The following is a 144,179-nucleotide window of genomic DNA, read 5'->3' as shown; positions in this document are numbered from 1 at the left end:
TGTCAGTTTGTCCAGATACTCGAGTGACATTTCACCCCATGCTTCCTGTTGCACTTGCCATAGATGTGGCTGTCTTGTCGGGCACTTCTCACGCACCTTACAGTCTAGCTGATCCCACAAAAGCTCAATGGGGTTAAGATCCATAACACTCTTTTCCAATTATCTGTTATCCAATGTCTGTGTTTCTTTGCCCACTCTAACCTTTTCTTTTTGATTTTCTGTTTCAAAAGTGCCTTTTTCTTTGCAATTCTTCCCACAAGGCATGCACCCCTGAGTCTTCTCTTTACTGTTGTACATGAAACTGGTGTTGAGCAGGTAGAATTCAATGAAGCTGTCAGCTGAGGACATGTGAGGCGTCTATTTCTCAAACTAGAGACTCTGATGTACTTATCCTCTTGTTTGGTTGTATATCTAGCCTTCCACATCTCTTTCTGTCCTTGTTAGAGCCAGTTGCCCTTTATCTTTGAAGACTGTAGTGTACACCTTTGTATGAAATCTTCAGTTTTTTTGGCAATTTCAAGCATTGTAGAGCCTTTATTCCTTTTGATTGACTGATGAGTTTCTAGAGAAAGCTGTTTCTTTTTTTGCCATTTTTTACCTAATATTGACCTTAATACATCTATTGCATACTGTGGCAACTCAAAAACAAACACAATGTTAAGCTTCGTTTAATGAACCAAATAGCTTTCAGCTGTGTTTGATATAATTGCAAGTAATTTTCTAGTACCAAATTAGCAATTTAGCATGATTACTCAAGGATAAGGTGTTGGAGTGATGGCTGCTGGAAATGGGGCCTGTCTAGATTTGATTAAAAATGACTTTTTTTCAAATAGTGATGGTGCTGTTTTTTTACATCAGTAATGTCCTGACTATACTTTGTGATCAGTTGAATGCCACTTTCAATGCCAAAAGTACCAATTCCTTCTGAAACAGCAAAATCTGTGCATTATTCCAAAATTTTGGCTGCCAGTTTATATACTATATATATATATATATATATATATATATATATATATATATATATATATATTCTAAATCTAATGGCTTAGGGTGTGGGTTAGGGTTAGTCTAAAGTAAAGTGTATGTGTTTGATAGAAAAATAATGGTTCACTTTAAGGAAAAGCTTAACTATTAATTGTTCAAACAGCATTTCACCAATGTCAAATATTGACTTTTCTCTCTTTTTGGTTTCTATACAGTCTCCTCTGAATGAGTAAGTGTATGCATGATCAACTTTTACTATCCCAAATGAATCTCAGTAAATGAGTAAGCTTACAGTATTTGTTGTGTATGTAAGAGAAAGACAACAGGAGTAGAGAGATGGCAGAATGTAAGGATCTACATGCAGTTGTTAGAGCTGTTTAAGCAAAGTGATTGGGCACCAGTGATGACTGTGTATGTATAAGTTTGTTTTGTGTGTGTGTGTGTGTGTGTGTGTGTGTGTGTGTGTGTTACTGTGCTGTTCGGCTTAAAAGGGGTGAGTGGGCTCCAGTGAATGGACATGTTAATTTATCCAAACCACAATAGGGTCTTATGTTAACACCAACCAGCCACAATGACCTTCAGTTTCCCTCTTTCACAGCATTCATTTATAAGCACAGACACACACACATACATCAAATCTTCATCTTCCTGATTAAAAGAAAGATTGAATTTAATAAACAACTTATCATGCTAAATAGCTGTTTTATTCTTCTTGATTTGTGATACAGTACCATAAACAGCTAAGGAAACATTTATTTTCTGTTGACAATTGGCTGGCCAGATCATTTAAGACAGACTGCAACAGCGCACACGATGGCCCGGTCTTCAACCCCACTGTTCTGCAAACTTCATTTTCCAATTTACGGGAACGCACAATGGCAGGAGACCTCCCCCTTCCAGCTTTCCTCTCACTCCCCGACCTCTGAGAACCATGGGCAACTATTCCTGAAGAAGCGAAATGCCATGTTGAATTAAGACATATCTGCATCAGAGACGTTCGGGTCTGCCTCATTACAACTAATTATGAACCAATTAGAAACATCATTTAACTAAACAAGCAAATAATGTTCAGGATATTGAGGGAGGCTGGCTGTGCCTCTGTGGACTGCAGCAAAAGCCATTACTAAAATTGTACCTCTTAAATAGAATAATGACCCCCCCACCCCCCTCCTCCTCCTCTTCCACTACAGAAAAAACAGGGTCTGAAATAAAGAGACAAAGAGTATGATAAGTAAAGATGAGGCAGAGAGATAGAGGAGGAAAATAGGGAGAGGGTTCACACAACTGTTGCAGTGACAGTATCATCACGATGATGATTTCATGTGAGAAGGGAGAACTTTTGCTGTGTATCTTTATTTTTTGAGTGTTTTGACAGTGTCATCCATGCTTGAAATGCCACTCTTTATTTCTCACACAATATATATATATATATATATATATATATATATATATATATATATATATATATATATATATATATATATATACAGGGTTGGGAGGGTTACTTTTGAAATGTATTCCACTACAGATTACAGAGTACATGCTGTAAAATGTAATTTGTAATGTATTTCGTTAGATTACTCAAGGTCAGTAACGTATTCTAAATACTTTGAAATACTTCTTCAGCACTGGTAGATTTTTTTTCATTTGTTTTGACTAAAAACTCTGCCAGTACAGTAAGACAAAATACACATGTTAAAAATACATTATCTGAAAAACCTAAATATCTTATGCAGTGTTATTTCTAAAACAAGATAAATCAAATTGGTCTTGTTTTAAGGATTTTTCGATATTTTTACAGGAAAACAATACAAAAATTATTATCAAGAATATGGTTTTTGCCCTAATATCAGAGGTCTTACTAGAAAAAAAGAAATGATGATCTAACGTGAATTTTCTTGTTAAAAAAATATGATCGTGCCTGGTAACGTGCATGTAAAATGGCTAGAAATAGCATTTTAGCTTAGCGTAAAGCTGACAATTTACACAATGTTTATTTCTATTTCTTCTGCTCCAGACTTACTTCAAACTTACTTCTCTGACTGCTCGTATGAATGTAACACATCATAAGAAAGTGTTTCACCGCTGTTCAAATGCACTTTGGATCGCATCATTTATATGTATACTTTTTTCCATCTGAAAGGACTAAATATTAAATGAAACAAATGACAATAAAATGCAAAGTAATCTCTTCAGTAATAAAAATACTTTTTGAATGTAACAGTATTCTAATTACCAATGATTTAAATTGTAACTGTAGTGCAATACAGTTACTTATATTTTGTATATATATATATTGTACCCCAAAATTTAAATTTGGGGGTACATTTTCCATTGTGGTACATTGTGGGCCACAATAAGTTTCTATTTTGAGTCTATTTCAGTAAGGAATGTTTTTACAACATTGTTGCTCCAAACTATTCAATAAGACATGTTATCAATGTTGACATTAACTTATAGGCTATTTCTTTGTAAATATGTTTATGTGTTTTTGTGTGTGCCTTTCTGTAACTTTAAACTTTAATTATTGTAGTAAAGAGGAAAAATGGGGGAATTGTAGTGAACCTGTAAAAACAACTAATCAAGCTCTTATCTGTACAATCAATGTGAACTAATGGAGAAACATGATCACCTTTCATCTCTAAGAGAAAAGTTTAGCTGACTGAGATACTTTTATACAATGATTATTGATTTTGCCATTTAAAATGGACTTACTTTCTACTGCCCAATGAAAGAAGTGATCAGCCTCATTGGACTAGACAGCAGGAAAGCTGATTAGTTTGTCACGACTCAGGGAGAAATGTAACTTCTACACTGTATTAATTATTATTATTATTATTTTAATGTAAATATTTCAAATACATGTTTATTTTTATTTTATTTTTTCAGTTGCATTTTGTTGTGAATGGTTCTCAGTCTAAACACTGCATCAATGAAATGTGAAACTCTATCATCCAACTGTGAGTTATCTCAGAGTGCATCTGGAAATTACTAAGTGGCTTTATATTTAGTTATTGTCTGGGGGATACAAACATGATTTCCCTTCGGCTCCTCCATTAGGGCTAGATATAAACCAGAATCCGTTCAGACTCAAGCTCCTCATTTCAGCCATTAGTCTGAAGGTACAGCTGCTCATGGGGGCCATAAGTGATACAGAGACCAATCAGAAACCTGGTTATGTTTTTCTTAAATTAATTTAGAGACAAAAGAAGCTCCTGTTAGATTCTGTTTGTAGTGAGTGACAATTATGGCAAATGTCTATCCAAACCTGCAGCACTCCTTCATTATCCAGCAGTTAGACATTACTATTTCAACAAAATATGTAGGCTACACACATAAAAAAAAAAAAAAAGTACACACACACATCCAAAGAAAATCATAAGCTAATAGCCTATATGAACACAATGCCCAGATAGCAGGCAGAAACAAACATCAGTATTTTTATAAGCACCTTATCAGTAGTCTGTTGTAAAATTTGCAGGTGACACATGAACTCAAGGCATAAGAACAATTTTGAAGTTTTTTATTTTTAAGATTTAATACTGCTTTTAAATTAATAGACCAATGTCAGTTCTGGTATTAGAAGAATGGGAAAACATTTCTTTCTCTCTCTCTATCTCTCTCTCTCTCTGTGTGTATTTCTATTGCTCTCTCACTCTCTTTCTCTCCTTCCACTTTATATATAGCTCCCATTACCTTGCTCATAAATTACACCCCAAAATGAATTACTCTTGCTTTTCACTGTGCCAGGCAAGTTTGATGAATCCTGAGGCACAACATATCATCTCAACAAATCTGCTTCACATTGTCTTCCACCTCTTCAAACCGCTTCAAATCATTTTCATTGCTGTGCTATTAAAATTTGTAATTCATACCTGCCATTTCACCAACACATGGGTGTGTAAAACAGTGAATGGAAGTGTATGAGCTTTTATTTCGCAAGAAAACACTGAAAACCTATAGGATGAAATTTAAAGTCTTTTGTTTATGCTCACATGCGTGCCATTAGCAGTGTATGACCTGATCTGAGCTGTCAATCAAACAGACAGCAACAACAGTATTACTAGCAAGCTAAGAGCCCCTGGCCATCCTGCCTTTGGGGAGTTACTGACATCTCAGATCTTTGGTCTTTTGGTGTTTGGGGGGGTCTTTTGGTGTTTACATCATAAAATGTAAAACCAATGAAATTGACAAGTACTAACTATATCCAAAAGTTATTTCAAGTTCTCATAGGCCTATATAGAAAAAATCAATTTTAATCTCTGTCATATATTAGCCATATGTGAACATATCAATAAAAAATAAAATAAAAAAAGTATTAAACACCTGGGAATGTACTAAAGCTCTACTAAAATGAATTTAGACACAAAGCCTGATTTTGTGCTTTAAAATTGCATGGTTTAATCAGCACTTTTTTTTTAGAATTAACATATCTGGAGGGATGGCATTCCATTCAAAGTGTTGTGTTGTCATCTGTTTTTATCTGGGCATGTTGGAAAGAGTACTCGTGTGTGTGTTGATAATGAACTTTCTCCGTAGCCGGTATAGAGAACATGGAATCAGTGCAACATGACACCACTACACCCTTTGTAATTTGACAGCGGGTGAGTCTTATCAGATTGCACCGCGAGCACTGTCATTCTTGACTGCGGCTTCTCTGATGCCCCGCTGCGCTTTTGACGTTCCGCTTGTCTCCGAGTATGTTTGAATGCGTGTTCGTGTGACATGGAACATGTAATTATCTCTAATTGCGAAAGCATCAACTGGGGACACTTTACATGACGCAGTGTCACTTGAACACAAACGGGATGTTTGTCTTCAGCTAGTGACATTTCTGATGAGCACACGGAACAGAGAACACTGTCAGTGTGCTCTATATCTTATTGTTAGTCACTCTCAATCTTAATCTATGAGGATCTGTCGTTTACTTTTCCATAATAAACGTAACCCATAAAGATACTAGATTTTGTGGAATATGCTTTTGCTTTAAGCCTCGATTGAGTAACTAGAATATAATTTATAGGCCTTCTGCTGTTGGGATTCTTTTAGCTGTTAAAAAAATCACGTCTGAATCATTAAAACATAAAAAAATGTTTGTTTAGAGGAAGAGGCATCACTTTAAAAATTTGCATAAAGTTATTTTTTTTTAAGTGTTATTGCTGTCGTTCATTTTTTTACTTATATATATATATATATATATATATATATATATATATATATATATATATATATATATATATATATATATATATATATTTATTTATATATCATAATATTTTAAGGAATATTATTATTCAAAAAGACTGCAAGCTTAGCCAGAAAACTAATAAATGCCAGGTTTATTGTTGAAACATTATTACAATTAATAAAACTGTATGGACAATATACCTAGATCGATACACTGCATTGATATTAGCCTTTGATGTAATAATTATATTAATCATTTTATTATGAACGTGGGCTCTTCTCCAAATCTCGTTCGTTTTCATTTTAGAGACAGAGATCGAATGATTACACTTTTATTTAAATCTTTTTCACTCCCCATACTGTGTCAAACGGTTAAATAGGGAAACAGAAATGTAAATCAAAGTACAAAATAATCATTATGCTATACACATGGTGTATTTTATAGGACATGTACAGAAAGGTGTTGCTTCGTGTTTTACACATAGACTCGTTTAATTGCTGTATAATAAGAAATATATTTTTCCACCAAATAAAGAGGTATAAATAGACATGAATTTTGTCAAACATACTTAAATTTGTGTTTTGCACGTTTTAGTGTGTAATAGTGTGTCATCCTTTATCGAGGAACTTTCGTTGTGCGCAAAAATTAATATTCAATCTTATTGTAAAGATTGTATAACGGTAAAGCTGGTAAGTTACTTCCCGGGTAATACAGGGGAGTTGGAAAAGCGATGGACCTCGGCACCGGCACCCGGAGCAACGAGTTTTCTCTGAAAACGAGGGGCATCCCAACCAATGTCTGCGCCGATGCGTGCGCCATGTTCGCAGCTTCCAGTTCTGCAGAGAGCTGCCTTTTCCATTTGTTTCGTCGGTTCTGAAACCACGTTTTCACTTGTGTCTCCGTTAACTGGAGGCTGGAGGCGAGACATGCTCTCTCTGAGCTGCTCAAGTAGCGTTTCATATCGAATGTGGACTCTAGCTGGTAAACCTGACTCCGAGAGAAAACAGTGCGCGTCTTCTTTTTGGCGGAGCTGCTCTGTTTGTCCGGGCCGTCGCGTTGTCTATCATCAGAAACGGGAGACATCTGGCTACACGCTCGCTCTTGCTCCTCTTTGTAATCCGGTAGTATGGATGGTGTCAAATGCGGCCGGCGGTCTATCCCATCCTGCACAGGTAGAAGTCCTTTAGTGGCACCTGCAACCAATACAACACACACACACACACACACACACACACACAAAATAGTAAATTGCGCTTGTAAACACACTTGAAGAATAACAATCATTCAAACTGCATGCTTTCGTTCAAATGATATCAGTGAACAATATCCACATGCCACTTAAACTAACATGTCCACATTAGTGAATTCAATAAATGCTTGATATCTTTATTTATTTTTAGTGTGGTACAAAACATTGCTTTGAATATTCGTCCTCATCAAATTCACTCAAATTCACTTTTTTTTTTTTTTTTTTTTATTATTATTATTTATTTTTTCATTATAGGCTAAACATCGCCATTATTCAATACTTTACACAAGAGTTCATTAAATTTGAACTCTGACTGTTTGATCGACTGTTGAAAGGTTACAAGTGCCCTGTTAAATAAACAATACAATATGACTCGCACTGGTGCGGGATATTAATTAAATCGCGTTACATTTAACGCTCAATTGACGAATGCAGTGTTGCCTCTAAAAGCGGCATAATCAATTAGCTGACTCGATTAAATTCGGGATGCGGGAGAAAACACGCTGTTAATTATTTGACCTTTCCCCTGTTCACCGAGGCGCGATAATATATCGGATAAAAACACTACTGGGGTTTTATTCAATTGTGGCAATGGGGACATTACAAGAGAGGCATGGTGACAAAAACAACCCTGTGCATTTTTTACTTACTGCTTCTAAAGTGATAGATGTTTGGTGAGAAATCGACTTCCTTAATAAACACTATAACAAGTTAAATCTGGACTATCTATACTGAGCACGATTATCTCTTAATAATAGTCAAATGACACTAGAGGAGTTTCAGTGTCACTTACCTAGGCAGGAGAAGTTCAAAGGCTGGTGTGGGTTGCGAGACTCCGGTACACCGGGCTCAGAGCAGTAGCAGTCGCCCGAGTCCTCTCCGGCGCTGCAGTCGTCCTCCGATGACACGGACAACGTCCGCTTCCTCGGTTGGGTTTTTGGACTGTCTTTTCCAGCTGAGCGGACTCCCTCGTTAGAAGTACCCAGAATGGACTGGATCGTAAAGCTTGAAATTGGGGCAGACGAGCACTTGCTTCCACTGTCCTCCGTATTATTATTCATTCTCGCCTCATAACAGTTCAAAAAATGTTCTAAACTGGATAAAATGCCAATGCGGTAATATGTTCTGCTACATATAGAGAATGTTTGTTCTTAAATTTGAAAACGGTTACCTAAAGCTGTTGGGACGTTTAAAAAAAAGTTGTTTTTCGAAGGGCTCAAAAGTGTTCGAATGCATTCCTCTCTACTTCCACGCGCTCTGGTCTCAAGGCGGGTGGAACGTGCCCTCATTTGCATGTAGGTAAGACCTGCGCTGGCCAATCACGCGCTCAAAGCGCGCCCGGACATTTCAAATTTTATAGAGGTTGAGTTCCTCAAGAGCTCACGAAAAGTGCTGAAAGCCCGATGGAGATTAACTTTGTGCAAAACATTTGGGTGCTTGTCATCGTTTAATTGTACAATGCTCAGTATAGGCAAATTTAGGGTTTTCTCTAGAAAATCTTTTAAAATGTGTCAAGCATGCAAATGATGGAGGTTTGCCTGCAGAATCGCACAGGAAGGTGAAATTACAACCAACATTGTTCTAGCTTTCTGTAAACTGCTGGGTGTATAATTATTCATTGTCATTTACGTGCCTCATATTTTCCAGTTTGATGAATTGTGATTATTATTGTTTCAAATTTCAGTAATTTGCTTCTGCCTAACATATTTTTCTTTTTACAGGACGACAAAGTATGCCTATTTATTTATTTATAACACATTATACCGATCAAATCTTGAGATGTTATTTTTCGCATAGGCATATATATTGGAAGATTTTGACAAATGAGACATGAACTGACTGAGACACAAAACAAAAATGTTTTCAAAACCTTTACATTTGATGCAACATTTGTTTGTCTTATGGTTGACCATGCAATTCAAAATAGTTCCAGAAATACTTAAGAAAAGATTTACTGTAGACTGTGATTCCACACACAAACTCACTGCACAGGCGGCCATGCTGCTTATCCACAGAAGTGCTCTTTGTTCGCCGTACGAGTACATGCCCAGAGATCTCAAGTCAGTGCACATCAATAACTAACAATAAACTGTACAGAGGGCAGTTCCATCCTTATAATCATTTGAATCCATGGTTTAGTTCAAAATCATATATCTTATTAAACAGTCGTTTTAAATTCCACTAGTGTTGAGCTATAAATGGCAAATTGGTAAAATAATCCAACACACAGTCTAAGACCTAATAATGGATCCTATCTCATTTTTCTTGTAAATAATAAACTCATTCCACGTCCATTATCTCCGTTTAAGAATTAATTTGATCATTATGGTGGGCTAATCTACTGCCTCTGCGGGCCGGCTCGCGCGGGCAGGACCCAGTTTAATTGATTGACTAATTGATTGGGGGGGGTGCACCCCACCCCTGACTCGTGTCTGGAGGGCAGCTGTGGCTCTACCACATTAGCTCTCGTTAGCGTTTTCTAAAGGTTGGTGACACTTAACAAATGCTCTGGCTTTGTCGGGGTGACAGCACGCGGACACCTAATGGAGCAGAGGGAGCCAGGGTTGAGAGGCCGTACTGCCACGCACACATTGGTCTCCAAACCGTAGAAAGTCTGGGCCATACCAGAAACGAATAGCCATAAATAAAAAATGTGTTTTGTATTATTATTATTATTATTGGAAATATTTTAAATGTATTTTTCCGTGTGTTCTCTACAGTGTGCCGTGGCTAGAACGAAACCCTAACAATATGTGTTAGGCCCTGAAAGTACGACGCTTGAACTAAATGTACACGATGATGCAAACGATGTGGTTGAACTGTCACAATCTGCAACTCTGTTTGGAACGGTTGTTAAAGAGCCCTATTGTGAGAGACCATATGCCCACATATAGTCGTTTACTGCCTAAAATATGAGGGTCTAGTTCACAGCAGCCCTAAGATTTATGGCGCATTCACATAAGGCGTGAAATCCGCAATGATCGTTAAAGAGCCGGTTTTATACGCTGCGCCTGTCAACCGAGTCTGGATGGCTTAAAGGCCTTTTAGACATATTAAACAAAAACTATGCACCAGTATGTAGACGTCTCTCAGTATTATTTTCTACGTGTTTAGAGGGAAAATGTGGCACTATCACAATTTTCATTGACATATAGGTCATTTTTGTGCGCTGTAAAAGGAATATTCCGGGTTCAATACAAGTCGACAGCATTTATGGCCTAGTGTTAATTTTCACACAAAAACAATTCGACTCGTTCCTCCCTTTCTTTAAAAAAAGCAAAAATGGAGGCGCTTAGAATGGAGGTGGATGGCGCCCATTTTTGGAGGGTTTAAATGCAGAAATGTGAAGCTTATACTTTTCTAAACGCACTTCTGTTCATTTTCTTCTGTTCAAACTCGTTTTTATTTGAGCTGTAAAGTTGTTTAAATGGTCGTTTTTTACAGTAGCCTAATTTTAGGGTTTGGGGGTTTATGGCGTTATGTCGTGACAACAAAGTTGTAAAATTGCCTATAACTTTCACAGAAACGGTTAGTAAGCGGTTTTATGACACTTCAAACATGTTAAGACGCATATTGTATATAGGCTATGTCATGTGGTTATTATTTTGTAACGGTGAGTATTTTAGCGTTTACGGATTGGCCCCCATTCACTTCTAATAATTGCCCTAGATTTTTGCTTTCTAAACGAAAATGATGGACAAGTCAAATTGAATGTTTGTGGTAATCAACATTAGGCTATGCCACAAATTCTGTAAATTGAGCTTAACTTGTATTTATCGCAGAAATATTCCTTTACATGTTTAAATATGCAAGGAGGTGTCGTTGTATTTATTTAGGCCTAACTGCCTGTGATGGATAACTGATCAGTGTTATCTATATGTTACACAAGCACCAAGACAGGTTTACCGAGATGGACACCCAGCGTTTAAGGCACAATCTTTCACGCGTTTACAAAGGCAAAGATCTTTCAAATCCGGCAGAACAGTGATTTTGCACGTGCTGTCAGTGCAGCATAAAGCAGGTGGTAATAACCGAACATAGACCGAGCTCTGGCAAGAATGCTTTCAACAAGAAAGACAGATGAAGTCATGTGCGCCTTTGATCTGAAAATCAAGCTTCGATAAATATTAAACAAATGGCCCTTTACACGTGTGTATTATGATATATGGCATGTCCAACTTTAAGATAAGGAAATTACCAAAGAAAATTATATCAATAAATTTTCTAAGTATAAACGCTGATTATGTTTCGATTTTCATTCAAGATTCTGAGGCCGGTCTTTTATTTTTTATCAAATGGTTCTGCAGAGAGAGAGAGAGAGAGAGAGAGAGAGAGAGAGAGAGAGAGAGAGAGAGAGAGAGAGAGAGAGAGAGAGAGAGAGAGAGAAGGCGGGAAGCTCAAGCCCTGGAGGTGTACAATTTATGTAATCTACGGCTGGGAAATGAATTGGGTAATTTATTGGAAAACAGAAAGTCAAAAAGATTGGATCAGTATAGTTCAACCAAGGGCTTCTATTCATCAAGATCCAATTAACAACCTAACCATTGAGTCTTAATGGGTTTCCAATCTACTGCTCTGATATACTCATCAATCCCTGAGGGAGAAATTAAGCGAATCGACCGCCCCTCGGCGTTGTGGTGTCATTCTTCTCCGCAACTATATGTCAAATTAAAAACACAATTAAAATTTAAACTGTTTCAATCAGAAGCTGCCCCGCAACCTATGTTTCACTTAATAGAACTTTGATGAAAATCTGATGCTCGCTTTCAATCACAAAAGCAAATAGGAAAGGTGGGACATTCTTTTTCCTAAACAATACACACACACACAAAAAACATTTCGAGAAAGTTTTAAGAAATAGGCCTGATCTCTCTCTCTCTCTCTCTCTCTCTCTCTCTCTCTCTCTCTCTCTCTCTCTCTCAAGCGTTATACACGGGGTTCTCGTGGTCTTCTCTGTGGGTAAATGTACTTTGCAGGGCACTGAAAACCATTTCCCCCGACGCATGTTCATCCTGTGACTCAGTAAGCTATCTGTTATCCTGAAAATGTGTGGCTTGCTAACTAAACGTATTTTGTTTTATCGAAATTATTAAATCGCTTTGTAGCTTTGATGAGCTGACAACAGCTTCAAATTCACAAGAAAAAAATAATAATGCAATTATTATAAAAATAATACAGAGAGAAGGGGGAGTGGGGATTGTTTAAATTTCCCAGTTCTGTTAAATACACAAGTGTATATGTTCACCATTAAAACCGCTTCTCCTCAGTTGCCTGTTAATGGGCTACTTCTTTCAGAGATCATTTTATCTGTTTACCCCCACCTCCCTTCTTTACATAAAGATATGGTCAAATGGGAATTATCGAGTGTTATATTTAGTTTATGACAGTGGATCAAGGTCATCAGTAAGCCATCAGTGAAGAAAAAAAAACTGTTAACAATGCCCTTGATTTGAAACAATATTTTACAGACGTTGCCCGATCAATACTCGACAGACAATAATGCCTCTGCGATCTATTAATTCACCGTAATGGGCTCGTGCTGAGCTTGCATTATATTATACGTCAATACGGGAGTTATGATTATTAGGCGTCGCTATTTGAATGTGCTCCTGGCTGAGTGCTTAGACCCAACGCAGAGAGTTGATTTCGACTTTGGAGAGGAAGAGTGCAATATGGGCCGATGCAAACTTGTCGATGAGCCTGACTGACCCATATTAAAGTTATCTCGATCCTGGGCCCCTGTTTAATGCATTGGTCATTTAGTTTTTGTTACGATTATATTCAGATGGCCGACAATCTAGACCTACATGTTGCCTGTATATTTTTATAGGCTAACTGTTGCGACATAATCTATTTAGCGTACATATAATGAATATAATTTTTAAACGAGGCTATAGTGCTGCTGAATTTTGGTAAAAATGATCAAAACATTTTTCAATAAGGTTCTATGTGGTAACATAATTAAATGCATTACCATATCATGAACTAACAATGAACTTTACAGTATTCCTTGGTTTTAATCTTGGTTAATATTAGCTTCTGAAAATACAGTTGTTCACTGTTCATAATGCATTAACTAATTTTAATGTAACTGTCAATGTAAAAGTGTATTAGTAGGCCTATGTGTTTAAATGAACAGGAACCAAGTTCAAGCTAATAAGTAATGAAAAGGTATTGTTCATCGATAGTTCGTGAACTAATTTATTTAACAAGTGTTAACAAATACAACCTTATTGTAGTGTTCCCTTATTATTATTACTATTATTAATAATAATTAATAATGATAACAATGATAATAAAAAAATAAAAAAATAATAATTATGCTACTACTAATACTGCTGTCATCTAACCTCTTCCGTTGAGGCAAAGATCATAATAAATTATTACATTAAGTAATATTTAAATAATATACATAATGAATTGAGCATTGATTTGATTAAACTAAATGAGTATAAACTTTTAAAAATTATAAACAAAATACACGTTTTAAACAACACGGTTTTGTAATTGTAATTTGCTTTGGAATTAATTAAACTAATTTTGTACTTTGGCGAAGTTAAGCATATTTAAATAAATCTAATTGAAACCATTTGTGTACATCTTACAATTGCCAGGAATATTTTTTTTTTGTGTAATATGTGGCACAGTTTTTGCGCATGTGCTGTATTTGATATTATTGATTCTTCATCACTTATTTGGGTTTGACCACAGTGTTGTGTACACTCATACAACAATATAACAACAGCAGATGAATACTGTTTTCACTCTTTAGTGTCTCCCTCTCTTTCTCTTACACACACACACACACACACACACACACACACACACACACACACACACACACACACACACACACTCACATGCACAACAAGAGGTAAAACTCTTAATGCAGTTCCGCCAGGTCTCACCGATAATTACACGATCTTACTGACAACGCCATTTAAAAAAATGTAAATTAAAGTTTGATTTAAAGTTTCACCTGCTTGTGATGGTAATGGGAATTTCAGCTTGTTGAGGCGCAAGTGAAACAATTCTGGGTTTGCTGCAAGGTTAAATTAGCTACCTCTTAAAAAAATAAAAAATAAATAAAAATACAAAATAAATAGATTCAGTCACACAACAATATTGTTTTAATAAATTATTGTCTTCACCGTCTTTTAAAATTTATTCGGGACTAATCGTACGCACCCAGTGGAGGATATTTTTTTTTAATTATATTTTTAATCTTTAGTGACGCCTATCAAAAAACATTACCAGTTGTATTCATAAATCAACTAACTAGCCCACCTATTTATTGAATTAGCCTAATAAATTATAAACATATTCAACAATTTAAACCCCATTAATAGGACTATTTCGTTGTCTTAAAATAGACAGAATCACCTCCGAACTATTTTTAACCTTATTATTATTATTTATTTATTTATTTAAATATGTATCCTCTAAACAGGTTATTGTACGGGAAATGTGTAGGCTAAACTTGGGTCAGTTTTGTAAACCACGATGATTCCTTAACCCATTCCTATTTTATTCAGTCATCATCATATTCTGTCTGTCACAACTCTCGAGTGTATCAGTCATGCAGCATGTCCATATTTATTTTGAATGACTACTAAATTTTGAGTCATCAAAGTGGCCCCCAGTTATTCGCCTGAACACGGCGGTCGTGCAACAGCGTCAGGTTAGTTACTCAAGATATGACTTTTATAGTCTCCGTTTATTTCACAACAGAATTCAGCAATACAGTGTAAAAAAAAAAAAGGCAGTTATTACTGTACAAATGACACATTTCCTCATTCGGTTCGTTATATCTGTACATGTGTAAATAATATAGATAAAAAGTAAAAGTTTTATTTCTGTGTGTGTGTGTGTGTGTGTGTGTGTGTGTGTGTCTTTAGTCCAACTGTAATTCCTGTCAAATCAAAAGCTATAGTCTATGATTGTCCATTGAGCGCGCGGGACCAAGGACACAAAATCGTTTTCAGCGGTTTACCTTCTCAACTTAATAGCGGGTTGGTTAGGGAAAAATAGGATCCGAAATAAGAGTTTTAAAAATGAATCTGTTGCCTAAATATACAATTCATACACAGTAGTATTGCACATCAGTAGTCAGGGCTGTGTGATATTTTTCAGTGCTAAAAAGAAACTAAACCATGTGTATAAAAACACTTTACTTTGACCTGTCAACAAGTTGATTTGTCAATGATATTCATAGACAATTTTTTTTTTTAAATCAGTAGTAGGCATAATAATAATAATAAAATAATAATAATAATAATAATAATAATAATAATGACGACAGTAAATTAACGAAGTCATTGTAATTCATCACCAACATCAACATTAGAAATGTAGGCCTCTAAACAATCCTTATTTATGTGTAGTTAATGTGTATTTTTATAAGTTTAAAAACAAAACAAAAAAATGTAGGGCTCAAATGCATGATAGTCCGTCTTTTCTTCTTTAAATGATTTTCTAAACAAAAATAGCTTTGTCTCTTGGTTTCATTTCCCCTTTTCTCTCTCTCTCTCTCTTTCAAGTCTTTGTAAAACGGCATTAGTTACATAGAAAAAGACATCTCTCGTTCTCTCACACCGGTCTGAGGAGAGGCACTGAGGTGACGATGGGATGAGAGTAGTAAACCGGATGAGGGAAAGTGAGCAGCGGCTGGCTTACGGGCACGTTGCCCGGAGTGTTGGAGCTTTCAGAGGCCGAGTTCTCGTGATACAGGATGGGTACTCTCACAATCCTTTGCGCAGCCGCGTGGCTCAAATTGGCCGCCTCAAGCTCAGCTGCCAGCTGACGTTTCCACTTGTTTCTGCGGTTCTGAAACCAGATTTTCACTTGGGTCTCTGTGAGGTGAAGCGAGGCAGCCAGGCCCGCGCGCTCCGAGCTGCTGAGGTAGCGTTTCATGTCGAAGGTGGACTCCAGCTGAAACACCTGACTCCGCGAGAACACCGTGCGCGTTTTCTTCTTCCGGCAAGGTTTCTTGTCCGCGCAGTCGTCACTCTTCTTCCAGTCGTCCACGCTGCCTTCTTTTTTAGACTCTTCGGTGTCGCTCTCCTCGAGGACAATCTCGTCTCCACTTTTGTTATCGTCGTCATCGTCTTTGGCGTCCGGGTCGGATTTGAACACGAGCTCAGGTGAATCTCGGTCGGTGCCTGTGGTCGGAGACGATACCCTCGCTTTCTGTGCTGCTAGAATAAGAGAGCTCAAATTAGCATCCGTTTACTTTCAAAAACACATTCATATCAAGTTTCACAGGTCGCGTTAGTCAGACGCAAACTCAGTTCGCTGTCCAAAACTCAATGTTTTCTTAACTTGAAAACACACTCACTTTTATATTCAAAGAACAAAGACAGCTTATGCACACTGTTGCCTGTTTATTTCGTTTAAAAATATCAATATTCTTTGGGGAAAGGCTAATGCAAAGGTAGAAACTGTTCTTGGCATTACATGCGTGAGCAACTCCTGCAAGCAGAATCACGCTATCCTTACTTACAATGAGTTCAAATCGACACACACTCTATCTAATACGAAGGGGTGTTAAAGAACAATTTGGAGAGATCAAACCTTACCTTCTGTTCTGTGGAGATGCGCAGATGCACTGAGTGTGTACGGGTACCACCATGCAGAGGCGCGCTCAAGATAAGCCGGTAAAGCAAAGCGCTGGGTCGGCAACTCGAAGCGAGGAAAGTTTAATTCCCCAACCTGAGAGAGCGAGAAGCTGCCATCAAGTCCTGCTTTAGTTGATGCCAAAATAGGCTTGGGCTTTGATGGCTTACTGTCAGAATTTAGAAGATTTTTAATGAAAAATGGAGAGTCTTTCGCTGAAGCACACGTATCCTGGGTTGTTTCGGGCATGTTGACTTGAAATTCGGGGTTCTAATATTTTTGACCACCGTGTAAAATTGTTAAAAAAAAGAAAAAAAAAACTTTTTTTTTTTTTTTTTTTTTTTTTAATCTGTTAACAGGTTGAAGGTCCTTGGTAAACTGTTCCAGTAGTGGAAACTTAAACGCTGTTTTTTACGCAGTCAGCACTGACGTTAAAAGGCAAGACAATAATACGGGGCGAAATAAACAATATTAATCTTGCTGATCATCTTCCGAGAGATCCTTGGTGAAAATGATGCTCACCGCGTCCGTCTGGCGCCAGATGCTAATGATGAAATAAAAATGTCACCCGAGTTAAATGCAGAAAGTATACGGCGATTGGGCACGTACAATAGCAAATGGGATGAAGGGAGAGATGGGAAGTGGAGAGTCTGGAGAGAGGAGGGGCCTCCCTGACGCTTTGCGTTGGCTGCTGGGATGAGAATTCTCCACTGTTATTGGTCTTATATAGTCCAATTAGGTGGCAAATGAGGACGGACCATTAACACAAAGGAACACGGATTTAGTTCAAGCGTTGCTCCGATGAAGGCAATAGAGAAAAGGTGGTTTGGTTTAGGCCAAGAGCACTGCAAAGTCAAAGGTTGACGTTTTTGAATATTTCCATATTTTGGCATATAACACATTAAGACATACGTAAATTGCGGTTAGGGCCAGGGAGATAGAATTGCATTAATAAATATAAATAATAAGAATAAGAATAAATAAATACATAAAAATGTTACAAGCAAAATTGATCTTTTATCGCATAATCTTTCAGTGAATGAAGCATAAATCGTAAATCATGCGACCATTTGTGTTAAACTAAAAACTCCATAAACTCAAAAAAAAAAAAAAAATTAAGCCCTCTTGGACCTGCTTTTATATGACATTATAAAACACATAAATACTATTTCATGTCTTTTTTAAAAGGCAAAACACATTGCGAGTGCAGTACTTAAAGTCTACAGATATAAAACCAACAGTACTAAAACCATGCGTAATATTCTCTCTTCTTTATTTCTATCTATCTATCTATCTATCTATCTATCTATCTATCTATCTATCTATCTATCTATCTATCTATCTTTCTTTCTTTCTTTCTTTCTTCGTCCTATAGATAAAAACATAAATCCAAATATTTCATTTTTTATTGCAGTCATTAAGAACGTTTGGTATTACGTTATGTTTCATTGCATTTTACTCACTGCCCAAATAATATATTTTTTAAAGGATTTCGGTAAACTTTAATTTAAACACAATCATCAAATATAAAATAAATTACAAATAATAATAATAATAAAATAAAAAAATAGACCAATAGGTAATGTTGTGAGTTTCAGTGGCTCAAAAGCTGTAGGAACAATTGTCACTTCAAGAAAAATAAAAAATACTTTCTGGGAAAACTGTGGACACGTGTGCTTGACCTATTAGTAGTTAACCTACCTTCAGTTGTCAATTATGTACAGCTTTTATCAAAAACGTTTGTGTTGAGTATTGCGATCATGGTGATCATCAGATTTATCACATGCTTAACAAGAGTGAATTGGAAGCTACAAGTCAATATGGTGAGAACGAGGTGAGAGCAAACGAGGTGAGAGCGTCCTCTATGGGTCAAAAAGTATTACTGCAGACTTTCAAGCAGACTGCAATCCAAGCCAGCCCAAGCTACATTTTTATAAAATAACTTCTTCTTCTTCTTCTTCTTATTATTATTATTATTAATGTTTCTAGTATAACCAGTATAGTATAATCAGTACTGCAGTCACATCTGATTGTAATTAAATGATTATTATTATTATTATTATTATTATTATTATTATTATTAGCTATTTTACAATCTAGCAGGCAGTCCAAATATGTCAAGTTTCGTGGTGACACAAAACAACAGAACAAAGCTTACTGAAGGCCAGTGTGATTTTTAATGTAAATGGTATAGCGGAACAGGTTCGTTAAGGACTATAGTCTTAGTGTCAGAAATGGTCACAATGATATCATGGTAATGTTGAAGATATCATCCTCTGTCAGCACGTAAGTCATACGCAATAGTTTTGGAAATAAGCAATTATCACACAAAATGAAGGGTAACACTGTGTCAAAAAAAAAAAAAAAAAAAAAGGGTAACTTTACAGTAAATTCCTGGCTACTAATTGCATGACTTTCGCAGTATATTTTACAGTAGTATTTCTACCATTTATTACAGATAAAAGACAACTGTATACTGTGACTTCACAGTGAACAGCACCAGTAAATTACTGTAATGTAACAATGCTGTGTTTTAGAATCACAATGAACATCTGTATTTTTTAGACAGTGTTTGTTAATTGTCTCCATTGTTGAGATTTGTATGCTGAGTGTTAATATCTTGCGTGCCTGATTGACAACTCATGATAAAAAGTTAATGAGCGATAAAACCAACCATATTATAGCCTAGCATTGCAAACATCCCTTCCTCATTGTTCATTTAAATTGATACTATTTCATTACTTTAAAATGCATCATATGTTGTAGTTTATACATCGTGGGCCGACATAAAGTCAACCACTAAATTGACTATTTTGTCTATACATTACAGTACCATAGATTGTTCTTAACCACAATTGCACCAACTAGGAGAAATTTAATTAGAAATAAATAAGATAAGGAGCACTAAACACCATAATGGTGACTTCAAACGACTTTTTTAATAATTTGTTGTGTTGTAACAGAAAATGACCTAGCCTGCATTGACTTTACAGTAAAATATTGAAAACAGTATTTTATTGTAAGAAATTACTGTAAAATCTAGTAAAATCCTGGCAATTTTTTACAGTGCAGCAATACAAGAAATATAAATATATTTGACCATGTTTAATTTTATTGTTTGTGCATCTGGTTCCATGGCCATCAGGTGTTAGACACAGTTAAAAAGACAATAATCATATTCAGGTAAAGAGATGTCAGTGTAATATACACTAATGTATTGCAAGTTTGAATCAGTTTATTCATTTTATTTTAATTAATACAAATTTAACTGTATAATAACCTATACATCTTTCTCTTGAATGAAAAAGCAGACTTTTAAAGTAAAATCCCTAAATTAAGTTACTGGAATTTTCCAAATGCCGTTGATTAACATAAAATGCAAATGTTTTATTAACAAAACATTACTCGGTGCGAGTTAGAGGGTCAAATGTAGGTCTTACAGTATCAATAATTACACTGCAGAAATGGTTCACACAAAGAGTTTGATCCGGGAATTATGGACGTTAAATAAATAAACCTATACGCTATTAGAATTAGTGTTCAGTGAATGCCTTTATTGGGGGCTTGTGCCATGTGTAGCTGTTTCATATTATTCTCCGTCTCGGTTCTTTGTGTCTCTCTGCCAGTGGGATGATATAATGTTCCCTGACTTTTAGATTACTTATTTCAGAGCGTGGAGTTATTGATTATTTCACCGGTAAAATGACGAATGGCACAACGGAATGACACGGTCAGCAGGTTCTATTAAAGAAATGATAGTATTGCTCATGGTTTGTTAAAAGGTCCAGTTTAGATACTTTATAGGTTTACATCCATCATCGTCTAACGACCCCGCAAGATGAGAAAAGCGCGCCCCGCGCTGACAATGACCCGACGCCGCTAACTTCGCGCTGTAATTGCCCACGTATTATATATAGATTTTTGTTTTGATATCTTGTGAGTTTCTCTCGTCTGGTTGAAATTGTGATAAAATACATGAGTATAATATCGAAAAGTACCACACAGTGAAAAATGGGCGAGGAGCTATTCTAAACCTTTAACTCGTGGATTACATGCCTGTTGGACGATGCATGCAATGTGTTTTCTAATGTCACCAGATTTAATAAAACAGCTATAAACAGGAAGTTTACAAAAATGGTGATTTTTCGAACCGGTTGCATTTGAATCTGTTTATTAATTGTTCTACAATTTTCTACTGCCTGGTGCTAAAAACAAAAAAGCATTTAAACAAACTCCAGATTTATTAGGCTATAGGGCTAGCTTTTACAGTTTGGTAAAACATGTTAAAATGACAGTCAGACAGACAGACAGACAGACAGATAGACAGACAGACAGACAGACAGACAGACAGACAGATAGACAGACAGACAGACAGACAGACAGACAGATAGATAGATAGATAGATAGATAGATAGATAGATAGATAGATAGATAGATAGAGATCTTCTAAGCACATTGTCCATGATTAGCACTCAGACTAAACCTTCAATTTAAACTCTCTTGGTCTGTTTTACCGACTTGACCACTGCATGCTCTCCCTCAGTGCATTAATGTCCGGCACTATTGAAACGAGGCATTAAAAGCTTGAAGGTCAGGCTTCTCATCCCACAGTAATACACACAATGGATTTAAACATGGCATTTGAGTTGTAAAGGACTGACTGTGGCCTGGCCCTGACCTGGCCAACCTTAATTGGGATGGTGAAGCTATTGATTGGCTGAGGGATAGTTAGAGGCTCTGAGTTACAGCGTGATTAGTCAAGTATCAGCGAGCTGCTTTTATATGCTCATGGGGGGTAGCAGAAAAAAGAAGAATTCAGTGTCACTGAGGGTGAGAAGAAGCTCTCGCCAAGTGGTCTCGCATCAGTCCAGGTGTGAAAGCTGAATCACCAGTGGGCAATCAGGACCATGGTTGTCCATCTTAGCTCATAACTCCTGGTTGAGGTTGACATTCTAAGTTTAGATCATTCATTTAAAACTTTCCACAGAAAACATTTATGCATGGAAAATGATGCAATTAGGAAAAAAGATGAATGTGATTGATGACTGAGGTTAACATTCCACCTAACATCTTTTGTGTTCCACAGAAAAAAGAAAGTCATACAGGTTTGGAAGAACCTGATACAATCTGGTGTAATGCTTTGTGAACCATAAATGTTGCTTACAGGCAGAGAGATGTTTCATCAGGTTCCCTGACCCTCACTGTCCGACATCTGATGCTATGATCTGTGTCTTGCTTGTGCCAACTGAGAACAAAAATACCCCATTCATTCTTTCTGACATGGCTGAATCCATGGAAGCACTGTTGGTGCAGCTATCATTATGAGGATTCTCCATAGACATAATAATTTGTATACTGTACAATCTATAGATTCTATCCCCTAACCCTACCTCTAAACCTAACCCTCACAAAAAACTTTCTGCATTTTTACATTTTCAATAAAACATCGTTTAGTATGATTTTTAAGCGATTTGAATTATGGGGACACTAGAAATGTCCTCATAAACCACATTTATAGCATAATACCCTTGTAATTACCAGTTTATAACCTAAAAAAAAAGTCCTCGTAAACCACTTAAACCTGCCCACACACACACACAAACACACACACACCACAAAGGCACATACACATAGAGGCACACAGGTGTTGCCTTCTGCAGAATAGGCAGGTATGAGCATTCTTGGGCCAAACGTTCTGACCATGTGTCACTACAGTGCTGTAATCGGGTTGAGGCACCAGTGGATTCTCATCAGTGTCTAAGGGGAGATAGAGATATGGACCCTGTTACAAATGGCCCAAATGCTCAAGCTCTGAGGAAGCCCATCAATAAAGCAATTTCTGGTGTCATAACAGCAGCGCTTTTGCTAAAGCTAACCTTTCAAAAAAACTTTTCCCTCTCCAAAGCACTGCAGCCCCGCCATTAGAGTCCTGCCTTGTGAATTTAATGGATTCCGTACAAATAATATTCCACCATAATGGAAAAGGTTGAGGTGGCTGAAGACAGATGAAGTCATAAACACCTATAATTGAGAATCAAAGACCGATAAATTTTAAACTGCTATCCATTTTCCCTCTTTTTTTCAGATGATGATCTATGTCATTCTGGCTGCAGGAAAATGGAGGAGATTATGGGTGGAAATTATAACAATAAATTTTCTAAACATACACCTTGATTATGCTTCGATTTTTTGGGAAGGAGAGCAGAGAGAGAGAGAGAGAGAGAGAGAGAGAGAGAGAGAGAGTGAGAGAGAGAGAGAGAGAGAGAGAGAGACAGTTGGCCTGGATGGCTGAAAGCTTGCTAGCTAAATGGCGCCATAAAGCTTCTGTGTGCTGTTTCGCCCGGAGAGGCCAGGCGTGCCTGGAGGTGTCATTTTCTTCCCCTAAATGGGGGGAAATGAATTGTGTAATTTATTGCAAACTGAAGCACAGTGAGATTAGATCAGCATATCCCATCAAAGGCTCAACAATCAATCTGCTCTGCTTTAACAGCTTGAGACGCATAAACCAGGGCACCTAATGGCTTTCCAATCTAACAGATTGATAGACTTATCTGCTCCCAGGGGATGTATTAAGAAAATTGGCTACTTTCACACTCTTCCCCACCACTTCTGACAGAACCCACTTTTTCTCTCCCTTCCTTTCCCCACTCACAGCACTGATTGTAGATATATAGATATAAATACATTTCCATGAGAGGCTTTAAAGGAGGAGGACAGAACGGGGAAAAAGGCAGAGTGGAGAGAGAGAGAGAGAGAGAGAGAGAGAGAGAGAGAGAGAGAGAGAGGCTATTTGTTATTTAGATGAGCGTGGGGGTAGAAAGGGAGGGCAATGCTCTTTAATGAGCTGATTATTGCTCGTTGTTTGGAGCCGAGATGGTGAGCAGTCACTCAGGGCCACTTATGAACGCACATAAATGTGGCCATAGCAACCAACCTTTCCTGACTAGAGAAAACAGAGAGACGTGGTGTAATGGGGTGGATTAATCAAACAAACAGATTACAGTAATTAAAACAGGCCAATTATAGATATTTTAATATTATAAAAATGTCCTCAGACACAATCTTTCACATAAATACTTAATTAATATTATTATTATTATTTGCTGCTAAAGGAATATTCCGGGTTCAATACAAGTTTAGCTTAATTGACAGCATTTGGGGCGTAATGTTGATTACCACAAAAATTTATTTATTTTGAAATCTGTGATACACTGAGGTACTTACAATTGAAGTGAATGGGGCCAATCTGTAAATGTTAAAATACTCACTATTTCAAAAGTATAGCGACAAGACATAAACAATATGCATGTCAATAAGATTTTAGTGTGAAAAACCTTTTCTGTGCAAAGTTATAGGTAATTTTACATCTTCGTTGCCATGACGATATAAACCTCCTCAAACCCTTGAACCCTAAAATTATGTAAAAACGACAATTTAAACAACTTTACAGCTCCAACTGTACATGAGTTTTAACAGAGGAATTAATGTAAGTGCTTTTATAAAATTATCAGCTTCACATTTCTGCCTTTAAACCCTCTAAAAATTGGCCCCATTCACTTCCATTGTAAGCACCTCACTGGAAGAACGGAAGAGTCAAAATTATTTTTTGTGACAATCAACAGTATGCCACAAATGCTGTCGATGGAGCTTAACTTGTATTGAACCCAGAGTAATCCTTTAAAAATGCATTTTATAGGAATAGTTCACCCAAAAATGAAAAGTATCTCATAATTTACTCACCCTCATGCCATCCAGGTTGTGTATGACTTTCTTTCTTCAGCAGAACACATATTAAGATTTTTAGAAGAATATCTTAGCTCTTTTGGTCCATACAATACAAGTGAATGGGCGTCAACATTGTGAAGCTTGAAATATCACATAGGTCCACATAAAAGTAATCCATAAGACTCAGAAGCGATTTGATAGGTGTGGGTGAGAAACAGATCAATATTTAAGTCTTTTTTCACTTTAAATTCTCCTCCCTGTTCAGTCAATTTCCACATTAACTTTCACATTCTACTTCTTGTGTTTTTGGTTATTCACATTCTTCATGCATGCACCCCCTACTGGGCAAGGAGAAGAATTTCTAGCAAAAATGTACATAAATATTTATCTGTTTCTCACCCAAAATTATCATATCACTTCTGAAGATATGTAGTCATTTGGATTACATTTATGCACCCTTTATGTGCTTTTTGGAGTGTTAAAAATTTGGCACCCATTTACCTTGCATTGTATGGACCAACCGAGCTAAGATATTTTTTATAAAAATCTTGTTTGTGTTCTGCAGAAGAAATAAAGTCATATACATCTGGGATGGCATGAGGGTGAGTAAATAATTAGAGAATTTTCATTTTTGGGTGAACTATTCCTTTAATCATTATTTAAAACAAATCTCTAAACAAATGGTTTGATTTTAGGAATCACTGTGTTTTTGGGGTGGCTTTACAAGCGCAAATCCACAAATGCTCAGATATTTAAATCACAGATTTCAAGATATTAACCCCATCAGCAGCCCATTTAAAATATATACAAAAGTGTACTATAGACCAGTTCAGCTTCTCAGTGCAGGTGTAGGATGACTCCTGTTCATCAGCCAGCCTGTCAAGATAAAATCTGAAGCTAAAACACTGAGAGTGAATAAGATGCTATCAGCATGAATACAGAGAATAAAGATCTCCTATCTCCCTACACAATTAGGCAGCTACTGCTACAGCTAAAAAAAAAATAGAGCAATGAGAGTGAGCTCTCATTGCTTAAAGGAAAGAAAGAGAGAAAGAAAAAAAAAACTCATGATCGACATTCAGATGATGTTGTATCAAAAATGGGATTCAGTGAATAGAATGAATCTGGAATTAAACATTAAAAGCCCTTGATAGTGTCACCATACAATCCATTTGAGATAAGACTCTTTTTATTCGCCTCACATCATCCTTTCTTCATGACGCCCATATTGGATCTCAGATCTGATTTGTAGAGTCCTGGGGGCAGAGGGGCATTTTTTCCTCATAAATATCAGTCTAGCCTCACATAGACCACAAATCAATGGCAAACAAGCCCATAAACACATTCTTTCTAACACACACATTCTTTCTAACACACACACACACACACACACACATATACACATCAGCAGTGATGAATGTAATTAACTGTTTTCTGAAAGACATGACAAATCATATGTAAGATTCTGTGTGCAAATTCAGATCCCAGTCAATCGGAAATGGATAACTATTTTAGTTATTTTGCCATAGAATGGAAATAATATATGATGATGATGATAACAATGATGGTGGTGACGACAACAATAATGAAAATAATGACTAAAACAATAATGAATCTTTGCAACTGGGAATCTTATTTCTAAAACAAAGACAAATGTACACAAAGAAACAACAATGAAACAGTTTAAAAATCCCATGACTGAATGCCTAATGTTTATCTGTTTTATGTCAATTTCAAGCTCTCTCTCTCTCTCTCTCTCTCTCTCTCTCTCTCTCTCTCTCTCTCTCTCTCTCTCTCTCTCTCTCTCTCTCTCTCCGAATGAAGGTGTACTATACAACGCCTGTTCTGTTATCCAGTCAAAATGAAGCATTGATTATTTGTAAACACATAAGTGCAAATCAAATCAGTGCTCCTAGGATGTAGGATGTATGGCCACCCACCTGCACACATGAGAAGTGAGACAATTATCGACCAATTGATTTTATGCACAGCACATTTTTTACCCTGCCTCTTTGCTTCTTTTCGTTTAATGTTAAAATCCTTCTTTCTTTTCTGTTTAATAGCCCTGACTATTTCCTATGCTGCCATAAAGCCCTTATTCCCTGGCTCCAAATGAAACCTTTCCCTCAACCTCTTATATATTTTGTTCTCTATTTCGCTTTAATAGCACTAAAATTGGTTACATATTCTTTTACAGTCCCCAGATGCCATTGCGCCTATGTTGTCATTCGATTATTTATAGAAAACTATTACATGCTTACATTAGTGGCTTATTTCCCCCATGCGGCCAGCAACACATTATTATTTTTTTTTTTTAGAAAACCTTAAAGCCAATTCTTTACAGGTCTACCGGCTCACTATTGTAGTCTTCACTGGACTGATGAGCAAGGTGAGGAAATATGTGTGTGTGTGTGTGTGTGTGTGTGTGTGTGATGGCAGGAAGATGTAAAGAAGAGGCAGAGTTGTGAAAGTGTAAGAAGTGATGTGACCTGGTGAAAGAAAAAAGAGCCAGCCCCCGCATGATATGTGGAAAATAAGCCTCACAAGACACCACCAACAGAAAAGGATTAAAAGCAATTAACAGAGACTGATAGAGAGGAGCAGAAAATGAGAGTGAAAAACTTTTTCTCAGTTTTATTACCGAGAAAAAATAAATAGTTCATAGTCATTAAATGCTAACATATTTGAGATTCAGGCCTAAACAGGTTTATCTAACAAACTGTAAACAGTGGACATAGCCTGGAGTTTGCTGTTGAGGTTGTTTAACAAACTTCATAATCGCTACATCACTTCATCAGCTTCCAAAACTGTCTTAGCACTGACATCACAGACAGACAGACTGATTGATTTATTGAATTTAGTTTATCTACAGATTAATGATCTTTATCCATCTCTTTTGTTGCTCCTTTACGCAAGGGAGCCCCGTGTTTTGTGTTAATAACCTGATCTCCCTGCTGCTCTGTAGTCTGCTTAGTTTGTCATTGTTGTACAGGTAAGGCAGGTTATTAATGATCTCCCCAACTGCATGTTGGCATGGTACAGTGTGTGTTGCGATTAAATTCCTCCCCCTATGCATTGGGTCGGGAAGGCCCAGCTGCACTCAGCCTATAGATCGATAAGAGGTCAAGGAGGTCGAGGGCCATTCCTCCCTCCCATTATGACCTGGCCACTCATCTCATATGGTGACTAACGAGGCCTACTGGGTAGGGTGCAGGATAAGAGCAGTGTTCAGGGAAAGTGAATAATACTAGATGGGTTATTCATTCAGAAACAGAATACAGAGGTAATGGAGTACTTCCTTGTTACAGCCTCAACTTGTGTAGAGTATAAATACAACATACTAACCAATGTGATGCGGAAAGCAAGTTGGACCTTTGTTTAAAGATGGTTGTAGAGAATGGGCTACATTGAACATTGGGAGGAGGGGCTTTGCCCTGTGGTAAAATATCATGTGGTGCTTTAGAAAACAGTTTATATAAGAGTTGTAACTGAAACCCAGAACAAAAAACATTAACAGGGTCGGAGACTTCTTTTCAGGTGCAGAAATAGATGTTACTGATTACCTGCTCTGTACTGTCATTAGTTTGAAAAAGAGATATGTAGTCTACTGGACATTATTACATGATCAGCTTTGATCAATAATCAATACTCTTTTGGATTGGTCCTCTCAGTAGCTCTCATAGTCTCTTTAGTCCTCTCTGCCTGGGCGCTACCTTATTTTGCATAAATACCATGTGCGCACACAATAATCAGTTGAGAGAAAGCCAAGGTTTTTGATTTACTTTTACATTTTCATTACATTTTACATCCTATCGGTTATTTTTATGTCATATATTTTATTAAAATCTACCTTTCATAAATTGTTGATGGAATGAGTTAATATAAACATACTTAATCTGCCATCTATCTTAAATGTGTAATTACTAGGTAATAACATATACACAACCATTTGTGTACAGAAACCAAAACAAAACAAAAAAAGACTAAAAAAGACATAAGGCTATCAAAAATCTACATTTAATCAATAGATACACCTGCATTATCTACACTGCACACCAAAATAAGTTGGCTTTCCTCAATTAATTGAGTAATCGTGTTCCATCAATTGAATTGAGTAATGGTATCTCTAAAACCTGTATTAAACCTGTGTAAAACCTAACTTTGGGATCAAATACAATGATATATATATATATATATATATATATATATATATATATATATATATATATATATATATATATATATTGTGGTGAAGTAAATACAGCAGAAAAGATTAAGTACTTTCTACATTGAATAATTTAGTTGAAGCGTGATCTTGAAAATTTTAAGTAAATTCTGCATTCAAACGTAAAAATTAATGCACTAGCTTATAAGTAAATGTTTTTCATGACTGTTTGTTATCTTTACAATGCGTCATCATGTATCAATCTTAAAAAAAACAAAAAACTTTTTATTCACTTGAGTAAATTTGACTGGTAAGTAAAATAAGTACATTTTACTTTTCGAAGCTGGTGTTCCCAGCATGCACCAGGCTTGAATAATTAACGAGCTTGCATGGTTTATCTGTTTACGAGTGTATTTACACCATTCTTATTGTTAATTTTGTTGTTTCTTTTCGTTTCTTGAAGTTTGGAGTTCATTTTCTACTCAAAATTAACCATTCATGATAAAAAATAAATAAATATCTGTTGATTGTCACTGCCATTGTGTTTTGTGCACCAAGTGTTGAGGTCCATGTGCACAACTCTGTATCTTATTTCTATTGCCAGTTATGCAATGTGATGTTGTGTAATAGACTACATAGCATGCAATCAGCTTCCCTGAGGAAGGCTTCTGTATGTCATGTGGTACATGATTAAACATGTGTTTATAAGGAAAGTTCAAAATATGAAATGTTCATGTAAAATGTTCATTTAAATGTCACTATATTTTACTTAATTTTATAGCATTAAAATTAACTTAGAAAAACTGTGTGCAAAAACTTGCGAGAATATCTTACTAGTTTTTTTCAGTGTAGAATGACCTGAACTATTTAAGGTAACTGCAAGTAGACTTAACTCAGATTTACTATATAAATGTTGTTGTTTCTACTTAATAATTTTTAATTATTCAGTTTTTTCATACAATAACGCCACTTAAATAAAGAAGTTTATAAATTATTCTACAGTAGGTCCAAGGGTGTAGATTTGGCTTGAACATTGGGGGTGTTGCAGCATGAAGCATTCAGTATGCCCCTGAGTAGGTCAGTCGTTAAATAAACTTATTTCTCCACAGACATGCATATACACCTGCATTTCAGACTGAAGTCTTCAGTTGCATATGCACAATAAAAACTGAGATAGTGTTAACAGGGTCCAACTTGACCAAAGGGGACACAGATCACCCTAATGGTGACATCACACGAAACAACTATTTGCTTCAAAACAACATAAATAATACTACAAAAGAGCTAAAACCTCTATGAATTCTTAAAAACAACTATTTAAATGCCAGGGAAACATAATTAAATAATTAAAATGCATGGCATCACAGGTATTCCCCATAGCCTCAATTTTGTACTCAATAGTTTGAGTTATTAACACGTTAAAACCTTAAGTCAATGGGGTTTAAATATATATATATATATATATATATATATATATATATATATATATATATATATATATATATATATATATATATATATTATATGTTCAAGGAACATATAAAAAATGTTAGTTAGGAGACCAAAACTTGTAATGTTTAATTAAGACAACTTGATTTTTCCAGTAATGACAACATTTGGGTTTACAGTGTACATTTATATTCCTTTTGAGAATTAAAAAGCCATTTCTTATGAATCTCTGTGGTTCAGTACCCAAAGATGGCATTGAGGTGCGAGGGTGGATGCACTCTGCTCTGCTGGCTGGTGTAGAGCCATGTGTTTTAAAGATTTGACAGAAGATGCTCTAAATTATCTGCCTTGAGACAGTGCTATCCATTAGTTGGCCTCTCAGCACTGAGCATGAAATGCGAGTATTGGGGCAACTGTGCGTTGGGAGATATCATTCAAGACTATGAGCTATGGCCAGGCACTGACATTCAGGATAAATGCCCCCACTTTTCAGGCTGTACAAATGGCATTTGGCCACAATAATTCAGCAAAGGACAGTTCATTCCCCATCCAGAGCGACTGGACCCAGTCAAAATCTATTACAGCATCTTCTTTATTAGTGCCTATGGTTTTGGTAGGGCTCCTCAGATAAATACAGCTAAAATGCCACTTCACACAGAAATATTGGCCCATTCCTCCGTTGCCTGACTAGGCCAGAATGGCAGCCTGTTTCAGACATTATAAACCTTTCTGAAGTCACACAGTGTTCCTGCCAACCATTTGTCATGCTGTAAGTACCATCATTTGCAGACCAATAGAAGTGATCAGTAGTTTTTCCCCCAGGCCCAAAGCGAGGCATCATAGTCAAAGGAATTGATTATCACTTTATCATTTAAGTATCGCTTGCTTTGAAGAATAATAACTCACATTTAAGGTACCAAATGGCTTTGCATATATCTGAAAACGGCAGCCATTTAAGAATAATGGTGTAATTCGTCATTTGTGACGTTGCTTTATAGTTTTTTGCATCTCTACGCGGCCCCTGAGCTCGACAGAATAAGAACAGGCTGTCACCTGTGACTTCTGAAAATATCTCCTCGATGCTTTAATACGTTGCCAGGGGGACGCGGGCGCGTTCAGACTTCATAAGGTGACAGCGGTTTTATCGTGCGTCGCCTCGTAAAGTCACGTCATCTATAGGACGCACCCGACACTTTTATTAAACAGCTATTCACCGCGTGCGCGGGGAGAGAGGTGCAAAGATAAATCCTCATGAATAACTGAACTGTCTGTTTGAGGAGCGAGGTGTCATATCAAGGTAGAATGTGATCTAGCAGCATATTTAGGCCTACCAAAACGGAGGTAAAATTATTTTATGGGGATTTGTTATAATATAAATCAATACAAATAGGCTGCAATATATGCATAATATGTAGCCTATTTATGGCACATGACATTTCAAGGAGCGACAGTATTGTGCCGTTTTTACGACCTCATATTAATTGACCCAGACAGCACCGAGATGTCTGTTAAGAGTGTTTCATCTGGAAAGCATTCTAATTAACATCTGCTAAACATCTTAAAAAGATCAGATTTACAAGCATTCTGAATCATAAACGTCTTAAAAACATCTGCTGAATGTCTTACTGACATCCGAGAGGAAACGTCTTCCAGAAGTAAACACACATCAAATAGACCTCTGGGTGATGTCCTGTACGTGTGCTATCAGGGGGGCGACTACAGCATATCGAATGTTTGTAGCTACTTTAATTAAAAAAAAAAAAAAAAAAAAAAATGTCAAACCGCAGGACTATTTTGTCTATGAAATGCAAACAACTTAAATATGATTTTTTTTTTCTTAATTTTGTCAATTTTTTTCAACTACCATAATAGCCTAATCCTGAATATTTTTCTACTCAGATTTTTAGAAAATGAGATCTGTCATTCAACTAAATGAGAATTTCCGGTACGGAGACATTCATGGGTTCATGCTGGAAATTAATAAAAAATAAATAAATTAAAAAAAAAAAAAAAAAAAAAAAGAAAGAAAGAAAGAAAGAAAGAAAGAAAGAAAAGAAAACAGGCATCTTTGTGTCTGGCGCGCGTATCGCCGCTAATCTGCGCCTTTGTGCCTATGTAACCAGGGCCGCTCTTTGGCAATCGAGCGCAACGCCACGGCTTTGAGCAAAACCACTTGTTCTGTCGCATAATTAGAGATCTCATACCCGCTTTGTGAGGGGGGAGAGAGAGGATGGAGGGGGGGCTTGTTTGCCCATTTAAAGTGTGATTCAGATAATAGTGTTCTCATCAAAGGTAGCAATTACATTCATTACACAGGCGGCCACGAGGAAATTAAGTGGCAGGAAAATGAAAAGCTTAATATGTACTTCCTTTATCCTTTTTCTTTTCCTTTCTCTGCTTCTACACACGCCCCGTGTCGCACAAGCGTGGGGGGTGTAAGAGAGGGTCTCTCCAGAAATAAATAGTCTTGGGGGTGTGAAGAATAAATCCAGCCCTGGTCCTCCTTCACCCTTTAGCAGTAATGATTTGGCGTTGGGGCATGTCGTTTCTATAGATGCACACTTCAGGCAGGATTAAAAGCCTTTCTTCAGGGGCTAATGTCCATGGCAGCCTTTAAATGACTCCAGCATATGATTGGAGTCTTTAAAAAGTGCTCAGGGGCCTTCTCCAAATTAATACCCAATTCCTTTTCAGGAGAAAATGAATTGTTTCGTGTTCTATAAAACCACAAACAGCACATAAATCAAGCGCTTTGGAGGAGAAGGGGGCCCGCTCATTCAAAGGTTTTTAAATGTGAATTAGGGCAACTGGGGGACTCAGTTTGACTTACCCCCGAGCAGGTGTAGGCAGAGCAGCTTCAGACACTCTGCAGATGCTACATTAAAACAGAAGGAAGGAGATAAAAGAGGAAACTAAGTCTAACACACAAATTAAACTGATACTCATTTGTGACCTTTCATGTCATGAAGACAGACTATGCTGAGTTTTAACCCATATTAAGCTAGAAAGACAACTATTTTATTTGGTTGTCAAATAATAACATGAAAGAAAGAAAGAAAGAAAGAAAGGCAATTTCTACCCATCTTGCAACCTCTGTGCATTACATAAAGGTTGTTGCAGGCTAGTTTAAACCTATATTTAAAATTTTGATATGATAATTAATAATAATAATAATTAAATAATACTATTTGTGTAAAACTAATGCAAGTAGAATCTGCAGAGGATAACAGTATTTATAAAATCTGAATAATGGATTTTAATCCTTGATTAATTTTGTGAAGAAGGTACAGAAAACACAAAAAAAAAATGCTAGAAAAAAAGTAAAGGCCAGCAAAAAGCAAAAAAAAAATAAAAATAAAAATAAAAAAAAATAAAAAAAATAAAAAAAAGCACAAAAACAGCAAAAAAATAAATAAAATAAAATAAATAAATAAATAAAATAGCTAGAGTATGGGTCATTATATAAGGTTGTCCATTTTTTTATTTTTTTTATTTTGTTTTTCAAAGTTTTTTCAAATATGAATCATATTTTAAAATAAAATTGTTTAACTGCTTATTATATTTTTTATTTTTAAGGAAATAATAATACAACTTTAAGACCCACTTTATATACTTAAGCATTTGATACAATGTACCTATTATGTACATACAGTACATGTTGTTGCATTGTACTTACATTTAAAGTTTGCATTTAATTACATCTGTAGTTACACTGTTAACCTTACCCCTAATCCTAAACCCTACCGCTAAACCTACCCATACCTTACACTCAGTAGCAGCAAATGTAAACCTTGTCAGAATTTTGCAGAACAACACGTAGTTACATAATAAGTACATTGTATTGCATGTATTTTAATGTTAGTACATAGTAGTTAAAAACAACTAATAGAAAGTGGGACCAATGTTTATTCTGCACTATACTCTTTATATATATATATATATATATATATATATATATATATATATATATATATATATATATATATATATATATATATAATTTTAGCTTTAAATTTGACTTTTTTTACTGTCTCCAGACGATTACACCACATGACATTTTTTACTTTAAGCCCCAGAAAAAAATATCAAAATGACCTTGAACTCATTTATTGAAAACATGTTTATCATAGAAGACGTGTTATTCAAGTAATTATTTTGTGTGATTAGCATTCGTAATGTACTTTTGAATAATTTAATAGATATGAACAAAAAAATGTGTGCATGATACAATTTTAATCATCCAATAAAAACGAATAAGGAAATAATTAACAACCAATGAAATATTTGTGATCCATACATGCTACTATAAATATTCCAACTTTGCATTTATTCTTAAAATTACTAATTTGAATTTGTCCCAGATTGACAGACAAATACAGGAAATGTCCTTAAAAGATACAGTACAGGACATGAGGCCAAGAAGTTTTCTGAAGTACCTTCTGCTAACTCTTGCTAGAGTTAAATACCTGCTACTGTTACTTGTAATGTCACAAATTAAGCACGTAAAGTCATAGATTTTTATAAAGAGAGAGATGCGCATGCCTCTATCAATCGTAATATTTCACGTAATATTTTTACATTCAAAAAATACATTTAAATTTGTTTCTCTTCCTCTGTACATTTTAACCATCTGAAACAATTTAAAACAAATTTCTGGCTGTGAGGTCAAAAGGTTATTCCTCTTTAAAAAAACGTATCTGTTATTCTGATGTTGACCAAACACACTGATTATGTGAAATATAGCTAAAAATCAAATGAACTATTATCATAATGACAACTATTTTTCGCATGTACTGTTGCACCCACTTCGAAAACAATAACGTTTCATGAAAAGAAGCCCACTTGAAACCCCAATTAATCTTTTTCAACTGACAAATTACTGTCACCCTGCTTGAATTATTTAAAGGGAAGTGGCTTCACAGGAAACCTGAGCATAATTAAATTGCTATAAAATAACATTAGTGTGGACAGGCCATTAGGAAGTGCTGTAATTGACTGCTTCAGGGGTCGTAGTTCAACCCCGCAAGGTCAGGCTGTCCTGCCTGCCTTTGGATCAGTTTACGGCACTTTCTGTTGAAAAACCACACACAGTATATACTGTACCTTACAGTAATTTTCCAGTTTGAGGAAGTCAGTTTGACTTGTTTTGAACAATAATATTCAAAATATTAACCATTCTCATTTGCTAATATAACTGACACTACAGTGAGGGCACTTTGACTCATTTAGATACATCAGATAGCTCACTCCTATGCATAAAAATAAAAAATGACAATTGACCATTACATATATGACTAACATGACAGACAGGCAGGCCTACCTTTCAGTGGATTTTCTTACATGGTCATCACTTGACTTCCTGCGCCATCTAGTGTAGCAAATGCGAAATAAAGCGATTATAGCCCTGTTGAAAGCAGAGGATTGGGTTTAGACATATAAGTATTACCATGTCTTTAACTGTAAAGGAAATTTCTTTGTTTGAGACCACACCATAACTGGATATGTGATATATGATATGACTGAGTAAGGAGTTTTATTTCAAGAGAACTCAAAACTGGAATCCCAATGCTGGTGTAGAATAAAACATAGGCTTAACATACGAAAGTTAACCAAATATTTTACTTGGTGAATATGGTTCGTTTGGTGGTGGTGGTGTGGGAGGGAGTCTAACTCTACAGTAAGGTTATAAATACACTGTTAACATTTTAACCCCCACTGGAGGACAGGTGGGTTGTTCCCTGGTCATCTGAACCTTGATCACAGGCAAAGAGTCGGTAACTGTTATACTAGAACCCTCTCATTACAGCTCTGAAGAGTGTCAGAAGAATACAAAGCTCTGGTTCTAACTGGTCGTTTGTCACACCCTCTTCAATGGTTTTCCTACAAGTGTGACACAAATGGGGCAATGCGATCTGCGGCTAACTTCCCCACTGGTTAAATATTAAACGCTATGAAACATAAATGAGCCAATCCAGCTATTTAAAGTAATGCAATTGGCTCAAGTACTCATCAAATTGCCCGTGACATTTGAATATGGAAATTATCCATGTATTTGGCTAATCTGGTGAAAGGATCATCAATGCCCAATCAATGCAATTGATGCAAAATTTTAGAAGATTTAAGGAATATTGTGGGTTGAATACAAGTTAAGCACAATCGACAGCATTTGTGACATTATGTTGATTACCACAAAAAAAAATATTTCGACTTGTCCCTCCTTTTCTTAACAAAAAGCAAAACTTTGAGGCACTTACAATGGAAGTGAATAGGGCCAATCAGTATATATTAAAGTACTCTTTGTTTTAAAAGTATAGCCACAAGATGTAAACAATATGCAAAATCGCTTACTAACCTTTTCTATGTAAAGTTATATCCAATTTTACTATTTCGTTGCCAGGGCTGTGTAAAGCGGTAAATACTGTAATCCTGAAAAAAAGACAAATTAAACAAATTTACAGCTCAAATAATACACAAGTTTAAACAAAATAATTAATTTAAGGGCTTTTATAAAAAATTATAAGCTTAAAGTTTCTGCCTTTAAACCCTCCAAAAAATAGCCCTATTCACTTCTGTTGTAAATGTATCACTGTTACTTCGATTTTCCCTTCTTTCTTCTTTTTGCTTTAAAGGAATATTCCGGGTTCAATACAAGTTTAGCTCAATCGACAGCATTTATGGCATAATATTGATTACCACAAAAAATAATTTCAACTCATCCATCCTTTTCTTTAAAAAATGCAAAAATCTGGATTCATTCTTACAATGGAAGTGAATTGGGCCAATCTGTAAACGTTAAAATACTCACTGTTTCAAAAGTATAGCCATAAGACATAAACAATATGCATGTAAAAATTATTTAAGTGTTATAAAATTAAGTATTAACCTTTTCTGTGTAAAATGATTGCCAATTTTACAACTTTGTTGCCATGACAATGTTGTCAACAAACCCTAAACCCCCAAAATGACTGTAAAAATTACAATTTAAACAACTTTACGGCTCAAATAATCAATTAGTTTAACAGAAGAATTAATGTAAGTGCTTTTATAAAACTATAAGCTTCACTTTTTTGCCTTTAAACCCTCCAAAAATTGGCCCCATTCACTTGCATTGTAAGTATTTATTTATTTTATTTTATTTTTTTAAAGGAAATGACGGATGATTTGAAATACTTGTTTGTGGTAATCAGCATAATGCCGCAAATGCTGCAGACTGGGCTTAACTCGTATTGAACCCAGAATATTCCTTTAAGAGAAAAAAACAAAAACAATTCACTATACGACTCAACGCAGTTTACACCATTATAAAATGTCTAGCGCAAACTTTTTTCAGTTTTGCATTAATCTCGATTTATAAGGTATATCTAGCAGGGAAGTGTTGTTAAGATACAATAAACAATTATATTACCAGTCGTTTTAAAGCTCGAATTTTCACATTTACAACACCACAGGAACTCTTTGTTCAATCGGCGAAACGAGTCGGAATCATTTCAGCGGCACACCCCCTGCGTGAACCGTCACCCCTGCGGTTTCTTTTGTTTTGATGTCGCAGAGCATCACTTCAGCCCAGCAAAACTCGGCTTTCCCTCTTAGTTTACCAATGACACGGTCCTAAACGACGCAAGGAATATGTTTCAAAAACGTCGGTCTCACAGCCTCTCAAATAGCTTGAATAGTTTGTTTAAAGTCTGTGTTTGACTGAACAGTCTGAATCAGTCGCGCTAATTCGCTAACGTTAGCTGTCAAGTATAACCATGGAGATTTATTTGATCAGATCGTTCATCTGATTTCACCCTAAAGAGCGTGTCGTAGTCAGTACATCCAACAACGGAGTGTGTGCTTTCATTTCTCACATTTGGAAAGGTAACCGTTGTTAGTTATTTCAGTAATAGTACAATGATCATACAAGCTGATCAACATCAACATGCACTCGCTATCATAGCAACGCCTGTTACCCTGCCAACTGGATAACAGCCGGACTAATAGAACTGTTTAGTGTTTAAATAGTGTATAACTGTCACACAGCTATAAGTTATAAGCTCATGGTGTGACAGAGTTGTTTAATGTGCCCGATTGCCTTTGGAAATGTTTTTGTTGAAGAAGCAACTGGCTTATCTGGAGTGAATTCACACTTTACTATGTGAGCTGAACTGCTACTGGATTGCTTGTAAAGTTTTATATAATTGCTGTTTAATGATGGCATCATGTTGTTTCAAAGTATTTTGTTTTGCATGCTACATTTATCACAATACTTTTAAGTTTTATGGATGAGATCCTTGGGTTTGATTTATTTGCAGCTTGTTTGGTCCATTTTAAGACAGCAAAGGAGGACGGTGCAGATCTTTCAATGGGCGAAGAGAAGCCAGAGACGCTGGATTTTGTAAAGGACTTTCAGGAGTACCTGAGTCAGCAGACGCAGCATGTCAACATGATATCTGGCTCAGTCATTGGAGTGAAGGAGACTGGAGACCTCCAAGGAGGTAATGCATAGAGACAGTATTTCTGACTGTTGTTAAAAATGTACTGTTTACAGTTTGTAAAAAAAAAATAAATAATAATTCACAATTTCTGAAGAAGAAGAAGAAAAACTGTATTAAAAAAAAAAAATTCATTTGAAGCATTTATAAATATCTTTACACTTTCGTATGCTTTCGCTTGCATATAGGATTTTTAAAGCAAAACTGATTAATGTTTGGTAGTGTAAAATAATATCTTGATGAGTTCCATGTAAGCCCTATTAATTTTCTATTTAACTTTTGTCTTAAAGAACTTGGTCAGAATGGCCTGGAGCATCCATCAGTGGATATATCCTTGGAAGATAGTTCAGGGATGTTGGTGGATGGCTTTGAGAGGACATATGATGGCAAACTCAAGTGCCGCTACTGCAGCTATGCCACCAGGGGCACCGCACGGCTTATCGAGCACATTCGCATTCACACAGGTAAGCTTGAAGAACTAATACTTTAAAAGAATAGTTCACCCAAAAATGAAAATTATCTCATCATTTACTTACCCTCATGCCATCCCATATGTGTATAGCTTTCTTTCTTCTGCAGCACACAAACGAAGATATTTAGAAGAATATCTCAGCTCTGTAAGTCCACACAATGGAAGTGAATGGTGACCAAAACTTTGAAGCTCCAAATAGCACACAAAGGCAGCATAAAAGTAATCCATATGACTCCAGTGTTTTAATCCATCTGTTTTGGGTGAGAAAAGACCAAAATATAACTCCTTTTAAACTTTTATAAATCTTGACATCAGCAGTCTCCTTGGCGATCATTATTTTAAGTTTGATTACACTTCCTAGCGCCATCTAGCACTCTGAGCATGCATCAAGCACTAGGAAGTGTAATCGAGATTGAAGTCTCTGCAATAGCAAGATTTATATTTTGGTCTGTTCTCACCCAAAACCGGTTGGATTGCTTCAGAAGACATGGATTAAACCACTAGATTCATATGAATAACTTTTATGCTGCCTTTGTGTGCTATTTGGAGCTTGAAAGTGTTGGTCACCATTCACTTGCATTGTATGGACCTACAGAGCTGAGATATTCTTCTAAAAATCTGTGTTTGTGTTCAGCAGAAGAAAGTCATACACATCGGAGATGGCATGAGGGTGAGTAAATGATTTGAGAATTTACATTTCTGGGTGTACTTGGTTTTGGTCTTTAATATAATAAAGCCGCTGAATGCAATAACTTTCGGAAAAAAGGCTCCAAATTTGAAGACCCAAAATGTAATCATTTTTAGTTTTACAACATGGTTCTTTGAAGTTTACATAGTACATTCAAACATACCCAAAATAAAAGGGTTGTAGTTCATGACATGAACCCTGGCCTCTTTTAAAAGAAGACACTTCTTTTTTGTCCAAAAGTCAGGATTACTTAGAAAGCTCAAACTTATTGTAAACTATTTGCAAACAATATTTTCATTAAAAATATGACTATCCTTGTCACAACCTAAAAACACAATGAATTCAAAGCTACAAGTCTTACCATGTTCTAATCTAAGTGCGCTAACTCTCCTACTTTGAGTTTATTGAATCATCTTCTTAGACAATGTCAAATACATTTTCTAAAGGGCTACTTCATAACCACATTCATTAAATTCATTCACAATATGCACACATTTGCTCTTTTTATTATGCCTACTATGCTGAAACTGCTCCGGTAATGTTGTCTTGTCACATTCAATATTAAGAATGACATTACGAGTCACATACTGTACATAAAAAGGGTTTGCATCCTTGGAAATTACTGTCGGTCAGTATAACGTTTCTATTGTAAAATAGTGGGGAAAATATAGCAGTTTAGCTGCTTACATCTTACATGGCACTGATACTCTTAACCTGAACTGCTGATTTTGCTAAAATGTCATGCTGGAACAATTCCCCATTAGCTTCTATTAAAAAGGTGGAACCCCATTTTTTTATATGATTGGCCATCTCACACAACATTGACGAGCAGTGTTAGACAACTCAGCACTCTTAAAAAAATAAATAATAAAAATAAAAAAAAAAACTTTTTTAACCATAATGTAACCCCTGCAACAGCTTAGTGACATCTAGGCAGTGGCGCGTAATGGACTGGATTAGAACAGCAACAATTATATACATTTTGACATCTGATTATTGGTGGGGACAGGGTTACACAGAACTTTTCTTCCTTTGGGGTGTGTGGCCCTGCCCGGCCCAGTTATAGATGCACTTTAGCCACAACAAGCTCAAAAAAAGTTCTCTCTCTTTCTCCTACAGGTGAAAAACCCCACAGATGCCACCTGTGTCCTTTTGCATCAGCCTACGAGCGTCACCTGGAGGCGCACATGCGCTCTCACACGGGCGAGAAGCCTTACAAGTGTGAGCTCTGCTCCTTCCGTTGCAGTGATCGCAGTAACCTTTCTCATCACCGTCGTCGTAGACACAAACTCCTGCCCATGAAGGGTGCACGTTCAACTCTCTCTCACAGAAAGATGCTCAGTGTCCTGCAGAAGAGAGGAGGCTCTTTGGGTTATGGCCGCCGGCTGCTCATCAACCTCAGCCCACCGTCTATGGTGTTGCAAAAGCCCAGCTCTGAGCAGCACCACTTGGGTGACTTCGGTCATGATCTCCCTTCTCATGCCCACCTCCATCAGGAGGCCTATAACGGTCTAGGGAAGGATCCACAAACTAGTGGAGCAATTGGAGTTGGCTCCAGGGAGGACCAGGACATGGCATTGGACAACCCTTTGAACCAGCTTTCTACTTTGGCAGGTCAACTTTCCAGCATTCCACCAGAAGATCAGGGAGCCCCAGTATCTCCTGGAGCAGAATCTCTACCGGATGAGAAACCCACATTCCTTGTCCAGCAGCCTGTTACGGCACCCGCTGCTGTCTCTGTCAGTGCAGCCCAGGCTTCTTCTCCCATCACGCCTGAGCCCAGACCAGCTGCTCACAGTGGCTGCAGCCCAGGGGTGGGACCCTGCAGCGAGAGAACCAGCACTCCCAGTGGCACCAACAGCCAGCCAGGGACACCCAATCCAGTACAGGATCCCCAGATGCTGCACCACTGTCCCCACTGTCACATATATTTCCCTGACAACATCCTCTACACCATTCACATGGGCTGCCATGGTTATGAGAACCCTTTTCAATGTAACATATGTGGACACATGTGCAGAAACAGTTATGACTTTGCCTGTCACTTTGCAAGAGGCCATCACAAATAAAGACACATGCAACCGGTCTGGGTGTTGCTGGCATCTTCTTTGTCCCATTATAGAATAATGGAATTCTAGTATTTGGAACATTCCAAAGACAACATTGGATGACCATGTTTTGTATAGCTTATGTCTATGTTTATTTAACTGATATTGACATGTTAGGCTGAAGTGAACCAGTTTTGGAGTGTAAAGTTTGGTCTTTAAAAGGGTAGAAACGTGGATACTAATTTTTAATGGTGTCCTTCACTTCAGAAGTCATCTCAGATTTCTCCAGTTGGAGATCCTGGGGAATTTACTTAACTTTGCAGTTATTCAGAACACAACACACCCTCATAGATTTAGCCTCAAATCTGTGTTATAAGTGCCAGAGATCAGTAATCAGTGCCTACAGTTATTTTCTGAAAGTTGAAGAATTTTTTTTATTTTTTTTATTTATTTTTTTTACATTTGGAATTCAGTGACATGAAAGACAATACATTTTATGGCTACTCTTAACGTTTTATATATACTGTAGAAAAATGGCATTGCCAAATTTAATAATTCTGCTCCTCATATAATAAATGATTAATTATTAAAAATGATTATTTGTCTATTGGTTAAGAGAGCTGCATTATTTTAACTTAAATCGACATGGTTGAGATTAAAAACGAATTTATGTAGCACAAGTAAGTTGGCTGTAGTGTCCCATAAGATTGTTGTTCAAATGTATCATTTTACTGTAGAGGCCCGGGATCCTTTCCTTCCTTAGAACCATAGCACATGGCTGTATACACTGTTTTCGTGAAGCAGTGTGAACACACGGATACGTTAAAAACTCAATTCTCTCTATCTCTTTCATTCTCTTTCCTGCATTACTACCACCAGTGCCATGCTGTAAATGTTATTTGTAATGTTTCTGGAAACATCTGTGGTGCTACAAATAAACTTTTATATGCCTGTCTGCATAATGAACTAAATTAACAGATAAGTATTGTATAAAATGTTATGGTGAATTTGATGTTGGATGTCAATAAACCTGAATAGGTTTGATGAGCACTTGCAATGTTGTGCTTGTCCTGTCATTTAATTTTCAAAACATTATATAGCTACGTTTTATGTTTTTTGCATTTTCCAGATTGCTTTTATTGCTTGTACAGTTAGTAGAGCATGAGTGCAAGCCTTCATATATGTTAAAGGAAAAGTTCACTCAAAAATGAAAATTCTCTCATCAATTTACTTACCCTCATGCCATCCCAGATGTGTAGAACTTTCTTCTGCAGAACACAAATGAAGATTTTTAGAAGAATATCTCAGCTCGGTTGGTCCATTCAATGCAAGTGAATGGTGGCCAGAATTTTGAAGCTCCAAAAAGCACATGAAGGCAGCATAAAATAAATCCATATGATTCCAGTGGTTAAATCCATGTCTTCAGAAAATATATGATAGGTGTGGGTAAGAAACAGATAAATATTTAAGTTCTTTTTTACTATAGTTGTCCACTTTCACTTCCTTCTTCTTTTGTTTTTGGCGATTTGCATTCTTCATGCATATCGCCACCTACTGGGCAGGGAGGAGTATTTAGAGTAAAAAAAAAAAAATCCTTAAATATTGATCTGTTTCTCACCCACACCTATAATATTGCTTCTGAAGACATTACCACTGAAGTCATATGGATTACTTTTTTGCTGCCTTTATGTGCTTTTTGGAGCTTCAAAATTCTGGCCACCATTCACTTGCATTAAGTGGACCAACAGAGCTGAAATATTTTTCTAAAAATCCTTGTTTTCTGCAGAAGAATGAAAGTCATACACATCTGGGATGGCATGAGGGTGAGTAAATTGATGAGAGAATTAGCATTTTTGAGTGAACTTCCTTTAAGACCCTCATTTCAACTGAAGGAAAAGTTGAATATCTTGCATAAGAGCTCCATCTGGTCTGCATGTAGTAGCATTTTAAAGAAAGTACTATTGCAAGCTCAACTTCTTACGTTACAATGTGTGTTTGTTATAGATTTAGCATTTTAAAAATGAATTTAGTTTTGACACATGCCATTAAGACCGTTCTTAAAGTCAGTGTTGTTGAAATTTAAGTTACATTGTCTTTGCAGTTACACTGCCAGTTTGTCCAAGTAGTCCTTCACCTTTTTTGGTTTTGTCATATGAGACAAATGCTGTAAAAATGCTGTCATTTCCTCACCCACCAGTTCTAGGGCTAGAAACCCAAGCTATATCTCTGAAAATTGAAACAAATGCACCGCCCTTTTGTCATGGGAAAAACCAAATGTGTGTTTGTGGGCACACGCATGCACTAAAGTCACTATAAAATATTGTGTTTTTAGTCAGGAAATTTCTCAAAAACATTATATTGTTAAATGAGACAGTAGGTCATTAAATGCCTTAAAGTAGTAAAATCAACCCTTACATTACAAGCATGCATTTTGCATTTTCACAAATTGTATTCAGCATAAAAAAGTGAGTGAAATGTTAATACCACAATCAACATGAATCTCTTAGTATTTGGTATGTCTCACTTTTGCTTTATTGACAACATGCACTTGAACTGGCATGGACTCCACATGATCTATGTTAGCTAATCATGATTTTAGAATGTTCCAAAGGGCATCTTGTGTGCTTCAATGTAAGCAAGTAAATATTTTGTAGTAAGGAGTTAACATCACAAATTTGCTGGTTTTGATGAGTGGCCTAAGAATAGGGCAGAATCTGATGTGTTTCTAAAGTTTTTTTAGAAGATTTTATTATTATTATTATTTTGCAACATCCTAATCATTTCTGATATTTTCAATGTGGTCTCAGACCTGTGGTCTCTGTCAATTTTGGACCCCATTGTTTATCCAAAGTATTTAATGGCAATAAATGTCAGTGGTATTGTGAGTTATGCACACCATTACTGATGCATGTTTTATAAAGCTGTCTAATTTTGGGGGGATGTTTTACAGCACTCTTCATAGCACAAATGCTCAGCTCTCAGGACAGATTGCCCCATTTGCAGATAGAGAGATAAAGAGAGATCTCACTTCAGAAAATCTGATGCTCATCTATGTGTAGTTATTTGTAGTTCAAATGTTCATGTTTCTTCTCCTTGGTTATTCTGAATGTGGCTCGCTGTACATGGTGGAGGGCTCAAGCTCGAGACTCGACCTGAGCTCTGAACACCCCCCACCCCACCCCACAACCGGACTTTACTTGAGTTAAGTAATAAGTAGGCAGAATGTGGAGGAGGGATGCCGGAAGAATTGTCGCAGCAGTTTATGTATGTTTACTCTGCCATAGTGATTGATCGGATTAAATGATCATGCTCCTCCCGAACTTTGTTTGTAAACTCCATTTGTACATCTTTATGTACGTACATACAAACCTTGCAAAGATTAGCTAAAAAATGACAGCACAAATATTGAGACTTGCCTTTCATTAATGTTTTAATGAATTAAAGAAAACAATATTTCTGATCAGTTTGCTCAGGAAGGATGATGGGTTGTGATTAATGATAAATATTAGAAAATCAAGATGATGCTGAGGAACAGATCACTCTGCTGTCTCAATATTCTCAGGCTGCTTCAAAGCAGGTGTCCCTTCTGCACAAAAATAAACAGAGGGATAATGGTTATAGTTATAACAATCGGAATAGCAGTACTTCACACTAGGACAGGTAGAGATGATGCAAGAAATTAGAGCAATATTTCACAACTTCATCAAAAGTGTAATTATTATTAAGTAAATAAAAGACTTGTCACACTATAATTCAGTGTCCGAATTAATCTTTAAAGTGGGTGTATGAATCCTAATAATAAAAACCATCATGAGACAAAGACATCCAAATTAGATTTGGGGAATATTACATTTAATGTAAGAATTTGTTTTTACATTTTTTTTAAGAAATGCAATATTTTCAAAAAGAGGATTTAAATATTTAAAACTGCTATTTTTGAAACCCAGAGAGACCTCTGACCTTTGAGTTTAATTGGCCCCAGTATTACAGTGTTGGTGTGGTAGGTAGTGTCAAGGGATCTCCTGCGGCGCTTACGGCAACCTTGGCGACAGCGAGAGTTGTAATCGTTGTCAGGGCAGATGATCACTTTACACTGCAGGTACACATAGGCGTGAGTACGAAGGAACTTGAAAGCCTGGAAATGGAACTGAGCAAAGTAGTGCTGACCATTGGTGTAAGAATAGTATGTGCTGTCTCTGGCACATCTAAAAAGATAAGAGAAAGAGAAAATTTACATTACAACTACATTCAAAACTGTCTATATTTTCCACTGATTATGGCATCTGTAATTCATCAAATGATGATCAAAAGATGGAGAAGAATGTTATAACCATGCATATCCTAAAACACAATTTATTTGAGCACGCTTTCATTTTTATTTTAAGTGAATCGAGTAAATTCTCTGGATCACAGTTGTGGTGCAATGCTGTACAATCCAAGTAAAATGCTGCAATCTCGACAACCTAGACCTCAGAATCGAACCGCAAGTTGGTGCGTGTAAATGCATGGTGCAAATTGCACTCAGCACTAAAGTTTTGAACGTTTTTGCATGTTTACCTGATTTGCATATTTGCTTAAGTGAACTGAGTGCTAAAACAATGCAGACAAACAAACAAAAACACCTCATTCTGAAAGGTTTGGTCTTACCCATCACGCAGCAGGTCATAGGAGCGGGTTTTGAAGTCATCGGCATATGGAGATGCTACACAAGTGTCCAGGAAGAGATCTAATGTGTCGTCATATCGGTCTAGCTTAACCATAGCATACATGTACTGGTTAAGGGTCACCTCGTATGGAGAGTCGTAAATTTGTTGGGTAAAACTGCTGGAGGTGTAGAAGGCTATGCTTGCATTGAAACGGCCCATTCCAGTGATGTTGGCATTGATATTCTCTTTGGCCTTGTAGAAAATCTCCACCATGGTGTCTGGCTCCATTCGGCAGCCCACATGCAGTAGGAACTGTGACTGACGTGTGATCTCTCCTGACTGAGACTGAGACGCACGCACATTATTGGTGTAGGTCACATAACCATTCATCATCTAGAGAGGGAGAGAGAGAGTGAGCAATGTCGTATAGTACACAGATAAAATCTGCCAAATTATCACAAAATAATCCCCAAGTATTGAGACCTGGGCCTTGTCCTCTTGTGTGCCAATGTGGGAGAGGTTTATGTTTTGCTTCTCAGCACAAAGAGACCAAAGTTGACCATATGGGACCAAAAATCTGTGATCTCCATATTTATACTGCTGACTAACTTTACTGACAAATTATGTGTGCATTTAATCCAAGAAACTTCAGGTCAAGGGAGCAATTGCAGTTTTCTCTCCCAGTATATAATGTATGAAAGGCTGATAAAAGGAGTACATATAACTGATTTTCAGTTTTGGCAATAGAAAACAAAGCTGCTTTTATATATATATCTCTGCACCAGATTCAGCATTAGAACCATCTGGCACATGTGTAGATCATACCTCTTTGCCGGTCCCACATGTGTCAAGAGGGAAGTGAAATACAACTTCAGTACTGGTAATTGTGGGTCTGCAAAGATGGTCATCCACATAAAGGTCATTTCCACTAAATCCAAGTGAGTTCAGGTAAGATGTTTGAATGACAATGACCATGTTGTCTGAGGAACAGTCAACGCGACCTGCAGAATAAAGGATTTAATTCCTTTAATGAAATTTTGTGCTTTTAAAGAATGAATGTTACACTTGATAAGTGATTCGATTTTATCTAGCTTTCAATTCATGCTTAACCACCAGTGGCAGTAGCATCGCAAAAAACAAAGCTATCAGTTTAAATACAGTTACAGTGTTAGGTGTAATCTCATTCCAAATAATTAGTAACTGTAATCAAATTACTTTTAGTCAAAAGTAGAGCATCACATTTTAAAGTTGTGTAACCAGATAACAGCTTACTTTACTGTGACTAACTTTAAAGTCCATTACTTGGGTTACACATATTTTAAATAATATATTATTAATGTAGAATATATTTAAAACATGAAATATGTTCATATGCATGACTGTGTTTCTGTGACAGCTAAGAGTCACTAATAAGTCATGAAGGGAGAAGTGTTTGGTGCTGAGTATATGATTTGTGACAATGATCAAGAGAAAATACAGACATTTGAATTTGTTGAGTGGAAAAAGCATACTTTCCCCATGAAGTAATAAGTTGTATAAGAATCATTTGTAGTGCATTACTTTATTGAGTAACTTACCCAACACTGTTATCAGTAGCGGGGTGGTAATGGTGGTAGTTTTTAAATCATGTATGTTTTTAGAAGCAAAGCTAGTTAAATGACAATATTTCCTATTCCACTGTATAGAATCAGAACTAACAATTTCCAATTTGCGAATGAATCACTCTTGTGAGTTAGTTCATTTCAGTGAATTGATAAAATGGTAGCAAATCGGTTAGCGATTTAGTCTGAATCATTCAGACAGCTTAATCACGCACTGAATTGTTTGGAGTGGTTTCTCACTCAGTTAAAGAGTGAAGGATACTTTAAACCACTTAGGACAAAAAGTGTGCTAGATGAAGTGGATATTTACGTCCAATCAATTGAAACCAAACCTTCAAATACATATTGTTTATCAGCGATGAAGGTCTTAAAGCACCTGCATGGGTAGCTTGTAAACGACTCAGTACTACAAGTAAAGACACTACACAAACACACCATGGCATTACAATGTTCTTAGAAAAGTACCATGACAAAATCTTATTCTTTAAGTACCTTGGAGAACAATGTACCAAATATGGTACTATTGTATCTACTTTCTCGAAGCTTTCAGTTTTGCTTAGCTAATTTTTCTGCTATTTTTTCGCTGAGCTAAATTTCTATTTTTTGTAGCTTAGCTAGCTACATTCTTCTGTAGCTTGCCCAACGTTGTTAACCACAGACATATTTATAACATAATGTGTACTACAATACATTTCCTTCCCAGGGAATTACCTTGATCTGCGGTGAGAGAGCTAGTGAATAGGGCCTTAAAACCATGGCTGACACCAGAGTAGTCACTTCTGAAGAGAACAGTCAGGTATCGTGAAGATGAGTGGAAGGCCTGATGCGTGGTGTCATTGAAGCAGACCTGTCCCAGCAGTGGATAACTAGTGGAAGAGCCATCATATATAGAGATGTAGTCACAGTTACAGCAGCGCTCCAATCTGAAAGAACCAGAGACCGGCAGTATGGTGAGGCCACTGATACTTTAAAGGTGCCTCTAAAAATGCCTCTGAAACCTTTTTTTAAACCTGAAAGGTTTACATCTAAAAAATATCATAGTCCATAATAGTGCTTTTTGAAAAATATGAATCATGTACACTTTAAAATCATGTACACTCTCATGTGATGAAAAATCCTGTCATCATTTGCCTAATAATAGCTGGGCTGCCTCAGAGTAATACCCCAATTATTGGAAACTTTCACTCCTGGAATAAATTAATTATGGCTGACTGCAAAATAGGGCATTTCTAGAACAGAATCTGTAAAAGTTTTGTTCTTGTGTCATGCTGCATCCATGCCACTAGGTGTCAGTCCAAGTCAGAGATGACAGCCATATTGGCCAGCACCACGCCACAGTTTTCAAACTGGTGGGTGCCAGAGCATGTCAGGGAAGGCTGACAAATGATAAATAATGATAAATTCACCAAGAAAAATCAAAAGATAAATAAATACTGAGGTGGAACGCTGTGTCCTCCCAGACACGGGTGGAACGTTGTTATGGAACATACGCGACACAGACGGGTTAAGTCATTGCGCACCGTCTCCAGGACGTGAGCGGGGACCGAGTTGGGGTGGCAAAGCTCATTTGTAGGGTGGCAACTGCCCTGCATCCATGTACCGGTTGCAGTCTCCTCTACTACAATGTCACTTGTAATTGCTCCCCCCTACAGTTTGTCAATGGTAATGCAGGAACAAATTCAATAAAATTGTGAAAAAAATCCTCCATTATAAAAATGGTATTGTGATACCATACTGTATCTTACAAATCATCGCTCAAAGATTGTATATTGAACTGCAGGCTCCTCTCTTTAAGGTAAACATTATTTTACCTTCACTGAACCATCAGTTACAGCTGATCTCCCACTTACTGCACATCAGTAAATGACAGGAAGATCCTCTGGCCTTGCTGAGCAGAGAGATACCACACACAGTAGGCATTGTCATGATAATAATTGGGATAATTGGGAGTGGAAAATAGCCCAGAACCATACAGGTGTCCTCCACACTCAGGGTGATAGTCTGGAGGTCAGAAGAAATCAGCATGTTTTATAGTAAGCTTATGGTTACAGAAAGTGGCTAACATCAGAACCAGATAAAATATAGTAGGTATGTGAATTTAGATATTACAAATTCAACGGTGGGACAGCAGTACCTGTTGTTGTGGAAACTGGGCAATACCCTGAGTAAAAGGGACAAAGAATGAAACTGGATTAGTATGACCAAGAAGTGTCAATGTGAATGAGATTTGAGAGCTGCTGTGGATTTTCTTTTTTTGTGTGTGTGTGTGAATACATTAAATTTGCTCTGTTCCTCACACAAAGCTATCGTATGGCTTCAGAAGACAATAAATGAGCAAATGATGGTCCAGGAACATGACCAGACATATGGGTTCATTTTATTTTTGTTTATCATATTGGAATAAATGTCATATTCTGACACATCAGTGATGTTTAGCAAGACCCTGGTAACTGTATGCTTTTTCTTTCTTTTTCTTTTTCTTTTCTTTTTTTTTTTTTTTTTTGAACAATATGAGGGTGAGTTCATTTTTGGTTGGACTCTCTTTTATTTAGGCAAGCATGATTTTGTCTAAACAATGGCTAATGTGCTCTTCAACTTTTCTGTATTTTAACAAATCATCATAATACAGGTCCAAAGGCTTGTCAGTCATATTGGGACAGTTTAGTCTTGATTCATTTCTGACACACAGAAAACTGTCACATCTGTAAATAACAACAATAAATGAGCAAATGATGGTCCAGGAACATGACCAGAATATGGGTATATTTTAATTTTTTGTTTATCATATCAGTATAAATGTAATATTCTGACACATCCATGATGTTTCATAAGAGACTGGGCAAGTTTTAACTGATATCTGATTTTGAGGAACTTACAGTAAAAGTCATGACAACAGTTTCCATAGTACTGACAGGAGCTGGAGCATGAACAGCTGCCGAGGTGGTATCCACAGTTATACCTGCAGGAGGGGGAAGCTAGAAGAGAAAGGAATAGATTTGACTTATGATGTCATTATGATGTCAAAACATGTGTGTTTGGGTCAATTCATTGATTATTGAATACATTTAATAACAAGTGCAAAGCTGGACTAATTACTGCCCCTGCAAAAGTTGAAGTACATTCTACTTATCTTATTTAATGTCATTAATGTCACTTTAATTCAGCTTTAGCTCAAAGGCAACAGCACCTGTTGTCGTGTCTGGCAAGTCAGTTGACGCTGAGCAGTAGCCTGTGTAAAGGAAAGAGATAAAGCTGAAGGGGGAATAAAACTTACACCACACGTCTGCATTGGTTCAGCAAAATCCATTTTATCAAAGGAAATACAGTGATTCATGTGCTCAACACAAGAAAGATTTGTGTAGTATTTCGTCTTAAAGTTTCTGTCAGAGAGGAACTCACTGTAGTAGTCATGACAACAGTTTCCATAGTACTGACAGGAGCTGGAGCATGAACAGCTGCCGAGGTGGTATCCACAGTTATACCTGCAGGAGGGGGAAGCTAGAAGAGAAAGGAATAGATTTGACTTATGATGTCATTATGATATCAGTACATGTGTTATTGGGTCAATTCATTGATTATTGAATACATTTAATAACAAGTGCAAAGCTGGACTAATTACTGCCCCTACAAAAGTTGAAGTACATTCTACTTATCTTATTTAATGTCAATAATGTCACTTTAATTCAGCTTTAGCTCAAAGGCAACAGCACCTGTTGTTGTGTCTGGCAAGTCAGTTGACGCTGAGCAGTAGCCTGTGTAAAGGAAAGAGATAAAGCTGAAGGGGGAATAAAACTTACACCACACGTCTGCATTGGTTCAGCAAAATCCATTTTATCAAAAGAAATACAGTGATTCAAAGTTTCTGTCAGAGAGGAACTCACTGTAGTAGTCATGACAACAGTTTCCATAGTACTGACAGGAGCTGGAGCATGAACAGCTGCCGAGGTGGTATCCACAGTTATACCTGCAGGAGGGGGAAGCTAGAAGAGAAAGGAATAGATTTGACTTATGATGTCATTATGATGTCAATACATGTGTGTTTGGGTCAATTAATTGATTATTGAATACATTTAATAACAAGTGCAAAGCTGGACTAATTACTGCCCCTACAAAAGTTGAAGTACATTCTACTTATCTTATTTAATGTCAATAATGTCACTTTAATTCAGCTTTAGCTCAATGGCAACAGCACCTGTTGTCGTGTCTGGCAAGTCAGTTGACGCTGAGCAGTAGCCTGTGTAAGGAAAGAGATAAAGCTGAAGGGGTAAGAAAACTTTCACCACTTGTCTGCATTGGTTCAGCAAAATCCATTTTATCAAAGGAAATACAGTGATTCATGTGCTCAACACAAGAAAGATTTGTGTAGTGTTTCGTCTTAAAGTTTCTGTCAGAGAGGAACTCACTGTAATAGTCATGACAACAGTTTCCATAGTACTGACAGGAGCTGGAGCATGAACAGCTGCCGAGGTCGTAACCACAGTTATACCAGCAGGAGGGGGAAGCTAGAAGAGAAAGGAATAGATTTGACTTATGATGTCATTATGATGTCAATACATGTGTGTTTGGGTCAATTAATTGATTATTGAATACATTTAATAACAAGTGCAAAGCTGGACTAATTACTGCCCCTACAAAAGTTGAAGTACATTCTACTTATCTTATTTAATGTCATTAATGTCACTTTAATTCAGCTTTAGCTCAATGGCAACAGCACCTGTTGTCATGTCTGGCAAGTCAGTTGATGCTGAGCAGTAGCCTGTGTAAAGGAAAGAGGTAAAGCTGAAGGGGGAATAAAACTTACACCACTTGTCTGCATTGGTTCAGCAAAATCCATTTTATCAAAGGAAATACAGTGATTCAAAGTTTCTGTCAGAGAGGAACTCACTGTAGTAGTCATGACAACAGTTTCCATAGTACTGACAGGAGCTGGAGCATGAACAGCTGCCTAGGTGGTATCCACAGTTATCCCTGCAGGAGGGGGAAGCTAGAAGAGAAAGGAATAGATTTGACTTATGATGTCATTATGATGTCAATACATGTGTGATTGGGTCAATTAATTGATTATTGAATACATTTAATAACAAGTGCAAAGCTGGACTAATTACTGCCCCTACAAAAGTTGAAGTACATTCTACTTATCTTATTTAATGTCAATAATGTCACTTTAATTCAGCTTTAGCTCAAAGGCAACAGCACCTGTTGTCGTGTCTGGCAAGTCAGTTGACGCTGAGCAGTAGCCTGTGTAAAGGAAAGAGATAAAGCTGAAGGGGGAATAAAACTTTCACCACATGTCTGAATTGGTTCAGCAAAATCCATTTTATCAAAGGAAATACAGTGATTCAAAGTTTCTGTCAAAGAGGAACTCACTGTAGTAGTCATGACAACAGTTTCCATAGTATTGACAGGAGCTGGAGCATGAACAGCTGCCGAGGTGGTATCCACAGTTATACCTGCAGGAGGGGGAAGCTAGAAGAGAAAGGAATAGATTTGACTTATGATGTCATTATGATGTCAATACATGTGTGATGTACACATTATCGGGTCAGTTAATTGATTATTGAATACATTTAATAACAAGTGCAAAGCTGGACTAATTACTGCCCCTACAAAAGTTGAAGTACATTCTACTTATCTTATTTAATGTCAATAATGTCACTTTAATTCAGCTTTAGCTCAAAGGCAACAGCACCTGTTGTCGTGTCTGGCAAGTCAGTTGACGCTGAGCAGTAGCCTGTGTAAAGGAAAGATATAAAGCTGAAGGGGTAAGAAAACTTACACCACATGTCTGCATTGGTTCAGCAAAATCCATTTTATCAAAGGAAATACAGTGATTCAAAGTTTCTGTCAGAGAGGAACTCACTGTAGTAGTCATGACAACAGTTTCCATAGTACTGACAGGAGCTGGAGCATGAACAGCTGCCGAGGTGGTATCCACAGTTATCCCTGCAGGATGGGGAAGCTAGAAGAGAGAGAAACTGATATTACCCATAATGCTATTACAAGTAGGAATACAAACGATTATTAAGCCACTGTCATTATTGACAATAAGTTACTAGTGACCTGAAATAGAAAACCAGAGAATGGTTTGAATGCATATAGCTGTTAATGTGAAAGTGCAGGTCACATTATTGATATGTGTATACATTTAGTTTAAAGAACAGAGCTGTATAAATTATTGCCCTTAATAATGTGTTTGTACATTCAACTAATCCCATATAAAGCGAATGTGTGTTAAAATCTGAAGACAGACAATTGATAGGAAATCTAGAGAACAGAGAAAATTATTTTATGATGACATTAATACATGAGTGACTAGTAAGAATAATCACAGTACAAGTAATAGTAATCACAGATCAAGTTAAAGATTACTTTGGATGACATACATGTAAAGACCCATTCTGCTCGAAATCCTCTTTGTGTTACACTTCCATCGCTGTAGAAAACCACAGTCAGGTCATTCCTGGTGGAGTTAAAGGAGTATCTCCTGTTTTCCCGCAGTTCTCCCAGTAAAGGTTCGAGAGAAGAAGGACCATCAAACACTCTAATGTAGTCACAGCATTTTTCCAAACTAGTCACAAGCAACAACAAAAAATTAGTTTTTTGTATAAGGTTTTTACCATATTAATGTTTTGTCAACAATATACAGGCATTTATACAGCAGTTGCTTGTGATATCACTCTGTGTTCTCAAAATGCTTCACAAAATCTTTTTCTGACAAAAGTAGATATTTTCAATTGTACAAATACACTTGCACATTTTCAGTGTTGTAAAAACATTAAAGAATTCCACATATTCCATGTATTTTAAATGTTTTGACATCTTTCTAAGAGATTTTACAAATCAAGTTTTAAGAGAATTACATATTTCATATGCCAAAATTAAGAGATTGATTTCATTTGCTGGTATAAGAAAAAATAGAATAAGAGGCAAATAAAAAAAAAGTGTCCTACTCAATATATGTGAAGGTCAATAACACAGTCATTGTCCCTGTGCTATGAATGGTCCATGAGCATTGTGCATTGTTGGGGTAGTTATGAGGGTACTGAGGGCTGAAAAATTCACCCATCCTGTCTGTCATGTAGCCACCACATGGGGCTTCACATAGAAAAGGAAAACAGAGCATAAAACAATTGTAACAACTTAAATGCAGACACACAGAGACCAGAAAGGAAGAATTGATGAAGAATTGTCCAATCAAAAAACAAAATACTCAAATATTACATAGATACTGTTTTACAACTGTTGACTATTGGTTAGCAGACATGAATGTGATAAAGTAATAATAAAAAGCTGTGATTTTATGGTTACAAATGTCTTCATATATACCTGCAGAAGGATCCAGCATTGCAGATTCTGTAACAAATTAATAGTTTGTGCATTGAGGTTTCAATATTATATCAAAATATGCACAAGAAAACTAAAATCTCTTACAATTTTATAGCATAACTACCTGTGTTCCACTGCCATTCGGTTGTTGCTGTACAAAAACAAATGAATATTTCATGTGAATTAATTTGTTTCAAAGTTATATCAAAATATGCACAATAAAACTCAAATCACATGCAATGTTGTAGGATATTTACTTGTGTCCCATGGCCATTTGGGTGTTGCTGTAATGTGACACATAGACATGACATTTAATGTTAACTTTTTGCTCTGTAAACACTGTGTATTACTGTAAATGCATTCAAATGAGCAGCAGTGATATGACCTAAACATGGCAGTCCCCAAAATGCGGCCCACCAAGTGTAGAATAAAACAGCCTTTTCTAGGCCCCTAATATGACAGGAGTATTAATTTCATGTAAATCCTTTTTAAACATTTTTTTCATAAAAGCAGTATTTTGTTTCATTGTGTGTAAAAATATTGTATTTTAATGAGGACAAAACCTATTTAATGAATGTCTAAATGCCTTTAGCCCTTGATTAGAGTCAGCACTACAAAATAAATACTGTAAATACATACCATCAAATCATTTGAGCAAAACATCATGTTCAAGCAAGCAGCTGTTGTTGCATGAATTTATTTTTCTCCAAAGCCAGTGAAGGATATTCTTACCTTGAAAGCCTTTAGCAGTCAGAAGCAGACAGAGTAGGACAGTTAGAGCTCCCATCTTTCCCTTCTGATCAAGTTTGTCTTCAACCTTTCAACCTTCACTTTTATAGTCAAAACCAGCCAAAGGAGGATTTCCTTATGACACATCAATATCCTGGAGACTGTGTTGGAAAAAAAAGCTATACAACTGCATAATTGTGGAAAAGACACAGCTGGATGTTAAGTGACTCTTGCGGCTTTAATTTATGGACATATCTGTTGACTCAAAGTTTGTGATTATAGGGTGATCAGAGACTGCAAATATAAGATGGTAAATAAAAAACTGTATTAGAGTTATTGTAAACATTATTTAGTACAATTTCTACTTTGGATGTTCTACTTTGGTTCAACTCATCTTCTGTGTCTGAAATTAATTTTCTTTTTGTTATGTATAATTAGATAATTTTTTTGAGTGTAGTATATTTTTAAAGAGTATACTTTGAAATCTTCTCTATCTACTAATTTTGTAATGAATGTTCGCCATTCCTATCTGTTACATTTGCATTAGACTAGGTGATGGGAAAGTGAACACATGTCATTTGTCCACAAGTGTGGTGACATGACTCAAGAGAATGTGGGCTACTGGAGTTCATTAAAAAACATTAAACGTTAAGTTTACTCACACACACACAAAACTGAAAATGATATATATATATATATATATATATATATATATATATATATATATATATATATATATATATATATATATATATATAAATAATCAGGGTACCTATCTTAGCTTCCTCAATACATGACAAAAACTTTAGTATGTAATAAAACACCTTATAGAAAACTATACAACCTTGGTAACTTTGGAAAGAAAACATTTGACAAGAACATAATGTAAATGTAAACACGGGAGAGACATAGCTGTCTATGCAGTAAAATAGTCTCCTGCTGTTTTAATTGACAGTATCTGATGCAGAAGTTTATGTGTAGTCAAAGTGACACACATACTGTAATGCTCTGCTTCCCAAAACTATTGAGATTTAATCTGTTTTGTTTATTTACCCTGCAATTAGGTGATAGTCCTGGTACAAGTTCAAGCTCACAGTGTGGCCGGTTATATTTCATAGATCATAATACAAAATGTAAAGATAATGTCAAGAAAATAACATACCACTATATTGTAAAAATTCTGACTTTTTTTCCAAAGTATCGGAATTCATCTCAAGTCATGGTGCTCTCTACTAATGCGCTGTTTACATTTTGTTCAGTTTTAGCATGAGAAAACAGAGTTACCTTCTTAGGTTTATGTCAGCACCGGAACCAAATTGCATCTCGGACATGTATAGATCATACCTCTTTGCCAGTCCCACATGTGTCGAGAGAAAAGCGAAACACAACTTCAGTACTGGTAATAGTGGGTCTGCATCGATGGTCGTCCACATATAGATAATTTCCACTGAACCCAAGTTCAGGTAAGATGCTCGAATGACAATGACCATGTTGTCTGAGGAACAGTCCACGCGACCTGCAAAGAAAAGGATTTTAAATCCCTTTCATGTAATTTTGTGCATGTAAAGCTGAATAATACATACTGCTTTTTTTAGTAATGGTTTTTCGTTACTAATTTTATGAGGAGAAAATGGACACCCCAGTATTATGATTACATAAGGGATGGCATATGTCACAGCTGTGCAACATCTAAAAGTGATTTTAGAGTTATTCTGAAATACTTCTTGTTTAAGAATTATTGTCTATATAATATAATACATACAGTATATGCTATCATACATAGGATCCTTCCCGGGCCAGTACCTTGATCTGCGGTCAGAGAGCTAGTAAATAGGGCCTTAAAACCATTGCTGACACCATAGTAGTCACTTCTGAAGAGAACAGTCAAGTAACGCGAAGAAGAGTGAAAGGCCTGGTGAGTGGTATTACTGAAGCAGACCTGTCCCAACCGTGGATAACCAATGGGTGGGCCGTCGTATACAGAAATGTAGTCACAGCTACAGCAGCGCTCCAATCTGAAAGAACCAGAAACAAGTTAAATGGTCCCTGATAAAAGGAACATATTGGGTCATTGGCTGTAATTTTATAGTAATTCAACCGTGTAAAAATCATATTTGCAACTGACATTACTTAAACAGAACTATTTATATGTTTCCCGCTTCATGATGTTAATGGTACTGCAGGAACAAACTCTTTTTTTCAGTGGTCAATTCATAACAAGACTGCTCATACATTTAATGAAAAATTAATTAATAGAAAAACGTACATTTTAAACTTAAAACTACATTCTGGGATAAAACGTGATGCCTTATGACTATTCAAAGATCTTTTTAGTTCACTGCTTGAACTGCAGGCTCCTCTCTTTCAGATAACAAGATTTTACCCCATTAAACCATCAGTCAAAGCTGATCTCCCACTTACTGCACATCATCAAAGACAGGAAGATCCTATGGCCTTGCTGAGCAGAGAGATATCATACACAGTAGGCATTGTCATGGTAATAACTGGGGTAATTGGGGCTGGAAAACAGCCCAGAACCATACAGGTGTCCTCCACACTCAGGGTGATTCTCTGGAGGTCAGAAGAAAGCAGTATGTTAAAGTTTAAAGTCGCAATCAAGTATCAGAATCAGATACAAGAGGTTCAGTATGTGAATTTAGACTCAGGTACAACAAAAACTACTTTGTTACATTAGTACCTGTTGCTAGGATTGGCCGTGATGTTGTGTTCACTTGGCAATACTCTGAGAGTAAGCAAGAATATAAAACTGTATCAGTCCTTTTAGAGAAACTTTTTAATATTTCACTCTTAATAAGCCAAACATGATTTCACTTAAATGTACTGCTTATGCAATTCTGTAATTTCAAAATAACTTAACTGATTCAGGTCTTAATGGCACGTAATTTGTTTTAAGGTTACCTTAATGACAGTAAGAAGGTGCAAAATAAATATCAATTCAGTACAGCTTATGATTGTTGAAGTTAGGGGGTTTGGGTTACAGTTTCAATCTATGCCCTGCACCCGTGAAAGACCCCTATAAAGTCAACATAAAACAGCTTTCACAACCCCTTTTGCTTCTGTAATCTGACATATTATAAGTGAAAATGGTATTAAACAAAAACAATTTAAAAGAATATATAAAAAATAATGTATCCATTGGGAACTGATTACAGATCATGAAAAGTTGTCGTTATATAAGTAAGGAGTGGTGGTGGTGTTGTGGGCTAAAGCACATATCTGGTAATCAGAAGGTTGCTGGTTCAATCCCCACAGCCATCACCATTGTGTCCTTGAGCAAGGCACTTAACTCCAGGTTGCTCCAGGGGGATTGTCCCTGTAATTAGTGCACTGTAGTCGCTTTGGATAAAAGCGTCTGCCAAATGCATAAATGTAAATGTAAGTAGATATTAGAATGTAACCAGGTAGGTTCTAGGGGAGAGGTTGAAAAGTAAGAGGTATTGCCGAAAAGGAGTGATTTATTCAAATTTGATCTGTGTCTGTATGATCAAGAGGATATTACCATAGTAGTCATGACAACAGTTTCCATAGGACTGACAATAGCTAGTGCATGAACAGCTGCCGAGATGGTATTCACAGTTATACCTTCATGAGGGGGAAGGTAGAAGGCAGAGAAACAGATTTCACTCATGATTTGTTAAATAGACTTGGCTTAGAAAAAAGAAAGCTTCATATTCACATAACTAAGCAGAGATAGACATATTGTTGATGACATTCTATCATAATATAAAGAGTAGAGCAACACTAATTACTGCCCTTAAAAAGGTGTAGTACAATCAGCTAATATTACTGAATGTCACTAATGACACTTAATATTGGCTCAATTACAAAAGCACCTGTTGTATTTGGCCCTTGAGTTGATGCGCAGTAGCCTGTGGTAGGGGAAGATATAAAACTGAATCAGTCATTGTAAAGTGTTTAGCATTGATCCAGAAAAATCCAGTGTAATTGCAGGAAAAACAATGGCCCATGTGCTCAAAACTAGAAAGATTTGTGTAGTATATAATCTTAAAGATTCTGTCATGTGGAACTTACTTTTGTAGTCATGGCAACAGTTTCCATAGTACTGACAGGAGCTGTTGCATGAACAGCTGCCGAAATCGTATCCACAGTTATACCTGCAGGACAGCAGAGCTAGTAGGCAGAGAAACAGATTTCAACCAAGATAGCTTTATAATACACGAGAATGACTTGATTTGACTGAAAGCTTCAAGTTGATTTAGCTAAGCAGAAATACATTTTGTTGATGACATTCAATCATGACATGCGGAATAGAGCAGCACTAATTACTGCCCTTAAAACGTTGTAGTACAATCAGCTAATATTGAATGTCACTTAAGATCAGCTCAATTAAAAAAGCACCTGTTGTATATGGCCCTTGAGTTGTTGCGCAGAAGCCTGTGTTAGAGGAAAATATAAAACTTAATTAGTCAATATAAAGTGTTTGAGCATTGATTTAGAAAAATCCATTAAATAGCAGGCAATGACCCTTTGCTCAAAACAAGAAAGATTTGTGTAGTATTTGATCTTAAATATTTCTGTCATGTGGAACTCACTGTAGTAGTCAGGGCAACAGTTTCCATAGTACTGAGAGGAGCTAGAGAATGAACAGCTACCGAGGTAATTTCCAAAGTTATACCTGCATGAGGAGGAAGCTAGAAGAGAGAAAAACAGATATCACCCTTGATGCCATTAATAAGTGTGAGATGTATCAATACAGAGGTAAAAAGTTTGCATTCATATATTTGTTGATGTGAAAGTGCAGAGTCAACATATTTATTAGTGTATACATTTAGCTGGCTGAACTACTGTCCGTAGATGTGGTTGTACATTCAACTAATCGCATTTGCTGTTATTTAAATCAAAATGAAAGGCAACAGCACCTGTTGTCACTTCAGTTGTTGTTGCTGAGCTGTAGCCTGTATAAAAGGGAAGAGATAAGATTTAATTGCTAATTTTGAAGTTACGTATGTGACATACCATGACATGTGTGCTCAACACAAGCAAGATTTGTGTATTGTATTTGATATTGAAGTTTCTATATGAATAAGAAAAACTCACTGTAGTAGTCATGGCAACAGTTCCCATAGTACTGACAGGAGTTGTCACATGAGCAGCTGCTGAAAATGTAGCCACAGTTATACCAGCGGGAAGCTGCAGAAAAGAAAACAGATTTCACCCATGATGCCATGTGTGTGATGTATTACTACGGGGAGATCAGCCTCCCACAACACCCATGAAACCAGGGAAAGGGTTGCATTAGATACACTGTAAAAAGTGGTAACCTGCAATTGTTGCCATTAAAAGCTAAAGAGATCATTTTACCCATAAAATTCATTTTGTTGATGTAACCTGATGTATTCAAGTTGATTCAGTGATGTTAAATAACATTTTTGACTTAAATAAAACCAGTTTATCTAGATTTTACAACATTAAGCCCATTTTTAAGTTACATGACAAAACAGTTTTACAGTATAGAGAGACAGATAGAAAGACAGACAGACAGACAGATGATAGATAGATAGATAGATAGATAGATAGATAGATAGATAGATACATAGATAGATAGATAGATAGATGGATAGACCTGTTCTCAGTTCATCTGTTGTTACAATGCCATCTGTTGTGGTAGATAACCAGATGGTTGTCATTGAGCAGAGGTCTGTGTACAATTATATATAAATTAATGAATAATACCTGTTGTCTGTGCCTCTGTTGTCCTAATATCTGGCCTGTCAATCGTTATTAAGCAGTAGTCTGTATAGACGAGATAAAACTAATGAGTTGTCACTTTAAAGCCACGTACTATATATCAACACTGATCCATTTCTATTCAGGAAATACAATGATCCTCAGGGAAGATATACATAAGTATTTGATCTTCAAGTGTCTGTCTGATCAAGAAGAATTTACTTCTGTAGTCATGTCAACAGATTCTGTTGTACTGACAGGAGCTGTCACATGAGCATGTATCAAAGTGGTACCCACAGTTATACCTGCAGGATTGGGAAACTAGAGAACAGAGAAATAGATTTTAGCCAGGATGCCATATTACAAGAAAATACAGGCAATTTGTCATTAATACCCACACAAGGTATTGTTTTGTTATAGGATATTTACCCATTGCCCATGGCCAATAGGTTGTTGCTGTAATGTGACACTGACATCATATTTAAGGTAAGCCATTCATTCAAGAAGCAGACAGAGAATGACAGTTAGAGCTTCCATCTTTCTCTTTTGATCAGGTTTGTCTTCCACCTTTCAACCATCACTTTTATAGTCAAAAGTCAAAACCTGCTTAAAAAGGATGTCCTTGTGACAGACAAATATCCTGGAGCTTGTGCTGGGAAAAAGCATTAAACTTTATAATTATAGAAAAGACACAGCTGGATGTGTTGTATGACTCTTTTGGTGTTAATTTAGGGATATATCTGTTGACACAGAAGTTTGTGATAACAATCAGCTGATTGCAGTGGAGATAATAGAATAGAAGCTTTTGCACACATAGGCCTACTCCATTTAGTTTCCATCCAGTTGATAGCCAGTGATAGTGATGAAAAGTAATTGTTAAGGTTTTTGTGTTCATCATTTAGCAATTACAAACTCACACTAAGCATGGCCACTTTCTGGAATAATAATAATTATTATTATTTTTATTTTTTTATTTTTTATGACAAATGCTGTCATTTTATTTAAATCATTAGATTTGTCCAGAGTGTTTATAAAGGGTTCTGATTGTGTTAAAACAGTTATGCAGTGACAGTTCTTTTTTCAGAATGCATATATACAAAAAGTACAGTGTCAAACAAATAATCTCCACTTCTGTACTTATTATTGAACCTGTTTTTTTTTTGGTTTTTTTTTTGGTTTTTTACAGCATGATGGGTAGTCAAAATACATCAGACTGAGATAAAATATTATGATTTGCAGGTAATGTAAATAATTCTTAATAGCCAACAGGGCCAAAATCTGTAATCCAAATGCAAAGTTGATATAAAGCATGCAAGGACTGTGATGACCAAAATGTGAATGCTCTAAAATGCAGTAGACACACTGAAATGAATTCCAAAAGTGATTTGAGTGTGATTGCCTGTAAATACTGAAGAATGATAATCAGAAACAAAACACAGGTAAAACAAATTATAGTTTAAGTCCCAATACATTTTACAAATGCAACCATACAAAAGTTCCTGTCAAAATCCAGTACTGTATTTACATAGAAGCTTCCACAACCCAATGTAACTTTAAATGCCTAACTTTCAGAATAAACATTTTGTTATGACTGATAAAACATTTCATTAATGTAAAAAGAAACATTAAAAAATATGTAAAACAACTTCATCTTGGCCCTTTACTAAAATGTGTCATTTATGGCATTATGACCCTTAAACCCAAAAACAGACCAATGATGACAACAGTCTCCAAACTTCTGAATGACACCTTGTAAAAGATTATACAATCTTGGACACTTGGTATTAAAGCATTTGGCAATAGCATAAATATGAAAGCCTGGAAAAGTCACAGCTGACTATATTGTAAAATAGACTTCTGTTGTTTTAACAGACTGTTAAAATCTAATGCAAAGTTGCATAATCGATGGGACACACCTACAGCTGTACTTCCCAGAACTATGCAGAGTACAAGCTTAAACCAAGCTGATTAGCTATATTTTGTATATATATATATATATATATATATATATTATACTGTGGAAATAGCCGATAACATACAAAAAATCTATATGGATTCTCTAAATTCAACTGCAAATGCAAATTGTTACATTTAAGGCCTTTGTATGAGTTGTCACAGACCGACTGATGATCCATCAACTTTTGAGGTTATAAGTGAGGTCAGTCAGTCCATCCACATAAAGTTTTTTATAGAGCCAGAATGATCTCAAAAATAATAAATATACAAAATACAATTCATGAATGCACAGCACAATTCACATTCTCAAAACCTGATTCATAAATTCAAAATACAGTACATAAATACACAAGTGAGAGCACAGATATTTCCCTGATTGCCCACACAAATACATCTCTCTTTAATAAATTCAAAATGTTTTCACAAATATGTATCTATCAAGTTCTTGAATTAATTTGCATAAAACATTTGTGAATGTTGTTACATTTATTCATGGATGTTGAATCTGCATTTGCATGTTGTCACATGTGTATGGATCACTTTGGATCTGTGTGTGGCTATTTTTGAGAACTTCCTGCCAGGCTGCGTTTTGGGATAAGTCCACTTTAGCCAATCACATTGAGCTTTTAATCCACCAATCATAACACGCCGTGCTGATCTGACTCGAGAAGCATAACGTTATGTTGTTTAGTGCAATGTGCCTGCATTAGTGCACAGCGAAGGACATTTTCAGCATTGCATCAGACCACACTCCACAAGTAAGTAAAGCAGACTTTCTATGTCTCATGGCATTTTATAACTCATATTTTATGAGGTTTGTTTTTGATAATGAAGTGTGGCATCTGCTAATGTGTGCTAATGACTGATAGCCACACTTTTTGAAGAGAAGTCAGCTATCTTTAAAATTAAGAGAAACATATTTTAACTCTAGTGTTTGTAGGAAGGTCACAGTAATCACAGGTACTACAAGAGTGGGGAAAACTGAATAATTCCTTGTAGCAGGTTCGTTATCTGTGCAATGAAGGAGTCAGGAGGCAGCAAACTGTCAACATGAGTTTTATAATTAATTATAATAATAATTATAATTTTATAATTAATTAATTAATAGTAATTTTTTATTACTCTTCAGCGTCGTTCACAGACTTAAACAAAAAGGGCACTCAGTGGCCAAGTAGTCACACACACAAACAAACGAGTAAATGCTTCTTGTCGTGCACACACAGGTAGTCTCTCTGGTCTCTCTCAGCAACTCTGATGCCTTGTGCGCCCTTTTATGTCTCCCTCCGCCATCACTACAACAAGAAACAGGTGTTTGAGATATTGATAACCCAGGTGATGAGCCTTACCACTCTCTCTCTCTCCCACAGACAGATACACGACCACGCCCCCATCACCACATATCCCCACCACCCGACTCAGTCCAGGGCAACATCCGGCCTACCAACCCCCCCCCCCCCCATTTCTGGAGAGAAATGAGCCACAGCCATATGTGCCCCTGGTCTGTGGATCACCTCACATTTTAACAGCTGAAGTGCCAGGTACCATTGGATGATCCACGCATTGGTATCCTTCATGCGGTGTTTCACTGACTGGCCAAAAAAAAAAAAAAAAAAACAGGCCATTATTCGGTTGAGTGTTTTTTCGTGACCTAGATGGCCAGCCATTAGATTATGGTGAGCCGCCTGGAAGAGGGTTTCCCGACGGCTCTTCTGTACTAACAATTGGGTTGTATTTTCTTTTGTTTGAGTGTCCTGTGTCACTCGATACAACCTATCTTTGAGAAATATGGTTATGTGAGTGCGAAATCAGGCCGGAGCTGTTGACCATTGATTACTCTCACTTGGTCAAACACTTGTTTGAGAGACTCATCACATGACTGCTCTTGAGGGAAATCCCCCTCAGGGAACCCCCTGAGGACAGGAACTCTCTCTCTTGCATTATCTTGATGCGGAGCAGATGTAGATGGCCCCGGCACTGCCTCCCCAGCAATAGCATCGCACGTCACACACCGAGACAACATTTTACAAGACCCATCCACACATATTTCCCTTAATAGATTCTTGAAATGAGTCCAATTCGTTCCCAAAATCAGTGGATGGATGAGGTGGGAATTAACCGCGGCCTCTACTCTATACTTTTTCCCCCTGAATAGTATCTCAATGGTAACCACCGGATACATGTGAGTATTCTCATGCACACACCATAACTCACCCGTTTATCAGTGTCCAATGCCCCGTCTTGCACCAAGCGTTGGTGAATGGAGGTTTGAGAACAGCCTGAATCCACCAAAGCTTGGTATGTATCCCCTTTAAGACTTACCGGTATACGATACTCCCCTGCCTGATCAGGGACGGCCAGTGAAGCGTCAGGTATCTGGATCAGTATCACCACCTCCATTGCCGAGCACTGATCCTGGAAGTGCCCAGCTTCCCCGCAGCCCCAACAGACCGGCCCAGGCTTCCCTACCTCATTTGTGGTATGGTCCCGTCAACCTGGGGAGGATAGCGGAGAGAGGCAGGAGAAGTGGGGGACACAGACAAAGGGAAGGGCCCCCTAGATCGGAGAAGGGGTTTGGGTGGGGAACCGGAACAAGACGGTAATGGGAGGGGTGAGACAAAGAGAAGAGGGAGAAGGAAGAGCCTCTGGTTTGCTGCCTCCCGGAAATGCCGCCATGTAGTCCTCGGCAGCTGGACGGCCTCCTCCAGCGATGCCGGGTGGTGGCACTGGACCCACTCTGCCATCCCCTGAGGAAGCTGGGACATGAATGGCTCCAGTGTCACCAGGTCAACGATCTCCACGGCACTGCATGCTCCCTCAGCCAGCAACCATTTCCAGCAGGCATCCCGGAGCTGTTGTGCAAAAGCAAACAGGCGGCTGTTTTTCCTAAACTTCAGGGATCTGAAACGCTGGTGGCTCTGTTCGGGACTATGGCCAACCCGTTGCATGATGGCCTTCTTCAGTTCTTTGTACTCAAGGAGGCTGGCGGTAGGAAGTTGCTGGGCCACTATCTGTGCTTCCCCGGAGAGTAGCGGTAACATGCGGGCTGCCCACTGGTCGTGAGGCCACTTCCAAACCTCAGTGGTCTTCTCAAAGAGGTCGAGGTAGGCCTCAGGATCATCGCTTGATCCCATTTTGATGAGGGTCGCCGGTGATGTGGGCTCCAGGGTTACAGCTGCAGCCCCCACTCGGTCAATCAGGCTCCAGAACGCCTGTCAGTCCTCTGCTTGAGCCTAGAGCAGGAGTTGGAAACGCTGCTCCTGCTCCAGGCGTAACTCCACGAGAGTCTCAGGGTACAGTCTCTCTCTGGTCTCTCTCAGCCATTCTGATGCCTCGTGCACCTTTTATGTCTCCCTCCACCATCACTATAACAAGAAACAGGTGTTAGAGATATTGATAACCCAGGTGACAAGCCTTACCGCTCTCTCTCTCCCGCAGAGAGATACACGACCACACCCCCATCACCACATTCCTCTTTGCCATGGTTTGATAAATGTAACAATTTCATTGGTTTCATAAAAAAAAAAAAAAAAAAAAAAAAAACCCTGTGTTTTAATTATGAAAACAATAGCTTTGCAATCACATTATATGGATTTTTGGGACTCTTACCCACCTTATTGAACTTGGGCTGCCTCTGAAATGTGTTGCCAAACTGGAAGTTTCTTGAGCAACATTGTTTAGGAGGTTGGCTGACAACAATATGTCAGTAAGAGCATTTTATAGCACCTGAACTGATGATGAGCTGGTGACAGAGGTGAAGAACTCTATACCAGATGCTGGATAACGGATGGTATGAGGGGCTATCCTGACACCAACTACAAACTAATCAGCTATGTCTGCCTGCCATTCTTTATATCACAATTGTAATGTGTATTCACATTGGGGGAATGATTGCAAAGTACTTTCAGAGTGTACATACATGGTAAAAATAAAAAAATCTCTAATTTTCAGGTACAACAATTACACACTACTGCTATTTACACTGTCTTTCTAACTCAACACCCTGAGAAGCTATGAACTCAACAGTGTGTTCTCAGGGAAAATGTGTGTCATGTTTGTGAGCAATTTATTTCTTGGCACTTTCAATGTTTCAAGGGATGTCATGTTTTATTAGGTACATAATTTTAATCTTTGGGAGAATAAATAGTTATTCGTGAAAGGTACGATTTTTCTTGTTTGTGCTATTTGCACTATCTGCCTTTAAAGAAGTATTATCTTTCATGAATTTACACCCACACCTGTTAATTTTTATTCTACAGATAATGTACCTAAAGGTAGCAAACAACAGTCGCTCTGACACCCATTTGGAGTGAGGCTGTGAGTGAACATGGGTTTCCAATGAGGTAACAGTATGTATTAAAATAAGAGAAAATTAGAGACTTTAGAAAAACTGGAAACTACCTGCACTCTGAAAGTAATTTGCTATCATCTTGGATGAAGTCAGCTGCCATGCTGAAACGCTGAAAATGTCCCTCTCTGTGCACTAATGCAGGCACATTGCACAAAGCAATGCAACTTTATGCTTCATGAGTCAGATCAGCATGGCGTGTTATGATTGGTGGATTAAAAGCTCAATATGACTGGCTAAAGAGGACTTCTCCAAAATATAAAAAAATATAAATTTGTGAATGGCAACCTGGCAGAAAGTTCTCAGAAATAGCCACAAATAAATCCAAGTGATCCACACATGTGACGATTTACGAATGCAGATTCAACAATCCATGAATAAATGTAACAACATTCACACATTTTTGATGCAAATTTATTCAAAATCTTGTGAAAACATTTTGAATTTATTAAAGTGAGATGTATTTGTGTGGGCAATTGGGGTAATATCTGTGCTCTCACTTGTGTATTTATAAATTGTATTTGAATTTATGAATCGTATTTTGAGAATGTGAATTGTGCTGTACATTTATTAATTGTATTTTGTATATATATATATATATATATATATATATATATATATATATATATATATATATATATTATTTTTGAGATCATTCTGGCTCCATACTTTTTTGCTGCGTTGATATCATGTCTATTTCCAGGGAGGTGAGGTACACATGTAGTTTTGTGATTAATGTATTTTACACCAGGTTGATCATCTGGATGACCCAGTGTTTAATGGAATATTTTAGGACTGTGGTACAAGAAAAGGATATAATTCCTAACAATTACAAAGCTTGCAAAATTTAGACTGGCTGTTACACTTCGCACCTTTGAAGCTGTGTTGCTCAATAATCGCTGCATTAACCAAACTAACCACAAGGGGGTACAGCCCTCAGTGTTTCCCTGATGTTACATTGTCATTTTAGAGGAGATATATCATTTATATGACTCTACACTGACTGCAAAACTGACTTGATATGCCCTTTTCTTTCTCACTTCAGATAAGAATAACAAGATGTGTAGCTACGTATCACTGTATTGGTCATGACATGCCAGTTTGAGAGCATTTAAAGGCACTAGTTAACCTAAAAATCAAACAAAATAACCAGCGGTTTTCTCTTTGTATTTATCTTGCTTATTACGAAAAAAAGAAAAGAAAAAAATATCTGTTTTATGGAAGTAACTTTGGTATTTTTGAGAAAACAATGGGATATTTTGCCAATTTTCGACGTAGTCGAAACACGACTGGCCACCTGACACTCTTCAATAATAAATACAAATTAATATTTAAAAATTGCCTACAATACTGAATGAAAATAAATATGAAAATAAAGAAAAAGAGAAAAAAAAACAGACATACATTAAACCTGACGCTGTGACGTATACAGCCACTTCCGCTCCAGCAGGAAAAACACTCCTGAAGTTTGTGAACGGGTACACGAGCAGGAGGTGGGCAGAGCCGAACCACTCCACTTCAGCGAGAATAAATCGAGTGAGTAGACCAAGAAAAGTATCTTTTCTGGCTCATCGGTCACGGACTGAGTTCGTATATGGACATAGAGTGAAGTTAAAGGCTAAACGCAGATCTGCAGTAGATTAAAATGTAGGATCATACGGAGACAGGGCGAGGTGGGGCTTTTCCGCGGTGTTGCTTACTCATAGACGATCATTTTAGACGTTTCATCCACGCAATATAATAACAGTGTTAACAACAACAGTTTAAATATATATTAGCAAGATTTGACTAGGGATATTTAATTGTATAGAGTTATATCGTACAGATCGCTCCATAATGGTAATATCACATCACAAACTTTAAACTCCTATTGAAAGTTCTGATCTCATATGTACAGTATTGATTGATTGTATACTATTGTTAATGTTACTTATCTCACCTGCTTTTGTGGGCCATAATCAGTTCATACTGAGCTGTAGGTTTAAAAATGAACCCCAGAGTTTACATTAAGGGCTGTCTATGTTAAACCTTGTGTAACGGAAGATCACTGTTTTGCTTTTGCTTAAAAGAGTTATAATAGATCAGAACATCTGGATACACAAGGGGTGGTGTAGCTTAATGGTTAAAGATTGGGCTGATAACTGAAAAGTTGCAAGTTCAGTTTAAAGGAATATTTCACCCTAAAATGAAAATGATCTCATCATTCACTCACCCTCATGCCATTTCAGATGTTTATGACATTCTTTCATCTGCAGAACTCTGTCGGTTCATACAATGCAAGTGAATTGTGGATAGAACTTTGAAGGTCCAAAAAGCATTTAAAGGCAGCATAAACATAATCTACACGACTCCAGTAGTTAAATCCATATCTTCAGAAGCGATATGATAAGTGTGGGTGAGAAACAGATCAATACTGAAGTCCTTTTTTTACTAGTGGTCGACCGATATGGGTTTGTTAATGGCCGATGCCGATATCCAGAGAGCAGGGTGGCCAATACAATGCCGATATATAACACAATAAACATAAAATTGCTTAAAAAAAAACAAAACAAATAAACTCTTATTTAGCACTATATTTACTTAATTTCTCACAAAACTTCTAAAAAAAAGATTGTATTTTAAATGGTAGATAGCAGTTTCTTCTGATTTCTGTTTTGTCATCAAATTTTAGTAATTTATTTGCACGTGAAGAAATTGTTCATATATTAGGAAGAAGGACATACCAGTACACACAGTAGTCAAGAAACCACAGATGGCATGTCCACATTGGCAACTGCATTTTCTAAAAAAATACAGAATCAAACCAATTGGACAAACGGTGCATAGTGAATAAGACATTTACTTATAGCACAGGTGAAGCGCATTTACCTTGAATTTGCACCAGAGACTATTTAGCAGAGACAGGCCACTTCTATTAAAATGAGTGGGAAAAATTAGAATGCCCAACTGCAGCCAACGGTCAACAGATGTAGATAGGAAGTCCCACCTTACAGGTAAAAGAGCCAATCACCTTTTAGATACAGACATCGCCTGTCAATCAACTTGTGAACGCGCATGCGCATTAGCTGTAAAAGCTGGGAAGATTCCTTTTTTTTTTTTTTTCGTAATCTGAGGTAAAGAAGCACCATTTATGATACCTGTGTTGTCAGATTTTACTGCTGATTTGAAATATGTTCTTTGATCGTAATCTTGACTAACCGTTTTGGAGATTTTGGTCTTTCTCCATTCGAGTAGATCGGAGCTGCACTTTCATGACTGGAAATAGTGTCCCGAGAGCGTTCCAAACATGGGCGACAGTGGACTGACTTGCTAGAAACACACTGGTCGCACTCACGCGTATCCAGCGCGAGCCTCAATCTCCTGACAGTTTAAACGGCCTGGATCACCTGCTTGGATTGTTGTCATGATTTGTGAATCAGAGGAACTTCCTGATCCTGAAGTTTTTGATTCTGGCTGATTGAAAACGCGCTTCAGAGGAAGATATTATATGAGCGCTCGATGGGAAGAAAACGCAGGATTTTTGTGAAGTTCAGAAGTTTTATTGATATTTGCCTTTTTTCATTAGAAAAGTGACAGGGAACTGCTGAGGAGGGACTGTTAGAATATGTGCTTTAGAGGAAGATATATGTGTGCTGCTCAGGATGCTGAAGTTGTGTGAGGTTAGTTTATTACATCTGTTTAAACCAGATATACGCATATTTGCATACGGTATATGATATTAGTTTGATATTTGTCTTTTTATCATTAGGCAAGACAGTTAAAAGTTACAGGGAACTGTTGAGAAGAGAGAGGGAGAATGAAACAGATGAGCTCTTTATTATTATGAGCTCAAAAGCGTCTGCCGAAGCTCTGATATGCAGACCATTTAAATGATCATTAAATACTTATTATTGTAGTAACACGATGGCACTTAACAACAAAACGAACCGTGACTGGTCGTTTACATGTCTCAGATGTTTCACATGCAAGCAGGTGATTCTCGGTGCCCTCAAGACACAAATCGGGCAAACGGGAAAAAAAAAAAAGTCAAAATATCGGTCCATTTATCGACCTCTGCGATATATCGGTCGGCCACTACTTTTTACTGTAAATCTCCGCTTTCACCTTCACATTCTTTCATATTTTAAAAGTGAAAGTGGAGATGTTAAAAAAGGACATAAAAAATGTAAAAGGTCTCTTTACACTAAAGAATTTTCTATAACTTCTATTACATTAGACAGGTTGCACACAATTCACAGTATGCTGAGTTTATATATCCTATGTTGGGAGTCTCTTAGGACTTTAGCGAAGTGGAGTCAACCATCTAAATGTAAAACAGCCACTGTGGTAACCCATCTTTGATGTTGCAATGACTTACGGTTTGGTTTTAAATTGTGTTGTTGTCAGCATTCTGCTTTTAGCTTGTCCTTATTACAGCCAGACCAATGGATACCCTAAATATGTTAAAATGTCACATAACAGGAGTTCATTGTGTTTTTTGTTTGTTTGTGTGTTTATAGACAGACAGGATGAGTCGGTCGGTCAACACACATTTGGCTTTGGTTTACAGATAGTATGGTGGTGACCTCAGATAGTCACGTTGGATGCAGTCATATTGATTTGGAGAAGACAGGGAAGGCGTTACATGCTTTTATTAATACGTTTATGACCACACATCCCGCAGATTTTTTATCTGAATTGTTTACCTTTCTATTGTGGTAGAATTTTTTTTTTTTTTTTTTAACCCCCTATACTCTTGTTCCCATTATTCTGATGGAGTTTATCATATAGTCAGACTCATATGATAAACTAGAGGACTCAGGGATTAAGAGGCCAGAGGAACAGACCATTATATCTGTTGTGCATGTCTTTGAACTATATGTTTACTGTACAAATGGGTTAGGCCAGTGTGCACATTCTATACACACTGGGTAGATGTTTTTGTGTGCGTGTGCAGTGTGTGTATGTGCTTATTTGCGATTGCGGAAATTAGCTCTAGGACATGAGCTTGGTACAACCTCTCTGACAACTTTACCTGTTTACGGCGAATGTGTGAGGTGCATATGCAGGTCTGTTTTACCTGAATCTGTGCACAAACCACACAGGACACGTCAGCCATTGGCTTATAGGAATACGAGTGAATTAGGTCACAGAGAGAATGCCTTTTCTCTGTCTCACACACACACAAACATTCATGCACACTGTCTGGAAAGTGGTGTTTTATCTGTCTTATCTAGGACACCAGTCGTAGTAAGTTAAAAATGGCAGTTTTTTTTTTATAATCGGGGATTAAAACAAGGATATGTGCATGCAAACCAATCTACGACACAGAAATAAGGAGTTAGGCCTCTGACTACACAGGGCAAGATCCCAAGGTGGCTGGTAGATTAAAAAAAAAAAAAAAAAATACCAACCAGTCAGATTTCCTTTCGACCAATTTGTTTTTTGAAAGACACCTGTTGTTTTTTTTATTGCATTATATAAGTGGATTTGACAGACAAATAAACAATATTACAAGCAATTTTAAAAGTGAACTACTTTTATATTTGATTGTTTATGAAATATTAAATTGCCTTATAGTCCATTTACAATTCTCCAGTTATGACAACAAAACTTAATGTGTAGTATAAACTACATGTTGTCATATGAACAACCATGAAGAGTCTCATAAGCCTCATAAGTACAGTACATGTGACAGTAACCGTTCTGGTTTATTTCAAGTGAGTCAATGAATTCAGTCACATTTGAGTCAGCTCTACTGATTCATTCATCTTTTTGATTCATTAAAAAGAGCAGACTCGTAAGAGTCATTCGTTCGTGGATCAGACAACACTGGTAGAACTTTTATGTCTTGCAGTGTAGTTTCAAAAGAACTAGCTCAGGGTAATTTGTTTGGAAATTGAACTACACCGTTTGCACTTTGTGTATCACGCTGTAGACTCCGCAGCATTGTTGACTGCACCACCAAATAGTAGTGCAGGAAACACTGTCTGGGTCTTTTAGTCCAGATATCTGTCCGCATCGCCTTGACTGCAGGCCTGCAGAGCCCCCTTTAGGACAAAACTGGAACATGTTACACCACTTTCATAAGCTCACACAGACAATCGCTACAATTACATGCACCCTCAAAATGTGATTACAGTGTGATTAAGGCAATACTGCGATTAAACTGTAGCTCATGTAAACAGAATATTGCAATTATTACCCGAGGAGCCCGATCCAAATTTGATACTGTTAGTCATGTTCGTTACTGTCAAGCACCAAAAATGACATAAAAGAACCATAAAAACACCATTAAAGCAGTTCACATGACTCGTGCATTTTATTCAAAGCCACTTGAAGATGTGCGATAGCTCTGTGAATCACAAAAGGCTGTGTTTAATAAGTAAATGTATAGTATGCGCAGCGCCAGCACATTAGTGAATGGTGCTGCTCTGTTGATACAAACTCACACACAGGCTGGTGATGCACTCGCGGTGATTTTTAGCCTTCACAGCGGTGCACAATATTTGAGCGCTACTCAAGAACAGCATCTCAGATGTAGATGCTCAATAGTTCGGTTCACTTATAGTACGCATTTTAGAATTTGAATAAGAAGTGAATTAAACTACTGTGAACTTGTCTACAAACACTTACAGGATTTCCTGAAGAGTTTAGAATGTCAAAATAAAAGCGTGAGGGTTTAAAATGTGCACGATTTAAATATAGTACTGTTGTAATTGCATACTATAAGTGCATACATTTTACCAGAATTTGAATAAGAAGTGAATTAAACTACTGTGAACTTGCTTACAAACACATACAGGACTTCCTGGAGAGTTTAGAATGTCAAAATAAAAGTGTGAGGGTTTAAAATGTGCACGATTTAAAAATATTACAGGTGTAATTAAAAATAAAAGTCAATAATAATATTGTTAATAACAATTTATTATTATTATTATTATTATTATTGTCATCATTAGTATTTGTTTACAATTTATAACAATATTTAAGTTGAATGGGTTCCAGAAAATAACTGTGTGAATGAAAAGTGGACTGATGTCTTACAACTAAATTGAACAAAAAAGAGATCTGAATCCTTTAAAGTCCAGATGCAACATGAAATGATGGTTTCTTTTCTACTGAAGACTTGAAGACTGGAATTACTGTTAATTTTGCTGCTACATTATCCAGTATACTAGTTAACAATGAAGTTTTTCAAATAAGCTATACATTTATATTGAAATAATGTGTAGTTAGATGTTTGTGTTTCTTTACATGTTAAAGAGTACTCCCAGTTAGTTCCACACAATAATGTAAATATATTCTAAACTGATTATGCAAAAAAACAACACTGGTATCGGCTTGGGATCGATATCGGCCGATACTGAGATTTCCGATATCGGATCGGAAGAGAAAAAGTGGTATCGGTGCATCCCTAGTAATGATAATTGTAAGATACGGTAAGATTTAGTGAATCAAAGCAGACAGAGCAACCAGTGTAATCTGATAAACAAATTACTCTTAGGAACTGATTCTTTTGAGTGAATCAAATGAGACCGCGCATCCCGTGTAGTCAAAAATAACCCTTCTTAACCGGTTCTTTTAAAAAGTTGTTCAAAAAGACTCACAAACTGACTGACTAATTTTCTTTATGCCAGGCTGTATTTAATGATACATATTTGCATATTTTTATTTTATAAAAAAAGCATTAAAACATCACATTTCTAAGCAGTAATCAGAGTAATGGCAATTAGCATGTAAACAGGATTGAAGAGGTTCGCACAAATCATGTAAACATCTTAATCTAATTATTCCTTATATTCATATTATTGCAATAATCAGAGTATTGGTGTACATGTAAACGTAGCCATTGATAGAATGGAAAAAGCTCCCGTGAAAGGGGCGGAAAGGGCATGTCTAATTCAAAATCAATTTAAAATCAGTAGTTTTAAGTTTCAGATGCCATTTGTAGAAATGTAGTAATTTAGTATTAACAGTCAGCCATGATTACTTTAATCAGTGAGTAAAAGTGTCAAAAAAAAACAGGACGTTACTGAGATTAGTAGTATTCGGCTGGTCATGTGATTCTAACATGGCAGCCCCCATGTGTGGACCCTCTCCTTGTAGAATAAAACAGCTTTTATAAGGTTACTGATAAGACTGGAGTCTTCATTTTAATGTGAGTGGTCATGATTTCATACATATATTGCAAAATTACAATTCATGTCTTTAGGAGTTAAATTTTTTTAATGAGAAAATTTTAAAAATGTTTAACAGTAGCATTAATTATCGCAGGGCTCTCTTGTGTTATTGCTTTCTATTGACACTTTCATGTTTGATGAAGGCAAGTTGTAAAGGTTTCAATATTTATGTTATACTATTTATCGAAAACTAAAATTAATTTATGGTCATTTTAATTACATTTTAGTCTGTTTGTTTTTCAATTTGTTAACTTTTATTTGTTCACGAACACTGATTCTACGTTGTGTGCTAATGTGGATGATCTAGTCTAGTACATGAGGAGCGTTGAAGTACATGAACCAAATCCTGTCTAGAACGTGACCAGACCTGTCTTGTAGACTCTATTTGCCCAATCTAAAATGAGGAATCAGAGCCCTCCTTTTACTGGTAGTGATAAGCAGCACATCGGCCGATAACAGCTCATATATGTGTGTGTCTGTGTGCTTTTGTTCAAGCATGAAGGCTGCATACATCATGTTTTGCATAATACAGTATAAGCCTGCGTACATTTTTCAGACCTGGTAGAACAGGGCTGCTTTAGAGAACCTATGAGCATTCCAAAACACAAGGCTGATTCTGTGCTCTGGAACCCAGGGCGGGTCAAATAGTGTTCTATGCTAATTGGTCAAGTGACTAATGGTCATTGTTGCTTCTGCAGGGCGATGACACAGCAGGCCTTGTCTTCGTTCACAGCCTTTGTCTGTTTATGAGTTACACTTGTGCCATTAATACCTCTGCCCTCAGATTAGAAGAGGAGAATACTGGTTTTATTCTCTTCTCTCGATTTTGTCACTCCGGGTTGTTAGTTAGGGATCTATATACACCAATCAGCCACAACATTAAAATCACCTGCCTAATATTGCGTAGGTCCCCCTCGTGCTGCCAAAACTGTGCCAACCCGCATCTTAGAATAGCATTCTATATATCTTATATTCTTCTCACCACAATTGTACTGAGCGGTTATCTGAGTTACCGTAGACTTAGTCAGTTCGAACCAGTCTGGCCATTCTCTGTTGACCTTTCTCATCAACAAGGCATTTCCATCCACAGAACTGCCGCTCATTGGATGTTTTTTGTTTTTGGCACCATTCAGAGTAAATTCTAGAGACTGTTGTGCGTGAAAATCCCAGGAGATTTGCAGTTACAGAAATACTCATACTGGCCCATCTGGTGCCAACAAATTGATGCGATTATCTAATCAGCCAATCGTGTGGCTGCAGTGCATAAAATCTTGCAGATATGGGTCAGGAGCGTCAGTTAATGTTCACATCAACCATCAGAATGGGGAAAAAATTTGATCTCAGTGATTTGGGCCGTGGCATGATTGTTGGTGCCAGATGGGCTGGTTTGAGTATTTCTGTAACTGCTGATCTCGGGTTGGCACTGTTTTGGCAGCACGAGGAGGACCTACACATAATTAGGCAATTATAGACTATAACAGGTTGAAAACTGCAAAAATTAATAAGTTTAGTCAGTTTATGTATAGTGAAGTTGAATAATCAATTGAGGACAAAACAAAATGGTTTAATTTTTTGGCTCATAGCTAAAAGTAGCATTATTGTGTAGTTTTCATAAGTATTCATAAAGGATGCAGTGATTAGATATTTGTGGCTGATTTTGATCCTTTTGTAGGTTGTCAAAAAAAATAAAAAAATAAAATAAAAGTGACATTTTTTTTAATAGGCTAGATAATGTGTTTTTTATTTTTTATTTTTTTATAAGTAAAATCAAAACCATTTTAGAAATATGGATTTACTTTTGGTGGATGCTACTTCTTAAACCTTGTGTAGAAACAAGTTGTTATTTCAGAACTGGTTACATAAAAAAATTCGGCGGATGAAGGTGGCATGAATATTGCCAAGCAGCCTCTTTTTAATGCTGCACTTAAAACACTGGGAGAGTGAAGTCAAAAAGAAATTTGCTGCTAAAATTATATCCTTGTCCATTGTGAATATTAAGTATTTCTGTGTACGAAGCACCACCCACACAGAGGTCACTGCCAAACCAAGCAACTTCTTATTGGTCAACATGGTGAATTCGCCTGTCAAAGTTCACCAAACTTAAACTCCCTGCGAAATCCACATATATTCAGGGATATTCTTCGCCACCGGAAGTCCATTGCACAAAATTCACGGTACTGCGGAATCCTATTGAGATGACTGTATTTCGCCTGTGGAATTTTGCTGTGAAAAGGTAAATGTGACTGCGCCTTAGTCAATAGCCTGAAACACACAGTGTGACTAGTGTAGTCCAGTTCTCGAACGGAACGGGAGCCGGTTCTTTTGAATCTACAGAGTGAACCACAAAGCAAGACCCGTGTAGTGCCAGAACTACGCCTGAGCCGGTTTTTTAATCTTTAGCGTGAAACACACAGGGCAATCAGTGTAGCCTGATTTCCGAATTATTGACTCTTTTGAGCCGTTCTTTTGAATCTTTGAATAGTGTGACATGACGACCTCCTCCCTTGACTTCAGTGACGCCCCGCATCAGCCGACCTTCCTAGGCTTCCGTTGGGAGTGGGCAGGAGAGAGGAGGGGCTCAGTGATTATTCCCGGTTGGCAAAACATGATGAGGTTCACCTGAAGTTTATAAAACTTCATCACCACAGCCTTTAAAAGCCGGTCACTAGTCCCTGTGCATGCATGCTTGCATCCTCGCAGGACCCACTCAGAAATCCTCTGCGTGGGTTAGATGTGTTGCTAGGAATGGAGCATGTGTTGTGGCGGACAGGCCAGGATTCCGGGCCACCATTCCTCTTACGCCATGGGCCCAGTGAAGCTGTGCCGCCAAGGAAGCTGCCGTCCCTTGCGCCCTGGATCAGGAGGGGAGCACTTGCAGCAGCTAGACCCCACCCCTTTAACCTGGACCGATACATATCATGCAATTATTATTCGTAGTATTGATTTAAAAGCTGAAAGCACTGCTTTTAAATTCTCGGGATTGCTGGTGTGTACATCAAATCAATCTTAAAACCTAGATAATATTTGCTTATTGAAGAGAGTAGTTTTCTGTTGTTTATCATGAGGAATGCATTGTTACAAAATGCAAAGCACTAATAATGTAATTGGCCCATGGAACAAAATACAGGTGGATTATAGGGCTGAAACGATTAGTCGACATTATCGACAACGTTGACAGTAAAAACAAATTGTCGACAAAAATGTTTGTTGTCGAAAAGTCGTTTGATTTCATTTAACATAACATGAGATCATATGAAACTCGGATGGCGCGAGAGGAGCACTTCAGCTTGGGCCTGATTGAGGAGAGGAAGACGACAATTCACAGACACACTCCAAACTTTCCAAAGAGCTTCAGGTAATGTAGATCGCCAAGTATGAGTGTATTATACAAAATAAGTAAATACAGAAGCACTCTCGTTGTAAAATGTTGCGGAGCCAGAGTTGCCGTTCCGCTTAAGCAAAACTTGCATGTCGAGCGTCTTTAAAATGAAACACCCCTGTGTTATATCTTTAATGCATACTTTATTAAAGTTCATATAATAATGAAGCTGGTCATGTAAATAAGTATAAACTCTGAAACTGGCATTTCTCTGTGCGGTCAGCGGCGCTTCTTTGAGTTGCGTGAAGAGACCCGATCTAAGGGGGAGAGAGATTGAAACTGCACCCGGCTGAAGCACATTCTGGCACGGGGACGCTCGTCCCTTGCGCGCACACTCGCTACAGCTAGATTATAACATGATGGCTCGCGAGGTATTAAATCATAATATACAGTATTTGTCACTGTGTGTTTCTTATCTTAAAGAAAATCGGCAATAGGCAGCTTTATTAAAAGGAGAGAGTTTGTTTTTGTGAGTTAAAGATGGATTGAAGTGAACATAAAAGTGAGGGAGGATAGTCTTCACCACATTATACACTGCAACAATTATGTTTTTGATTTGTTTTTGTTTTGGCTAGTTTTTCAATATAAATAACTAAAACTCCTTTAAAACAACGTACATTTACTTTAGCAGCTATACTGCAGAAGAAAAAATTGTTATCTGAGAATGTTGAATATAATATTAAAAATACAAATATTTTAAATGATCTAAAAATCCTTAAAAAAAAAAAAAAAAAAAAAAAAGATGCATTCACCTGAGAAGCAGCATATGAGATATTTAGACTTGCTTTTAGAGAATAGATCTTGAATATAAATATATTTTGTCTTTGCACTGGCAGAAGTATAAACTTGTATACAAAATACACTTATATTCAAGAAGATACATTCTTAATATCTTATATGTTGCTTCTCAAGTATATGTATTTTGTTTTAAGGATTTTTAGACAATTTTAAATGGAAAACAAGACAAAAGCACTTGATAACAATAGGATTTTTTTGCAGTGAATTTTTTACTGAATTGAACTTAATACAAAGCTTTTTTCCCCTTTAATCCAGTGAATGTCATTTAGAGGTATTTTTAAATACTTTTGTTAGTAAGCATATTTAATACAACCTTTTAACTTGGGGCACAAGTTGAATAGTCGGTTAAGAGCTAATGATTTACCATTGCAGTAATTGCCGAATAGTCGAATAATCATTAGATTAAGCGATTATCGGAATAATCATTAGTTGCAGCCCTAGTAGATTATGCATAGGCTGGACATTTATCCCAAGCTAATTGTTAACATACCAATAACCATTCTTACAAAGCAAATTTCTTGTTTTTTCTTTCCCCTCATCTTGAAATAGGATCTGCACCCCTGGCAGTTACTAGTGCAGGGCAGTGCTGTGATTCAGATACTGTATAGATACTGTAGATGGGAATGGTTTTGACAGATATTAGAGAAAGAAAATATTTTTCAGTTGAGAGAGCCGAGAGTGAAAGGAAGAGAGAGGGGTCATCAAGAAAAGATAGGGAGGTTATTAACTTACTTTATCACAACTGCATCAGCCCTGACTAACTCTACTCTCTCTCTCTCTCTCTCTCTCTCTCTCTCTTCCTCTCTCTCTCTCTCTCTCTCTCTCTTCCTCTGTGTTTCCTTCTTTATCTCTACCCTTTCCCATCCCATGCTCCTTATTTTCTCTCTCTGTCTCTGCAGCAGTTTCTGGTATGAGAGAGAGAAGGAATGAGTAGTGTGAAGAGAGGGGGACATGCCTTACGTGGACCGGCAGAACCGCATCTGCGGTTTCTTGGACATCGAGGATGTGGAGAACAGCGGCAAGTTCTTGCGGCGCTATTTTATCCTGGACACGCAGCAGGGTAGTCTGGTCTGGTACATGGACAACCCACAGGTACTGTCTGAAACCTCTGCTGAGCCGTCAGTGTGATATTATGTTTTTTAAAGTGCTCTTACATGAATTGATCAGCAAGTTTGAAATCAAAAATACATTCTTGGTAATGTGGTTCAATGTTTGGGGTGCTGTTTGAGGGAGTGATTATTGTTTTTGGTCTTATAGAACTTGCCTGCAGGTGCCAAACATGTGAGTTCCCTCAGTCTCACCTACATATCAAAGGTAAGCTGCACATAACAGTTTTTCACGCATTCTACCATTTCTGCATAATCACTTGTTGAAAACTTAATAGAAGGCTGTTAAATTGTTGTGGTACTATATGCTACTCAGAGGAAGACACCACTAACAAACAAAGTACTGTGCAACTACCATGATTTTTGGACATGTGCCTTGGACCTTGTTTTCACCTGGTATTGAGATGCGTGTAAGGTGATCCTATCAAAAGTGGTCAGACGAGATACATCACCATTTACACCTGGTCACTTAAATGCATCTCCTGTAATTGGATTTTGAGGGGAGTGTCTGGTTTCATAATGACATACATCAATCATCACATCAGTGACTTACTGGATAAACAGTCAAAAAACACGAAGAAAGCGCAAGAAAACCGCCACATTGTTTCTCTCAGGTACAATTGAAATGTAATCTAAGCTCAAGCGTGACATTTCGAGCAGTTTTCGGTTATTTTAGTGAAGTAGCTAAATCAACTGCACATGCTTCTCATCTGTGTCACTGCATGTTAACATAAGGCACACTGAAGAAGTTCTGTAAATATCTTGAGCATGTTAATGGAAGCGTTTTTTTTAGACGGTTATTTTCTTTTAAAGCTACACATAACCGGCAAAGTTTAAACTCTTGTTTTAGCGCAGCATTTGATTGACAGGTGAGGGACGGGGCTTCCATGTTGTCCAGGACACATCAGGATGCAATAACATGTAGTGGTCTACGATAAGGTTTACCGATGGCAATAATTCAAAAACAGAATATCGGCTGATTTATCGGCTGACCACTAATAATATTTACACCAAAAATGTAATGTGGTCACATGCGTTTTTGACTACCTCTGTATGTGATTTTTGTGATCTGGTTGCAAAAGTTTTAGATCCCATTTACACCTGAATTTAACGCTAATACCAGGTGTAAACGGGGTCTTGGAGAACTCTGTAAATACGATGTTAAATGAATATGGTAATCATTCAGTACCGTGTTGTTGTTATTACCTGATATCATCAATGTACTATGGGATCACCACAGTACTTTTTTGTAGGGGACAAAAACTCTTTCTTTCAGATGTGGCAGTTATTCAGGCTACATCGGACACTGCACTCTTTTCCCCTCCCTCTTTTCATAGGTTAGTGATGCCACCAAACAAAGGCCAAAGGCTGAATACTGCTTCGGTAAGATTTTCTCACTCGAACATACTACGTGAAAAGTTGTCAAATTCCTGCTTGTATTTTAAATTGGTGTAATTTTCACCATGATTGTCTGATTATGCTTTTTGGATTTAGATTAGAATCTGGTGTAGAAGACACATTTTTGGCACGAATAGCATGCAATACAAGATTTTAAAACTAAATAATGCATTTCTATGAACTCCTTGACACCAAGTCTGAAATATTCTTGTTCAGAGGCTGGGTCAATTTTTTTTTAACTTGTTTGGATGCTGGAAAAAAAAAATCCCTGACGATTCAGAGAAAAGTTTGGCATGGGACAGTGAATAATTTTGCTGCGAAAATTGTTTTTTGCTGCAGCATTTGACTCGGCTGTTGATTAGTAACTGAAGGGTTTGTGGTTTTAATCCTGGCTAGGTACTGAATAGAAAGTATAGAACTTTGTTTTAGATCTTGTTTTTACTCTATGCATTGCTTCTGTGCTTCTATGAATGGCTTGTAATAATATACTATGTTCTTGCAGTGGTGCCCCACCAAAAAGAATGTAATTTGCAGTTCTGTTCTCACTTGGATAATTTGAGTGCATACTCATTCTCATGGGTTATACACGCATACTTCTGTGTTGCTGTGCATGTGCAGTCACTGCACTGCACTGCACTGCACTGCACATGGTAGCCGTCTGCAGAGCATTATTGGAAACAGGAAACAGTGGTCTGGTCACTTGATAGATGTGTGTTCTAGTGAATTGGCATTGTGTGCATGTGTGCTTCTAAATCTTGCTCTTTGCAGGATGCTTCTGTCAATTCTGAAGTATTCCTGAAATCCTATTTATTGGTTTAGTTCTTCTAATATTGGCACCAGTTCTCATCATCTTTGACTTTGTTCATTTATCATAGTAAATGCTTTAATCCATATAGAAAAATAACCAGACATGCCAGTACCATGTCTTTGAGTTTTGCTCATGTGGATCCTGGTACCAGTGGCCCTTCCAGATCTGTGCTGGTAATAAGAAAGTTAAGCTTTTGAATGTCATAAGTTGTGATCAATGAGCTGTCACCATTGTGTCTTTGAGCAAGGCTATTAACCCCAGTTCCCTCTTGGTGTATTGTACCTGCAAGAAGTTTACTGTAAATTGTTTTGGATATAAGCACTGAACAAATGACTACCTATAGTGGTTTGGTTGGTTGGTTTTAATCTCTTCTTTTTGGGGAGTGTTGAATCAGTGGTTCTTATAGGACCACCCCAGACAAAAAAGATTGATCAGTGGTTAGTTTGCTGACCAGATTGTCTTTATCAATTCTGTTGCATTTTGATTTCACACCTAAAAAGCAGTTCCTGATTAATTAGGTATCGGCAGTGTGGGGATGTGAATGGGGCAGTTATTTTCATTCAAATTCAGTCATTTTGCACGCGTCTCGCATTGCCCTAACTAGTTTTCCCTCTGCTCCGTTGGAAACATTGTACTTCCATAACTTTGTAGAGGGAGTTTAACTTGTAATGTAAGTTACAGTAGTACACTTTGAAAGTGTTTGATCAACAATGTAAATTTAATGTCAATCTGGAATTCACATTTTTTAAAAAAAAAAAATGCCGAAAAGTGCAAATAATAATTGGTTTAATTACAATTTTGTTTTAAAGCTAAACAAGGAGTTCCAAGTCATAATGTACTGTGCTACTTAAAAAGTTTTATGTGGTTTACAGTAATCCAGTGAAGACAACACTTCAGTGTCAGATGGTGGAGGCTGGTAGAAAGGAATTCTGCAAAGCTTTAACCACACAAGGACACACAATAAGATAACTAGGCAAGAGTGTGACTCTTGGTACATGGCAGAACATTTCTAAACCGCAGCACATAAGGGAACATCCAACATGTGTACATGTTTATTGTGAGCATTCACCTCTTCATCCCAGCAAACAGCAACTGAATTAACACTAAATGGAGTCCAGCTCCATTTCCCTGTAGCTTTTCACCCTGAAATTGATTCACACATTCTGATTGACTTGATGGGCTGACACTATGGAAATGCATAAAGTCTACTGTGCTCTAATAAAAGCTTTCTGTGTCCAAGTTTTTTTTTTTTTTTTTTTTTTTTTTAAAACACTAAACCTTTCATTCTGATGCACTGAGATCTCACAGAGATAATCTGTGAGTAATATTAGAGATGTTTTATATATATATATATATATATATATATATATATATATATATATATATATAGGGGTTATGAAACATTTCATGATGGAAAATGGGGTTAAGTTCTGTCTTTCTCTTTCTCTGCAGTCATTAATGCGGGAATGAGGAAGTACTTTCTGCAGGCTAATGATCAGCAGGATCTAGTGGAGTGGGTTAATGCGCTCAACAATGCAACCAAAATCACAGTGAGTGGACACACACAAAACATACAGGCGTAAATGTAGACAACCTACAGTACTGTGCAAAAGTGAGGGCACTTGTGCATGTTTTTAGAAATAATGCCATAGTAGTAAACTAACTTATGAACTAACATGATAATTTAACTTAAAAATAATTGTAAAAAATTATTTGTCTTAAGACAAATTAACAAAAACGCAGATTTACCCTAATGTTCTTTTCTTTGCATGCAAATAAGTACTCTCTTTCAAGCTTTTGTTCAGTTTAAATTAGTTGTCTATTTGGCTATTAAACAAACTTGCATGCTAATCTAATGGCCAAGACTACTACACACTCACAGTGGAACATGTAAAGAAAAGATGAAGCCATTCGGGGAATTTGAATTTTTCTGACAAGTAAATTGTGGTTTGTGTTGTTTTTCAGCTGTACTTGCAAGTATGCAAGTAATGCATGTCAAAGTATGCCAAACAATAAAGTACAAGCCGAATTGCATTAAGAAAACATTCCTACGCACTTACTGTGACAGTTTCCTTATTGGAGTGCTGTCTTTTTCCCCTTTGTGAGTACATGTCGAGTCACACGCACACACACACAGGAAGTTGAAAGTTTCTAAAAAAAAAACCATGTCCTATTCTTTTTTCTTTTCTTTTTTTTTTTTTTTGAAGCCGTGCGTATCTCATCCTGATGGCTTTGTCTGTGTGTGAGTCACTTGGCTGACTAATGGGAAATTGTATTGTTTGAACAACCCTCACCTCGGGGTCATCACTGCTTCAGAATGCCCTCACACACACACACACAGACACAAACACGCGTGCGCGCGCATACGCAAACGCTACAATGTCTCTGTCTCTCCTCTACTCTTTCTCTGTTTCTATGCATCACTAATACATATTACACTTCCACGTGCAACGGCAGGAATCTCTCACTGTATGCCAGAGAGACTTGGAGCGTGGGCTTATGGATTGAAGGCTACACAGTTAGCTGTTGTTGAGTCAGGCCTGTTTCACACCGCACCCATAAGGGGCAACAGCGGGCTTGCGTGTGATTTCACACCAACAGCGTTGCTGCATAACACCTGTGGCTCAGTACATAAAATAAAGTGATTTCTGGGTTTCTGCTAGGGGTGGGTGATATACCAATTAAAATTTCAACTGGTAAGGTAGAATTGTGTCCACCGATACAAATTTTTGATTATCGTCTATATCGTGTTTATGTAAAAGCAACATGTTATAGAAAGCACATTCTAATTAGGGATGCACCGATACCACTTTTTCTCTTCCGATTCCGATATCGGAAATCTCAGTATCGGCCGATACCGATCCCAAGCCGATACCAGTGTTGTTTTTTTTGCATAATCAGTTTAGAATATCTTTACATTATTGTGTTGAACTAATTGGGAGTACTCTTTCATATGTAAAGAAAAACAAACATCTAACCACATTATTTCAACATAAATGTATAGCTTATTTGAAAAACTTTATTGTTAACTAGTATACTGGATAATGTAGCAGCAAAATTAACAGTAATTCCAGTCTTCAAGTCGTCAGTTGAAAAGAAACCAGTGGTTTTTTTTTATTTATTTTTTTTTAATTTTTTTTATATGTTTCAACTTGCATCTGGACTTTAAAGGATTCAGATCTCTTTTTTGTTCAATTTAGTTGTAAGACATCAGTCCACTTTTCATTCACACAGTTATTTTCTGGAACCCATTCAACTTAAATATTGTTATAAATTGTAAACAAATACTAATGATGACAATAATAATAATATAATAATAATAATACATTTTTGTTAATATTATTATTATTATTGACTTTAATTTTTAATACACCTGTAATATATTTAAATCGTGCACATTTTAAACCCTCATGCTTTTATTTTGACACTCTAAACTCTTCTGTATATGTTTGTAGGCAAGTTCACAGCAGTTAAATTCACTTCTTATTCAAATTCTAAAATGCGTACTATAAGTGAACCGAACTGTTGAGCATCTACATCTGAGATGCTGTTCTTGAGTAGCACTCAAATATTGCGCACCGCTGTGAAGGCTAAAAATAGCTGTGAGTGCATCACCAGCCTGTGTGTGAGTTTGTATCAACAGAGCAGCACCATTCACTAACGTGCTGGCGCTGCGCATACTATACATTTACTTATTAAACACAGCCTTTTGTGATTCACAGAGCTATCGGACTCGTCGGACCGATACCCGATCCGTCTAAAAGCTTCAGTATTGGCGCCAATACCGATCCAGGTATCGGATTAGCTATAAACTGCTTAAATCATCTGCTTTCAGTCAGACTTACCGAATAGAAAATGCTGTTTGTGTGCGTGTCACCACATGTTTGTTGTCAGTATCTCTCTTGATCTTTCCTTTTTCATTGCATCCCTTTCTCTCTCTCAGGTTCCTAAGTCCTCTGATGGCGTCCACTCTGAGGGTCAGAGGTCGGCTGCTAATTGCAACAAGAAACAGGGCCCATACAGGACTGAGATTATTGCTGGAGTTGCTGTCGTGACACCGACACAGGTACTCTCAATCACTCAGGCAAATGATTTTGACACACAAACAGGGAAAATACACACCTGTTCAATCAGACACATTCTGGTAAGTTGAATCTTATGAATCTGGGTCATATTCCACATGAAAAACAAAATAAATTATATTTTGCATTTAGGTAATGAAGACAATTTTAGGACTTTTAAGATTTTTTGGCATTGTGATATTGAAATGTATTCCAAGATTTACTCTGTGTGTCTGTGTGTGTCTGTGTGTCTGTGTCTGTGTCTGTCTTTGTGTGTGTGTGTGTGTGTGTGTGTGTATAAAATAAAAACATTAAGAGACCACTGCAAAATTATCAGTTTCTTTGGATTTACTATTTATAGGTATGTGTTTGAGTAAAATTAACATTTTTGTTTTATTCTATAAAGTACTGACATTTCTCCCAAATTCCAAATGAATATATTGTCATTTAGAGCAAGAGTCTTCAAAAGGGGGTCTGCCTTTGGTACCGCAGGGGGTCCGCAAATTATTGTTTGATCCACCATTGGCGTTTGTAATAATCAATCACTCACTCGCACGCGAGTGACAGCGAGAGAGAGAGAGGAGTATGAATTTTAGTCTATCCACATGTTGAAGTCCTTTGCAGCTGCATGCCAAATCTTAAAGTGTGACCGAACAGCGCTTGTCAGTAGAAGCGCGCAGCCTGGACAAACCTTCACACGGCCACCGCTCATCATGAGCCGCATAATGCACGACACGCATCAGGTTCAGCAGCGCTGCAGTGGAGGGTCGCGCGAGTAAACGCGTCTGCTTTGCATTGGTCGTGCTGTGCGGTTGAGCAGATGACAGCCTACATTTTTTTTTTTTTTTTTTTGTATTAGTTGCTTTTTGCTTTCAGAACAATAGCTTACTTGCCTGATGTAAATAAATAGTTACCGCAGAGATGATCAAGCTGGCATACATGGTCCTGACTCCTTAACGTTCCACACTAACAAGACGGTGACTCTGAAATCAACGTAATATAAGTCATACATTAAGCCATTTTTTTCCTCATTACAAATTTTTACTCAATGAAATGAACAGTCATTTTGAAATATATATCAAATCAATCACTTACATGAGATGAAGACTCCATTTTAGTAACCTTATAAAAGTTGTTTTATTCTGCATGGAAAGGGTCTGTCTGTTTTTCTTTCTGTCTGTCTGTCTATCTGTCTATCTTATCTGTCTGACTTTTTCTTTCTTTTTGGAGGAGGTTTGGCACAGGGATTAACAAGGAAAATTAAAAATGTCACTTCATGTCAAACATGTTGCAGACACCTGCTGTCTCTGCTGAAAAGACCAGCTAAAACCAGCCTAAGCTGGTCAGTTAGCTTGTTTCAGAGGGGGTTTGAACACTTTTTAGCTGGTCAGGCTGGGAGACCAGCTAGCCTCTCAGCTTAAACCAGCTTGGCCAGGCTGACCAGCCAAGACCACCCTGACCAGCTAAGATCAGCATGACTAGCCTGATGAGCTAAGACCAGCCTGAACAGCTAAAAAAATTGTTCAAAACCCTTTTAAAACCAGCCAACCAGCTTATGCTGGTTTTAGCTGGTCTTTTCAGCAGGGCAGCATTTAATAATTATTTCAATGGCTTTGCAGTGTAAACATCATGAAGTATGTACATACAATAATATGGTACTGTAGCACCAAACACATTTTTATAGGCATAAAACGCAACACTCAGTTTTATTCAATATGTAACGGGGGTCTCAGCTCTGTCTTTCTACCCACAAAGGGGTCCTTGGCCTGAAAATTGTTGAGGACCCCTGATTTAGAGTTATTTATTTGCAGAAAATGACAACTGGTCAAAATAACAAAAAAGATGCAATGTTTTTCAGACCTCGAATAATGTAAAGAAAACAAGTTCATATTCATTTTTAAACAACACAATACTAATGTTTTAACTTAGGAAGAGTTCAGAAATCAATATTTGGTGGAAAAACCATGATTTTCAATCACAGCTTTCATGCATCTTGCATGCTCTCTACCAGTCTTTCACATTGCTGTTGGGTGACTTTATACCACTCCTGGCGCAAAAATTCAAGCAGCTCGGCTTTGTTTGATGGCCTGTGGCCATCCATCTTCCTCTTGATCACATTCCAGACATTTTCAGTGGGGTTCAGGTCTGGAGATTGGGCTGGCCATGACAGGGTCTTGATCCGGTGGTCCTCCATCCACACATTGATTGACCTGGCTGTGTGGCATGGAGCATTGTCCTGCTGGAAAAACCAATCCTCAGAGTTAGGGAACATTGTCAGAGCAGAAGGAAGCACATTTCCTTCCAGGATAACCTTGTATGACGCTTGATTCATGCATCTTTCACAAAGACGAATTTGCCCGATTCCAGCCTTGCTGAAGCACCCCCAGATCATCACCGATTCTCCACCAAATTTCACAGTGGGTGCGAGACACTGTGGCTTGAAGGCCTCTCCAGGTCTCCGTCTAACCATTAGATGACCAAGTGGAGGATCAGTGATGATCTGAGGGTGCTTCAGCAAGGCAGGAATCGGGCATATTCTTCTTTGTAAAGGACGCATGAATTAAGCCACGTACAAGGTCTGTGTTTCCCATTAATTACCTAGACTGTGGCGGCCCGCATAATGAGCTGTTGCGTTTTGCACCGTTGCTTCGGCAAAGCATCTCTCAGTCAGCCACCGCCCAACCAGGCATTTTGAGGACACAGCATCGTTTGAGGTAAGTAACGTTAACTAACGTTACAGTATCCACTGCACTTATCCACTAGTCTAAACACAATTTTATCATTATCAATGTACGATAGCAAACAGATAACATTACTGCAGAAGTTATCGATAATTAATGTTAATCTAACATTAGCAAAGTTAGGTAATGTTAACATTAGGTAACATTAATGTTAGCAAATGATGTTAGCTGTCAGTCTCCTCGCTTATGTTGACTGACATATCCGGCTGCTTATAACGTATGTAACGTTATATCTATCAAGCTAACATTAGATCATTTGCTAATGTTAACGTTAATACCAGCGGCTCTGACAACGTAAATACTTTCAGCATCTGAGGAGCATGTTGGCTCATCATATAACGTTGGGCTATTTGTAATTTTAAAGCTAGGGTGTGTAATCCAGAGAGGCTAGCAGTTAGCAAGCTAGCTTTGAAAGCATAGAGCCTGCCCTCGCTTCAGAGGTGTCTCCAAAGCCACGCCTTCTCTATCACACATGAACACACACAGAGCAGAGACGTGTTAGTGGAATCGATCGCAACGGTTTCAGATTCTCATGTCTCATTCACAGGTTATATATTACAATAATAACGAACGTAAACGGCTTATTTACGGTTATTATGTTTAAAAAAAAAAAAGAAGAAAAAACTGTTTTAAAAAAAGTTAAAACATTTCACAATAATATAATGTCATACGTTTTTTTTTTTGTTTTTATATATTGTATATATATTTTTTGCATGTTAGAGTTTTCACGATGAGAGCTTGGTTGGCTCGGATGATGATTTCAGTACGCGCTGATGATGTGTGATTGTCTGCGTGAACAAGTTGCGCAGCAGTATGCAAATATAGATTGACAGACAGGAAGGACATCCTATCATTACATTCGGACCGAATGCAATGATTGGTCGATAATTTTTTTTTTAGTCCTGTCCCTTCCACAGAAGAGAGAGATATTTTTTTTTTACATTTAGACCACTTAAATTATTGATTGCTATCAGGATGTGAAGAGACTTTCAACCAGTATAACAAAACATTTTTATGGAAAAGATTACACACCCTAGCTTTAACTCATAGTTGGTGCCAGATGGGCTGGTTTGTGTATTTATGTAACTGCTGATCTCCTGGGATTTTCATGCACAACAGTCACTAGAATTTACTTTGAATGGTGCCAAAAACTAAAAACATCCAGCGAGCGGCAGTTCTGTGGACGGAAATGCCTTGTTGATGAGAGAGGTCAACAGAGAATGGCCAGACTGGTTCGAAGTCTACGGTAACTCCGATAACCGCTTTGTACAATTGTGTTGAGAGGAATATCATCTCAGAATGCTATTCAGAGATGTTGGTTGGTGCTGTTTTGGCGGCACACGGGGGACCTACATGACATTAGGCAGGTGGTTTTAATGTTGTGGCTGATCGGGGTGTGTGGGTGTGTGTGTGTGTGTGTGTGTGTGTGTGTGTGTGTGTGTGTGTGTGTGTGTGTGTGTGTGTGTATATATATATATATATATATATATATATATATATATATATATATATATATATATATATATATATATAATATGATTTTTCTTTTTCTCTCTGTTTCAGCAGGAAGGGGAGGGGGGTCACAGTGTTGGAGTAGAGAAGGTGAACTTGAGGAAGACTCTTAACCATCCACCATATTTGCAAACCAGAGCAGCACAGGATCAGACTGTTATTAAAGCAGGATACTGCGTCAAACAGGGTGCTCTGGTGAGTCTGAGGAAGGGGGGTTTTAATCGTAGTCTTGTGGTCCCAGGTTTGTATATGTTCAAGACTGCTAAAGTATTAAGAAGCCTAAAAAATAAGGATAATAAGTTTTGAACATTAAAGATCCCTTGTGTCGGGGGCCTGGGTAGCTCAGCGAGTATTGACGCTGACTACCACCCCTGGAGTCGTGAGTTCGAATCCAGGCTGTGCTGAGTGACTCCAGCCAGGTCTCCTAAGCAACCAAATTGGCCCGGTTGCTAGGGAGGGTAGAGTCACATGGGGTAACCTCCTCATGGTTCTCGCTCACAATGGGGCGCGTGGTAAGTTGTGCGTGGATCGCGGAGAGTAGCATGAGTCTCCACATGCGGAGTCTCCGCGGTGTCATGCACGACGAGCCACGTGATAAGATGCGCGGGTTGACTGTCTCAGAAGCGGAGGCAACCGAGACTTGTCCTCTGCCATCCGGATTGAGGTGAGTAACTGCACCACCATGAGGACCTACTAAGTAGTGGGAATTGGGCATTCCAAATTGGGGGAAAAGGGGATAAATAAATAAATAAAAAAGATCCCGTGAAATCAAAATAAAAGTTTTTCTGCTTAGTTTAGTACATATCTATTAGCTTTAAAGTCATCTATATGCTAGTGTACTTCTAAACATTGATAAAATTCGTTTTCAGAAGATAAAAGCATTTCAAATATGCAGTCTCTCTCTTCAGGCTAAAAAGACTCATGGAAAATCCATGACTCACATAGAGGTTCAGAAACCTTGTCCAATCAAATGCCATCTTGAATTGAATGCACCCTACCCCTACAACTGTTCAGCGCGCCTGGCTGTGTTGTAACTGTAGTTGATCATGCCTTCGCAGAGCACTTCGAAGGGAACACAATCCATGCTCTAGGCTCGTTCCAAACAGATTTTCCAATAAGAATCGATTAAAGTGAGTTCTGACTGTACCCACATTACTTTCTTCCGTGGAAGGAAAGTTGTTGGCATAATGTTCGGTCTCAGTCACCATTTGCTATTATTGTATGGAAAACAAAATGCAGTGAAATTGAATGGTGGCTGAGTCTATCGTCCCTAACATTCTGCCTTAAAGGAATAGTTCACCCAAAAATGAAAATTCTGTCATCATTTACTCACCCTCATACCATATAAGATGTGTATGACTTTCGTTCTTCTGCTTAACACAAATGAAGATTTTTTTTAGAAGAATATCTCAGCTCTGTAGGTCCATAAAATGCAAGTGAATGGTGATCAGGCCTTTGAAGCTCCAAAAAGGATATACTTTTGGTGTATACTGTATGTAAAATCAATCTGTCATGATTTATTAATTGTATAAATCTTTTGGTAACTACTGGACAGAATTAATTCCAGGTCAATGTTTTCCTCTTCTGTCAGATGAAGAACTGGAAACGGAGATATTTCGTTTTGGAGCAGAACTCCATGAGTTACTTCAAGTCTGAGCAGGTATGTTGTACATTTACTCTTCACTTATGCAATAATAATTGCTGATATTTTGTATTGAATGCTTCTCTATACAGTTCACACCAGCATCCTTGCTTTGGCTTTCTGTTTAGTTTGACTGGCTTTTATATTTGTTGCTCTTAATTTGTATAGAGTTAGCAGATTTAGAAGGCCTCTTATGCCAGATAATGTCAGACTGCTGTTTTATGAAAGCAAGATCATATTAGTTCTAGTTATTCTTTGCACTAGGGTTTTTCTTTTTTTAAGTATGAACAAAAGATAAAGCAAATACCAGCGTTCTGTCTCAACATGAACAGCACTCTGTCTATGAAATTCCAAGCATCTGCCAGTTGTGTGATTTTTGCTTTCAGAGGAAGAACTAGTTGCTGGATTTGGCAGAGTTTGTGAGGATAATAGCATCATCTTTGAAAGATATACAGGATTCATTTTTTGTTTTGTTTTTTAAAGCACTTTATAGCAAGTGAACATTATATCCTTGAGCAGAACTATATATTCTACTTAAATATGAATTAAATAATTGTTGCCTAACTTCTAGACAGATGGAAATTCTGAATCTACATACAATTTTAAAGATTTTATTCAGTATAAATGTTTGCAGAGAAAGCTGCCCCAATATTTGAATTAGCTATTGTGCTGGTTTCTTTTCTATAATCTGTGGCATAATCAATTTCAGATTTACCCACTTAAGAAAAGTGACCAACCCCAGTTTGGTTTTTACATGTCACTCAGAGGACCCCTTCCTGTCTAAGTGAACGGATCTTGACCAGAATAACCTGCAAAGTGGACCACACTCATACCAGTAGTCAAAGATCTGGCCGCCTTATTTGTTTCTCTCGTTCTTGTTTTCTCTTTCAGGAAAGGGAGCCTTTGCGGGTTATTCTTCTTAAGGAGGTCAATAAGGTGCAGGAGTGCAAACACGGGTATAAAACAAGTGCAGCATTTCAGCCAATAAAATGTTCTTTTTATAATCGTGTTATATCATAAAATTATGTATTCTTACATTCTGAATTTTTTCTTCTGTAAGAAATATCATGATGTATATTTATATTTATAGACTGCAACAGTTTTTTTTGTTTTTGTTTTTTTTAATCTGTTTTTATTTTCAGTGAAATAATGATGCGAGACAACCTCTTCGAAGTCGTCACAACCTCCAGAACATTTTATGCCCAGGTGGGATGTCCTGGCATGCATCACTGTTCGCCTTGGCGAACAATAAAGTGGGCGGTGAAAAGAAATCCCATTAATTTAAATCTAGTTATTTGTGTCATTCTGTTTCAGGCTGATAGTCCAGAGGAGATGCATAGCTGGATCAAGGCTATTTCCGGAGCCATAGTGGCTCAGAGGGGCCCGGGCCGGTCCGCAGCCTCTGTATGTACACACACATTTACATAAGCTAGATGATACACACATACAACATACTGACATAGGCACACATAGTATATCCAAAAACAGGTAGTCACTCTGACTGTGAGCAAAACAATGGAGCATAAATTCATATGTGGAATGTGTGATGTGCTTGTGCAGATGTTTTTAAAAAAAAATGTTTATGATTTCTCAAAACCACAGTAGTTTATCTGCACATTGTCTATCTCACTCTTTCACACATATGCCTGCAAACCCACTTACCACAGGTGTGAACTGACTCCAATAACCTGACTGCAGTGGTTTTGGTTTAAGATTGGTAATAATTTAAGTGTTATTTCACTTGTATGTGAGCCACGATCTGTCCGTTTCATAGATTTCTCTCTCTCACGCTCTCTCCCCACCTACAGTGTCCCCAAATACTATTTGGCCATTATTCCGGGTTTAGTACAAGTTAAGCTCAATCAACAGCATAATGTTGATTATCACTTAAATTAATTTAGACTAAAAAGCAAAAATCTGGGTTGTGAAAGTGAATGGGGCCAATCTGTAAACATTAAAATACTCACCGTTTCAAAAGTATAGCCACAAGACATGAACAATATGTGTGTTAACATGATATTAGTGTGCTAAAATCGCTTACCTTTTCTGTGTAAATTTATGTCCTGCTTTACAACTTCATTGCCATGATGTCTAAGTGTCTTAAAATGACTGTAAGAACGATGATTTAAACAACTTTACAGCTCAAATGATACACAAGTTTTAACAGAATGAAAAGCTTCACATTTCTGCCTTTAAACCCTCCAAATTTGGCCCCATTCACTTCCATTGTAAGTGCTTCACTGTAACCTCGATTTTTGCTTTTTTTAAAGGGACAAGTCGAATTTGTGTTTTGTGGTAATCAACATTATGCCACAAATGCTGTCGATTGAGCTAAACTTGTATTGAACCTGGAATATTCCTTTTAACCAACACTCAAACATGCATGAATGTGATTGCATTCGACAGCAAAATATCAATGTAAAACAGTACATATATAGTTCAGAATTATTCTGACACTTTTTGGTTGTCAAACTTAGTGAAACACAAAGTATAGAGTGATGTTTTAGGATCATATCTTTGCAGATGCAACTTGGTTTGCTATTTTGCTATTTAATGCAGTGACATTAAGTGTGGCATAAGCATCCATACACTTTCTGGGGCAACTGTATCTCTCCTGCTCCTTCCTGCTCTTTCTTTCTCTCTCTTATTCTTCCTCTAACGTAGCTCTGCACTGTTGTTTCAGATGCGTCAGGCCAGAAGGCATTCAAGCCCATGTATTCAGAGGTACACACCACGCGTCACTCAAGGCAGCACGTATGTGAGCTCCGCTCCTTGACCTGCCCTTTTTCCCTCTTCCCCGCTTCACTTTAATAGAGTCGCTAACGCACATACACACACGGACATACCTAGCTTAATCTTTTCCACTTTGCTTTTTCAAAATAGGAAACTTTAGACACATACCTAACTGCTCCAATACATCTCTGCCATCGAGTGCTGTACAAAATATGTAAAAATAATCTTGAACCAGAATACGCTCATTTTATTACCGGAATACATATTTCTGCTGACCTCATGTTTGTCTGCTAATTATCTCCTTGTATTTTCTCATCTGTTTCTTCTCAACACAGAGTGGCTCCTTCATTTGAACTAACGGTTAATATTGGCACCCTTCTCCATTTCTCATGCTTCTGCCTTTCTACCAGCCCACTGCAGTCTTCCGCTACACAGCCAAAACGCATGTTTCACGTGTTTCGAACGCTGTTGACAGCACATCTGTGTCTATTTGTTTATTGATGTAACATGTGGTTCATGACGTTTATCGACAATGTGTTTTTTTACCCTCCTAAATCTATTAATAATTGATTAAAGGCAACTTGAAATGACATCAGCCGGAAAGGAAATTTGCTTCTAAGGCAGAGCACATTATTACATTTTGTATGTTATTTTGTATCGTGTAATCAATCATTTTGATTTGATGTTGACTTTAAACCTTCCCATTCCCTACTAAATTATTTCTAAGGTAACTTACACATATTTCCAAACCTCACAGATTCACAGTTTAACAAATTCACAATTACTAATAAGTTTGTTTTTTATATATGATATATGAATTACGTTGTAGTTACACATGCTTTGGCGTTTTAGCATTTTGTGCGGTAAACTCTAACATCAGGACCTTAGTCACTCCTGTTATTAGATTAGTCTGTATGATCATGTCTGCACTTTCTCACAAAATCATTTAGTAAAATGTTGTGGACACTTCGGAGAAGTTACTCTGATGCTTTATGGTTAAATTGGTTTAAGAATGACTTTTTGTTGTTGTTCTTTTGTTGTTTAGCAGTCCTCAAACTGATGATAGAATATCACAGGTGCACTTAGTCATTTTATCCACACTAAAAACTTTCACACAAACATGAAAAGCAGGACCTCAAGTGGTGAGTGCGAACACACCACAAAATGCTTCCAAGATACAGCCACATGATGGCGAACAGGGAGAAAGTTTGCGGCAGACCATGCACTAATAAAAACCACCACCAACAACGTATGAAAATGTGTTGGTATTGAATCCAAGAATGTTATAAAATTGAACATTTTATGTATGTAGTATGATAAACAAAACATAAGCGAATATCTCCAGTGTAAAGTGGCAGCAGTTAATAAGAAAATTTTAATGCAACCACGCCAATAGGTAAATTTATTATATATTGAACAATTCAGTGTATAAAGATTAAATAGGTATAAATGGTTATTTTAAATAAATATAAAATATATTATAAACATAATTCAGGTAATTAAAATGCATTGCATTTGTGGGATATAGTAAAGCATCAAAACAATACAAAAAAACAAATGGCTTTAAAAGGCAATATGTTGTTTATTTACATATTGAACATACATTAAGCCTATCATTGGCATACAGTCCACAGCAATCCATTTTCGCATTTGAGTTTGTCATTCTGTCTGAGATTGATTTATTATAAGGGCTTGTCTAAGAACACGTCAGTGTACACATGCATCAGACAGACGCTTACAGAGCATCTCACTTTGGTTGTATCATCTCAGAAACACAGTGGTTTTAGGTCGCTGTGCCAATTTAAACATAGTTTTAAACTTAAAGGGCACCAGAAAAAAGGTTCACCTAAGAATGAAAATTCTCTCATCATTTACTCGCCTCTAATGCCATCCCAGTTGTGTATGACTGACTTTCTTCTGCAGAACACAAACAAAGATTTTTTAGAAGAATATCTCAGCTCTGTAGGTCCATACAGTGCAAGGGAATGGTGATCAGGCCTTTGAAACTCCATAAAGAAGATAAAGTCAGCATAAAAGTAATCCATAAGACTTCAGTGGTTTAATGAATGTCTTCTAAAGCCATCCTGTAGGTTTTGGGTGAGAACAGACAAAAATAAAACTCCTTTTTAACTGTACATCTTTCCATTGCTGTCTCTAGGCACAATCATGATTTCAAGCTAGCTGTCAAGATGCTGGCTTTATTTTTTGGAGCTTCAGAGGCCTGATCACCATTCACTTGCAATGAATGGACCTACAGAACTGATATATTCATCTAAAAATCTTCTGTTTGTGTTCAGCAGAAAAAAGAAAGTTATACATACCTTTGATGGGATGAGGGCTAGAAAATGATGAGAATTTTCCTTTTTGGGTGAACTAACCATTTATAAAAACTCATCTCGTGATCCCTGCATTCGAATTTGCACTCCATCTAGCTGTGTTTGAATGCAAGAACGTGTCCCTCATCTTTTGTTTTCACTAACGCAAGCCTGAATTTTCACTCAAGCAATCCTTAAGCCCCGTACAGCGTACACGCATGCAGCAGCTTTATTGTTTAATGTTGCTAATCAACTGTGAAGTTGCTCTAACATTATTTGTGGACTGCACGTCTGGCCTTATCTCTTGAAAATCTGAGAAAAAGACTTATTAGACATATTGCTGGTAAAACTCAGATATCATTCTAATTTGACAAGGAATCAGTTTTCTTGTCACCAAAAAATTTACATTCATCAAGGGAGTGTGTTTTTATATGAACTGCAGCAGTGCTCATTGCATCATATCATTAACAAGACGTACAGTCTATCAATGTAGGAATCAAACTCACTCAGACTGCTGATAATTTATTTTCCATGCAACATTTTTTTATTATATCCATGAATGTTGTTGCAGACTAATCATATAACAGTCAAATCGCTCACAGAAACATTTAACTTCTCTTTCTTTCCTGCACTCGACAACTTCAGTAACTCAAAGGAGACGGATGATGTGAGCTCCACTGACACTCTCTTAACTCCTATTGGTTGTCGCTCCCAAAAGTCGCTCCTCTTTTGCATAAAGTTAAACTTTTCACAATTTTCTCATGTTGCTGGACATGCCCACATCTAGTCGCAATAGGTCGCTGTCGCTTGTGTTGCCGGAAGTCACCAGCTCTCATTGAAAATGAATGAGATCAAAATGCTGTGTCTCGTTTGGAAGGATGCATCCTCCAGAGGTCGTATTTTTCGGCCACATCATCGAGGCTGTCTCGTTTCAGAAAAGCGAGTAGGACACTTCGAATGCGGCCTTTGAATGCGACATTCTTTCACGGGAATTCGGAGGATGCATGAGGTGTATCCTTCGTGGGCACTCACAACCCACAATTCTTTGCTTCAGCGGAAATGTCTAAAAATACGCTAATTTGCACGTAATTATGATGTTCAAACGCAAGTAATGTTAATTCACAAGTTTAAGTACCTCAGTAGATGGGTGCAGAGTATATAATATGTATAATTATATTAATATATAATTAAAATAAAGTATTAGACTAAAAGTACACCTGTAAAATCTATTTTCTTTTCTCTCTACATCATTATATCTCTCCTAAAATTTACGTCATACATTCCCTTCCAGATGGACTTTGTTCCCTTCTCAATCAAAGCGCTCGCGCTTGTTAAAGAGTGGCGTGCTGTCATAGCAACCATGTTACGTTCCGTTTCCGTTTGTCCTGCGAAGGCCGTCTCGATTAAACAAGGCTTGTTTAAAGGAGGACACTCTGTATACTGCAGCCTTCAAAGGACGCGTCCTACCTAGCATGCAGCCTTCCAAACGAGACACAGCCATTGTCGCTGGAAATCGATGCATGTGTATACGGGGCTTGAGGCCCTTTCGCAATATCCACACACGCGGTCTTGGTGTTTGGCCACAGTGTTCAAGTAGACGTGAAGAATGCGGGTTTGTGTATGCCTTTTGATTTGCAAGGTAGGACACTCGTAGACTTAGCAATGTTTGTCCTGGTTGCAACAGCTGTTTTTGTAGGTGTTCTCAGAAGACTGATTGTTGTTGGTAGTGGTATCTGTTAAATGGCCTACTTAAAATGCGAAGCGGTATTAAGGCTGTGGGTTAAGTGCACTGAACTTTGCACTTAAGTGAGCAAGACCGCAAGTGTGGGTATCGGGACAGGGCCTGAGTGCGGTCTGTACATCTGAGCGTTGCCTATACTGCTTGAGTTTTGCTCACTGCGCCCTGCTGAAAACAGGCAGTACTTCAAGCTTAACAAGATTCATTGTGATATTTTTTTTTTTTTTTTGTTGTTGTTGATATAATTAATCCCACTGAATTAACTCGATTTTGCATCTAGTCTTTGACTGTCTAGTCTTCATGTCTTGCTGTCCTCATTCTTGATGGATGCATCTTGTGCCATGAGCACCACAGTTTTAAGACACTGTGTCAAGGTAAAAGAAGAGCTATTAAAAAGTTTTTTTTTTTTTTTTTTTTTTTTTTTAAGTCTAGCAGTTTTGAACACAAGAACATGTCCTGTGTGATTGAACTCAAGAATGCAGGTCTAACCTTCTCAATCTTTGTGCTTTCTTCCAAACTCTTTAATTCTTATGTTTTTTCATTCATCCTTTCTCTGCCTCTCCTCATCCCTCACTTTTTTCCTTAAATATTCATCATACTTTCCCTCTCCCACCTTCTACCTCTCTCTTTTTCTCATATTCCTTCATGCTCTGTTTTCCAGTGATGGGAATAGCTGGGCTCTCTGAACACTAACACTTCTAATCTGGTGCTCTGCTGTCTGCTGGCTCTAGTCTCTGGTACATCTCGTCTTCTGCTGAGCTCATCCAAAACTTCTTAAACGTTTCTCAGATGTTCTTACAGCTGAGACCTCTCTCAATCATTATTGCATTAGTATTAATGCTTTCTTACTTTTCTCACAACTGTAGCTTCTAATCTTGTTGAACTTCTGTCCAGAACCTCTTGTATATTGACTTGAATGATTGAACATCTCTCCCCTTTTAGGAGCACATTGTTGGCAGCTCCTGTTTCTACCGCCAGCACCCGGGTCACAACACCCTCTGGACGCCCAGCCCTGCCGTGTCAGCCCACCCAGAATCCCATGGTCCCACGAGGCCTGGCCTGGGACAGCGAGCACTTCATGAGCCTGCTGCCCCTGCCCCGCCCACATGCCCGCCTGTCACTGCAAGAAACCCGCCTCTCAAAGTAACTCTCGAATCGCCATGGCGACGACGCAGCAGCTTTGGGATGCGTGACGCTCCATCGCACCAACTTGATCTGGATAGTGCGGATCTGCCAGTCAGTGAGGTGTGATAGTTATATGTCAAGCTTTTAACTGTGACCCAGAGATAAACCCCCATTTTAAATGTACAAGTGGTGGAAGGGTGGTTTTGAAAGAAAGATAACCAGGACTTTTGGTAGATCAAACCTAACTTAACAGGATCCGAGCTGATGGGACTGAACCTGTCGACCAAATTCAGAACTTTAAAACAGGTTATGTCTCTTCATTCATGGGAATCTAGATCAGGAAATTTGGGCTTGGGAGTAACACTACTACCATGAAACAGAACCAAAGTTTCTTCAAAGTACCTCCTGACCTTTTAGCTTCTACTTACACACTCTCCACATCAGCACAAGAGTGGAAAATAAAAATGGATTAAATGTCAAGCAGGAGACCTTTTTAACCTGGGATTTAAAAATATTTTTCAGTTTATGAACACCTTGAAAGGATGTCTGGGAGTGTGTTAGAAGACTGTGGTTGAATTGTGACGAATTAGATTTTTCATACTAACCACAGGTTGGGGTGGGAAGAGGGTCTTTACAAAAAAAAAATTCTGCCTAAGCTTTAACATGCCCCTTTTTCCTGTATTTTTTCTGTACAGATTTCTAATGCCTCTTTTATAACTTTTTTTTATGTACTGTCAATGTGAGTAATTGATCCTGTGGACAAAGCTGGGGTTTATTTTGACTGCCAGCTCATTTTCCTACCTTTTATCCACATGTATAAATGATATGGGTGAATACTTGTAACTGTAATACTATTGTTTGTCTCCTACTCCACTAAATATTTGTGGATTAATTCCACAGTTTATTTAATAATCAATGGGCTATGTACAGTAATACGGAGCGGTCTGACACCGTATAATTTGCCCACTTCCCTGTCATATTGGTGGCCTTTTGGCATTCTTGGTATTACGGGAATATCTGACTAGATGAGTGTCTGTGTGTGTGATTGTGTTTGAATCTGTTGTTAAATTGTTAATGTTTTTTGTCTTGTGTGTTGTTTGGATTTAAGTATGACTACTATGACAAAACGCTACTCAGTGTATGCATATCTTTGCACTGTGATTAGTTTTTGCCCTGCGTGAACTGTTACCTGGAAAGGTCCTGAGGGGCCGTCTAAGAAAGTGCCTGCGTCTTTTTTTTCTCCCAGAAGTCCGGCAGTTTAAAAAAAAAAAAAAAAAAAAAAAAACTTTTTTTTTCTTGTTTTGTGCTGTAATCTTGTTTATATTATTTATTTTAAAAATGTCAAAGCAATAAACCAAGTTTGAATTTACCCAGTTGATTAAATATCACATTTTAAATCTCCATACAAAACAGTTGTTTGTCCATTGATGAAATAAGTAGAATTTATTTTGTATTTTATTTGTATTTATTTTTTTCAGATTGATCTATTAGCCCAAGAGCAGTTTTTGCATGCAGTGACAGTGTCTTAGAGGTGATATATATATTGACAATATTAAAGGGTTAGTTCAACCAAAAATAAGAATTCTGTCATCATTTACTCACCTACGTTGTTCCAAATTCTAATTATTTTCTTCTTTTGAACACAAATGTAGACATTTTGCACCATGTTAAAGCTGCTCTTTTCCATACATCAAATATTATTAGGAGAGTTGTTAATAAAAAAATTTTTTTTTTAAAAAAGCACCATAAAAGTAGCTCGTGCCATATTTCAAATCTTCTGAAAAAAAAAAAAAAAAAAAAAGCATTCTCTTTTAAACATTCTCTAAAATATCATCGTTGTGTCCCATCAAAGAGAGAAAAAAATGGCTTTGGACATGAGGTTGAAACAGGGTAAATAATGGCAGAATTATTATTATTATTGGGTGGACTACTCCTTTAAACCTTCACAGTGGAAATAGTGACTTTATTGCCCTCTGTTGGAAGTTGAAGGCCACTGTAGTTATTCACCAGTCCAACTTTTAAACACAAATATTGGTGAAACTGCTGTAAATAATTCACATTATTCATTAATTGTTATACTATTCTAATATCTTAGGTAATTTACCCAAACTATCAAAGTGGTTCCTGGCCCTACAGCATTTTTAGTTGTCAAAATACATCTATGATTTTGCATGTCGTTTGTGTATGTCTCATGTAAATTTTCACTGACCTCAGTGAGACTGTCATGGACAGGATGTGATGTCACCAGCTATTAGACCTTGACAGCTATGGCATCAGCTGGGATAATATTGGCGAAAATTATACGATGGAAACCTCAGAGAACTCCTGCATGGCTGACCGAAAGTGTATTTACACTCTCAAATTTACATGGCCTTTGGGGAAAAAGTGGTTTGTTTTGTTTGTTTTTCACCCAAAGGAGAGCATCACCTGCCTCTGCATCAGCGGACACAACGACAGTCGAAATAACGGCAGTGTTAACTCAGAAACTTTTGCCAGAGGTTGTGCTCTGCCAACAAAAAGATTTGGGGAATTAAACTGATGCATGAGAAGATTTGATCACGTTTTGAAAAAAAAAAAAGTTTTATGACCTTGTGCCCTTTGTTGATTCTTTGCATTCAGCATAGTACTTTTATGTCATTGCCCATGACTTTTAACATCTAAATTACATAAAATGTTTGCAGGAACAAAAAGATGTAAGGAAACCAGGCCGGGGTATTTGACAATTGCAGTTTTTGACTGTTACAAAATTTTGTGAGTAAAGTTTTTTTTTCCCAAGCAGCTGGATTGTGGTTATTGACTGTTAATTGACTTACATTTGTTCAAAAAACATTTAGCTGTGGCACGCACAACTGTTTGTAACAGAAAAATAGCTTTTGGAAGTTCAAACAATTTCTGTTATAATGTGTATTTTTAAATTTCATACAAAACATTGGGTGTGATCACTTGTAAATCGTTAATTAACTGGTGAGTTATAGTGCTCCAAAATCATTTTATACATTTCTCTTGTTCACTGTTTCTAACTCATCGTCTTCACTCAAGTCTCTTTAAGTCTCCTTTGTTGTCTTTGCTTTTCAGAGCTATTGTCACTAAAATGGAAGAGAAAACTAAATCATAACTCAGAACTGTCCAACTTAATAGTCTTTGTTCACGAGGGAATCAGTAAAATCACCCACTCAAAGTTTCTCCACTTAACCACAAAAACAACCTAGCCTTGCAGTCCTCAGGCCAGGGGCCTCTCCCATGGCCAAACCCCTCGTAAAGACACACAAAAACAGCTCAAGGGTCTGGTCTATCATAGGGTTTATTTTTTATTATTTTTATTTTTTATTTTTTATTATTATTATTTGAGTCAGTATTTTGACTCATTATTTTTGTTTTGTTTGTTTTTATATTTTTACATTTTACACAGCATCATGATATCAAAAAATACTTTCATAAGACCTGCCACTAGCATCTCAGATATGTAGTTTGTGTGCAAAGCTCTGCTTGATGCATTATAGGCCTATAAAATGCTTGGACTCACTCTCGTCCTTGAATGCTACAGTTCATGTGTTACCACAAAAATGTTTATCAGGCTTAATTCAAGTGTCTGCAAATTATAGCAGTAAGCTGAATCTCAGCACCGCCACAAGTAAATGAGCCTCTTCAATTATGGGTTAAATTAGTCTGCAATTTGAAGGATGGGGTCTGTTTACTCACAAATTCTAAGAAATATGATAGCATTTCAATAATAATGGATGCAACCTTTATATACATTCAGCTATACGTTGTTATTGTGCATGTGTTAATGTTTGTGCAGGTTTAAGGTGGATAGGAATGAGTTTGGTCTATCTATGGGTGTTTATGCAATGCAGTATAACTTTTTGCACCTTAAGAGATGACCTCTGAGACCTTCTCCATAAAGATTTAAGTAGACAATTAGTCTATAGGGGTAAAAAAAAAAAAACAGCAATTTAACACAGAAGGTTTGGCAGCTTTCTTATACACTCTTTTCTTAAAGCCCTTCCAATGAATGTTCATTGTCCCCTTCATTCTCTGTGTAGCAATTGTTTATGACTCCTTGCTTAGTTTTTACGGTTTTACTAGTGAGAATGGGCAGTCTGGCCAATAGAGTGCAATATAGCGACCTCTGTGTATCAAACATTTTTTACTTGCAAATAACAGTGCAATAGCAATATACACTCACTGAGCACTTTATTAGGAACACTATGGTCCAAATAAAGTGGCCGACGTGGTCTTCTGCTGTTGTAGCCCATCCACCTCAAGGTTCGACATGTTGTGCATTCTGAGATGCTGTTCTGCTCACTACATCATGCCACAGTCGAAATCACTGAAATCACATTTTTTCCCCATTCTGATGGTTGATGTGAATATAACTGAAGCTCCTTGCCCGTATTTGCATGATTTTATGCATTGCAATGCTGCCACGTGATTGGCTGATTAGATAATCGCATGAATAAGTAGGTGTACAGGTGTTCCTAATAAAGTGGTCGATGAGTGTACATATACAGTTTACTATATTTGTGTATGTATGAATGTATGAAATAGGGACAAAGCATGAACTAATCACAACTATCACAAAACACACAAACAGTCATTGATCATGGAGGAAGCAACACACCATATTAACAACCAAATGGATGCAAACTTTTGAACAGGATCATTTGTGTAAATTCAGTTTTTTTTTTTTTTTTTTTTTTTTAAGATAACATAATCCCCTTTTGGAGTAACCAGAAGATGTTAACATATGTCAAATACACTCAATGCACTCAAAAAAATATTTAAAAAATCGTTAATGAAATAAAATATTTTAAGTTTTGTTAAAAAATTGCACAATTACATTTGATGAAGTTCTGTTGAAATGAAATTGAAATGCGTAGCCTAAATCTTATAAATAGGCTAAAATATTTGTTATATTTATTCCAGGCAAATGTACGTTTAAAAATTGGATTAAATCTGATTCATTTAAATATGCTTATAGGCTTAAAATGAGTTTTTTTTAAATCATGCCAACGTAGTTGATTTGCCATTTAGGAAAATGTTTTAATTATATATATATATATATATATATATATATATATATATATATATATATATATATATATATATACTCATTAATTTTAATCAAAATACTTAACATTTATTCTGAATTCGTAGTATGTACTGTACACTATTTAAAGCTTCCTCAATTCGGTTTAAAGTGTTTTGTGTGTGTCAAAGGCATTCGTATATTCTTTTCTCTTTTTTATTTTTTTATTTTTTTATTTCAAGTTTAAAGAAATGAATTTGTATCTGCCTCTGATATAGAGAAGTAAGGATCACTTTGCTCTGATTACACAAGTTTTCTCCCATTCGGACCAATCGCAGCGCTTGTTGTCATTGTGTAGAAGTGCGCCCGACAGCACGGAATCCATAGCGCTTTTATAACCGCTGCGCCAGCAGAAACGCAGAGACGCGTATTGTGCTCGCTCGCCAAGGTGCACCAATTTACAGAGCTCGATCCAACGATTATTCTCGCTTGGATACAGCTCTGTTGTCCTCTGTAGATATTCGAGCCTGCATAACTCTATTTGACATCTCCTCTTACATTCCTTATTTATTTAAACTTGTTAAACTATGATTTGGGTAAATCTCTTCTGCATCTGCGTCTTGGTTACATCGATGCAAGCCGATGCGCGGCTCAGTAAACGCTACGTGGTCGGCGGCTGTCCGAATCACTGTGATAAGTCCATGTGTCCGGCGATGCCGAAGGACTGTCCGACGGGGCAGGTGATGGATCACTGTAACTGCTGCCTGGTGTGCGCGTCCGGAGAGGGAGAGGCGTGCGGCGGCGTGGGTAAACTGGGTGACCCGGTGTGTGGAGAGGGTCTGGAGTGCTCCGTCACCGGAGGAGTGGGGTACTCTGCTACCGTCAGGAGGAGAGGGAAAAGTGGGCTCTGCATGTGCAAAAGCAGCGACCCGGTGTGTGGCAGTGATGGTGTCTCGTATCGGAACATCTGCGAGCTGAAGCGGGTCAGTAACCGAGCGCAGAGCCTGCAGCAGCCGCCGGTGCTGTTCATACAGCGGGGAGCGTGTGACACGGGTGAGTGCTAAATCACTTATTTAACATCGCCCACTTAAAGGGTTTATTTACACATTTGCTCATGTTGTAAATACAGAAATACTCAAATAAATTAACCTTAAGTTTTGAATTTCACATATTATTTACTATGCATTTACTTTGTAACTACAATGTACTTACTAGGTAATTAATAAATAAAAAGAGAGATGCATGGATGGTGAATGGAAAGTGAGAGAGAGAGAGTCTAGATGTTGGCAGCTGACTTAAGATGGCATATATGCCCTGTGGTAGTATATTCCTCTACGCCCTAAATCATCTGCAAAAATATGCAGCCCATTTTAACGACCTTGTTCCATCATAAACCCTCTTGGTTGGCTCAGAGAACATTGATTATTGTGCATACAATAGAACAGCAGACAATTATATATTAGTTACTTAGTCATGTTGTAGTCAAGGTTGTAAGTTGTTAGTCTCTGGGGGAGGGGGGGGGGGGGGGGGGTTGCAGCATGAAGCATTTACATGTTTCCATTGATCATGGTATAAATATTTGGGGGGGGGGGGTTGTACTTCCTTGCTCTGATTATTGGGGTGTTACCTCCCCCATGGTACTTGGCAGTAACTTGGCAGAATGGGGTTGATGTCAGGCTACTGGAACAATCGGTAGCGACTTCTTGTGTGATCGGGGGAAAACACCACTCCTTTCAGTTGATTAACTGAAGAAATATAAAATTTGTCTTTACTTGCACGCATAGTTACTCATAGTAACAGAGTAATGTGTGTTTGTGCCTGTTTCATCATGTTCGCACTGAACATGGGGCAACTCTGCTTCTTTAATTAAAGGACTGTGAGATCTACAAGTTCTGTAAAGAGATGTGTGTTAAGGCCTATCCACAGCCCCTGCATCTATCATATTACATCTGGCATCTGGCTCTGCACTTCATTGCAACTTTTAAATAGTAATTTCAATAGTCATGTTTAGTTACTTTAATGACCATCACATGCATTTTGGCATAAAGCACACTCAAACACTATCTGACCTCCTCTGTCTAAGGGCCATTGTAAATGGACAAATACAAGAGCAGCTTTTGAGCTCTGTGTTTGTGTGTGCCCTCAAAATATTCTGTTTCATCTCCCAAATTAAGCACTCCACATTTTTCTTTGTGTTTGTGCATATTTCTGCGAGATAACAGAGGAGGTCAATAGGGATGAATTTGAGCATGTTGTAGACATTTTCTTTTATGAGATTTCGTGAAATGTGATTTAGTTAATTTGCAGAAGTATGTAATATCTGTTTGTGTGTCTGTAAGATTGAATTGAAACATGATCTATCTTTATCTTCTTTCTTGTGTCTTCATTATTCTTACTAAAAGACTCTTAATGTTTTCATTTTGGCAGACATTGAAATCTTTCAATTGTGGCTGAAAGTTGAGAGTGGTTTTGGACCTGATAGTGGATTGGTCCTCACATGAACAACAATCTTAGACACACATGTTGGCACAGAAACACCTGTGCTACAATACTGCCTTACAAATGCAAAACACAGTAACTACACCAACAATAAAACTGAGGAAAATGGCTTCAAAGTTAGTTAAAGAGTGGATTTTGTAGATACTGCAGTTTCCAAATTCTTCTCAGAATCTCAGCAAAGTGTAGCCGAACCCATCTGTTACAGGACAGATCATAATCTAAGATACCCGATTTCAGGTGTGACAAAACGGGTTTTGCGCATGAACGCATTTTATCAGCCGCTGAGTAACTTTATGTCTGAAAAAGAGTACCAGTACTTTGAATCCTCCTCTTTCTGCATTGTTTAGTAACTTGAACATTGAGGGTCCATTTGGCGTAACTGTTGACATGTGTCTCGTCTACGCATATTAGCCTAATAAAGGCTGTTAGCAATGTGCCAAGCTGTGAGAGGTCTGGCTTCCAAGTCCTGGTCTCAACTAAAGAAAACACACTGCGCCGCAGAGCTCATGATGTCATTTTCATCTGGATCTGAAGTTCTGCCTGGATCCCTGCAAACTTTTCCTCAGCTGGCTGCAGATTTAGGTCAATTTCTGAGTCAATTGGGTTAGTCAGGAAACATATTTTTACGGTGAAACATGTTAGTGGGAATTAACAATATATTCTTGGTTGCTAGTTGCCATACCTCCACAGTAACTCTTGACTCATACTAAACATTTTTAAATCATACTACAAGTTCACCAGAGATAACAACCCCTAAGCTCACCACAATAGTATTGTAAGCAACTAGTTTTCTAGTTATGATTTATAGTTATGATAACACTATATAGACAATCATACATTTTTGCTTATTTTCTTAATCTTTTCACAGTGTATTTAGTTGTGTTCTTCCTGATAGCACATGAACATCACCCAGACATCTATTTGATGTGTGTGTATACATCTGGAAGACGTATTTTTTTACGTTGTTTCTTCATCTGCAATACGTCTATAAGACGTACTGTATGTCAATAAATATGTCTCAGATGTCAATAAGATATTTAGCAAATGTCCTTGAGATGTTTTTGAATTAGAATCTTTGTAAATCTGATCTTTTAAAGATGTTTAGATGTTTATTAGATTGTGATGCCTTCCAGATGAAAAGATCTAAATTATCTAAGATCTAAGACATCTTGGAGATGTACGGGGGCTATCTGTGCTGTAACTTGGTTTGCCAACTTTTCGGCAAGTGAATACGGGACGCTTGAGCATTTTGAGTGCTGCAATACGGGACTGGGTGTCTCCCTTCGGCCGTTTCGCCATCCAACACATGGAGTGGGGGTTCAGGGGGTTTGTGGTCCCCCTTTGATAATTTTTCCGCTTCAATACGGGACACAAAGCCTTCAATACTGCACGTTTCGCTATCCAACCAGGGTGGGACCTCGAGCATCTCATTACTTAAATACAGAACAATAGGCATCCCAATGTCGTAATTCTGGTTAATACAGCTAATGCAGTTTGGACAGTTGCCAACCCTATCTGTGAAACTATTACACGAAATGGAAGAAAATTAATTAAAAGCACATGAGAATCATATTTCCAGCCACTAATCAAACACTATTTACTTCAAACATTATTTAAACTATTATTACACTATTCACACCTAATATTTACACTGTTATTCCACAATACAGCCCGATATGGTTCTCAAGAAAAATAATAAGTAAAATTAAGGAGGAGTTGGGGTGGCGGAGGGATGCCGGAAGAGTTGTTAAGGGGAGTGAGGTAAGTAGCTCCTTATATGCGCTTGCATTGTGATTGACAGGACTAATTCGACAAGCTCCTCCTGAACCTTCATTTGGAACTCCATTTATTGTTTTATTTTTACAGTAGTTTGTTGTGTTACTATCAAAAATGACCAAGCATTGATTTCACAGTAAAATTCTAAATATACAGTAGTAATTTATTGTAGAAAATTACTGTTAAATCTTGTTAAAGCCTAACAATTTTTTACAGTATATAGCTGAAAAAAATAAAAAGCAGAGAGAAAGTCATCCAGACGGCCTCCTAGAAGATTAGATTTTTTTTCCTTTCTCTCTGTCTGCTATGGGTTTTGGGTTGATTATGATTGATGGAAATAGGCTGCACACTGCTAGCCTGAGGAGAGGAATGGGAGTGATGCCACCAAATGCTTTCCAGACACACATCACACCTACAGACCACTACACACCTTATGTTCACAGTTCAGACCTGTGTGTGCGTGTGTCTAAGGGCTAGAATGAGTGACATGAGATACTGACTGGTTGTGTTGAGTCATTTTTATGCATCTGTGAGTGTGTAAAGAGTGAAAGAGAAGAATAACTTTGTTAGGCCTTTGTAATGATGTCATAATAGCCTATATTCATTTTTGTTACATTCACTGCTTTGACGATACAAATGTCATTCCAATAAAGCACACTTAAACTGAAATATATATATATATATATATATATATATATATATATATATATATATATATATATATATATATATATATAGAAGGTGTGAATCAGAGTGAAAGTGTGTGTGTGTGGGTGGTGGGGGGTGGTTTGGGTGGTTTACGAGGAAATATTTTTTATGTTACAAACTGGTAATTACAAGGGTATTATGCTATTAATATGGTTTTTGAAGACATTTCTAGTGTCCCCATAATTCAAATCGCTTAAAAAACATACTAAACGATGTTTTTTTGAAAATGTAAAAATGAAGAAAGTTTTTTGTGAGGGTTAGGATTAGGGGTAGGGTTAGGGGATAGAATCTATAGTTCGTACAGTATAAAAATAATTATGTTTATGGAGAGTCCTCATAAGGATAGCCCCACCAACATGTGTGTGTTTGTGTGTGTGTCTGTGTGTGTGTTTGTAAAAGTGTGCGTATTAAAGTTTTATAAGTATTCAAGCATTGGGATCAGCTGTTATCCAGAATTATTTATGCAGGCATTGAGCTAGAAGAGTAGTGTGCAGTGGGTGTATTTAAGTTTACGCCAGTCTTCTTTGTGTTTATTTTGCATGATTTTCATTAAATGTCTTCAGGCGTATTTCCCAGAGTTGTGTATTTTGTGCCTTTTGTTTACATTTATTGTCTCTTCTGCTGGCAACTGTATCCTTCTGATCCCTGTGAGTAACTGCTGTGTGCATTTTCCATTCCCTTTTTGATTTGTAACTAGTGTCTAAGAAACATGCACCAAAAACATTTTTTTTTATCAAAATGTTTATGTTTCCAGGAGAGTTGGTTATTCATGTTTTTGAGACATTACAGACATTACATCAGAAATTAGCATATGAAATAATTATGATTCAAAGTAATGGCCATCATCATCCAGTCACTACCAACCATGCTAAGATTACATTTTGCATGAAAAATTCTGAATCTATGTACTGATTACCATTGTCCCATGTCTGCCAAACATGTTGAGTGGATCTGCAGCCAGATGTTAGGAGTGAATGCACTTAGCTGCATAGGAAAGCTTATACTGATTCTCAGAAAGATAATGCACAGTGAATAGGGGTGTGACGAGATCTTGTGCCACGAGATCTCACGATATTAAAAGGTGACGATATTTCTCGTCGAGGTGAAAAGCTGTTTCACGATATTAGCATGACGGAGTGTGAGGGTGAAATTAGCATAGAAGATGCCCCCACCACTTTTAAATCGTTTGTGTGGCAGCATTTTGGGTACCCGGTGGAAACAAAAAACGGCAACAGAGTGACAGACAAGATATGAACAATATGTAAGCACAGTAAGAAAATAGTGCCATACACCGTGGCTAACACGAGCACTATGCAAAGACACCTACAGAACCACCACAGCTCTCAACTAAAATCAACCGTGCCTGTGAAGAAAACACTGAAAGGCCAGACAACGCCAAGTCAGTTGAGTTTGTGGCAAAACCTTTTACAGTGCTTGCATATTTTTCTGTCTTTTACTGCATATGATAATTCATACTCAGAAAGTAGAACTGAAGTGACATTCATTACAAGATGATTAGTTAAAACATTTCAAAATGCTCCTGCATTGTTTTGCATTTTGTGACTTTCATTTGAATAAAAGACTGTTTTTCCAGTCATATATTTCATCTTTGAAGATTTCTTAAAAATAGTGTTAAAATATCGTCTCGTCTCGTTCTCGTGAACCCAATATCGTGTATCGTCTCGTCTCGTGAGCTAAGTGTATCATCACACCCCTAACAGTGAATATAGGATATTTTAAGGAAAATGAGCCTATCCACCTTATTTTGCAACGTGGAAGTAAGCAGCAGCTGCATTTCCGGCAAATGTATAAGTTCCGCTGTTAATGACCGCGATGTAAATAAATAGAAGGATAATAATACCAGAATTTAGTGATATAAGTTTATAAACTATCACATAACCACAGGATGTACAGCAGAATGATGGCCTAATTGCTAACATCAGCATTTATAGTAAAAGAGTAAGTAAATCATTTACTTGTTGCTATGTGTTGTTGTATTGAAGAGACGATAATAAAATCTGCATCTTTCTTTACCGAGATTGTGACGATGCAGTCTTTCTTGTCTCCATGTAAACCTCCATTTATATGTACCTGCATAACCTCCAATGATGCCTTTATTTATTTCCAAAGGCGATGTTTCATAAGCCATGCTAAATGCGAGATCTGCGTGTCAGTTTACTATACACTGCTAAGAAAGAGAGAATGCTCTCTGACAAGAACGGAGAGTAAAATGCAGTGTCAGTGAGGTGTGTCAGACAGCACGGAGGACTGTCCTATCAGCGCTTGATCTAAAATATCTGGAAGTGGCTGATACCGGAAGTGGTCCACATTCAAGGTTGATAATGGCGTCGCCCTAGTTTCGCTGAAAAATAAGGTGAATAGTCCACGTACTTGGTCATTGTGTTTAACAGCATGCCGTTTTGCAATAAATCGAGGACATTTTTAAAATGTCATGTCGGATAAAACTAGACACCCTACTCTTTTGACTCAAACAGGTTTAATGTAAAAACTTAATGAGGTTTCTTACCAGATGTAGTTTTGTTGCTGTTTCTCCCAAAGACAAACTCAGCGCTATGTTGTTTTGTCACATGACTCAGTGCATCAAAAGTTTAACCCTTTAATGACAGCCTAGAGTCTCCTGAAATGAAATAATTTGGTTTAAATGAAATGAAATTATGCATAGCCTATAGCAGTGGTTCTCAACTGGTCTTGGAGGTCCAGACTTTAAAGCCCTTTATGTATTTGCTCTGATATTTACAGTGTAATGACATATAAGCACAGACAGGCGTAAGACGTGATGATGGCCCCTCATTACCATGGCTTGCTCAATGTAGCTAATCTTTCTAATACCACTAATACTACTACTACTACTACTACTACTACTAATAATAATAAATTATAGTGTTTATGAAAAATAGTATAGATTCTACCTAATAGATTATTTAATATGAAACTATAACAGTTATCAGAATATCATAGTTACTGTTACTATTGTAAAATCATGAAACATTTTATATGGGTGATGATGTGTAAGTTTAAAAACAACAACTTTATTTTGACATGTAGCACAGTGTTGCTCTGTTCCACCTCACTGCTGTTTATAATATCGGGGCTGCCTGTTTGAGAGGTTTGACTTCCTTCATATCTATTTAAACAAGAAAAATTCTCACTAGAATTCAAATGGGCTTTGATGCGCAGCGAGAGTGTGCGCCAGAGATACAGTAGATCACAGCAAATAATTGACACGAGTTGCTTCGTTACACTTGTGCAAAACAAAAACAAAAACAAGCTTTAATTGCACAGCGAAAATGTCGTGTTGCAGATGAGAAGCCTTTTGCGTGTTTAAAGCGCTGAATTCGAGATTATCTTTAAATTTGCCTCAGCAGTCCTAAATTTCACTTAGGTGGCCGGCGAAAATTTTTCAATGGGAGAACCACAGCATGTTCTTTCCTTGCTATCCGCGACCCAGTCTGAATAGACCTACGACCCACTTTTGGGTTGCGACCCACCAGTTGAGAAACACTGGACTATAGTGAAGCTAAAATGTAATGTACATTAGGTATTATGTGTTTCTTCTTTGTGCTTGCTCACACCAGATTGTTTGTGTGTGTATGTGTAAAAAGATCCAAGAATCTTGATTCTTTATTGCAGTGTGTACCCAGAGCACTGAAATTCCTTCATGATATGCACACTCAGCATATCTTTTTCTATATGTCTCAGAGTCGGTCTTATTGTTTATTTGATCTCTATAGTACTGTATGTGTTTACTTGCTCTCTGTAGAGTGTGTACATTGATTCTATGTGCTTTTATCTGTTTTAATATATTGTATGTGTTTTTTTTGTGGTTTTCATTTGCACTCAGGGATTTCTCTCATCCAGACATCTGCAGATTTGTTCAGTAGCCCTACAAATTCTGATGGGGCACATATTTCTCCAGTTTCCACAGAGCTTTCTATTGTTCTCTCTCATTCTCTGATCCGTTCAAGTAGGTATAGCTGCAGGCCAGAGATCTCCAAATGGGGGTGGGATCTCCAAAAGAGGGCGGGGTTACTCCAAAAGGGGACTGCGCCAACTCCAAAAGGGGGCGTCACTTCTACACACAGTTAGGGTTAGGGAAAGGGTTAGGTTAGGGACTCCCTATATCTTTGCTGGCGGTTAGAAACTCACGCCCCTTTTTGGAGCTCTGCCTGCATCTATATCCTTCTCAATCCATTTGAAACGGGACACTACTAAAGGTAGGAGTAATTGGGGTCCAAAATGGTTTAAGATTTGTCCACTTCAACCACATTCGGAGGTGGTCGAAAGTTGTCGAAAATGCATGTAATCACATTTGGCTGGTAGTGTAAACTCTCATCCATATGAATGCTTTGGTCCACAAGTGTGTATTGTTTAAATTATGAGTAATGTTTTGTTCATTGTATACAGTATGTGTGTGTCCTTTGTTTGTGCAGAATACACCTTTGTTTAGCTCTGTTTTATTAGCATGTTATGAAAAGTATGCTTGTTTATGAGCACAATAAAGTTATTGCCCTCTTTTTACCAGTACTAACACGCACGCACACATGCACACACAGGTCTGCATGTGGATGCTCACTCTAGAAATTGGCATATCTAACAAGGAAAGAAGCATGTGTGTGATGTTTGACTGAGATAATTGACCCTGTTATGTCTGGATCATGAATAAAACAAAAAAAGAGTGAGACTCATTCTAACATTTAATAATTTGTCCTCTCATTTTTTCTCTTTTTGTCACTGCCCTGGAGCTTAGAGCTTCTCCTCTCCATTATAATTTTGCAAACTCTATGAAAATAACTAGGGATGCACCGATGTATTGGCTACCGATATTTATTGGACAGTTATTAACCAAATTAAAACCATTGGCATTCGGTTATAAGCAAGAAAACAGCGATATGAAAAACGGATGGTTTATTAATAATAAAAAAAATTTTGTTTGTTTTATTAGAAATTAGCCACAATTTGGCACAATGGGTTGACACTTCTAAGAACATGTAATATTACATTTTTATTCTTTCTCATTCTCATGTTAATGTGGAAAAAACACCATAAACGGATGTAACAGTTGTGAAAGGGGCACATACCTATAGGCTACCTGATGAGAGACACCATCCAAAACGCTTTGAAACCAGCAGACTTCGACTTCTGAGACATCGGTATGATATCCATAAATGCTGCATGATTGACTGAATTAAGATTGAAATAGCAATTTGGCCAATTTGGCACAATTACTAAACCTTAAAAGGCTAAAGTTATGCATAGTATGAATTTTTAATGCTCTTTCACATACAGTGCATAGATGTAAAATGTAAGTTATGTTGCGTAGAACAGCAAAAACAGAAGTGCAAAAATCTTTTAGAAGTACAAAATAACCTTATTTTTATACCAATCATCATATCATATTTAGTTATTTTTTGTATCTTTTTATTTTCTATTTCATTTTGGCTCTCTTTAAAATTTTGGCCTGTCATGTGTTCAATAACCCATGTTCAATGGAAATTATTTATTGTTAGAACAGTAAAAATATTTTGTACTTCTTTGTACATTTTTAAAGCATAATTCCAAAGTAAAACAGTGATCTGATGACAAGGTAAGGTAAGTGGCAAAATATTTGTATCAGTATCAACCTATAGTTTTTTGTTCAAACCGGAATTGTTATCAGCCAACATTTTTTATGTTGGTGCATCCCTAAAAAAATATATTCTCCACCCCCTCTCCCCTCCAGTCACCTCTCCTTTAATCTATGCACTCCTCTTGTTTAACATAGGGCCAGTAGGACTTTCCCACAGTAAGGGCCGTCTTCTTGCTCTCTGCTCACCTCTATAGGCCCTGACTGAACTCAAATAAACACACTCTTAGAGCTTGACACTTTTACAAACCCTGCAGAGAGGCCTCAGACAGAAGCTAACACACCTGTAACTGGACACCACAACTACAACTCTGAGCCACAGGCATGACCTGTTCATGTTGACAAGGTTTCAATCCCTCACCCGGTTCTATGTTCTTGCCGTGAGTGAGCTCCCTTAGTTGGAACGTAGAAGAAGCTGGTTCTTTTATTAGAACAGAATATAATCTTTACATTAACTGGGCTAGTGGAAATTAAAAATAGAATAGAATAGAATAGAATCTTTATGTATTGCCACATGAACAGGGCTGGTGGAAATTTGAATAGAATAGAATCTTTATTTATTGCCATATGAACAGGGTTGGTGGATATTAGAATAGAACAGAACCTTAATTTATTGCCACATGAACAGGGCTGGTGGATATTAGAATACAATACAATACAATACAATCATTATTGCTACATGAACAGGGCTGATGTAAATTAGAATAGAATAGAATAGAATAGAATAGAGAATAACATTTTCATTTATTGCCACAAGAACAGGGCTGGTGGAAATTTGAATAGAATATAATAGAGAATACAATTTTCATTTATTGCCACATGAACAAAGTTGGTGGAAATTAGAATAGAATAGAATCTTTATTTATTGCCACATGAACAGGGCTGGTGGAAATTAGAATAAAATAGAATAGAATAGAATAGAATAGAATAGAATAGAATAGAACAGATAGTAACATTTTCATTTATTGCCACAAAAACAGGGCTGGTGGAAATGAGAATAGAATAGAATAGAATAGAATAGAATAGAATAAATCATTATTGCCACATGAACAGGGCTGGTGGAAATTAGAATAGAATAGAATCATTATTGCTACATGAACAGGGCTGGTGGAAATTAGAACAGAATAGAATCATTATTGCTACATGAACAGGGCTGGTGGAAAATAATAGAATAGAATAGAATAGAATAGAGTAGAATAGAATAGAATAGAATAGAATAGAATAGAATAAAACCTTAATGTATTGCCACATGAACAGGGCTGATGCAAATTAGAATAGAATAGAATAGAATAGAATAGAATAGAACAGATATGCACCATAATGATAACATGGATTTACACTTAGCATTTACAATACATCAGTCACAAGAGCATCATCAGTGCAATAGTATTACCCAATACAACCTTACATTTTTATATTTCCCATCCACATATTCACAATTCATTTTAAACACAAATTATTTCCATGACTGTCACATGATATGAAAAATGTTTAGGAAAAGTAAGAAGTTCAGATTTCCCCATGCAGTGAAATCCAGGATCTCTAGGACAAATGTAATTTCATTCACTTGCTCACTCAGACCATATGTTGTAATCTGGCACTGTTTCAGTAATAACACAAAGGCCTCAGATTTGTGTAGAATAAACGTAGCTTTTTATGTATTTAGGTCAGAGCTGAGCATGTTTTTGACATGTTTTGAAAATTAACCTTACTTTTTTGAAAAAAATGTAACTTTACTGGGATTTTGCTTTTCATTACTGGATTATTCTGATATACCATCTGATGATCATCTGAACATCATCATGTGGAAAAAAACATTTTGTCCATCTTGACTACGATATTTACTTTGGTTTTTGTGTGTGTTTTGATCGCTTTTCTCAAAACATGTAATTTTGGACAGAATGTTGTCTCTTTTTTAATGTTCGTCTGGAGCTGGTCAGTCTCACCACACTGGATATTCTGCAGTCATAAAATAAACGTTTGTTTCCTTTTTGGTTAGCTGTGTTTGGTTGAATCTTGTGCCCAGTTCTGCTTTGTTCAGCATTCCACAGGATGGAATGAGTCAGCAAATGGAGGCATTCAGAACCATGCAGGTGCAAATGCCAACAATGATTTTGGTTCTTTCAGGGCTGTCAAAGTGATTCTAACATTTTATTGTTCCACACTGCTGTGAGCAAAGGTTATGGAGTCTTAAACAATAAATACATTGCCAGTAGCACTGGTTAAATCTAAACGCACTAATAATTCATATAATGTCCAGAAAGGTTTCTGTTAAAAATAAGGCATTCTGGATTTGTTGAAACCTTTTTGATCCTCTTTGGCTTCAGTACCTGAGCGTGGTCCAAGTCAAAGTGAGCATGTCTCATTCTATTGTGCATTTGACCAAATCATAGGTCTCTCTTTCAATAGGGAAAAAAACAATAGCCCTGGAATCAAACGCCAAACCTTTTAGCCAACAGCTTAGATCTGTAAAGGTGACGTGTGGGACATCCAATCCCAGCTTAATATGCAAAGACAATTACAAGTAAGCCATTACTCAGAATGGTGCCAAAATCAAAAACACCAGTGAGAGGCAGTTCTGCGGACAGAAACATCTTATTGAAGAGAGAGGTCAACGGAGAATGGCCAGACAGAGCTGACAGAACTCTGCTGAACAGGTAACTCAGATAACCACTCTGTACAATTGTAGTGAGCAGAATAGTATCTCAGAATGCACAACACGTCGAAACTTGAGGCGGATGGGCTACAACAGCAGAAGACCATGTCGGGAACTTTATAAGGACCATAGTGTTCCTAATAAAGTGCTCAGTGAGTATACACATAGACACTCATGCAGACAAAGTAGGCAAAAGTTGTAATATCAAACAAGTCAGAAAGTTGTAGCTGCAATGTCCAAAATAGTGTGAGGTCTCAAATGAGAGTATTCTGGCCCTTTGAGGTTCATTTCACACCAGGATGCTAAAAGTCAAGAGTTTGGTTGGGTGAGGAAGGCAACTCTGAACATTTTCTTCCCGAAAAACTGAGAAGACCAAGTGTTAAAACTATAATTAGATTGGAATACTCAAGTCAGAATGCATGCCAGCGCCACGCTGGATATGACTTTAATTACACTTGAGCAAACAGCATAACCCTTCCTAAACCACTCCACTCTTTCATTTGAATGTTCCCTCACTCAGCACAAACCCATCTGGCCACAGAGACTTTCATCTCTTGAACTTGAACATGCTTTCCAACAGCCAGGTATTCTTGGGGTCTCTGTGATCCTTTATAATTAAAAGGGCTCCTACATTACTGAGGTCTCAATGATTTGCCTCAAATGACGATTGCTATCCTGTGTGTGTTTGTGTCTGCGTTGAATACCAAACATTCCATGGGTGAATATTAAAAGAGCAATTTTCATACACTTTATGTTATGAATCGGAATGTTTATAATGACCCTTTAAATGATGATAATAAACTCCTTTGATTATCTCTTGAATATCTCTTCTTTTCCCTTCATGGTGAAATTACAGAGGGCTACATTCAACATTTCCAGACACGTCCTCCTATGGACTCCTCTGATCTGGCTACTCACGTGTCTGCATGTGTATGTATGTGTGTGTGTGTGTGTGTGTGTGTGTGTGTGTGTGTGAGCAAGTGTATGTGGATGAGCAACAGAAGTCCCATATATATTTACACAAAAAATTCCACCACTTGTCTTTTTTTAGTTAACGACTACAGTAGTCACATATTTTGTTCCCTTCTCTTAGTTGATGTCATTTGATATTTTCAGATGTTTGTTCTCTGATGTTTATTTCTCCAGTTGTACATCTTCATTTCATGTCTTTTTTATTTCAGCGGTCCATAACAACCCAAACAGCCTGAGATACAAGTACAATTTCATTGCCGATGTTGTAGAGAAGATCGCCCCTGCCGTGGTTCATATTGAACTGTACCGCAAGTAAGTTTCTCACTTGTGTATAGTATCTTTGCTGGGAAAACAAACCCAGTTTAACCCTAGAATGCATACGTTGCTCAAAAATTGCATGGTCGTCTACTTTTTTACTATAATTTTTACATGAAGTGGTCTTTTCATTCCAGATATTCCTCAGTTAAAGGAATAGTTCACCCAAAGATGAAAATTATCTCATCATTTACTAACCTTATGCCAACCTTATGACTTTCCTCTGCAGAACACAAAAGATTTTTAGAAGAAAATCTCAGCTCTGTAGGTCCACACAATATAAGTGAATGGTGGCCAACACTTTTAAGGTCAAAAACAGCACATAAAGGCAGCATACATGCAATCCATAAGACTCCAGTGTTTTAATCCATGTCTTCTGAAGCAATCCAATCAGTTTTGGATGAGAACAGACCAAAATTCTCCTTTTTTCCAAACTCTTTTTTCACTATAAATCTTGACATCAGCAGTCTCCTTGGTGATCATGATTTCAAGCTTGATTACACTTCCAAGCACCATCTAGCACTCGGCGCATGCGTCAAGTACCAGGAAGTGTAATTGAGCTTGAAATCATGATCGTGCCTAAAGACTGCAATGGCGAGATGTTCTCACCCAAAATCGATTAGATCACTTATTAAGAGGATATTGATTAAACCGCTGAAGTCATTTGGATTACTTTATGTTGCCTTTATGTGCTTTTTGGAGCTTCAAAATTTTGGTCACAATTCATTATATGGACTAACAGAGCTGAGATATTCTTCTAAAAATCATCGTTTGTGTTCTGCAGAAGAAAGAAAGCCATACACATTTGGGATGGCGTGAGGGTGAGTAACTGATGAGAAACGTTTCATTTTTAAATGAACTATGCCTTTAAGTTGGCTTTGACCACGTGAACTGAATGACTTTAACCATTTATAAATGTAAATTATTTATAAAATTATCAATTATTATATTAATAATGTTCTTTGAAAAAATAAGTAGTTTTATTAAGAATAAGCATCTAGATTTCACTTGGGTCTTTTTCGACCCACATACATATGCATTTTAGGGGGCTTGGGTTAAATATGCATTCTAAGGTTAAAGGTGGCTACCTGGTCTCCCAGACTGGCCAAACTTGTTAGGCTGGTCTGTTTTGCTGGTTTTAGAGGGGGCTGGGGATTTAGGCTTGGAGACCAGCTGGGTAACGAGTTAAACCAGCTAAACACCAGCTTGGGCAGGCTGGGAGACCATATTGACCAGCCGAAAACTAGCTATGACCAGCAAACCACCTTGAGCTGGTTTAAACTGTTTTTATTTTCAGCAGGGATGGAAAAAGTGTTGCTTGGTGTTGACTTGTGCTTTAAAATGAGTGATAGACAGAGGGGTATTTGTTTTATATTCAAGGCCTTTACTTGATGATGGCAAAATGTATCTTTCTTTACCTCTGTTTCCATCTCCCTTTCTTTTACATGCTCTTTGTCTCTCTCTTTTAGGATGGTGTATTCAAAGCGAGAGATGGCAGTGGCGAGTGGGTCAGGGTTTGTGGTGTCTGAAGACGGTCTCATCGTGACAAACGCCCACGTGGTAGCCAATAAAAACCGGGTAAAGGTGGAACTTAAAAATGGAGCCTCATATGATGCAAAGATCAAAGATGTTGACGAAAAGGCGGACATCGCCCTCATAAAGATTGATCCACCGGTAAGAACTTTTAAGTATACAAACTGCCATTATATATCCTTCTAGAATAAATCCTGGCCTCTATCTAGCCTGGCAGGTAGCTATGACAATATTCAGGTTTATATACAGCAGGATTTACCTTTAAAACTATCCTTTTGCTGTACTTGATTCCAATTTTAGGCTGACTAAATTGGAAACAGCCAAAAGGTAAAAAAGGATGAGGATGTGAATGACAGGGGAGGTTATAAATACTTACAGAGAGAGAGAGAGAGAGAAAGAGAGAGAAAGAGAGAGAGAGAGAGAGAGAGAGAGAGAGAGAGTTAGTTAGTTTACCTGACCCAAGGGACAGATGTTGTACTGTCTTCATCATGCTGAAAGTTAAGCACTCACACATTGACACAGAGACTGCAGGGCTCAAGCAATGCTCCAGAAAGCTGCTTGACAAAATAGTTTTAATGACCATTATTCTCTCAGCAGGCACTTTGCATGTTTAGCCCACCACAGACCAAACATCTGTGTGGTTTGTAGACTGAGTTGGACAGACTGAACAGCTGTATAATGTATTTTTTTTTTTACAAAGAAAGCTGCTTCATTGTGGTTTTTAAATGTTTTATCCTGATTGTTTAGACTTTAGGAGGTTCAAGCCTGAATACGAACTGTGACACACCAAACACGACAGACTTTGTAATTACGATACAATTACAATCGGTGCTACATCAGAAACAAACTCCAAACACATAGAGAGTGTTTCATCAACACAATAAATAGATCTGGCCAAGTTAAAGTTTACAGAAATTCAAACTTGGCATCCATATTTCTGAAATGTACCTGGCTCTGTTATATTCTGAGGACACAATCTTTGGAAAGGAGAGCCAAAGAAGAACATTAATGACCCCATAAATGCAATCCTTATAAGGTTTCTTGGGATAATGTTAAACCCTCGCACACTTAAACTCCAAAGGTTTGAATCACATTGCACTGTGCAGACTCATAGAATACCTGTCAAATCAGGCTGATAGACACCAGGCAGCATGATTTTGGCTAACAATCCAAACCTCAAAATCACTCAGGCTCTTAAACCTATGGTTTTCAGAGACATACAGCACATGCAAGCCCAGACTGCAAGTTTAATCTGATCCAGTGTTTCTAAAGAATGCGCACTGCTCGTGTCTTATCCTGATCTTTGTAGCCAAAACAGATCCCACCAGTGTCAGAAATGTACTTTTATTAAGGAACATCTTTTTCACCTGGAATTTAACTTCAGGGGCATTTTTTTTACCTTCACATGTCCAATTTTTGTATTCTAAACATTCACACCCTACACCAACTCCTACCCCTAAAGGCCCCAGCGTACTTCCTACAAAAACGAATGGGTGTGACGCCATTTAGAACAAAATCTGTCCAAAAAGACGGTGCTTTTGATTTAGTTTAGTTTAGGAAAACATCTTACCTGCTGTTAAACACCTGCTGCCAATGGTCAACATCATCGGTAGGTGTGACCTGGAGCTCCTGCTACTTTGAGACTGTCAGCTAATTCATATTCAGTCAGTTAAGATCAGTCAACACACCAGCGTGCAGTTATTAGCAAGCTAGTGCAAATGTCTGTATGATCTTTCGCTAGAGACATTTTCCAAGACCATGTCATGCCAGTTTTTTTGGGGGTTGTTTAAGTAGTCTACAAAAGGAATCAAATCTACTCAAATACTCTTAAGTGTCCATTTACTCTTTTGTTTTATATGCTGCTTCACTCATGTGATTTCGGCAGCAAAAGCCATTCACACATCTGCCCAAAGTAAGGTATGCCTATCATCTTTCATTTGTCTCTATTCTGCCCATTAACACTCATTTATACACCCACTTTTTGCAGTAGTATCAGTGTCATCATAAATTACAATAATAGAGTGTAATCGGCACATATTATGGCCACAAATAGCGTGTTAGCGCATTAGCTCCATGAATTCAGAATGTAAACAAGACAAATTACACATTATCTACTGCATATATATTACATTAAACCGTCATCGAAACGGCTTCTTTTACTGATCTTGTGTGAATTCTACTCATAGTATGAGGCATGAAGTTACTGATTTTGTCATATTAGTTGATGTTTTACATGTAGTAACTCATATTTAAATGTTATTCTAAAGCCTCCTCAGCAGCACGGCCAGTATCTGAATGTTTGCTAACAGCATGTCACTGCTCAGCTGTTTCAAACTTCTTTTTACCTCTGAATGAAGAACGAATAAGAACTTCTCCATAAGTGTGCTGAGGCCTTAAACCTAACCCTAACCTTTCCTAACATAATCCATTATTTTACTACAGTAACCATCACCATGGTATTTTGTAAAAAGAAAATCATAGTAACCAAAAAATTAAACATGGTTACTATATTAACATCATATTACTGTAGTAACACCATGGTTAATTGCATTAAAACTATGGCTTCTGCCAAAAACATGGTTACCACAATATTCTCTAATACAATGGAGAATACAATACTCCCAGACCTTCACCGTGACAAAATCACTGCGAGGAAATTTATCTTTATATTAATTTTTTTAAATTAATATAAATAGTATTAAAGGAAATATTAAGAGTGGAGACAGGAAACAGAATGGGAAAAAGTGGGACAAAATGCAAATTTGAACTCAGGTCATTGGCTCATAAAAACCACATCTAGAGTGGCATTACAGTAAACCCTACACCACTACAGCAACACTAGGGGTGCAGTTTGTCTGCAATTTCTGTTTTTCCACCAGACTTTTGGAATGCAAATAGCTGCGCTGTGTGGCAGGTGCTATTTACACCTAGTGCAAATAATCACTCCGTTTACACAATTGGCGACTCTCAGTGTTAGATTTTACAGATGTCTGCTGTTTATCATTGTGGCGGAATGACCCGCCCCTCCCTCTCATCATCATCGCCCTGCCTCTGAGGGCCGCCCTTCAGCCAGGCTCACAATGGGAGTGGGCAGGAGAGAGGTGAGGTGCAATTTAATAAGCCTCGTTTGGGCAGTGGATGATGTAGGATTTCGCTTAGGGTCCCATATGCTCAGAAACGGCACTGAATTAAATAGTTTAATTATCGCCATGATGAGTCTTTTTCATCTCGTATTCCTTATCGTTGACGAAATAAAAAAAACTCTTCGTCAACAAACGTTTTTGTCAGTGATTTCGTTGATGATGAGATTAACACTGGATACAGATGCTAAAACAGAACTAATCTGACAGTTACAGGTCACCACAATGTCTCCAGAGACACTACACTATTAACTAAATAGAATATTAGGACATACAATATATCAAATGTTAGATAACAGACAACAGCAAAAAAAATAAAATAAAAACATCACTACACTGTAAACATCTGGTATATTTTTTGTCACTTTTGATGGCACATTTTCCCCATGCCCTGGTTAATTTCTGATCATGGTGTTTCTGATACCGTTCAGACATCTGAGAGCATGCAATCAGAAGGCTGGTTTACTCCCAGCTGCTAAAGAGTTTGCCCCAGTTTGAGAGAGTGGCAGTGATTCTGAGTGACATCATGTGTAAAGAGAGAGCTATAGACCGTGAGAGAGAATTTAATGAAGAACATTCGAACCGGTCTCTAATGTTTAGACAGCTTACTCTATCTAACAGGGCAATTTGAAAGAGTATAAAAAAGGGGGCATGCAGAAAAAGAGGCAAAAAGTAAGAAAAAGAGTGGGAGATAGAAAGAGGGGGAGAGAGGGCATTGGCTTGAATGCCATGAGTAAGTTGCAGTTCAAGTTCTGGGAAAGGATCAGGCACTGCAAAGTCCCCAGGGAGACTCTGTGTGTATGAGTGTTAGCGAGAACTTGTGTGTACTTGCATCCCTGTTAGCAGTTACTGCAATTTCTTCTTTGTCACTGACACATGTTGAGAGGTTTGAAGTAGGTCAGTGCTGTCAAACTTCACAACCCAAAAACACACACTCTCTGATGTTCCCACATATTCTCATGCCTTGACTAGATAAGTAAGAAATGAGCTTATACTGTATATATCACCAAAGACAGTTTCCCTCTTTCAGAAAATGGACAGCACATGGGGAATGAATTTAGAGAGGAGTAGTCCAGATTATTCTGTCTTTTCTTCCTAATCTTTTGTCCTTCACACTGTCTTTCTTCCTCCTTCTTGCTCCCTTTATTGGTTTATTGGTGCCTCTTGGGAAAGCATTACTCTGTCAGCAGAAGCCCAAACTTCAGAAACAGGAAAGAAGGAAAGTGTTTTTCCTTTCAGAGAGAGAGAAGGAAGAGAGAGAGAGAGAGAGAGAGAGAGAGAGAGAGAGATAGAGAGAGAGAGAGAGAGAGAGAGGGGGGGAAATGTGGTTAGGGACAGAAAATGAATCCATATGTGCATGCGGACACAAATTCACCCAATTTCAACACTGCAAAAAATCATGTAAAAAAAAAAAAAAGGAAAATCGAAATATCCTTACGATGAATAAAATTTATATAATAAGAAAAACTGTAAGCAAGTAAGATTTGTTTTCAAAGAATTTATATTAAATATAAGTGTATTTTGGCTTGTGGCACAGTGGAGTTGAAATGTCAAGAAACGTAGCTGGTGTAACCTAATGTATTCATGTAGATTCAGTGATGTTAAATAATATTTTTCACTTGAATAAAACCAGTTTGTTAATTGGATGTTACCACTTGAAGCACATTTTAGGTTAACATTTTTTTATTATTATTTTAGTGCAGTAAAGTCAACAATGAAGTGAACAGAGAGCTGTTGAAGTGAAAGCTCAATCCAAGCTTCTCTATGATCAGTTGAATTTCCCATCATTACTGTTCCAAAAAGCAGAGATGGCCTGAAACTCCAGAAAAATTATTTGTTTTCATGTCTCAGCTCATCACACATTTAGTCACACCATTTTTTTAATCTCACATGTCTTCCTTTCCACTCCAGTCTGCTCTGGTCATGGGCCAAAGCAAAGAGAGAGGTTCTCGTTCAGGTTAAGCGCTACAAGACTAATACATGCCGAGCTCACACATAGTTTTCTTTGGATTATCAATGTTCCAGTGGCCTTTAAATGCAATCCAGACTACTAATGTGGCTGAATGCTGGTTGGGCCAAAACGAGTCATTTAATATTACAGGGCAAAAAACAGGCAAAATGCGAATTACACCTGGACACAGAGAGTTTTTGGCTATTTGAGTCAGCATGTGAGCAAATGCACAGAGGATATACATAAACTACCATGTGGGCAGCAATGTAGAAACAGTCATTTAACCCCCCCTAAACCCCCTCCCCCCAAATACACTCACTCACTAGTCTCAACTCTTCTCAGGTTAACAGTATCATTTCTGGTCCCAGGCTGAGATTTGCAGTATGCTCCCATTTCTGACTGAAAAAAAAAACAAAAAAACAAAAAACCTGATAATCCATAAGAATGAAAAAAATCACTAGTGAAATCTCTTTTTACATCTCTTTAATTGTTTCTTCTAGACAACAGTGATATTAAATGGAGAGCAAATGGAGATTTTCACTTCAGTCTCTTGCTTCTCTTGTTTTTCCACCTGAGAGTTTTCACTGAAAATATCTCACAACCACATCTAACAAAACCCCACCAACTGGACAGTTCCTGTTACTTGCAATCAAATGGCCACTCTGCCTTTAAAGTGACTCAAGCACACTTATTACATGCACAATGATGATAAAGCAGGAAAGTTATCTCAGTAACTCCGGTTCCTAGTCGCCTAGTCACCCACCATTGGTGGATCCTACTTTTGAATCCCTTTCTTGCTTTTGTTTAGACTGTGAGTAACTAAAATTATGGTAAAAGGCAGAAGCACATTTTTAGTAAAAGTGCGTGTAAAAGGAACTCTGGGACTCTCTGGAAAATCTTGTGGATCTCCATGACAACATGCTAATAATAACCTCAACCTTCCCCAGACTGCGTTTCCCATTTTGCACCTGCGTAAGCGCTTGTCAAAGCATAGTTTCTAAAATGACTTTTAAAGATGTGGGGCGTGTAATTACTGTCTATGAAATGTCCATTTCAGGTCTGCAAACTTAGAGTTAAAGGGATAGTTCACCTAAAAATTACAATTCTCTTATCATTTACTCACTCTCATGCCATCTCAGATGTTTATGACTTTCTTTCTTCTGCAGAACACAAGCAAAGACATTTAGAAGAATATCTCAGCTCTGCAGATCCATACAATGCAAGTGAATGAGACCAGAACTTTGAAGCTCAAAAAATCATATAAAGGCCACATTATCATTAACAGTTTCATTAGCAAAAACACCTGGGGAACTCAGAATTGTTGTGCTTTTATAGGCCAGATGGAAGGCTCTGCTGACCTGCAGTCAGTGACAGTCACACATAGCAAAGCTTTGTTGTTTCATTGGAGATCATGGCCTGTTGGTACCTTCCCAACCTGCTGAAACGTTTTCTACCACGGGATGCTGGTGTTCAAGCTAGCTTAACCAGAAAAACTTCCACGATCAAGACCATAACCAAATTTTGCGGGTGGACAGTGCTGCTGTATAGATCCACCAGATCCACCAGCAACAAACCAACACAAATCAGTCTAAACCTGGCATAGTTACGAGGCTGGTCCGAGCTGGTCTTACAGGGTAGTCACGTAATTTTGAAAGTGCAGTTAAACTTGTCCAACAAGGTTTTTATTTTTTATTTTTTATGAGCAAGACACTTCGGATCACTATCATTGTTGTTTCACTAATGTAAGTTTTAAATTAACAGCAATTTGTGCTCTTTTCCTACTATAGACCAATCCCATTGTTTACAAACATTGCAATGCCGGTAGAATATTATGTTAGATTTGACAGATTAGACAGCTGGTGCTAGCTAGCTCCTTTAAATATGCATTTAAAAGATAATATATAATAAAATATGCCTTTAGGTTTGGGAACACTATTGCTAGTAACAGAGCTAATTATAGTAATTGATTAATGAATGTACAACACAAAGCCATGATAAATAAATAAATATTCTTAGCTATACCATTATTATAATGATATGAGTAAATAACATACCTGTAATAAAATGTTCGCTGCAAAACTTTGAGTTGGAATTTATCTCCTCAAACAGCTCTGCTATGGAATCCGATAAAAGTGAAGCCCTCGGTTTTTGCCTTTGCGATTTTGACAGCCAACAGGGCAGCACAAAACTTCATTTAGCTGATCTAGACAATTTAAAGGTAATAGCTAACATTTAGAGGACTGTTGGGCCAGCTATCTCCACATTGGGTTTAATGTTAGCGCCGGTGTTTTTGCCACCACTTACATATGTGACGTAGGCCAATCATAAACATTTTCTAATTAGACATTCTCTAACTCTCTCTCTCTATATATGGTTTGTGTGTTGTAGATTTCAAAATATTAAGCGTTTGATGCCCTGCCATCGTATAATCAGTTCCATAATATACAGATGATAGCCTATCTTGAGATTGGGCATGAACAGTGAGTCATCTTTGTGGTGAGGAGAAAGAATGAGAAATGGAGAGAAAGGCTTTCAGTGTGGTTTTTCCATGTAGATGTTAAATGGAAACTATCATTTCACACAGGCACAAAATGGTTGACTAATGTGCCACATTGACACAAAATGGCTGACTTAGCTTTACTGTGGCTAATAAGTGGTTTGAGTTCTGAAGTGGCCTTTGTGTCTGTGATGATCTCACCCTTTCACAATGGTAACTCAATAGAGCACTGATGTTCCCAACAGGACTGTCGGCAGCTGATCTTTTATTCCAGCACAGGCACATTTTCACACAGATATATTTCGCAGCTGTGATTTGTACAACATATACTGTATACAACACTGATTTATATTTTACAAAACTGGAAAACTCTCTTCTATTTATCAGTGTTCATAATTAAGTGTAGTGAGTGGTTTATCTGAATTGCAGTTTTTTTCTTCTGTGTTATCAAACCTCTTCTACTCTTTTTATTTCATTACCAGTAACCTGCTATTTCTCTGTCAGGTCCTTTTTGAGTGGAAGAGGATTAAGCGGAGGGGGGGTGATAGATTTTTCATCTTGTTTACCAACCATCATCACCTTTATCCTGTTCTATTTTTAAAACCTTGGTAGCGCAGGTATCGAGTTCGCTGAGAGTTCACCTCGTGATAAAAGCTCTAGATCATTTTACAGCTCTGGACTTTCAGTTTCCTTCCTCTCCATCAGGTAGATATTGCATAAGTAGAAACTGAGCAGTTACATGTCTTAAAACGACAGCCTTTTTGTTTTGTGTTTTTCTTAAAAAAAAAACAAAACAAAAAAAACATTTTATTTAAAAATACAATGAAAACTGAATGTAAAGTTACATTTCACTCCAGCTTGACCGCTCAGAAAACCAAATCCTCCATTCATCTGCATTTAACCACCAGAAAGTTTTATATCTCATTGGAGACAATTTTACTCAGGAATAGTTATTTTTTAATAAAAACTGATAATTGCAAAGATTCAAACATGTGAATGGATATAAGCTTCAGCAGTCTCTATAAAGTTTTTTCTTAATCCTTATCCAGTAATAATAAATGATTGTCACATCCTAGCTAGCGCTGAAAAAGTAACAAGTTTCAGGCGACAGCGCCGTCTACGCGCTGTTTCGGTAGCAGTCAGGACCTCTGGACAATAATTTGCACCTGATTAATGATACTGATAAGCTTTAATAAAAACTGACCTTTCCGCCATCATTTACTCACCCTCGTCGTTCAAAATCAATATTACTTTTTTCATCCCTGAAACACAAGAATGAGGGTTGAGAGGATCGTGTTTGTGGCTGTCCAAGCTCCGAAAGCACACATAAAAGCACCATTAAAGTCATCCATAACACTCGTGCCTTAGATTTAAATTCTTCTGAAGCCATATGATAGTGTTGTGTGAGGAACAGACCAAAATTTAAGTGTCAATTCACCTCGTCACTCATTTGAAACTGGCGCGCATGCAAGAATGACCTTGTTTACATGAGCGCACCTGACATCAACGCTTTGGGCTGTCAAGAGCTGCACGCACAGGATGTGCAGTGGTGCCATGTGAAAGTTTAAACAAGGCAGGAGAAAAGGCAGAGGAAAATAAATTGCGCACATAGGTTCTTATGTGTATAAGTTCTATTTTTGTTGAATGTGTGAAAGTGAACTAGATTTGAGGACGGGTCAGTCTTCCATGCCCCCCTTGCAATATCTCCGTGCCCACACTTCGGGGTGCGCCCCACACTTTGAGAACCACTGGTTTACCCAAACATGAAAATTCTGTCATTATTTTCTCAACCTAATGTAGTTTTAAACCTGAAATACAAATGTTGAATGTTTGTGTTAGGAACGGACCAAAAATTTAAGTCTTTATTCACTGATAATCTTCACCTTCATTGAAGCTCGCATCTAGCCCAAGTCCAGAATTTAAAAATTGTGCATTAACATTGTATGTCTTCAATGGCAAGAGCTACATAAAACATTTCTCTGTTTATGCTCCATGAAAAAAAAAAAAAAAACAGCAGGCCTATGCAGGTTTGGAATGATTTAAGGGTGAGTAATAAATGACAGAATTTTCATTTTTGGATGAAATATTGACATTTAATTAAAAAATTGCTGTTTGTTCAGATATAACACCAAAAGTTCTTACCAGTCTGTCTTGAATGTAGAACACTTTTAAAATGAATGAGGGGCTGAATGTAAATCTTCCTATAACCTTGAAATTGGTTCTTGAAAAGCTCAGATCAGACAGGGAGATCAGAGAGATATTACAATACAGCCTCAACTTGTCTGAACTGTCTAATGTTGTAAATATGAAGGTTTTACATCATAAATCTCTCATCTTACATCTGCTCACACCACTGTCATCTCTGCCACCTCTGTAACCATTCCATAAATGATTCCCCACAGGAAAGGGAGAACAGCACTCCAATTCGTCCTGTCCTGTCCCAAGTGCCTATTTTCCTTGAAGTCATAAAGGTTGCCTGTCACTGCCGATAAGGTTTCATAGGTCTGAATTTAAAATCCAAACTACTCTTTAGCAGACTCTTGATATCAGAAGGGTAGAGATGTTGGAATAGGTATGTTTGTATGGCAGTTCTGTGCACAGGAAATTCAAGGGTAGAATTATAGAATGTCTTCTTGTACCACTTTTTCACCATTTATCATATGATTGACATTACAGTGTTATAAAGCTGCTAAGTTATAAAGTTGCAAAAACATCTGTGTTGGGCGGCCACTATTGGATAACAATTAAAGTTCTTTTATAAACTTTGTAGGCCTTAAGACTGTGAAGCATTAGGATATTTCTGTTTTTTTTTTTTTTTTTTTTGTATTTATGTGAAATAAAGGCTGCATTTCTGTCGTAACATAAAAATGTTTCTCTCTCTCTCTCTCTCTCTCTCTCTTTGTTTCTTGGCCAACAGAGTAAGCTTCCAGTGCTTCTGCTCGGCCGATCGGCTGACCTCAGACCAGGAGAATTCGTGGTTGCCATCGGCAGCCCATTTTCCCTCCAGAACACGGTTACCACAGGGATAGTAAGCACCACGCAGAGAGGGGGGAAAGAGTTGGGCCTGCGGAACTCTGATATGGATTACATTCAGACTGATGCCATCATTAATGTGAGTGAATTATTACACTGTTTCACACACTGCCAGTCTTTTTGCTTTATTTCTTTATTATTTATTTTTTTATCTGTTTTCAATAGTCAATAACCGAAACCACATTATTACAGTAGTAATGCAACAAAACACTTCATAAATTCCATAAAGTCCCCTGTAATAAAAATTCGAGTTTTAGTCTACACGTGTTAGCTTTGAGGCCGTCTTCTGTACATGCTAAAGTCTATCTTGACTGTTGTCTCACACTGTCATGTTGATAACATTTTAGTATACATTAGCATTAGCAACGTTAAGCAGATATACACATTTAGAGTTTTTCTCAGGCAAAATGGACCAAAAATATTGAAGACTCATTTTGCACTACATGCATTTTTATCCAATCAAATGTTTTCTATTATAATAATGTCCCTACCCCTATTGAATATTTTTAAAAGGGGACTGGCACTTTGATATGTCCAAAATTTCCTGTTTCATTAGGAAGTGCACTTGTCAAGTCATTTCTGGGGTTTTAAGTGTAAACTCTGCCATCCATCCATTCACACACAAACAAAGCCATAAAAAGCCTTTTTTAACTTATGAAATGCTTATCATGTCTCTCTTTTATAGTATGGAAACTCAGGAGGACCATTAGTCAATCTGGTGAGCATTTCATCATTTCAAAACTGTTGCATAATATTCCACATGAGCATGCATATTCCACTGTTATTGACACAATACTACATAACACTATATTTACACTATATTTACACAGAGTGTGAGTGTGTGGTAATGATCTGGGAATGATTTTCCAGCATTCATGTGTCTGGTGTTACAGTAATCTTACTCCAGTAAGACTATAATTTGACTTGTGGGACTCAAGCCATTGGTCATACATGTAAGATATCCAAGTGCTGGTCTTGCAACTTTTTTGTGGTTCATGTCCTAATGTAAAGGATCATATACTGTAAAAAGTGGATATGTTGAGTTGTTACTTAAAGACCCTTAAATATTACTTTCATTTTTTATTTTTTATTTTTTTTTTTTTTTATAAATTATTTACAGTTTACAGTATGAACAGCAGATACAGTAGGCGACATGAAATACTGTTGGAAAGTTGACATGTTCTGCGGTGTGACATTCAATACTTCATCTAACACTATTTTGGTAGCACTTTACAATAAGGTTCCATTCATTAACATTAGTTAATGCATTAGGGACCATGAACTAACTATGAATTATATATATATATATATATATATATATATATATATTTACAGCATTTATTGATCTTTGTTAATGCTAGTTAATAAAAATGCAATTGCTCATTGTTAGTTCATGTTAGTTCATAGTACATGAACTAATTTTAACATAAAATATGTTAATCATGTACATGCTTTATTTCTACTCTAAATTGAGACATAAATGATAATAAAAAATTCAGTTTATGTTAACTTTTTAGTAGTTGCTTTTGGGCATCAATTACAATAGACATTAGTTCTGAATTATGTCCTATTTTTTGCCTTGTGTTACATGCCTTATTTCAAAGAAAGTGTTTTTTGTTAAAAAATTAACAATGTGTGATATGACACTCATAGTTTGAGCAGCATTTAATCTAATATTTATTTGTGATTTTTGTGACATAAATGACAAATGATAAAACCTTTAAAAACACCAGAGAGGAGTACAGTAAGTCCATTGGAACGGATGCAAGGTCTGAAATGTAAAAAGAAAGAAAAACATTTAAATGAACTAGTGAAGGCAAAAAGGTGTTTCCTCTGTGCAATTATACAGATTTTACTCTAAAATCATAATACTGATTACAAAAAAAGTAACTGGACACATTATGCTTCAACTATCCAGTAGCTGATTCTAGATCAGTACCTTTACGTCTAGTTTAATACATATATTCAGATCTCTGTACTGCACGGCGATCGTGTATGTACTGTACCTCATCATTTTATTTCCGATAGGATGGTGAGGTGATTGGGATCAACACTTTGAAGGTGACGGCTGGAATCTCCTTTGCTATTCCTTCAGACAAGATACGACAGTTTCTCGCTGAGTCGTATGACAGACAGGCCAGAGGTACGACATGACCTATACTGTACAAAATATATACATATCCAGAATTGAGATACATTGAAAAAACTTGGAGAGAACAGCAGCCAGCCATTCAGTAAGCAAACTTAGTTATTCATCTGTCTATTTAACAGGTCGAGGAGCAATAAAGAAAAGATATATTGGTGTTCGAATGATGACCCTCACTCCTGCGTAAGTACATAGCCATGTCCATGCATCAAACTAATTAATGCCTACTTTAAAATGTATTCAAGTGTAAACATGCAAAAGGTTAATATCAGGAGAAATTTTTGGCTTTAAGGAAAATTTTACATGATTATGTAATTGTATGAGATCTTTGTTTTTATATTGCGTGTGGTTTTTAGTGCCATATTACACTGAATGTTTTTGATGGCTGTTGTGTTTTTTGTGAAATATGTGTTTGCACTTCAGTTCTCTGATGACAGTGTTATGGTGTAATCATATTAATTCCTGTTCCCAGACTGTCCAAAGAATTGAAAGGTCGACTGCGAGACTTCCCTGATATCACATCAGGAGCCTATGTCATCGAGGTCATCTCTAAAACCCCAGCTGCAGCGTGAGTCACCAAAACTATACGCCCCTTAATGCCAAACAGGTCAAAAGTGCAGGTCATCTCCTTTGGCAATACTCAGCTGCTGTTTTTACTGGCTATGTGCACATTCTTTCTCTGCCTCTGCCATCATACTTAGAGGGATATTGTCTTTGGCTCTGTCTAACTCCACATGTTTTAAATTTATAGTCGACCCTCACTTTTCATAACACACACACACACACATGTTGGTGCGGCTATCCTTATGAGGACTCTCCATAGACATAATGATTTTTATACTGTACGAACTATAGATTCTATCCCCCAACCCTACCCCTGAACCTAACCCTCACAAAAAACTTTCTGCATTTTTACATTTTCAAAAAAACATAGTTTAGTATGTTTTTTAAGCAATTTGAATTATGGGGACACTAGAAATGTCCTCATAAACCACATTTATAGCATAATACCCTTGTAATTACCAGTTTGTAACCTAAACATGTCCTCATAAACCACCCAAACCCACCCACACACACATACACACAAAACCCTGCTGATGTTCATCGTTTCAGCCCAGCATGTTTATTGACTCTCACAAAAACTTCTTCCTCAGTATTTTTTAAAACCACTACCTGTGTATATACTGTATAAAAGAGAAAGAGCCATCTAAGGTGTTGATCTTGCATGACCATGTTTGGAATTGAGTACTTGCTTACTTCTTACTTCTTACTGCACAGTACTGTATATTCTGCATACATAAAAAATAAAAAAAAAAAAACAAATTTAAAAATAGTATGTGAAACATAAAACATTATGCAACAAATACAATTGTTGTGCACTATATTGTCACATGACCTCAGTACATTATGTTTAAGGATAGTTCACCCCCATATGAAAATTCTCTCATCATTTACTCATCCTCATGCCATCCCAGATTTATATGACTTCCTTTCTTCATCAGAACACATTTGAAGAAATATAAAAAAATATCTCAGCTCAGTAGGTCCTTATAATGCATGTAGAGAACAAGTCATTTTGGCAGCTTGGTTTCAACAAATGCTCTTTTTGCAGTGAGGAAAAGTTTGAGTTCTGAAACTTACAGTATATTTTTATAGCACATATGTCAAAAGATCAAGGAAAATTTTATCCTCGTGTCATGACTCCTTTAAGACATTTTTACACAAAATTGGATGAAAAACACAAAATAACAAAATAGTTTTAATTTTGAAGATGATAACTGGACATCAGTCACTAAATTAAAGGGATAGTTCACCCAAAAATGAACATTCTCTCATAATTTATTCACCCTCATGCCATCCCAGATGTATATGACTTTCTTTCTTCAGCAGAACACATTTGAAGAAAAATATCTCAGCGCAGTAGGTCCTTATAATGGATGTGGATGGTAACATGATTTTTGATGCTCCAAAAAGTACAGACAATCAGCATTAACATCATCCATACGACTCCAGTTGTTAAATGAATGTCTCATAAATTGATATGATCACTTTTGTTGTGGAAAAGATAAATATTTAAGTACTTTTTAACTATAAATCATCGCGTTCGGTAAGCAGCAGTATGCACATTCACGAGAGGGCTAAGGTCACGAGGTCTTTCCAGTGATGGCATGGCAACGTTCCATTCGTTGCAGCAGACGATCTCTACCTCTGTTGTCATTGCCTGGCATTGCCTACATGTGCACCACCACGTCTCCTGAGCTCTCTGTCTCTCTGAGGCTTGTTGGTCCAGCCTCCTCCATCTCCCTGTGCTCCTGGTACATCTCCGAGTACTCAGGTTCAAATAAATATGGCTGTGCAAAAACTTGTATCTCCTCTTCTCCTCTTAAATCAAAATCTTCAGACATCTTTGTTTAAATTTGCTTCAATTTGTTTATGGCATTTGGCCTGTACAGTTTTCTCCTACTCAGTTGTAAACAGCGTTGCTCTTCCGGGTGTGTCACGCATGTGTCACTTCTCGCGTTAACATGCCAACACCAATATGCCACACGAGAGACCGCATGACCTCAGCCCTTTCGTGAACGTGCATACCGCTGCTTAACGGAAGCGATTATTTATAGTTAAAAGTACTTAAATATTGATCTTTTTAACATCAAATGCGATTGTATCACTAGACATTGATTTAACCACTGGAGTCGTATGGATGATGTTAATGCTGATTGTCTGTACTTTTTGGAGCATCAAAAATCATGTTACCATCCACATCCATTAAAAGGACCTACTGCACTGAGTTATTTTTCTTCAACTGTCTTCTGCTGAAGAAAAGAAGTCATATACATCTGGGATGGCATGAGGGTGAGTAAATTATGAGAGAATTTTCATTTTTGGGAGAACTATCCCATTAATTTAGCAAATGATGTCCAGTTATCATCTTCAAAATAAAAACTGCTATTTTGTGTTTTTCATCCAATTTTGTGTAAAAATGTCTTAAAGGAATCATGACACGAGGAATCAAATTTTCCTTGATCTTTTGACATATAAGCGGTCGCTGTGCTATAAAAAATATACTGTAAGTTTCAGAACTCAAACTTCTCTGTTTTATACTGCACATTTTGGCATATGTAGTATTGTAGATCATCCAGGTACTCCATGCATAAATAAAATGTACAAAATGTGCACAGTATACATACTATATACTGCAGAAAATTTTTAAAAGTATGGTAGTTTGCTATTCCAAACATAGCCCATTTCATTTACTGTAATTCACCTCACTGATCCAAACCATGTGACTCATGTTCTGTCACTGCCACATCATAGCATTTATGATGTGTCTTCATTTTATGCATAAACAAAAGCCAACACTTACTCAAAGACACATTGGGACCTGAAGAGTTTCTGTTGGCTAGTCAGGAATTGCAGATCCATGTGATGAAATTATTTGTGCATGAAACACTGTTTTGAAATAATTCCATAACCAGCAGTTCAATCGACTGCCTACCACATCCTGATCCAGGACATTTTTTGTTTAGTGAAAGCGTGGATATGTTATGAACAAGCTCAGATGGCACCCAGACACACACACACAACTGCTTTCTTAATCTTGGCAAAAGCCACTATGGTTATGATTCACAATTGGATAACAGATGATCACCAAATGTTGCAGTTATAGTCCAACAAATAGGAAGTGCTTGTGAAGTTCAGTATGTAAGCTGTTTAGAGTATTTTTACCCATGCAGGTTTGTATTAATACAATAATATGAATAATAATTCATAAATAAGTGTTTTAAATGAACTAATAGAGAGATGTATTATGTTTTTATGTGTGAGATGCGTTTACACTCGAAATATGTTTTTAAAAGGCCATTCGAAGTGATATGGTCTGAGTTATTGAGCCATTAGGCTTTTCAGTGTACAGTTCTACAACAACTGAAAAAATACATTGCGTAAGGCCTTCAGTGTTGTTTTTGGAAGTTATTTTTGGTATAATTCTGGGAAACCCAGCAATATTTGATTTGTCCTGGGAAGATTTCAGTCCTTAGACTGAGTCACTTAGAACAGTCCTTAATTAATTATTTTAATCCTCTCTCTCTTCTCTCTATGTCTCTCTCTCTTTTGCAGTGGTGGACTTAAAGAGCACGATGTCATTATTTCCATCAATGGTCAGCGTATATCAACGGCAACAGATGTAAGCGCAGCCATCAAAAAGGACACCACTTTACGCGTGGTAGTTCGACGAGACAACGAGGATGTCATCCTCACTATCATTCCCATGGAGATTGACCCTTGACCTTTACCAGAGCTGATGCTCATCAACACCACCAATGAACTTACTGGGTGTGTCCTCTGGCCAATCTGGCCAATTGTCCATATTCTTGAAATGACTGGCAGGGTGAAAGCTCCGCCTGAAAATTTTAAACTGTACAGAGCACATGTAGATCCATGTTCACATTTATAATTTTTAAAGGATGCTACTTAATTATTTTAAAGGACGATACTACTGTTCACAAGATAAGCCATTGGACAACAGATTTTCCAGATTAGATGTTCTCTTCATGTGTCCAAAAATGTAAAGCAGTGCACAACAGTTTTAAGAGTTTTTCAGAACTTGTTTTGAACATTTTTAATAATTTTTGTAAAATAAAATTTTCCTCTTTTAGAAATATTAAAAGCCTTTTGATATTGAACTTTTCTAGAGCATGCAATAAATGTTTCACATGAAGGCTACTTTCACACACAAATACTGACATTTTGAAAGCAAACCTTTTTTTTTTTTTTTAAACACTGTTTACCTTATTATTTTTTTATATATATATAAGAAGTGTTTTTCTGGTTTCTGTGTTATATTTAATGATCCCAAGGTTAGACGTCTGTGCATTCTATGAGTATAATGCTCAGATTTGCACCTAGCAGAATCCTCTAAAGTCATAAACTTTGAGAGTGTGTCATGCGTGGCACATAACCTACAGCTGGCGCTAAAATATGGCAAGAAAGAAGCAGACATCAGTTGAGAATAAGCCCAGAATACTTATTCATACTGCCAGAACATTTATAGTGGTCCATGAGCAAATTATTGAGAGGTTTGATTAATCTTGAGTCTGTTGTATAACAATCACTCTTGTAGCGAGGTAACAGTCACATCTAAAAATGTTTAAGCAGTATTGTGAAAACCTTGTGAATACAGAGATGTACATAGTGGGGGCAATACCATCTGTTGCATGACTCCTTATTCTACATTCTATACTATTCGCAAAAGTAATATTTGGAAATCTACAATTGATATTTCCCTACTGACACACTAAAAGAGAAGATATAAAATAACCATTTCTGTGAAACATGTAATGTGCTTTTGCACAGGATGGTATGTATGCTATATTCAGTACACACTCAAAATATATACAAAAGCTAATATATGCAATGTTAGGACATTTCCCATGAGATCAAAAGAGGGTGAGACCCACTGAAAAGCCTTACATTTGTTCTTCTATGTACAGAAGGAACCTTTATCCGTTATTGTAATCTCTGGTGAACATACGCCCTCGTGTGGTCATAGTGTGCAACAACATAAACATAGATGACTGTAAATCAATCATCAATTTTATTTTATTTTTTTTTCCAACTGAATCATTATCTTTAAAATTAAATCATTGTCTTACAAATATATTAAATAATTCAAATATTTACCCAATAAACATATGAACAGTATTGCCCATATTATGTAACTAGACAATATTTGGCATAGTATTGTAACGTGTTCCTTGCCCAAGGATGATAGGCTTCCCCAGCTGAGTTCGGTTCCTTCCCGGTACAGGACCAGCAAATAACATTTTAAACCAGCGTGGTCAACAAGGACAAACAAGTGTTGGTAAAGTAAAACCTTGCTAAGACCTCCTTATACAAACAGGTGTATTTACTAATTCGCGATTACTTAGGTAGGGTACTATGCTATTATGAGAGCCAGCACAGATGAATCTGTTCAATATGGTCTTAATGATGTCACATTGATGTCAGAAAGATGAAAGGAGATCTTTGTGCCCATGAGTGAATGGGAAGAGAATACTGTGCTTAGCAAAGCATTTGTCTCAAATATAACCCTTGTATCTTGTGTTTTTCACTGTTCACTGCATTAAACTAATGGAGTTTCTATCAATTTGACATAAAACAGCCCGGACACCTGAACTCTTAAACGTCAAAATATTATGCTTACATGTTCTGTAAAGGTCTCATCAGCTGTAATAAAACAGACATTCACACATCAGCATAATAGATTATGTGTCTTTAGTAAACAGTCTGTACCATGGACGGCAGTCTTTAAAGAGGTGACCTAGTGTATGACTCCTTCCATTGAGGACACGGGTGTGAGATCATATATTATCTCAATGGTGATGCCAGTGGCTGAAAGTGCATTTACTGATGCATGGATTCCTCGGTCACATGCATTTGTACGTGACCGAGACACACAGACTATATTGATTGTAGTATCTTCAAATACTATATATATAAATCTATCAAAATATAACAAACATATATATATATATATATATATATATATATATATATATATATATATATATATATATATATATACAGAAAGATGAAAGGAGATCTTTGTGCCCATGAGTGAATGGGAAGAGAATACTGTGCTTAGCAAAGCATATATATATATATATATATATATATATATATATATATATATATATATATATATATATATATATATATATATATATACATACATACATATATGTATGTATACATTTATATATATATATATATATATATATATATATATATATATATATATACAGGTGCATCTCAATAAATTAGAATGTCGTGGAAAAGTTCATTTATTTCAGTAATTCAACTCAAATTGTAAAACTCGTGTATTAAATAAATTCAATGCACACAGACTGAAGTAGTTTAAGTCTTTGGTTCTTTTAATTGTGATGATTTTGGCTCACATTTAACAAAAACCCACCAATTCACTATCTCAAAAAATTGGAATATGGTGACATGCCAATCAGCTAATCAACTCAAAACACCTGCAAAGGTTTCCTGAGCCTTCAAAATGGTCTCTCAGTTTGGTTCACTAGGCTACACAATCTGCTGATCTGACAGTTGTCCAGAAGACAATCATTGACACCCTTCACAAGGAGGGTAAGCCACAAACATTCATTGCCAAAGAAGCTGGCTGTTCACAGAGTGCTGTATCCAAGCATGTTAACAGAAAGTTGAGTGGAAGGGAAAAGTGTGGAAGAAAAAGATGCACAACCAACCAAGAGAACCGCAGCCTTATGAGGATTGTCAAGCAAAATCGATTCAAGAATTTGGGTGAACTTCACGAGGTTGGGGTCAAGGCATCAAGAGCCACCACACACAGACGTGTCAAGGAATTTGGCTACAGTTGTCGTATTCCTCTTGTTAAGCCACTCCTGAACCACAGACAACGTCAGAGGAGTCTTACCTGGGCTAAGGAGAAGAAGAACTGGACTGTTGCCCAGTGGTCCAAAGTCCTCTTTTCAGATGAGAGCAAGTTTTGTATTTCATTTGGAAACCAAGGTCCTAGAGTCTGGAGGAAGGGTGGAGAAGCTTACAGCCCAAGTTGCTTGAAGTCCAGTGTTAAGTTTCCACAGTCTGTGATGATTTGGGGTGCAATGTCATCTGCTGGTGTTGGTCCATTGTGTTTTTTGAAAACCAAAGTCACTGCACCCGTTTACCAAGAAATTTTGGAGCACTTCAGGCTTCCTTCTGCTGACCAGCTTTTTAAAGATGCTGATTTCATTTTCCAGCAGGATTTGGCACCTGCCCACACTGCCAAAAGCACCAAAAGTTGGTTAAATGACCATGGTTTTGGTGTGCTTGACTGGCCAGCAAACTCACCAGACCTGAACCCCATAGAGAATCTATGGGGTATTGTCAAGAGGAAAATGAGAAACAAGAGACCAAAAAATGCAGATGAGCTGAAGGCCACTGTCAAAGAAACCTGGGCTTCCATACCACCTCAGCAGTGCCACAAACTGATCACCTCCATGCCACGCCGAATTGAGGCAGTAATTAAAGCAAAAGGAGCCCCTACCAAGTATTGAGTACATATACAGTAAATGAACATACTTTCCAGAAGGCCAACAATTCACTAAAAATGTTTTTTTTATTATTGGTCTTATGATGTATTCTAATTTTTTGAGATAGTGAATTGGTGGGTTTTTGTTAAATGTGAGCCAAAATCATCACAATTAAAAGAACCAAAAACTTAAACTACTTCAGTCTGCGTGCATTGAATTTATTTAATACACGAGTTTCACAATTTGAGTTGAATTACTGAAATAAATGAACTTTTCCACGACATTCTAATTTATTGAGATGCACCTGTATATATATATATATATATATATATATAT

General features: G+C 37.2%; 6 protein-coding genes across 15 annotated transcripts; 3 read left to right on the top strand and 3 right to left on the bottom strand.

Moving 5' to 3' along the window:
• Positions 1-6,295: 6,295 nt before the first annotated feature.
• On the bottom strand, positions 6,296-8,627 carry LOC127455090 (homeobox protein HMX2-like). Its single transcript, XM_051722670.1, has 2 exons — positions 8,215-8,627; positions 6,296-7,365 (listed from the first exon to the last, which is right to left on the bottom strand). The coding sequence occupies exons 1-2, from the start codon at positions 8,480-8,482 to the stop codon at positions 6,818-6,820; spliced, it is 816 nt and encodes a 271-aa protein (XP_051578630.1). The 5' UTR covers positions 8,483-8,627; the 3' UTR covers positions 6,296-6,817.
• Positions 8,628-15,138: 6,511 nt separating this feature from the next.
• Positions 15,139-17,593, bottom strand: LOC127455061 (homeobox protein HMX3). 2 transcript variants are annotated; one of them, XM_051722623.1, is made up of 2 exons: positions 17,000-17,593; positions 15,139-16,618 (listed from the first exon to the last, which is right to left on the bottom strand). In XM_051722623.1, exons 1-2 carry the CDS (start codon positions 17,283-17,285, stop codon positions 16,011-16,013), a joined length of 894 nt encoding a protein of 297 aa, XP_051578583.1. In that variant the 5' UTR covers positions 17,286-17,593; the 3' UTR covers positions 15,139-16,010. The 2 variants fall into 2 exon arrangements, with proteins under 2 accessions (XP_051578583.1, XP_051578584.1); XM_051722624.1 differs by having other exon boundaries at positions 15,139-16,615.
• Positions 17,594-37,891: 20,298 nt separating this feature from the next.
• Positions 37,892-43,107, top strand: LOC127454932 (zinc finger protein Pegasus-like). 4 transcript variants are annotated; one of them, XM_051722472.1, is made up of 4 exons: positions 37,892-38,235; positions 38,690-38,852; positions 39,140-39,313; positions 41,129-43,107. In XM_051722472.1, the coding sequence occupies exons 2-4, from the start codon at positions 38,720-38,722 to the stop codon at positions 42,076-42,078; spliced, it is 1,257 nt and encodes a 418-aa protein (XP_051578432.1). In that variant the 5' UTR covers positions 37,892-38,235; positions 38,690-38,719; the 3' UTR covers positions 42,079-43,107. The 4 variants fall into 4 exon arrangements, with proteins under 4 accessions (XP_051578432.1, XP_051578429.1, XP_051578433.1 ...); XM_051722469.1 differs by having other exon boundaries at positions 38,670-38,852; XM_051722473.1 differs by lacking the exon at positions 37,892-38,235 and adding an exon at positions 38,253-38,512.
• A 2,411-nt stretch (positions 43,108-45,518) lies between these two features.
• LOC127454969 (deleted in malignant brain tumors 1 protein-like) lies at positions 45,519-56,660 on the bottom strand. The gene is made up of 24 exons (XM_051722498.1): positions 56,363-56,660; positions 55,888-55,914; positions 55,755-55,781; positions 55,631-55,657; positions 55,255-55,399; positions 54,688-54,872; positions 54,165-54,263; positions 53,994-54,035; positions 53,672-53,770; positions 53,501-53,542; positions 53,190-53,288; positions 52,497-52,538; positions 52,186-52,284; positions 52,015-52,056; positions 51,704-51,802; positions 51,492-51,533; positions 51,181-51,279; positions 50,439-50,465; positions 50,155-50,305; positions 49,016-49,227; positions 47,529-47,704; positions 46,705-47,096; positions 46,018-46,262; positions 45,519-45,643 (listed from the first exon to the last, which is right to left on the bottom strand). The coding sequence occupies exons 1-24, from the start codon at positions 56,415-56,417 to the stop codon at positions 45,594-45,596; spliced, it is 2,523 nt and encodes an 840-aa protein (XP_051578458.1). The 5' UTR covers positions 56,418-56,660; the 3' UTR covers positions 45,519-45,593.
• Positions 56,661-69,794: 13,134 nt separating this feature from the next.
• Positions 69,795-103,297, top strand: LOC127454929 (pleckstrin homology domain-containing family A member 1-like). 6 transcript variants are annotated; one of them, XM_051722464.1, is made up of 13 exons: positions 69,795-69,905; positions 81,608-81,800; positions 81,966-82,022; positions 83,152-83,197; positions 85,473-85,570; positions 87,964-88,086; positions 92,389-92,529; positions 93,926-93,994; positions 94,868-94,932; positions 95,119-95,182; positions 95,291-95,380; positions 96,660-96,734; positions 101,705-103,297. In XM_051722464.1, exons 2-13 carry the CDS (start codon positions 81,660-81,662, stop codon positions 102,011-102,013), a joined length of 1,278 nt encoding a protein of 425 aa, XP_051578424.1. In that variant the 5' UTR covers positions 69,795-69,905; positions 81,608-81,659; the 3' UTR covers positions 102,014-103,297. The 6 variants fall into 6 exon arrangements, with proteins under 6 accessions (XP_051578424.1, XP_051578427.1, XP_051578426.1 ...); XM_051722467.1 differs by having other exon boundaries at positions 92,386-92,529; positions 96,660-96,700; XM_051722466.1 differs by having other exon boundaries at positions 92,386-92,529; positions 96,660-96,730.
• Positions 103,298-107,281: 3,984 nt separating this feature from the next.
• On the top strand, positions 107,282-140,452 carry LOC127455453 (serine protease HTRA1A). The gene is made up of 9 exons (XM_051723369.1): positions 107,282-107,969; positions 121,381-121,483; positions 122,956-123,160; positions 133,525-133,719; positions 134,326-134,358; positions 135,669-135,783; positions 135,912-135,969; positions 136,259-136,354; positions 139,903-140,452. Exons 1-9 carry the CDS (start codon positions 107,504-107,506, stop codon positions 140,069-140,071), a joined length of 1,440 nt encoding a protein of 479 aa, XP_051579329.1. The 5' UTR covers positions 107,282-107,503; the 3' UTR covers positions 140,072-140,452.
• The last annotated feature ends 3,727 nt before the right edge of the window (positions 140,453-144,179 follow it).

This window comes from Myxocyprinus asiaticus, chromosome 17, assembly GCF_019703515.2.
Source record: "Myxocyprinus asiaticus isolate MX2 ecotype Aquarium Trade chromosome 17, UBuf_Myxa_2, whole genome shotgun sequence".
Lineage (NCBI taxonomy): Eukaryota > Metazoa > Chordata > Actinopteri > Cypriniformes > Catostomidae > Myxocyprinus > Myxocyprinus asiaticus.
This window is presented reverse-complemented; position numbering and strand designations above follow the sequence as displayed.

Excerpts from the sequence above, each read along its gene's own strand:
- LOC127454969 (XM_051722498.1), bottom strand. The coding sequence starts at position 56,417 with ATGGGAGCTCTAACTGTCCTACTCTGTCTGCTTCTGACTGCTAAAGGC. Across the intron at positions 51,280-51,491 it reads CTTGCCAGACACGACAACAG|CTTCCCCCTCCTGCAGGTAT; the intron begins GTGCTGTTGCCT and ends TTTCTCTTCTAG. Across the intron at positions 50,466-51,180 it reads CTGTTGTCATGACTTTTACT|GGTATTGCCCAGTTTCCACA; the intron begins GTAAGTTCCTCA and ends CCTTTTACTCAG.
- LOC127455453 (XM_051723369.1), top strand. The coding sequence starts at position 107,504 with ATGATTTGGGTAAATCTCTTCTGCATCTGCGTCTTGGTTACATCGATG. Across the intron at positions 121,484-122,955 it reads CATATTGAACTGTACCGCAA|GATGGTGTATTCAAAGCGAG; the intron begins GTAAGTTTCTCA and ends TCTCTCTTTTAG. Across the intron at positions 135,970-136,258 it reads ATGATGACCCTCACTCCTGC|ACTGTCCAAAGAATTGAAAG; the intron begins GTAAGTACATAG and ends TCCTGTTCCCAG.
- LOC127454932 (XM_051722472.1), top strand. The coding sequence starts at position 38,720 with ATGGGCGAAGAGAAGCCAGAGACGCTGGATTTTGTAAAGGACTTTCAG. Across the intron at positions 38,853-39,139 it reads GACTGGAGACCTCCAAGGAG|AACTTGGTCAGAATGGCCTG; the intron begins GTAATGCATAGA and ends TTTGTCTTAAAG. Across the intron at positions 39,314-41,128 it reads GCACATTCGCATTCACACAG|GTGAAAAACCCCACAGATGC; the intron begins GTAAGCTTGAAG and ends TTTCTCCTACAG.
- LOC127455061 (XM_051722623.1), bottom strand. The coding sequence starts at position 17,285 with ATGCCCGAAACAACCCAGGATACGTGTGCTTCAGCGAAAGACTCTCCA. Across the intron at positions 16,619-16,999 it reads GCATCTCCACAGAACAGAAG|CAGCACAGAAAGCGAGGGTA; the intron begins GTAAGGTTTGAT and ends CTCTTATTCTAG.
- LOC127455090 (XM_051722670.1), bottom strand. The coding sequence starts at position 8,482 with ATGAATAATAATACGGAGGACAGTGGAAGCAAGTGCTCGTCTGCCCCA. Across the intron at positions 7,366-8,214 it reads TTTGAACTTCTCCTGCCTAG|GTGCCACTAAAGGACTTCTA; the intron begins GTAAGTGACACT and ends TATTGGTTGCAG.
- LOC127454929 (XM_051722462.1), top strand. The coding sequence starts at position 81,660 with ATGCCTTACGTGGACCGGCAGAACCGCATCTGCGGTTTCTTGGACATC. Across the intron at positions 94,933-95,118 it reads GTGCAGGAGTGCAAACACGG|TGAAATAATGATGCGAGACA; the intron begins GTATAAAACAAG and ends TTTTATTTTCAG. Across the intron at positions 96,735-101,704 it reads TCACTCAAGGCAGCACGTAT|GAGCACATTGTTGGCAGCTC; the intron begins GTGAGCTCCGCT and ends CTCCCCTTTTAG.